This window comes from Strix aluco, chromosome 4, assembly GCF_031877795.1.
Source record: "Strix aluco isolate bStrAlu1 chromosome 4, bStrAlu1.hap1, whole genome shotgun sequence".
Lineage (NCBI taxonomy): Eukaryota > Metazoa > Chordata > Aves > Strigiformes > Strigidae > Strix > Strix aluco.
Window position 1 is genome coordinate 93,593,120 of NC_133934.1, and position 121,473 is coordinate 93,714,592.

The following is a 121,473-nucleotide window of genomic DNA, read 5'->3' on the forward strand; positions in this document are numbered from 1 at the left end:
CTCAGGAGAACTATAGGAGGGTGATTTGGAGGGCAAGGTACCTTACAAAGGAATAGTCACCTCCCTGGTGCTAATGCTAATCCCCTGTGTTATCAGTATCATCTTGAATGAGAAGAAACCACATTACACTGGCTTTATCATCAAGGTAAGAAGTATCCTGTGCTGGTTGCCTTTCAACCAAGGGCTTCAAGCAAGTTTCCAAAAATAGAGGCACAGAAATTCTAACTTCTTTAAGGCATGCCACAAATCAATGGAAGGGTTGAGGATAGAACTCAAGACATCCACTTCACCACTTTAATCATTACAATATTTGCCCAAAGAGAAGTCCTCCACCTTCTCCAGCAAACAACATTTTGTAGGCAATTTCCTACCTTGCTCTCCTTCGTTGGCTTCGGTTTTGTTTTCTTTTGCTACAAGCAGCACTAATGAACCTCAAAGGCAGTGCCCTGACTACTGCTGTAACCAAAGCAGACCCCAGATTTTTAAAAAACCAAAACTAAACCAAACAAACAAAAAACTCACCCACTGCTCTCAGAGGTCTAGCACAGGGCAAAAGTCACACCACAAAGTTGCTGCTTATGTCAGTGAGACATCTATCCAGCAGAAGCCACTAGATCACTAAGCATCCGCTTATGCCTGGAATCATCTCCCTGCCTCCTTTGTACATCAGACATTTAAAGAACAAAAGGGAAATCCAGCCAACCAGCTACATGCCATTGTCTAACTCAAGAGCTCCACTAGCAGTACCCAGAGAGCTGCTAACAACTTAGTAAACCTGTTTTTCATGGTTTCTTTCACTAAGGCTTCATCTCAGAGAAACCGGGACCAAACACATCAAGAAATGGGTGTCAAGACTCAGTAACAGACCCAGCAAAATGACAATAGGAATCACTAACCTCTAACAAGCATGGGAACCATGCTAGAGCAGACGCAGGAGGACCAGAGCTCTTCAGAGGTTCCTTTACCCAGCACAGGGCAGTGATGACCAGACTGTTTCAAAAGAAGCTTTAAAAGCCTACACTGGCCCAGCTGACCCTTGGGCCATATTTCTTTCTGCTAACACCACCTTTCCATTTATCCTCTCTACAAAAGAGGAAGGGGGCAGAAACTTGCTTTTAAAAAACATCTGGGGAACTTCATCCAAATTGACTCCAAAGGGGAGAGACAGGCAGGAGGCTGTATTCTTTCTCCCCAAATTCCCCAGCTCCTTCATCTGCCAAATCACCAGACACCAATGAGACCATCTGAAACAGCCACTAGCACCTACACCTGCTGTAGGTGTAGGCAGGCTCTACCTACAAGTAAAGTGGTTTCCTCCCTACCTGCTTTGGGTGGACTAGAGACACAAAGGGACCTGGACAGAGACATAGCAATGGCTGAGAAACAAGTGGCTGGTGGAGCAAGCACCAGAAAGGTACTTGGCTATTTAAGGTCCTTCTAGGTAATACCTCAGGATAGTCTCTTGTTGATTAATTGTAACATTTATGTCCACAAAAGGCACTTATGCACCCTCACTATATACTTACATATGTGATGGACAGGGAACTGGACACAGCTGCTCCCAACAGCTGAGGCAAATTTTGCTGGGGATTTCTCTCATGTCCATGTCTTGACTGCTTGTATTTTAGGCAGGAATGGTTGTGATTCTACTGTCATCTGCTGCAATAATTGTTCTGCCTGTGGCCAATGTGGGAAGTGGTATCATGGTCGTCTTCTCACCATCCCTCCTGGAATCTTTGCCTTAATGCCTTTTATTGGATTCCTGCTGGGCTACGTTCACTCTGCAGTCTTCCAGCTTGATGACCGGTATGTTCCTCCACTCCCCCCTCCCCTCACTCTCAATCACCAGAAGAATAGAGAGGTATGACAGCTCTGGTCTATAGAGCAATGGTAAAAACATGGGTTTCAACATGGATGTACTTCTGTAGAATAAACACTGATTGCCGTCTCCCAAAGCAGGCCCTAGGCGTATAAGCAGACACACTGCAAGCTGGTCCCACATCAATACTCCCACGCCTCAAGTCGGGAGAGAAATGAGTTCAACCTCTGCTCAGCAAAATCAAGAGGGGAGGAGCACCTGGAGCAGTTTTTGACACAGGTACCTGATCACCACAGAAGGGGTGAAAGTCCATTATGCAGGTTCACTGAACAAGCAGATGGATGGGTTTGGCTTGAGGTCACGAGTGACCTGGTAAGCACACATTACCAGCCTCTGCTCTCAGTAACAAAGTTGGGGAAAAAGAGAATGAATAGCACCAAAGAATTAGGGAATACCAACAGAGATCAAACCCCAAGAGACACAACTGCTCCTCAGCTGATAATTATCCTAAACCAGTCAGTGCATTCAGCTGAAACCCCAGGAATTTAGGATGGAAACCTTACATATATAACCCACTCCTTCCCTTCCTCATCCTATCTAATCCAGGTAGGATATCCACTATTCCTCACTATTTTTTTTACCTTCGCACCTTGGACTCCTCTTTTTACCTTGGAAGCAGATTCCTTCCCTGCAGGGAGCTGCAGCACCCAGAGCGGGGCACAAGGCCTCCAAACACCTTTAAGCACAAAGTCCACATTTATCATGTGATCTGTCTGCGCATTGCAAAGGGAGCACAAGGCAAAACGTAGGGATGCCAGTATTGCTCCCAATAACGCCGCTTTTAGTACAGGCAAATGCACAAAGCATTGCAACTGCAAGGTAGGCAGGCTTTTTTAAAAATTGCTTAAAAGTGGATTAAATCTGCAATCTGTTTAACTTTTCCTCCTTCAGATGCCGGCAGACAGTGTGCATGGAAACCAGCTGCCAGAACATACAGCTTTGCTCAATTATCCTCAAGGTCACCTTCGCCCCAGAAATCATACTTCTTCCCACTGCTCTACCTGCTGTTCCAGCTTGGAACTTCTGCTGATGCTGATCTTTAGGATCCATGCCAGAATAAAGAAACCAAATGGCAAGTACAGCTTTGCTCCTGTATTTCTTACACTTTCCAAGCCAAACCACATACGCTTACACGTAATTACCAATGAATTGCTGCTTTCTAAGGGCAGAATCAGGTTGTCCTTTAACTCAGTTACCATATTCAATGCATTAAATACAAATCACACTCAAAAATCCACAGGTAACTGAAGACATTAGAAATTATGATTTCTTGCATCAGCAGAATGTTTCTTATAGCTATATACTATCTGTACTGTCAGCGCTCAAGTGATTTTCAGAGTCCTATGCTTAAACTAGGACAGGCATCCTGCAAAAGCTATGATTGGCACTGAGCACACGCAAAGAACAGTCACACACCCCCCCCCTAAAACTACATGAGGACATCTGATATTCTTTAATGCAACAAATTCCATCTTTGTTGTAAACTGTTGATATTCACTGAAGGGTGTCACTTTTGGAGTGGGGGGAGGAGGAAAACAACAGAACTGTCAAGTACTGCAGCTGAAGGAAGGAAACGTAGATCTCTTGCTAGAAAAGTATGTAAGTAGATTCAAGCTTAATTAAAACATATATACAGTATTGGTATAGATGCAAGGTAGACTTCTCCAAGTTCAACAGGTCCATAATGCCAAAACCCAGCTAAGTGTCTGCGAAGATGGCTGGAGAATGCACTGCTGAATGGGATCCTCCACCAGCTATCCCACTGATGCTTCCAGACCAGCTTTCTCCAGTTCCTCGGGACAGAGAAGCTGCTGAGCAGCTGCCACAGGGCTGCTAGAAGAGCACTTTACCATATCTTACAGCTGAAGGATGACTTACTGGGGAAAAAAACTCACTCAGTTTGGATCCTCAAGTGTGCCTTCAGCACAAATCAGTTGACAGTGGAGAAGCCATACAGGTGCTTGTAAGACTGCTATAAAAAAGATGACTTTTCAGGCTGGTCTGTAAGTGACTGGAAACAAAAATGGCTTAAATATTTTGACAGGACTTCCACATTTCTTCCTTTTGCTTTACATCACCCAGCAACACCAATTGTAGCTGTGTCACAATCTTCCCTCAGCCTGGTTTCAGAGCTGCCTATTCTCACCACATTTTCCTTTTCCTTCAGATGCAGCAAAAATGATCTACGCAGGTGTGGACACAGTTAGTGCTCGAGAAATGAAACCAGTGTCAAGATCCTGCAGGAACAGTGGGAAACCAGGAAAATGATACAGGTTCTGCAGCAGCCACTATCGCAACCCCTCCGAGCTCCACCTCCTGCAGCCGGCTTACAGGTCTCCAGCAATTCTGTGTCAGACTTTTTATCTCCATGCTCATTTTACACCAGAGAAAGGGATGGCCACAGAGCTATCTGCACCCTCACCGTTATTTCCCGAAGACCTTGCTGCAGATGAAGCCTCCCCCTGCCCACCCACTGGGGACACTTCCAGTCACTTCCAAGTCACGGTGACAACCCTTTGGGACAGCTTAGGGCCATGCTCCCAAGTGACTGTCCCCAGTTTTGCCCATATGAAAATCACTGCCCACATCAGTTCCCTTTTTTTAAACATCACTTACCTGTAACTGTCCCACCGGCACATGCTGGAAGCAGCTCCCAAAGACACTGCTGAAGATTAATGTAATTTCTCTCCCAAAGTCCCAAAATGAGGTGTGAAAGTCTCTCAGCACAGGAGCCAGCAAGTCCCAGCGTGCAGCTGAGCAGCCCATGGACTTGCTGGTCACGGCCCTTTTCTAAAACCCAAGCCCTGCACAGGACACCACTGCTCTCTACACAGCAGAGGCCAGGAAAACCGACCACGGCTACACCAACTCCTCAGCTCATCAAGTGTGGGCCCAGCAAGCTGTGCCTCCCAACAGATGAGCCTTGAGCGTGCCCTGCTTTGCAGGAGTCACTGAGCTAAATACACCTCCTGCTCCGGCCACCATCTGGCTTACAAGTACAAGGGAAGATTGGCATTAACACCTCCAGTGTGTAAAGGACACGTTGTAACCTCAAGTAATTCATCTTAACTAAGAGGCTCATATCAAGAACCTACACTTCAGAAATGCAGAATCCTGGCCAGTCATTGTAACTCTCTGTAGTGCAAAGCCTAGGAGTTTGTTTTAACCTGAGCATTCATCCTCACAACAACCAGTTTGCCACCTTAAAATGCAGAAATTCACTTGTGCTGCTTGCAAGGCAAGCACTGTGGTTTAGAAACAGCATTGGGAACTGCTATTTACAGAGCAGGCAATGCTTCCTATTTAGCAGGAGGGAGGGAGGGAGGGAGTGTCCCAAATCCCCCTCCTTTCCAATCATCAGGTGCCTTCAGCCACCTGGGCTCCTGTTGGAGCCAAGTCCCACCTGAACACAGATGCCAGTAATCGTTCAAGCAAGCAGGAAGGATCACGACTTGAGGTAACCCAGCTAACCTTGCACCAGGGCGAGCAGCAGTGCTGCCTTCACCTAGAGGTTAAAGCCCTCTTCTTCCACGCCTCAAGGTGATCCAGCATCTGAACGACCCTCCGAGAAGGGAGCCTCCCCCTCCCCAGAGCTGTCTACTGATAACCCAGCTACCCGCGTACCAGCCTGACCACCCTCCCTGCCTGCTCCCAGGAGCGATGGGAGGATCACCACCTTAACAGATGTTCTCACATCCCTTGGCTTGGGACACATTTACAAGAAGGGCACAACAGTACAGCCTGCAGACACCAAGCGACCCACCTCACTCTGGACACAACCACCCTGCCTTTCCCAGGACCTCATCCAACGCCCAGCCTCTTGAAAGGGTTCAGTGGATTACTGGAGTAGCTTTGTAATGCACTGTATAAGAAAACGCATCTTATTTTTAAAACTAAATTCTAACGCTCTCTCTTGTGGCATGAGGGCTTGAGAAACACAGGGATTGCAGAGGGTTGCTGCCCCTGTAAGGCACAAGCACTAAACGCCAGCTGCAGTATGACCACCCACCAACATAAAAATCCCTCTTCCTCCGGAACGAGCACTAGTGCCTATGAAGTGCTCTGTCCACACCTCAATGTTCTCTCACACGCGTGTGCACAAGCACACTGATGAAGTATGCCGACTACACCCATCTTCTACATTCCATGCCTATCAGCCAAACAGTGATTAAAACCTGAACGTGTCCATTCCAACTTTTGCTATGAACTATGACAGCATGATTCTCCTTATTACCAAGGTTATTTCAGAACATCAAGATATCTAAGGACATAGTGTGATGTATTTAAAATGACACACCCGAAACACTCAACCATAGCCTTGTATAGACACATTTTAAGACTGTCCAACAACATGAGGCGCAGTCACACACACACTTTATTAACACTAAGAAGCAGAGACACGTTTCTTTGTACTTTATTTCAGCTATTTAATTCTTAAGTATCAAGAATTAGGGTGCTTTGTAGAATATTATTACCACAGGGTAGTGAAATGGGCATTTTCTTAAGTGTAGTGCAAGTCATATCAAATGAAAAGCTTTTAAAATAAAGTTTTATTACCAGTACTGACCAGCACTTAATCTGCTGACCTATAAGTGAAACAATGATCCAAAAGCACAAAAAAATACCCTCTGAAATAAAGCTTTATGTACAGCACATGTAGAGCTCTTAGATGCCTAAAGCTATTAGTTTGAGATATTAAACTAATGTTCTGAGTTGCTATTCACAGTTGCGTTTACTGGGAATTAAGTGTTCAGATGACTTTTTGGAGTACAAAAAAATTTGTCTGCTTTAGTTATAAAGAGCTCTGCCAATATACACAAACTATACACTTCAGACATTCACAAAAAAATGTGAGCAAGAAAAGGGTTATCAAAAAACATTTAATACAATTAGTCAATAACCCTTCCCACCATGGTCCACATCTACAAAGTTCCCCCCTCCCTCCCTCCTCCCCATCCAAACCCTTCCCCACAGAAAGTCACATACTTACCACAAGTTTTAGCAAGTATGGTTTAAAAAAGGGCCCCCAGGGCAAGTTACTTATAGTTCAGTTGCCACTGTCAACAGATCTGGACCTCGATCTAGACCTCTGCCGATCCACGGATGATGGGGATTTAGATCTACTGGAAGAACCACGTTTCTGGCTCTTCTCTGGCATTGGAGATCTACTAACTGATCGAGACTTGCTACGGCTCCTACTCCTTGACCTGCTGTAAGACTTGCGGCTGCGGGAACGGGAACGGCTACGAGACCTGGATGAGCTTCTGCTACGGGACCGTGACCTGCTTCTGGACCTACTGAGGAAACAAAGAGCAGCAGTGTCAGCAATGAAATGTCACGGACCATGGCAATAACCAGGCTGGTCTCCAGTTCGGTTGCCTGGTCACTGGCTTTAAAGTTTTCTTAGTGTGTATTTAAGCATTATTTAAGAGAACAGAAATCCATACCTGTGCCTTTTGCTGCCTTCAATTAGTTTTATTTTCCTTCCATTAATTTCTTTACCAGAAAGCTTTTCAATAGCATTCTTTAAATCACTGTAAGAGGCGAATTCAACCACCCTACAGAAAAAAATAGAACAAAAACCAGCACACGGAGCTCACTATTACAAGTTGTATTTTTGATGATAGAAAAAAAAACTCAAAAAACCTCACACTGCCCAGCATGGTCATCCCTTGTCACAACTCAAGCATGAATTGAAGAATTTCCCTCCACAAATACCAGAGAATGCACTTTCTAAGGGTAGCCAAATTAAAGCATGAACAGCTGCTGAGCATCCTCCCCAAGTATTATAGATACAAATACTACTCTACAGCTTTTAAGAGATTATTTCAGAAGCTTACCCTTCATTTAACTTAGGTCTGTGTGCATCTGCAAAGGTTACTTCCCCAGCTTGTCTCATGAAGTCTTTGAGATCCTAACACAAGACCAGTTATGTTATGCAAAGAAGTGAAATTAATACTTATCTATATAAAAATAGTTAAAAACAAACAAAAGAAACTTATGACTACTGAAAGAGAAGATGTTAGATAAATTACAAACATGGCAATTGCCATACTTGTATTCTATCAAAATTGAATTATCTCTATCAGGGCACGAAATAAATGAAAAAAAAGCATATTGCTTTAAGCAAAATGCTAATAAAGTGTCTTAACATTAAGGAAAATATTAGTCTACAAAGATCATACAGATTAAATAAGAAAGAGAAAGAGAGAGAGAGAGAGAGAGAGAAAGAAATAAAAAAGTACATTTGTATATATACTGGACTGAGTGTGAAATACTACCCATATATTTTTGTACTATTTCAGTCGCCATTTACATTACGAATCTTATATGCATACAGAATTACATTTACATAACACCAATTATTTTGTGCCCCATATGTCATTAAAAATATAGTTTACTTTACCTTTATTAACATTTCCCTAGGCTAGCCAAGCAGCAAACTGCATTAAGCGACCGGAGATACCGTCATGATATATGCCCGACTGGCTCTTCGCCACCCACTTGACGAACACTACCCAGTCGATGGAAGCCATTAATCGCACTGCCCTCCCTATTAGGAGACTATTGATGGATCCAGACATTCTCTATGCTTGATGTTACCAAGGACCACTTTACTGCGATCAGGATTCCAACGACCACCTAATTTCGTATCTTTCAACTCTTTTCGACCAGGACCTCTTTATTCGGAAGCGTTACAGGAAGAACAGCTCTCAACTTAGGAATCAGATCTCGTTAACGCTCTGGGATCGCTGCAATGTGGCACTTTAAGGAGTGCATCGATTACGTCTAGACCGGCAAACACAGATCTAGAGGTGGCCAAGTGACATTGTAGGAGCTGACTGGAAAGTCAACCAGGCCCAACCAAGAGTGACCAAGACAGAACGATTAGGATAACCCACAGGCACTCCTCGTCATAAGGCCAACGACACAGATAGGCTGGCAAATAAAGGGTTTAATATGTGGTTAAAATGGATTTAAAAAACAAGAAAAAAATAAATATATATCCTCAAATATATACATTTATTATTATTATAAATTAAAATTAACTAGTTTCATTCAAAATATTTAAATTACATTATTTAAAGTTACATTAATTACATAAACATTTTTAAGAAATTATATTTAAGTTTTAATTAATTATTTTACAAAATAATTACATTACATACCCATTAAATGAAGTCAAAATAGTTAATCGTGTTTCAACAAACCTGCCAGCTGACTCGGGAAGACAAATTTTCTACTATGAGGCGATTTTCTGTTCTTACAGGTGGAGCATTTCTGCTTGGAAATAAACAATTGAGACTTTCATTAGGAATTAAAATACAGCCACATATAAATATTAATAAAGGCTATACCAATAACCAGTATCAGCATACCACCATTACTACTACAACTTAACTATGGAATGCCCTGAGTAATCTAGGACAAGGATTAAGTACTTTAGGGGCAGGGGGAAGCATAAAGATGCATGCATATCTGAGGAGTTTTTTAATCCTCACTATCCTACTGCCACATCCGATGACTGACTAAAAATACCGTTTAACATCTCACTCTAGCTCAAGTTCTTGGATCAGATGAGCTCACAGTATTTCTTTTAAACTATGTCAGTTCAAAGCTATACATACCTCCTGTCACTACGTGGACGGCGGCTACTAAAACGGTCAGAGTACCTTCCTCTGCCTCTACCCCTAGAGCGTGCTCTTGCATGCTCAATTGTAACCCTGGGGGAAAAAAACAAATGGAAAACCATATGTTTTTACATTTTCCTTCTTACATATTCCCTCATAGCTACACGGAAAAAAACCCTAACCCACAAAACAGCTTAAAGAGTACTGATAACACAATGGAAGTTAAAACTTCTTATAAAATAAGACTCACTTCTTATTTTAGATATTCACATTTATACACACATGAAATAAGGTACCACACCTCTCACTGCAAAGCTCTTTTCCATCCAATTCATAGACAGCATCATCTGCATCCCTTGGATCCTCAAATTCCTGCAAAACCACCGCAGCAAAAACATAAAAGTAAAAAAAATATTACACCTCTAAAACATTAACAAATGCTTATTTGCCACGTAGGTTACTTAGCTGAGCACGTTAATGGCATTTTCTTTTAGAAGTAGCTTCGTGCACATCAAACGTGCACGAGATCCGAGTGCCCGCCGGGGACCGGCAGAACCCTGCGGAGGGGCGCACTCACCACAAACCCAAACCCCCTCTTCAGATCGATGTCCCGGATGCGGCCGTATCCCTTGAAGAACCTCTCCACATCCTTCTCCCTGGCGGCCGGGTTCAGCCTCCCGATGAAGACGCGACAGCCGCTCATGGCTGTGGGCGCGGAGCTGGCTGCGGGAGATACAGCGCCCAGCCCGTCAGTGCCCCCGGCCCGCCGGCCCTGTCCAGTGACTCAGCAGCCCCCGCCCCGCGCAGCCCCCAGCAGACCCGTCCTCGCCCCCGCTCCGGCCCAATAGGAAGGAGCCAGGTGGGGCCCGCCTTAGCCTGCACCAATAGGAAGCTGTCCTTCGGCCTGCAGCCCCGCCCACAACACGCCACTCCGGCGTGGTCCGCCCCTCCCCGCCAGCGCACGCGCGCCGCTGCCCTCGAGCAAGGGAAGAAAAGCTAACGCCACCGCTCCGCCACAAAATGGCGGCCGGGGCCGCACCCACCACCAACGGCGCCCGCCCCGCAGAGGGCACCGGAGTAGAACAGAGCGACAAGAGGACAGGCCGCCGGCCGGAGCTGACCGGCTGCGCAGCCAGGAGCTCCCTGCGCCAGCGACCCTGCTCCCCCGATGCCGCCCGCCCGCGGCGCTGCGCCCCGCAGGGAGGCCCCCCGCGCTCCGCCGCGCCGGGACCCCGGCCTGTCACGAACCTGGGCTGCGGATCTCGCTGCCGGGCGAGCGCGCGGGGCGGTCGGCGCTCGGCTGGCGGGCAGCTGCCTCCTCCCTCCGCGACGGCCGGCTCCAGACTGCGGCGCCTCTCCGCCGCTGCGCTGCAAAATGGAGGCGGCCCCGCGCGTCACCGCCGCCTCACGTGACGCGGGCGCCGCGCGGCGATTGGCGGAGACGGCGGCCCCACCCCTTCCCCAGAGAATCCAGGCCGGGGCGGGGTGGGGGGTGCCGCGGCCCGGCCCCGAGGCGCCGCGGCGGGACTGGCACCGCCGGCGGCTCTACCGTAGGGCCGGGGGCCCAGGCCTGCCTGCCGAGGAGTGGGGGCGGTCGCCCTTCGCTACCTGCCGCTCTGTAACGGGCTTTCCCGAGACCTTCTTGGGTGCGCGGAGGGAGGATGGCCGCTAGCATACTCACCTTCGCTTGTCAACCCATCCGGCCTGGGCTGGGTAGCTGGTGGCTGTACGCTAAATCTGCCTGTGTGGGGAAAAAACGGACAATGGCGTTAATGCTGGTCTGGAGTGTGGAAAGCACTGTGTGTTATCTCATCTGGAAGCCATTTTGAGAAGGCAATAAAAGCATAAACCTGGCTTTTCACAGTGTTGCATAGTATAGGGCTGTCACTAAAACTGAAGTGACGAACAGAACCATCAGGCTCTTTTATTCGTACAGTACATAACGGACTAAAAACTGCTGCGTTTGTGTGCCAGGCAGGCACGGGAGCGGGCAAGGTCTTGCAGGAGTAGGCATTTCTTGGCCACGATGAGCAAAGTGAGAGGAGAAAAATACGTAAGGCGCACCTGATCTATTTGCAGCCTCATTTCGAATCAAGTGTGCAACGACAAGGTAGATAGCTGAACTTCGTTTCTGTTTTACATAACTGCAGAATTTATCACAGCTTGGCTTCTAGATGATTAAAGGCAATGGACTATCCCAAGGGACATTCAAAATGCAGAAGACATCTGGAAGTTGAAGATACACCCACTAGTTTTCTAATACAGATGGAGGTTGCGGCTCTGTGACTGTCACTGCCAGATTTGTGCACTGCTGGATCAGCTGGCATTACACAAAGAGTTAGCCAGCAATTATAGCTACATCAGGTTGACCTGAGGACAGCATGACCCTTTTGATAGCATTTCCCTGACTCGTCACCTGGAGTCCCACGCTGCCTCCAGTCTTACCTCCTACCCACGCCCCTTGTGGACTGTGAAATGCCATCTTTGTTACACCCAGTGTCTGTTATTAATCAGCTCTATGGGGACGAGCTTCTCTTTTTCATGCTCGGTCACTGACATAAAGTTCCCTGGAACAATACCACGCATGATGCCACTGACATCATAGCTTTATATGACAGCCCCCACGCACATTCCTCAAACTGCAACAGTATGCAGAGTCCCCAAAGTGGGAAAGTTATTTCTGCTATGTGCAGACAATGATGAAAAAGGCTACAGTGTAGCTGAAGGTTTAGCAAGGGCAACTGGTAGCATCACCTGCTTTTCTCCTGGATTACAAAAATGCGTATTTCCATTCTGAGCAACGTCTGGGTCCGTGAGAAAAGCAAAATGATGCACACATGGGAGAATCTGCAGTAGAGGGACGACTTTGAGCAATAAAAGACAACACTTGTGATTATCCCTGTGGATAAAGGGAACCTTTACCTGCTGAGGAAGATAGTTCAGATGTGCCACCTAACATTTAACACTGCTAATTTCATAATGAGTTACAGTGCTCTAACAGGTGCCATGGGAACAGGCAGTCCTGTTCCTGTCAACACTGGGACTCTTCTGACTGCAGAGTGAGCTGGTTCACAAAGCTAAATCAGTAAAACCTAGCCCTGGAAAAGCAGCAAGCAGATTTCTGCTGGTTTAACTCCCTGAAAACCAGCTTGTAGTGGGATGAAAACAAGGGTTAGTGCTGAACAGAGAGGAGAGGAAGGAGCAGGAGCACTCCATTAAGGAAAAGTTGTTCATTTTAGCAGTGTGAAACTGCAGCCTAAAAAGTGTTGTCCTTGTTACTGCAAGGCAATAATCTCCTCTGTGCATCCCATTTTCAGACCACTGGGAGAAGAGAAACAAAAGACAGGAGGGGATCCAGGAAACAACAATCACTCTTTGAAAGGTTCCTGTGTTACCCAACTGTGTTACTGACGTAAAGGTCATATGCTTTTTTCCTCACATGGGCTTCTCACTTAGGGTCATGAGCCTGCACATCTGTTTCCTACCCAGTGTCTCTGAGTTATTTGTTAACAGGAAGGAGTACTTCTCCCTTTGGCTTGAAGTTGTTTGAAAACCACCTAGGACTTGTTAATATTCTTGCTGCTGGCTAGCCCAATAATATCCACACTTCTACCTTCCTTGCAACTCTGGGCTGCTGAAAGGCACACAAGCAGGCTGAAATCCCTCTAGTTAATTCATCAAGGTAACTAGGTAAATACAGCAACTACTTGGAAGTAGGAAGGGCATGAGGCAGCAGAAGACTAAATGAAAGCTGAAATAAAGTCCCAGCCAGCCACCATTACGATCTGGTACTGCTTGTGGAAAATAGTCGATAGGGATTAACTCTTCACTGTCTCTTCCAAACTGTCCCGATCCAATGTCGGGGGAGGTTTTGATATGATCCCAAGAGCGAGATTAAGACACAAACAAGGTCAAATGCCGTATACCCAAAACGGGTTTTTACTATTAAAAAAAAAAGAAGAGGGGTAGCGATAGGACAGAATGGAAGGAAAAGACAGAAATAAAGCAAGGATGCGGGATAGGGCTGCAAGAATAGTCACCACCATGGATCCAGTGGCATCCCATTGGTCCTCAGTCTTCAGTTCTTGGGTGCACAGGATCTAGCTTCGATGGTGGATGCACACAGAGCAAAGTTTCTGTTGCCTTTTTAAGTTCATGGTATCCGCTGATTAGCGTATCTGCTCACGTTTAACTTTTTTTTCTCTAGTCCCACAGGTTTTGTTGCATCTGGCTTCAGGGCAGGAACGTTTGCCTCTTACCAGTTCATTAGAAATGCATGCATGGTGTCTGGCCTACACAACAGAGCCACAAATGGCTACACGATGGGGACAGCTCAGTGCATGTGTGCCCCTTTGAGGCTTGTCTAAGGAGTCCGACAATGCAACCGCAAAGAAGTGGGGGGGTGCATCCTTCAGTACACTCCCGCTTCCCTGGGCGACAGTCCCCAGACCAATTCACAGGCCGCAGCAGCTTCTCCTGGAGGTTTGCACAGACACAAGCAAGCTTTGAGACAGTCATATGACATTTCAATCTCTCACACAAATACAAAAATTAAATGTCATCAAATGAAACTAATGAAGTCCAAGTTCAAAACATGCAAAAGGAGGTGATTCTTCACCAACTGGTAGAGGAGCTCTGGCATAACTTGCTGGAGTATGCTCTGCATACAGGAAGTTTATAGGACTTCACCCTACAGACAGCTTTAAACCACGGAGGAGGGAACGGGGAAAAAAACGGAGGAGCGAGGGAGAAGCAAAAAGACAGATTCCAAGTTAGAGACTCTACCTCCATTGCCAAAGACCCTCTGCAAAAACTACTGCCCCTCAGATCCACAGTGAGGCTGCTTGTATGAGCCATACAGCCAAAGACTCGGCACTTGCCCAGTTCTGCAACAGTTCTGTGAATGGAAGCAGAAATGTAGCTGGCTCCTGCTACTGGTGAATATATTTGTTATTAATTTCACTGTGGTTCTCCATGTTAATACACTCTACCTTTCTTTACTTTCTCCTTTTCTGTACACTTATTTACCTATGCATTCTCTGCCCTTTTTACCAAGGCTCTGTGAACTAACATATTTCTGTTACTGCTAGACTCAGTATAGCTCTCTTAAAGGTAGCAGCAATGAGGGCTCAAGAGCTGACTTGCAAAAGTCTCAAGGAGATGGCAAAAACTAAACAGAGAGTTTAATCTTTGAGCACCAGTTGGTTTTCTTCAAAATGTCTGGAGAAAGAAAATGGAAATTGACCTAGAAATAATGGAACAGCAGACATTCAGACATAACTGTCACTGTTTTTTTCTGGTTTTCCACTTCTCAGGAAAGCTAAACTTTTCAAATTGCTCAAATCCAAATATACAGATTTCTTATGTGTTACTGCCAGACTGAGATTCCCTGCCTGCCAACCAGAAATATATTTAGTTGTAGCACCTTTTCTGCACTAGACTATAATTCAGAGAGAAACATGCTGCTGCAGGGCTGTTACTAAGCAGTCAGTAGAGTTAGGGAGACTGACTAAGGGCTACTCTTCCACAGTCTGAACAGACCCTCACTGCCTAACCGACCTTGTTTCAGCTGGCTCTGGTAGAACCCTGGATACAGTTCCTCACACACATCTTTCCTAGCCAAACATAATAATTAACATCCTATTAATTATAGCTCAGCAGCAATATTCAACTAGTCCCAGAAGTACCTTACGGTAACAGGGGGTTCTGTAGCTCATCACTGAAGTTGCAGACCTCAGCTCTTAGTTCAGGTGAACGTTATTCAGGGCTGTGCTAATGGCTGTGGCCCAGGAAAAAGCAGCAGAGGCAGGAACCGACCACCTCCTCCTCTCTAGGATATGGAACAGGCACTGCCTATGTCTCTGCGGTTTGCCACTGTGTGAGGCAGTTAAGGCAGACTGACAGCAGAATAGTGCATCATCACATCAGATCGCATCCCAGTGGAGATTTAGTACCGATAAGGCATTACACACCATCACATTTTTTACATTACCTAGTACATGTGACAAAGTTTAGGTTCACTTAAGGTTTTTATGCTGAATTTATGCCAGCTGCAGAAGGACAGGTGGTACCTGGTCCAACATGAAGCATACAGGTACAAAGTGGAAAATATTTTTTTTCTCCTTAGGTTAATATTTGAATCATCAGAACAAGTTTACAGCAGCTCAGCGTGTTTAGTTGTAGATGCTGAATCTGAACTCATGAGGAAATCTCACAGCGCTGTGAGAGCAAGCCGTAGACTGCTACAGAAACAATTTATTGGGTCAAAGCTATTTATAAACCTTCAGAGGGTAACAGGAGAGCCTCTGCAGGATCATGTGTCCTTCCTCAGCTGGCCCTTTTAAACCTTTTCTGAAAGCCACCTGAGCCCCTTTGTGATTTAACTCAACGTTAGATGTACCCCCCAAATGCAACCACTGCACTCATGGTCATGGCCTGCCATTACATTTCCAAGCAGCTCAAATCATGCCATGTCTTTTTTTTGACAAACCATCTTCTTTGTTTACACAGACCCAGGGACTAACATTGGCAGCAGTTTTTGTTTTCAGCAGATAGCAGATTGCAAACACTGAGCATGTCATGTCATCTTCACCTTTGCTTAATTGAGACCCGATATTCATCTTAAAAAGGATGTGAAGAACATAGGTCATAAAAGGGGAAGAATAGGATGAAGAAAGTTCACATATTCTCAAGCAGACAGTGCTTTTAATCCTTAAGAAATTCCCTGAAGTAACTAATGAACCATCACTGAGAAATCTCTAGCACCATCCTGAATGCTTAGCTTCCTGGGACTGCAGTGATTTTTTGATTGGCAGGCTTAACTTCAAAGGTCAGAAAGTCAGTGAAACAAAAGATTAAATCATCAATTTAGAAGCACTTTCATTCAGTAAACTGGTAAGCTGCTCACGCCAACAAAGCAGGCAATCAAGAACAAGCTGTTTCAAATGAATCCAATACTCCTTATTGTAATAACTAAGCTATCCGGCAAGGGGAAAAATAGAGATGTGTTAAACCTGACTACAATAATGATTTTAGTCCTTCTTTCTTAAGAAACAGGAAAATACCAAGTTAAAATTCATTGTAAGCTGGAAGCACAACTTTTTCAGAGTTTGCATTCAAAATAGCTCCTTGACAAACTTGGGGACAATTCCTTTGGGGAATCAGGGATCTCTTCTTAGCACAGGACCATTTAATACCTGCATTAATAATTTGTTAAGCAGATTAGAGCATGCAGTGTTGAATCAGTCTGGGAAGAGTTTCAAACACTCTGAAGACAAGAACAGAAATTCAAAATTAGTCTCAGAAACCAAAGGAATGATTCAACAAGATGAAATTCTGCAAGAACAAGGGCAGACTGTGTTTAGGAAGTCTAATCCACTAGTACAAAATCAGAAACACCCATTTAGGAAGTAGCAACATCTATAAAGGCTTGAGCTAAAGTGGATTGTAATCTGAAAATAACAAACACACTGGCATTGCAGAAACAGGTAAAACCTATTCTGGAATGTGGCAACATAAGGCGTGATATTTAAGGGCCAAGTGATGATGTACTTAATGGCCTTAAGGTAAGTAAGATTTAACAATGACCTCGGTTTCCTTACGGCACAGTACTACTCCAACACGCATATGGCTGCCAGGCAGTTCCTGAAGAGCAGTATACATTGCTTTGTGGTATCTTCAAGAAGTAGAGGTCAGTAGAAGGCCAGAGTGTTATCAATGCTGTAAGTGTCTTGTCATGTTTATATCACCTACCTTTCACATGCTTTTCAAGTCTGGGGAGGATGGTACATGTCCCATCACTAGGCAACAGTTATATTAAGGAAAAACAACATTAAAACAATATACCACATGGTGGCACAATCCAGGAAAACTCTCATTAAGCTGTAATCACAAGAGGCTGTTTAAACTAGTTGTCATGTTACACAGGTAAAAATACAAATTAGAAAGGACACATCCATACGATATCCTGGTTCCTCCAAACTTCCGATAGATGTTCCTGGAAAACAAGCTGTAATTTCACTGACTGTTTAGCCATCCAGGAATTATGCCTAGCTTACATGGAATTTTCATGCCTCTGTAGTTACTTTGAAAATATATATTTAAGCATTATAACTCTTTGAAAGTACTCATACCAATACAGAAGTCTTTGTTTTCATATTGTCTAAAGATACAGGAATACATGGTCTTTCTATAGATATGATTTGATGCTACAGTCAATTCAGTGGCAGACTTGGTTCAGGAGGTTTCCGCTCCCAGATTCTCCCACTTGCTGTTCTCTCTCCTTCAGTTTTACTGACTCAACTTTCAGGGCTACTGTAATATCAACTATTTTGTTTTTTGAACCAGAATTATCATTCCTCCCCCTTGACGGGGTTGTGCTGTCAGAGAAGTAGTAACTAGACCTCACTGTACCCACACCAGAGAATTTACGTCTGAAGTGCTCTTTCTCTGCTGGGCACTGTGCCACCACTTGCCTGAGCTTTAAACCATCCTGTGATCTATGTGACAGGTATAACAGCACAGAACTAGAATAATTAGGGAGGACACTGGAATCCACCCTTCCCCTAGCCCGTAACGCTAGCCACCCGAGCCCTCAAGAAGACAACAAACCATTTTCTGAATATTCCCCTTGCAACCATAAATGCTGGAAAGATTGTTTAAATGAAAGATAAGACTCAGCAGATTTTGGCTCATATTATCCTCAGACATAGACTCTTTCTGCAAGAAGCACTCCATCAGCACAGGGGGTGTTTGGTGCTACAAAGCACTCTCATCTGCAGGCATTAAGAAGTGATTTATGCCAGCAAATACAGAGGTGGAGGTGGGACAGTTCCCAGGGTGCAACAGCTGGAAGGCTCCGGGGAACATTTCACATGCATCTCTTAATCGTTAGGCATACAGCTTTGACTGAATGGTGCTACTCTCTGTGTAAACCTTAAAGGCTGGTATTAGGGTATGAGGGTCAGCTCATGCCAAGTTTAACCTCAGAGGCCCGACATCAGTGCGCAGCGAGCTGCTGTGCATGCCAGGCTGCAAAGCAGCAGTAACCCAAGGTCACGGATGTCTCCAGCACTGCCTCCCCTTCTGTCACCTCAGTGGGGCTCTGAGGGCTGGCTGTCACCCACCTGGGGCCAGGGAAGCACAAGCAGCACATGGAGCTGGTCAGCGTTATCAAACCTTCACCTCCTCCAGCAGTTTACTAACATGGCTAGTTAGATTTGACAGTAAGTTTCTAGCCATGCACTAGGTTCACATTGAGCAGCTTGTTATCCCAGCCTGGTTCCCAGACCTACAGCTATCTGAATCCAGTGCTTTTGGTTAATCATCTGCCATCCTGTTAACCTGGTGCCAGAACTTAAACTTTCAGCCTCAGAGATGGGGGGGTTCCTCTGGCGCAGAGTGTGGGCACAAGGACCACGACCATCACAAGGCAGTGGCAGAGTTGCTGCCTGACTTACCCACTCCGGAGAAGGCAGCAGCTCGATTCCCAGACCTTTCGCCAGCAGCACCTGCACTGCCCTGGGCTTGCCAGTACCATGTGCTGGGCCTGCGCAGTGTGACTTCTCCTTGCAGAGCCAGAGAGGAGCAGAGCTTTCCTGCTCCAGCTCAGAAAACAAATGCGCAGTCAGGCACCCTGAGCTTGTTGGGACACTGCAGAGGACGAGGCCAAGGAGTGCTGGTGTCTGGTTCCTGCCAGTGAGTTATCTGTTTGCACTAGCTTTGCTCCTTCCACAGTTCTTGCTCCAAAACGCCTGCTTGCTTGGCACAGGAATTGGTGTCACCTCCCATAAGGAAATGTTGATGGTGCAGCTGCCTTCCCAAATTCTGCACTCAGATCAGCGACTTTGCTACTTTTTCGGCACTGAGCTGAGGATGTCCGTTTTGGTAAAAATAAATTCTTTGTTCAGATACTTTTTGAGCTTTGCTCACAAACACAATGGCCAGAATGCCTACTGTTTAAATCACACTTTACATTGTTTTAGTAAGATTAAACACTTTGGAGAATAGGCACATTTTCTCTTTGTTCTTCCCCCCAGACCATTCAGAACCACATATTGCACCTATCGCTCTAGAATTAAGTGTTTGGACACCACAATGTCCTGACCGTGTGTCTGCCAGCAACAAAAGACATGATTATGCAGATGTCTTCTACTTGGCACCATTTCTGCAGCTCTGAAATAGCCCAGGCATCTCTCATGCACCCCCCTGAGCTGCACAGTGCATTAAATAAAGCTGCATCAGATTTTCCAGGGGTCTGATTCTGCTACACAATCCTCTAACACCCCCAGTTGCTAATTCCCAGCACATACACCCGCAGAAGAGTTTTCTTTTGTTACTATTGTCAAATTCAAGCGTCAGATGGCATGTAGGATAAGCAACAGGACAGGCCATTATTTCTGGCAGGCAGAAAGCTGGAAGACAAAGAGCCTGGCAGGCCAGTCCATCACTCAGTACTTGCCCTGTCTCCTTGCCACCACCTCCTGCCTTTCTTAAAGCACACGAAAGGACATCCCCTCCCCAGCGTACAGACAAGTCGAGAACCTGGGCTTCCATTGCTCCCTGTGGGAAATCAGTTTAACAAACAACGTCACAAGGAGTGTTTTTTTTCTGTTTAACCCATATTTGCCTTTCAAAATTCCTCCTGTCACATTGAGTTACAAGCCCTTGAAGTAGGCCAAAGGCTCCCTTTTCCTCCCTGGGGACTGTTCACTCTGGATGGTAATATCAAGCTTCCTTAGCCATCCCTGCTCAGCTGAGATATGCATATTTATCCCTTTTCATCTTTTCTTGTAAGTCCTTACAGCCTCTGATCATTTCATTGCTCTTGTGTGACCTCTGATTTCCTGTGTCTTAGACTTAAGTGCAATACAGCTGATTAAAACGATAGATAGCACAATGCTTGAATAGGTGGCTGCTCCCCTGCATGCCTCCCACCCCTCCTTCCCATCTGTTGGTGAGAGTGAACCTCCTGGCAGCCCAGGGGGCTTTTTTTCAGGCAGGGCTGAATTTGTGTTACAAGGCTGGCCTGATCAACCTCTGCCGCTCAGGACTGCGCTGCTGGGAGAGGAAGGAAAATGGACTCCCTGTCCGGTGAAAAAAGCTCTCTGTGACCCTAGCTCAGCTGTCCAACTGGGATGGAAACGGGGACGTAAGGCACTGGCTCTGGCAGGCAGCTTCAAGGCAGAGAGGAATAGTGACCCAGGGAAAATACTGCTGGGCTCTGCTCTCAGCGTGTGACATGCTGTGACTAAACAGTGCGTGCAGGAAAACTTGGAGCATTCCTGACAACTGCACTGGGTCCTATCTTCGGTTTGGTTTTTTTTTCTAAAGCAAAAAGAAGGAAAAAAAAAAAGAAAATAAAAAAAGGACTTTGTTCATTTCACTCCCTATTTAAAGACATTTTTTAAGCTTTTGTGGTTTACCTAATTATTTATTCAAAAAAAAAAGGGTAGCTTTGTAGCTAAACCATCAGGCACGCCAAATGCAAAGGTAAAAGTAGCCATGGCTATGTAATATGCTCTAGTAGGTAGGTAGGTACACAGATGAAAATTCAGGCAAGATCTGTCTTGTGCGACCATGAAGCAGCCACCACATGACAACATCACGCAAGCTTCTGAAAGAATGAATAAAGACCCTCACCAAATGGTTACACTCCATTTTTGTTATACATTCTTTTAACTTCAACAGCTAAATGACATACTGGCTCACAGCTGCTTTATTTAAAGTTTCATTGATCTTTTACTCTGTTGGGAGCTTATAATGAATACCAGACCCCATATCCCTAATATTTTCTATGGAGACAGGCAGAAGGAAAACACTTGAAACAAGGCAAGCTTTCTTTGAGAACCAGGGGAGGGAGGGAATCCCCCTCAAGCATTAATATCCCCCTGCTCCCTCACCAGACTAAAAAGGAGACACATAAAATTTTTAAATAACCTTTTTTTTCGCTTATGGAACCAAATAAAATAAGAAAAATATTTTGGGCTTTGGACAATTAAAACAAAGAAATCATATTTTGTGTTTTTGAAAATTTCAGAGGAAACTGCAATAATTGCCCAGAAGGGCATCATGTCTGGAGAATTTGTTTCCTCTCATGTAAGAAAACGACTGCACGTTGCTCTGGCAAAGCAAGCAGCTAGCTCTGCTGACTGCAGGGTGGAGATGATCACCCTGCGCAGCCACAGATTTGTTTTCCCAATGGCCATTAGGTCCTACAAACAAATTCAACACCCTCGCATTGAAGAAATAAGCAGGGTTTTGCTTGACAAAACAAAAAAAAACCCCTCGCATTCCACCATCAGGTCTCTTGCCAAGGAGTTTCTGGCCCAGGCCAGGTGAGTATGTTTAGGATGGGCTTGTGACCCTCTGCAGATGGGCATGCCAGGCTAGAGCCTATGGAGAGGAGCGGCCTCCCAGCGCACCCCAAGATGCTCTCTCAGGGTGGGCCAGGGGCAGTGGCCCTGCTGCCATCCACAGCTGCAGCGGAGCACCCAAGCCACACTATTTCAAATTTTGTCATCTTGAGAGTCTGTTCTGGCTTAGGTGGCCTGGCAGTTGCGTTTACTTGCTCCTTTTCAACCTGGCCACTCTTGCTGGCACCACTGACGCCATCTGACAGTGCTAATGGAGGCTTGTTTTAATAAGAAGAAAGTCCAGTTTAGGAATAAGGTTTGCAAGGCCCCATTCTCGGGCAAGCATTTGACATTTCATAAAGCGATCACACTACATCTTAAAACCGGTCAGCTTCCCCCATGCCTGCCCCAAGGCTTCCCTAGTATCTAACTGATGGCGGTGATCCTAATTTCTGGCCTAATGTCCATCAGGGCTGGTTTAGACCCGTTTATCCCGGTACCAGCACTCTGGTTGCTAATGTGGATTTGTTGTGATTTTTTTTCCCCAAAAACATCCGTTATTTTGATCTTAAATACGAATAACCTTTTCTCTATTCCCTCCCAGAATAATTTTTCATTTCTGGCCGGGCGCTAGGTGGGGGTGTGGGACCGCCGGGGCCGGCACAGCCGCCGCTCCGCTGGGCAGCGCCGGGGGCCTCCCGGCCTCCCCGCCCGCGCTTTGGCCGGCACGGTGACCCCGAGAGGAGACCATCCCCGACAGGTTTTAAACCAGCGTTAGGAACTCAGGCGAAAGAGAGCCTCATGACGTTAGACTGAGGTCAACTGGGTGGGACAGCACTCCCCCCTCATCCCCCAGCGCCCCAAAAGGTCACGTTTGGGTCGCAGGGTGTCACCCCCGACACTGCTGGAGGGAGACTGGAAAGACTGCTTTCCCCTCAGCCCATTTACACCCCTTCCTCGCCACCTCGCCACTTCCTTGCCACCATGGATTGGGGGTTAGCGATAAGATAGAAGGTTTGTGCTCCTGTTGGGAAAGGTCAAGATTTGCGTCCTCAAAAAACGACAAAAAAATCCCTGGTATAAAATGATGAAGATGGCTTCGTACAAACACAGAACAGGACAAGAAACAAAGGAAGAAACATTTAATCTGCCTGGATCTCTCATAATTGTCTCTGCCAATTGCAGGGGCAAACTACAAGACATTAATCCTTTGTTCTCAATTCACAGGGATGGGGACCAGCCCAACAACTGATAAACCAACCAAAACAGCAACACACTTTGTTCCCTATTGCATTAGTAAGCCAGAAAACCTAATTCCAGCACTTCAGATGTATCCCAGCACCACGTGCTGTGCCCCTGCATCCAGACCCCTTCCATGCTCCATTCAGTTGCATTTTTAACCACCTTGTTCTGAAACGCCTATCTTTCTTGCCAAAATGCAGTAAGGAAGAAAGCTAACCTTCCTGCACCACCCTCCCAGAGTCCCACCGACTTGTCTTACACTGGGAAGAGCAGGGCCTCCATTTGATTCCCCAGGGCACAGCCCTGACTGGTTTATCTCAAACTCGTTAGCCACAAGGCAGAATAAGAGGGTGATTATGTAGCAGGTGTTGCCCTTGGCATTACGCTTCCACAATGAGGAGGATCAATATCTCTGAATTACCATTTCAGCTATTCCCTCTGGGCGCAGCCTGCACCAGAATAAAGGGGCCATCCCTGGTCCCTCGGGGTGACAACTGGATCACCACATGCAGAAGAAACAGGAGCTCGTGGTTAAAGCAAAGAGCTGGAAGAAGACATGCTCATTAAGAGCGTTTGTTTCCCTGCCTGCAGCACAGCCTCTGGTATGACCTGGAGAAGGTTACTTCAGTTTGCTGTGCTTTGTTTCCCCCCCTCCCATCAACAAGGGATGGCGTGGGCCTTCCCACCCACTGAGATGCCATGAAGATAAATCCCCAGTTATTTGTAAGGCTGTTGAAAAATCACCAGAGAAGAACAAGAGAAATACTGAACAGTTTCTGTAACAAATCAACTGTTTTAAAGCTTCCCGGAGGAAGCAATTATTTGGAGCCAGGTTATGTTTATGAAGGGAGACACAGACTGTGGGATGGTAACAACTTTGTCTGCACAGCTCAACCCAGGATCATGAATCTCTTGAAAACAGCTGTCACAGGGACATTTCTGCCATCCTGCACGGGCAGCTCATGGAGATGGAGGAAGGTCATTTGAGCAAGACTGCTGTCCCGTCCCACCCGCAGGGAGCCCCACACTGCCCTGCAGCACCCAGGGACAGGAGTGCGAGGTGGGCAACCAGGGTTAGGCTTCTTCTTCGTGCTCCCATCAGGCTTGTCCAAGAGGGCTTTACTGCCTGAGTTCTCCTCCCTAGGAAAACTCTGCTTCTCCCAAACCTGGTCCCTGATCTCCTCAACATGAGACTTTAAACTTGGGTTTAAAGATGAACATTATACACTTTCTAAATATGGGTAGCACGATAGCCCTTCCCAAGGGAGGGCCTGCCTGATGGGCACAGCCAGTGCAGAAGCAAATCCAGCTGTGTGCCAGCTGCAGTCAGCAGCTCTGCCCAGCCCAGCCCCAGCCTTGTGAACAGCTGCCATTGACCTGGAAGAAGGGACATACACCACCACTGCCAGCTCTCCAACCGGTCCTTCGTCCTTCTCCCATCCCCAGCTGCCACTGAGCCGTGGGGAGGTGGCAGGCCCAGGCATGGCTGGGGAGGGACACCACCTGCCACTGAGGCCTCCTCGGTGCTCACGGGTATCCAGAGCATGCTCCAGCCTACTGTGGCTCCCCCCTCCTTCCCTGAAAGCATCAGTCCTGCACCCAGCAGCGCCCGACAGCCCCAGGGCTGCTGGGCAGGGACAGGGACAGCGTGTCGGCCCCATGAGGCAGGTCCCCCGACCTCACTTGGGATCCACAGGCCTGGAGGACAAAGCCCGCTTGCCAGGCAGAGCTGCTAAACACAGCATGGTATCAAACACCACCCCGTAAGGTAGCTACAAGGACACCTGAGCAGCATGCCTGGAGAGGCAAATAAGGGTGTTTCTGCCCTCAGCGCTAGTGTGTTGGCACCAGTCTGTGCCCTCTTTGTCCCAAAATCTGGTTTGCTTTTTTTTCCCATGGATGTAACATGAAAAGCCTGAACTGTCCCCCACAGATCCACCATGAGCTCAGTGCAGGCCAGATGACAGAGAGATGCCAAAGGACAACCACCTAATGCCCAGGTACCCTCAGGGCTCCTTGGCTCTGCTGCGTCCCAGCCCAGCTCTCACTGAAGGTTAAGGTGAGGAGTTTGCTGGTAAACATCATCCTCCTGCAAAAGGGAAGAGAGAGAATCAGGAAGCCCATTATGTTTTTCCATTCCTTCCCCTGCACCCCCAGATGCCAGCTTGGTGCTGAGAGAGACCACTACAGTTTCGCCAAGTACCACAGTCGATGAGGGATGGGGGCTGGCAGCGTGTCCCAGCTCTCTTCTCCAGCGACAGCACTGGTAAGGGGCCCTCGGCACGGCCCTGGCAGGTGAGGAGCATGCAAGTCTTGCTTTGTGAAGCACGGGGCTTGTTGGCATGTAACCTGCTGGCATTCTTCTGCATTCAGGAGGGGGAATCTGCATTTTGTGACACCCTTAAAAATAGGTGAGAGGCTGTGGGAGCTGTTAACGCAGGGGATACTTCCAGAAGGGGTGAGGCTACAGTACATCAAGGGACGACTTGATAATGCAGTCCCACTCCACAGACCTTTCCAGCGGTGGCATGGCTGCATGCAGCAGCCAGAGGTGGCGAGGAAAGGCTCCAGATCCGCTCGGTCCTGTTAAAGAGTTAAAGCATGTGGTTGTAATGGGGCTGGTGGGTCCCTGGCTTTGTGTTCCTGGAAAACCCACATGTACAGAACATCCTGTCTGGGAGCCGGGCATATAATGCGCCAGCTGGCGGGACGCCTGGTGAGGGCAGGAGCCCATCTATCCCCTTTCCTGAGCAAGTTTCCCAAAGCAGCTTTGTGACGGGGCTGATGCCTTTGTGGCAAGGCTGCTTTTCTGGGAGCGGAGGTGTTCCTGCATACCCTGGCCTTTCTGCCCTTCAGCCAAAGAGCCAACAGTTAAGGAGGATTTCCCAGACCACCCACCTCAGGCTGGCTTCCCTCGGGCTTGGCTCCCACAGTCACTTCTCATTGCAGGCACAAACCAGAGGTGACAAATTACTCCCAATGTGTCTAATAGATAAGAGGTGCAGAACACACCACACAAGGCACGTTCCTGGCTGCCAGAATTGCTGTGGCAGGAGACCATAGCCCAGTGAAAAACAGTAATAATTTAAAAGCAAATCCTGGAGGCCACCGACTCCCACGTGCCAACTGTCTGCTACAGGAGGGCAGGCACAGGCCACAGAGCTCCAGTTTCACAGTGGCAAAACTACAGCAAGATCAGCTTACTGTGTGGGAATAATTTAAGGAATAAATGGAAATGGGCAGAATGTAGATGTCACCCCTTCCCTTCTCTTTAACCTGCCTGTTCCTCTGCAGAGGATAAAATCATCTATGTGAGCATACAAAAATCTCATAACTTCAAGGACTTTGAACAAGTTGACAAAAGGATCTCCTCTCTCCTTCCCGTTCCTATTACACTACCAATAGATTTCCTTAAAAGAAAGGAATGCTCATTAGTGCACTTGCCTCAAGGGCAATGTTACCTTAGGTCTTTGAAGCAAAGCAAACAATAATAATAAAGGAGGACTGTATGTAGCACTAACAGAACAACAGGTGTCCATTCCTCCACAGTTTCTGCTGCTGCCGCCATCCTCCCGGTGCAGCACAACTACCCAGAAGAGGGAAGAGCAGAGCCTGCACCCAGCCTCACCTCTGCACTCAGACTAATTAGCCATTTATTATATTCATCCCTTCCTCCTCTCTGAAGTCCTCTCATGCCAGACATCATCTCTTCCTCCCCTCCCCTCTCCCAGGGTTAACAACTTGGCCAATCTCCCCTGACTTACAGCTCCCAAGGGCCGATGGATGGAGACACTGCAGCAGCTGTCAGCTTTGGTGCCGTAGTCGCAGAAGAAAACCATGCAGATGGTGCTGCGAACGCTCCCCAAAATGCCTCGTCTTTCCTTACACCAAATCCAGATGCAACCTTGGTCCCTCTTTGAGGCCCCCCCATGGTTTTCACCCAGCCCACATCTCCGGACACATTCAGCCCCTCCTGCCTTATCGCTGTTGCCTTTCCTCAGGCCCAGGCCCAGTGGGCACACACTTGCTACCGCTGCTGTGGGAGAGCCAAGTAACTGCCGTGTCCTCCCAGCTCACACCCTTCCTCCGTCGCTGCCTGTTCCCAAGTAACTCAGACTGCACAGACTACATTTTATCTGGGGGAGCAGAAGGGTCAGAGCACCTGTGGGGGTCTTTCTGCACCACACCAGTAACTTGCTACACATGCACACACAGTGCTATAGAAAATAAAGGCAAACAAATCCCTTGCCCAGCCTCGTGCAGCAAGCCTGCGCATTAGACCAGGAGACTCCTCAGGCAGGCTGAGGAGCATCTGCTCAAAACAACTGCTGTGAGCATCAGCCAAGACAAGCCAAGCCAAGCGATCCTGGTGGCACTCGAGTGTTCACAAGCCCTCCCAGAACAGACTTGCACCAACCTGGCCCAACTTCTCACGCAGTTATATGCAGGCACACCGAGGGTGGCCTTTGCTTCGGAGAGTGGAGGGTATTTTTTGAAACAGATGATTCTTCAAAGGCTGCACCAACCCCATACCTCGCTCCCCAAGCCACTTGAACATCCCTAGCTTTAGCTTCATCCTGATCTTCACATGGAAGGCACTGCACTAATGATCTGCTCTATTTCCAGTCTGCAAGGCCCAAGCAGTTAAAAAAATACACAAGAGCTTATAGCTTCACTTCAAAAGAAATTTTTTTTTAATTTAGAAATGCAGTTATATACATAGAACAATTAAATTAAACTTTGTACAAATATTAAAATACTATCTTCACACCCACTGCAATGTACAGGATACCAGAAAATATATATAAAGCAAAATAAAACCAACTGAGTGACATCCTGCACAGCATCGATTATGGTTTTGTTTTTAAATCCCACATATATATGGAGTACCATTCTGCAAATAATTCCATAGTGGTGCAATTCAAATAAAAAGAAAACACAAAGGAAAGAAGGAAAGATTAATGCACAAAGGCAATCAAGCTCCCCTTGGATTTGCATCAACAACTACCAGCAGTCTACCCATCATATCACAGGACTTCTGCTTCACAGACAACTTCACCTTCTTTTCTTTTGGAAGGAAGAAAATTTGAGAATTGGAACTAAACCACTTTCCAGCACAACTCAGTTGCCTCTGTCCTTGCTCATTTGAGGACAGAAGCAAAAGCAGAGCTTACAGAAAGCATATGCAGAGCATCATTGGAACCATTCTGGTGGGTACACATATCCATAAATCATCTGCAGAAGGTCAAGTCTGGAAGCAGTGCTGAACACAGGGCCCTGAAGAGAACTGTGGGAAGTGGCATGCTCTGTCCTGGTGTGGAAGGGCAGGAGGCAGGATGAAGGATTGGAAAAAGACTTATTTCCTGTATAAAAATACACCTTAAAATGAAGCCTGCTCTAGGAAACCTCTCCGCACTTTCAAAGCGTATCATAGAGAATAAATGTATTCTAATACAGTTCTTCTGCAAACAAAGGTTTTCGGAAAGAGCAGGTTCAATCTGCAGTTCCCTGGTAAGGACTGAAGGGTGAGGATGGGGTGGGGCAGGATGTGCAAAATGGATGAGATTTATTGCATTTATATACAGAAACCAGAAAGTGAAATTGATTTAATTAGTTATCTGGATAGAGTAATAAGGCAAGTTTTTGTTTTTTTTAAGCAACTGCTATCAGAACAGTAAAACCAGGTTTTGCAAATACGTTCTAAAAAGGTCAGCATGGAAATCTCCAACCAGTTGTATGTTAATATTTTTTTACACAGCAAGCCTGCTGGTATCTGCTAAGTCATCTAAACAAAGCACAAGCTTCCTTACAACCCGGTCATGAACACATTAGCTCATTAGCCTGCAGCATACCCGTTTTCAGTCACAGCTCTTCCTTACCCCCTTTCCTTGTGTTCCCTTTTCTGTGCTGCAACTGACTTAACCATCCCAGATTATTTCCAACAGCTGAGCCTGCTGCTCTCTTAGCCCCACTCCTCAGTATTGACCCAAGACATCCACCTCTGGGAGCATCTTAGGATGCTTCCTCCCAACACACATGGAACAGGTTTCTTCCTCACACACCTGACCTCTCCATGTGCTGAAAGGCCAAATAAACCCTCCAGATGTGTTAACGATTCATCACAGCAGAGTTGAAGGAGAAATTCAAGGGGAGATGTCCAAGGGGTGAACAAGCAGCATGCTTGTCTGAGTAAGCATCCTTCTACACAGCAAGTTCCCTGGTGTTAAGAAAAAGGATAAAAATGCATTAAGCTCTTCTCCCTCCCGAACTCATGAAGTTTTAACTCAGCAACAACTCCACAGGCTCACATGCTGCAGCACGTCTTTCCTCCTGACTTATTTACATCTTCTGCAGCTCATGATGGGGACACGCAAGCTATTTATAACCAGAACACACAAAACCATCTCTCTTGCCAATGCTGCCAACCCCCTTCAAGGTGGCAGGAGGCTCTGACACAATCCAAGCTGGCTCATCGTTTGAGCTGAGCTTCACAGTGCAGATCCTGACAGGAGACTGCCCTGCTTCCCCATCGGTTACTGTCAGCTTCGCTTTCTGGATCTCTCAGGCTGGTCAAGTCCTGCAACACTTCGGCTGTAAACACTGCAGTAGGTTGCACTTTATTTTCTTAAAAAACTATGCAACTGAAGGGGAGCAAGGAGGCTTTTCTATTGCACATAATATTCTGAGTTACTGAAATGCCCTTTTTTTTAACCTATCAGACTCCAAAAATAACAGAAACCTTTAAGATAAGTGCTATTTTTATTTTTCCAATGTAATTAAATCATTTTAATGTTCTTGAATATCACAGGAGCCAACATGTATGACAGAGCATTAGATGATTATGTCAGGAGTGTTAAATAAGAAAAAAATGCTTCCCTTTGAATTCTTTTGCCTGACATAGGTGGGAACAAAGGTAAGGAGGCTGTGGCCCCATCAGGAAGAAAAAAAATAAAAAAAATTTACTGTGTTACATCTTGCAAGGCTGAGCTGCTGTGCTCCCCATCTACCACGCTGAGATCCAGGCTGCACCAACCTATGGCAACAGCCAAAGAGGACACACTCTTTGCTCAGAGGTAATGAACGGTCCCAAGACAGAGCAGAGCTCACAACTGAGGGATCTTTAAGCTTCAGCCCTTGCTCCCATAAGTAAAGACAGGACTGTGCAATTTAGTTTTTCCTAAATCCCTGCCCAAAATATTTCCCGATCCTTTAGCCTCTGTAGAATTAAAAAAAAAAAACCACAAATGATTAACAATCACCTGATATGATAGTCAGTAGAGTGAGGCCTTGCTCCCCCTCCCTCTTGAAAAAAATTGTCAAGCAGACCATCTCTCAGGTTCCTCCCCAGCCATTCTACCTCATTTTGTATGAAAATAAACTCTAGAGCTGAGGACATGGGCAAGAGGAATGTGATGCCCCCGAACAGTTTCCCATGTTCTGGCTTTCACAGGTCCTTGGGGCCCGTTCCCACAAGTGCTACTGCAGGGGACAGGCTCTTCTACAAGCGCTGGAAGCACCAGCTGGGGTTACCAGCCAGCACAGCAGAGACTGGCCTGGGAGCTGCTGGTTTACCCTCAGCAAGCCAACAGAAGCTGCCTGTTTATGCCTGATCACAAGATCTACGCTTGCATATTTCCCTCCACCTCCACATTTCCCCCCACTCCTCAGTAAAGCCATTTCCCACAATTTCTATAAATGAAACAAAATTAAAGCACTCCTTCTTCTGTGTAGCCTGCTTCCTTCTCTTCCCCACCCAAATTGAATTTTCTCTCCCAAACTGGCTTGCTTTACAATAAGCAGAGAGAGGAGGCAGGGCCACACAGTACGTGCTTTCTGCTGGCAGAGCAGGCGCTCATCCAGGGCAAGGTCAGGCCTTGGGATCAGCTTCCAGCTTTGTTAGGGGATTCTCCCATCAGCCTGGTGCTAACACTGAGTCAAAGGACTGTCCCTTGCAGGAAGGCAGCATGTACCTGACTGCTACACCGTGACTGCTGAGGGTCAGTTTGAGTAGACAGGACCTGAAATGCATAAAGAGCAACTCCTCCTGTTCAGAGCTGGTTAGGCAGCAGGAAGGAAGTCATGTATTCTTCCCTCCACACTCCCTCACCACTACACTCGCTTGATCCCTCTGTCTGCCCTGATAAACCAGTGAATGAGACAACTTGCTCAAGCTTAGACTATTTTCAAGGTAAGAGTTAAAAACTAAATACAAACGTTCCCACGCTTATGTTCTAAAATTCCAATAGCGGATGTGTAAACAACATTTGCCCTCTCCAGTGCTTGAAGCTGAGATGCCACAGCCCACTGTAAAACAACATGGGATTTTCACCATCCAAACTGAACAAAAAAATACCCAAACCAGCACAGGATTTATCAAATCCTGGTGTTAATGCAAGGTCACATGAGCAATAGGGAAGGAATTTTAAAATACTGTATTTTTAAATTAATAACATCCCTCTAAAACAAGGATAGGGAAAATAGGATTCCTCCATCCACAGGCACGCGCTGTCCCAGGTGTCCTGGGATTTAAGAGCTCATCAGGAACAGAAGCAGCAGGTACATGGCTGGATACTCTGGCCAAGCCCCATTTCCAGGAACCGGAGCTAAGCCACAGTGATGTTATATATAAAGGTGTTGTGTCACTTCTACCACGTGCTGTGAGAGTATGTTCCTGGAGCAACAAGGATAAGGACGGCAAGGATCATAAACCAAAAGCAAAGCAGCGAAGACAGCATCCCTATTTACCTGTACATTACCACACAATGTGTAAGGCCATGACATTTTGCTCCTTCAACTCAAACATTTAGCAGCTTCTCACAGGGCAAACACTTCCCTGGTTACTTCAAGACAGTTATGACAAGGTACATGCAATCTAAGCAGCCAACTCTTCTTGCTGAAACCAGTCCCACGGAACAGTGTCCAGACCTCCCTGGTGAAGAACCTTACAACCAGCACAACGCTTTTGTGATTGGATCACCCACCCCAGACGAATGTGGCTTCCTGCAAAAAGAGCAACCTGTTAACAGCAACCAGGATATTCTGACCTGCTGTAGATAACTGAGGGGTGGGGGCAGAGGTATGCATATTTTTGGATCTTCTTCTCCCTGCTACCAGAACTTGAAACAATCTTCAAAACATAGGTTCAGGAATAAGCCAGGGTATCCTCTGGCACTGCTGTCACTGTAGCCAACTTCCCTCGCAGCAACAGGCAACTGCATTGTATTTAGAGAGACTTTAGAAATGCTGCTGGCCCCCCACCCAAGGAAGCAGCCCTTCTCTGCAGGCCCACTGAAGCCCATGAGGATAAAACAGCACTCTTGCTGAATGAAGCTAGGAAGACACACTAGCCTCTAAGATGGCAGCTACCCAGGATTCAAGTACCAAGGTACCTAGTGTGGCTGGAGGGGTAATTCTGGATCGCACCAATGGCACTAGGCATTCACCACCTACGGGCATTTTTATTCTTGATATTTCCAAACACCTGGACCACTTCCAGATTGCATCTCAAAAGTGTTACCTCTGCCTGAAGATCTGACCAAAGGAACCCAAGCTTTAGTGCAGAAGCACCTCAACTGAAAAAGCTTTGAGACACACAGCTCCTTTAGAAGAACAGGGCCACAAATTTGGTTCCAGTCCTGATGCCTCAGTGAATGGGGCTAACTCATAGTTAACGCAGGGTTGGTTAACTGAAAATCACATCCTCCAAGCTTTCTGAACTCTGCTAACCACTGGCCATTCTCCAAGGATCTTCTACAACCTAACATCAGGAGCGGCTCTGGCGCCAAACCAAAGCTGAAAGGGTTGTTTCATTGGCAGTACAGTCCCAGCTTCTGGAAACACAGCATAATCAAGTGGGCTGCATGGGTAGAGAAGCCTGGAGGAGACAAAAGTGATTTTCAGGAATGGACTCCTGCAGAGATGGTTTTTGAGAAGGGGGCAGAGGGCATTCCCACACATCGGACTTAGCTTTCAGCGCTCTAGCAATTCTCAGTGAACTGTTACTGCACAGCTAAGCTGTCACACAGCCCATCTCATCGGAGGCGCTTCTAGACATCACAAGCTGTCCCTGAACTGGGAATCCCTCCCAAGCCCAGCTTCAGTCCCAGCGAGGCGTTTCGTCCTGCCCTATCACAAAGAGGATGCCGGAAGAAGAGCCTATATAACATATATATGTATATATAAACTGTCTGCACCCAGGGAGCAAGTGGTTTCAGCCCCTGCTCTCTGGGCAGCAGCAGGGCTAGAGAGGCTGATAAGCTGCAACAAGCCGGTGTGAGGAGGAGAAAGGCACAAGAAAAGAGCAGCTCTTCAGAGACTGCTGTCAAACATCTGGCTGGGGAAGAGGAGAAGAGAGCTCAAATCCACTCTGTTCCTTGAGCCCCTGATGCTGATGGAATGGGGAAGCCAGCGCTGCACCAACTCCACTGGTGCATCCAGGAGGCAACCTGGCAACATCCTTTGGATCTTCAGCTGAGGGCGTCTCTGCTTGGAGGTATCCAGGGCACAGCTTGCGAAGACGGGGAAGGCTGCACAGAGTGCTTCTGTCCCGAAGGCAGGGGGAGGGGAGAAGGAAGAAATCCATGAGGGAGAAGGCTAGACAAACACAGCAGGCCTCACGCTTCCTTCAGTAAGGGAATATCTGAATGGTGAGGAGAGGAAAAAAAAGAAAAAGTAGTGAAACTTCTGCAGTTCAACACACACCAGAAAAACTACTGTTGAAAGCAAGACAGGCTCCCGCTTCCATAACGTGATAATGCAGTGGTGTTCCTGTCATCACAACACAGCAGAAGAGACCTCTGGAGGACTCTGCTCCAACCTGCCCCTGCGAGTGGGACCACTGCCAACTCTAGCCTTGAAAATCTCCAAGGACAGAGACTCCACCAACCTCTCTGGCTGCTCATCTTGTCCTGCACTAATCTCCTAGCACAAAATATTGTCTTAATGCCCAATGTGAATCTGCCAAGTTGCAGCTCGTGGCCATTGCCCCATGTTATGTCACCTGGCTGAGAAGAATTTGGCTCCAAAGACTTTTCAACTCCCTGTAAAGTAATTGTAGTCAATTGTTGGCTTGGCCCTCAGCTGCTTCTTCACCAGATTAAAGCAGCCCCAGCTCCCTCAGTTGCTCCCCACAAGCCCCTGGCTATCCTGGCAGGCCTCCAACAGAGCCCATCCAGTTTCTCCACATCTCTCTTGAACTGGGGGGTCCCACAAGAAGATACAGCATTCCCAGTAAAGCCTCACCAATGTTGTTTAGGGGAAGGTAATAACTCCCCTTAAGAATGACAGTTTCCTCCTTTCCCATGACCTCACCAATCTTTTAGTTCCTCAAAATGTTGAAGACATGTTTCTTACTGTGACAGGGCTGGTTGCAAATACAAGGATCCCACTTGCCCTTATCTAACTTAAAGAAACGCAGCCTCCTCCCGTAGCTGCCGTTTCCTCACCTCTGAGCCATAAGCACAAGCTTTATGGTCTCCTCCTGTCAGGGGCAATGTGCTACTGTACAACAAGCCTTAGAGGCAATACATGTTTCCAGGCAGTGATAAAAATGACACAGTGCAGAGGCAACATCCTCAAATTTCTACACTGCAGACATCTTTTTAAGCTTCACTTTTGGATTTCTGCTGTTTACGCACTTGGGGTTTAATGCCCATCTCAGAACATGTTGCCATTTCCGCCCTTTAGCAGAAATGCCCCTTAACTGTTTTTACTGCAAGGGTTCTGGGTGGCATTACTACAGCTGTAGGGCTTGACACCATGGAAAGGAGAAGTTCTGCCCTGAGCTACCAACAAGCCAGCTATGCTTCTTGCCTAAGACAAAGCAGCCTCTGCAGAAGCAACCTTAAGCTGCAGCTTCACATCCACTCAGGCTTTGTAAAGCCACTCCTTCAGGGCAGAAGAGAAGTGAGGAACACAAGCTGCACTGACTGTTTAACAGACCTGCCCCTCTGCCCTGTACAGTAAGCTGAAGCACATCCCTTTTGGGTCTTCTCGCATGCCAAGGCTGCGGCACTGTAGGCACTGTGGCAGTAAGCTGCTTACCAAAACAGTCTAAAAAATGAAGAAGCCCAAACATCACAAAGGGTTTGCATTCCAAGCATATCCTCCCGCTCACACCAACTTGTTTTCCACAAACACAGCTACTTTAATGTATTTGCACTATGATGCTGGAGGCTGGCATTTCGCTGCAAATCCTTTGTTAAGACAACAACAGTGAGCAGCAGAACCCAACATCCTTTCCAGACTGCCCTAGACTCCCAGTCTGAGTGCGCTGCGTACTTCAGAAGAAGGTATTCAATTCTGCTTGCACATCTAAGTTGTGAAACATGCCATGCAGACTGGGACACCTCTTCTCAAAAGTCCCTCAGTGCCTGACATACACAGGGGCACTCCTTGCCATCCTCATCCTAGGCAGTTAACTGCAGAACCTACTGTTACAAGGGTCTTGTTCAGTGCTCCTTGCCCAAGTCACGTACCATCTGTGTATTCCTCAGAGGAAGTGAGTGATAAAAGGCTCTGTATGTCACTGCTTTCTGAATCTTGGACCTCTTTGTGTACAGGCCTACTGCTAGCCATGCCAGCTACCCAGGAAGAGGTAGCAGCCTGATGCACAAGAACAGTTTCAGAGCGCTGAGAGCCACTAGCTTCACACAGTCCAGAACGTCCGGGGGCTTCATCTTCTCTGTCAAAGCTATTGTGAGCCCCTTGGTCCTGCTGCTGCATCTCTCTGGCTCCGTTCTGCCCAGCTCCTTCCGAGAGCACGATCTGCACTCGGGAGTCCGAGGGTGGAATGTAGTTCCCTGTGCTGCCATACACCGCTTCTTCATAGGATGGCAAGGCCACTTGGACACCATCCACCATGATAGAGACCTGATCTCCAGACACACCTTGGTCTCGCCTCAAAAAAGGAAAGAAAGAGGGAGGAGAAAAAAAGAAAAAAATAAATCAAGTTGAGCATTTATATTTTCATATATATGTTACCAAGAACTCCAGTAACCTCCCAGAGCAGAACTCTAACGCTCACCATTGACTTATTTAGGGGAGAACAGACAGAAACATGAATGGTGGCTTAACAAGGTCAAGCAAGCACAGCCTTGCAGCCCTACTGTGAACTGCCATAAACATGAGCAGGGGCTGTAATTCACACTGCCCGATGGATTTAGCAGCAAGAGCTGAAAAGGTTACAATGCTTCCGACCTCACCTGCCTCCATAGCTAAATCTGACAAAGATCATGACTCAGAGCTCTCTGCTGTCACAGCTGGCAGATAAAAAAGAGCTCTGACCACCGCTGATTTCAGCTTGTTCCACTGCTATATTCTGCAACACCCAGCACTGCCTGTTCTGCCACCTTTGCTGCTGGCAAGATAACCTCTGTCGGGGTGGGGCAGACAGCTCTTAAATTGGCACAGTGTGATCTGAATCACCTAGGCTCATGAGTCACGAGTCCTGAGACTGAATTTTCCTTTTCCAGTGGTTTGGACTTCTTCTGAAAAGGGCAGACTCCAGGGCCCCACATCTCAACCTCCCCACTGCTGGACAGCCATGTCTCTGCTCTTATTTAAGGAGTACTAGTAGCTGGTGTGGAAGAAAGAGTCCACAGTGACTGTTGACCTCAGCTGGCAGCAGTGTTATGGCTGGGTCCCTCCTCTCACCCACAAACCCAGGACAGGGAGGTTCTTCTGCCACAGCAGGGAACAACAGCAGATTTGCATGTGTATCTGATCTGCTGCACTGCCTGAATTCATGTCCATAGCATCTCAGACCGGGGGAGATGCATATATATACACCTAGACACATACTTTGGCAGCTACCCAAGGCTAGAAGAGGCAGGAGACTGATCTGTAGCCAGGCTAGTAGGGAACATAACTTTTCACATTCAAAGCCAAGTCAAAAGAGCAAGGAAACCACTCATCAGGTGGCACGTTAGAATGGAGACTGCAGCTGGGTATGGCAGACCACCATTTCAGAGTCCTGCTGGGCCATGGGGCAGAGGTGCCACTGAGGTGGTTAAAACAGGAGCAGAGAAGAGAGGAGGTAAGTTACTCCAAAATGAAGGCCTAAACCAAGTACCACAAAGCAACTAAGATGCTCCTGAGCCCCTGAAAATCCCAGCTATACTTACCTGCTATGATGGAACGACTTCAGCTTTGGCTGCAGCAAAACAAACAGCACAACTAAGAGCAGAATCAGGGCGACAGAGCTTGCTGTGGAGGCTACTATGGACAGCGTGGGTACTCCAATTGTTGGAGGAGAGTCCTTTTCTACAAAATCAAGAAGAGCACAAGGTAAAGCGATCCACTCCCTTAAATCACTGTCGTAGGGAAGGAAAAACATCCACATTGCCTGCTCTCAGGAGTTATGCTTGGGTGCACATATGGGGAGCCCCAGTTTTCCCATACAGCCAAGGCACACCCACTATCTCTTATAGAGAAGAGTTCAGAGCTCAAGCTGACACCTCTCCACCAGCTGTAAAGGGAACCTAAAATAAAACATGCACATACAAGGGTCCTTTGGAAAACACAAGGCAAACAGAAAAGCAGCGCCAGCAAGCCACGGAAACTGATAGATGGTGGTAAGGGTTATGCTATATATAGATTTGGCTGAGCAAAAACTAAAAAATGTGCTGATGTCACTAGCAAGGACAATAATTGTCTAGCACAATAAGCAGGATATTTTAGGCCAAACAATAGGAGAAGTTCCACATAATGGGTTTTCTTGGCTAATGGAACAGCCTCCCAAAGGAAGGGGTGGAAGTCACCTGGCTGGGTGTATTTAAGACACAGCAAGTATTCAGTTTCTTTCTCACACAAACATCTGCCAGGGAACAGAGGGGTTGTTGCTTCAGGATGCTGAGTTTTCAGTGTTAGATACATGTGCCCTGTTCACATTACGCATTCCTCAGCTGTGCCATGTGACTGTACAGGAGTCATTGTGGCTTTTGAGGTCCCATACTTTTGATAAAGCCACTGATTCTTCAGGAAGCTAACGAAATCTGAGGGATTTCTGCTCATCACAACATGATCTCTTCAGTTCTGATGTAGGACAAGGGCCACCATGCCAGAATGCCACCCAGGGAGCACTATCTGCAATAGCACAGCTTTGTTCTCCAGCCTGGGTGCAGCAAGAAGAAGGGGGACCATTATGGAATGGAAGCTTATGCTGAATTTAAAAAGCCTCTTCTGGATCCAGTTGCTGGCAGGTAAACACCCAGATCCCTTCCTTATACATCACAGGAAAGGGCTGCTGGAGTGGCTGTGACAGACACTGAGAAGACAGTGTCTTTGGGACAGGACAGGATGTTCCAGAGATCACAGGTATGCGATGAGCTCCGTTAAGCATAACATTTTGCTTTATGGATTACGAGACTTAATTTCAGAGTGTACATCTTGCCGACTCAGGATGACTGAGCAGTAAGGCTCTATCAACAAGCCAAACTCAAATCGGGGAGGGACTTCTCCCTTTATTTAGTACACATGCTTTAAAACCAGAAGAGCTGTAGGCAAAGTAAGAGCTGTATGACAAACATTTTCCTGCAACTCTTTTTACTTTCCTGCTTTAATGGAGGAATTCCTGTTCAGCTGGGAGAGACCCACAAAACAAAAACTGTCCACTTCCATTTGGAGAATCAGAAATCATTTGTCAGCAATGTCCTTTCCTGCCAGTACAGTGAAAAGCAGCACCATCGAGCTCTTTGCCACAGGACGCCAACAGTTACTTAACCTGTTGGCAAGGAAGATGGGCTCTACGTACTGACACATACAGGTGCTCATGTGGACAGACGGGTACACCACTGAGGGACAGGTACTGTCAAACCCATCAGGAGCAAAACCAGACAGCATGGAAAATGCTTCAGTTAGGGCCTCCCCCACCTCTGGGATGGCAGCTGTCAAAATAAGAGGCTCCACATAAGTAACAAGTTGCCTCCTTTATACTCCTTTCCATGGGTTGTCTCCTTGCGTGAGAGACCCCGAGCCTGTATCTGATGGGCTGTTACAGAAGAGATGTTTTTAATAAAGAGCTGTGATTGTGAGCCGCATTTATGAAATTACTGGAGCAATGAGAGGCAGCTGTATGGACTTCCTCAGCATACACTGACTCAGTGTTTAAGGATAATCTGAAAAGCTAATGCAAGGGCAATTTTGACTGTCCCACTGTAGTCCAGGAGCACTCACCCGGGCTGAGCCTGCAGCTGACTTCCATGGCTGGGTTCCACTCTCCATTCTTGCAGGTCAAGTATTTATAATCTCCTTTCAGCATGTAGCCTTCGACACACAGATACTCTATGACACTACCTGAAGTCAGAGGGTTGTTGCAAGGGCTAGGGTGGCATTTATAGCCTCCATTCTCAGGCTGTGGTGGCTGGGGACAATCTGGAAAAGAGAGAAAACATCATGGAGAATGTGTCAGAGGAAGACATCTGTTGCACAATAGGTAAGGCACATAGGCAGACTTCCACCTACGAACACCCACTGAATTAAGAAACTACCAAAACCGAGAAGAAAGACTGTTACACAATGGCAGAGAACACTGCTCGGTTTCACCTCTGGTAAGTCTTCTGTGATTGCTAAATACCGCTTGTTATCCTAGTAGTACAATCTAGTTGGCAGATATCAAACTGGTGATATTTTTGAACAGTGACACAACAGAGATTCCCCAAGAGAGAGGCCCAGAAAATCCTTGGTGCTATTTTTTCCACACAGCTGTTTCACTAGAGATTGGGGTAACCTAACAACCAGACTATTCCATTAGCCTGACATGGAAAAAGCATGAAACCTCCTACAGAAACAAATGAAGAATGCAAACACCCCACTGTACTATAGGTACAATGTCAAGGTACAAAGCTGCCCCATAAGGCACCCTGGAAGCCTGTAAGAGCGCACTGATTTTAGCTGTTTTACATAGATATACCATCAACACTATGGGGAACAGAGCTTTCCTGCAGTAGGACCAAATATTCTAGCCTAGAATTAGTTATACCACAAAGGCATTTCTAAAAAACCCTGTTTACCTATGTGAAGCCTGGAGTGCTGAAGGCACTTTACATTTCCCCTTGCATCTCCCCTGTCCTGACGAATGGGTATAGACATAGCACATGTCAGAAATTTTCTTGTATAATTTTCAATAACCATTCAAATAAAAACAAACCATGAAGGAGGAAACTGCATTGACAACAGGACATTTATATTGCTTAGAGTTTCCTCTCCTCTAGCAGGTCACAGTGACCGGACAGAAGAGCCACAAAACCTGCTGCTGACACCATGTATCTGCCTGGCTGAAAGACGAAGAAATCCAGATTTTTCCCTTTTAATCCACATCAGCTTCCCAAACTTCACAAAAGAAAATACATCAAAGATCCCTCTTGAGACATTTTGGGGCATGGAAAACCAGCCAACCCATCCACCCTATTCCATCACAGCATGGTGACCGAGGCCTGCCCTTAAACCCTGCAGCACGCATTCCCATGTTCTGCCTACAAGTGTCCCACGTACTGTGGGACAAAGAGAGAGAAACAGCTGGGCAGAGTTCAAGTAACTGGACTTAGGGCAAGATTTAAGAAACAAAAGAGAACTTTATAGAGATTCATTCCACTGTGGAAAAATTTGCTACATTGCTGCAGTGCAAGTGACCCTTGAACCTAATCAGGTGTGTGAATGCATCATAGGTAGTGCCTTGGAAATGCCAGTAAACCCCGAGATGAAGTGCTGAGCAAAGCCAAAAGCCTTCAGTATGAGTTCTGCCAGCTTTATAACTGCAATTCAATTTACTTCTTGAGAGAAAAGGTTAACAGGGTCTAAGCAGCTGCTTTGCAAGAAGACTTTGTTCTTGAGATTTATTCCTAAATAAGCTCCAGAGAAGCCACTGTCCCATGCCTCATAAGTATTAACTGTTGCCTCTTCTATGTTTCTTTATTTTTCCTTTCCGCAATAATTTCCCATCTTGTAACCCATGTTTTAACCCTTTGCCTTATGAGGCTAAAACTTCCTTTCACTTTAAGCCTGTCCAACACTTAGGGTCAGCTGGGATCAGCTGAAGCAACAGATTCATGGCACATTTCACATTCAGGCACATAGACAAATGCCCTGCTTCATCTGCAGCCCAGGAGAGGGGTTTCTTGCTAAATTGTAAGGACCATTTGAGCGCCAGAAATATTCTCAGCAGTTTAACACGTACCTTTCTAGGCACTGGTACAGAGCTGTGGGGAAAAGCTACTGTTGCCACAGCAGCTGCCAAAACTTATGAGCAGGGATGACAACTTCCCTACGCCTTTTTATGCCACAGGAGGTACCTCGGGAGCCATGCACAGAATCTTTCTGCTAACTGATGGCAGCAAAACAAAGCTCATTCCCTGTGTTCTCCCTTATCCTGAGCTGTACCCTTGTGTGGCCATTGTGCCAGAAGCCTTTTTGGACCAGGCAGCAGCTCACTGTTCTATCGTAAAGTGTCACCTACCTGATGAGGTTTGAGTTACATACAAAAATCGGCCAGCCAAGAAGAAACAAGCACTCACTGACATTGCAGTAGTGCTCTCAAAGGCTTGGAAGTACCACTGCATCGGTCACCTACAGAACCCTGGCTTGGCCTCCTCTCACAAGGGCTTCAGGAGGAGATGTGCAGCTACCCAACTGCAGATTGCTTTCTTCTTCACCTCCACAGGCCAGCCAGCACACAAAAGGAGAGAAGCAGCTGATAAGTGTGTTTGGTCAGTTGTCCCTGACTTGTCCTCTTCACTCAGGGGAGAGATTGCAGAATTAGTCACCTTCCCCTTTTTTTTTTTCCCCACCTCCTTAGGTCATTTGTTATCACAGCATCCAAAAGTGTCACAAGTATTTTAAAATGTCACCTTCACTATGACAGAAGAACACTGTTTATGTGCTGGCAAAATAAATTAAAAAAGATCTGGATCAGGCAGCCAAAACATCAACACCCTGCGCCCTCAACCTGACTGAGCATCTCTGGGCAACTGCACCTCCCCTGGAAGACCACCTGAACTGTCCTTTGCAAGGCACCTCAGGGGAACAGAGCACCTCAGAGCCTGCAGCTTGAGAGGGCTACTAGACAGTGCTGATGGCTTTAGATTGCTGCAGGTGGCCCAGGCAAGGGTTGGGTGGGTAAGACAATGGACTGGTGGTGCCTGAAAAACTGAGGATGTCAACCACCTCTGCTCCCTGCTGGACCAGCTCCCTTCACCTGGTGTCTCTAACAGACCTCAGCACCCCTGCAAAACGGGGCCCAGCCCAGCATAACACAGGCACCCAGAAAGCTTGGGACAGACAATGCAGCTTTCCACTACAAGCCACCCGTTCCTAAGTTTCCAGCACCCTCAGCTTTCACACGCTCCATAATGGATTTCTTCAATTGCCTCCGTATGTGTGGCTCTAATCTGGGGCTAACAGAAGAAAAGGTAGAGTCTGATTCTGCACAACCCTTTATCTCACCGAACAGCGGCAAAGCTTACTACACCCCCAGTTTGCAGCACTGGTACACCCACGGCCATACAGAACCAAGGCAGAGGAGCCCATTTACCACTTTTGACAGAATAAACCACTAACACATGAAGGGTAAAGAGAGCTGGGTGCCAACTGCTGCCAGAATGCATGTCCAGAGCAGCCCGCTCCTGGCTAGGCTTTGTAGCCAGGAAGTGCAGACAGGCGAGACTGGAGTGCTAACAAACAGTTCACACAGGCAGCTAGAGAGTGGCTGTGTCCTGACGGTTCAGTACAGGGTTTGGGAGCAGGGAGCGGCCTGACCCAGCTCTCCTAACAGCTCATGCTTCCCCAGTGGGCTGCTCGCATTTAACCCTCAGCAGTGTCTGCATGCTGCTGTGGGGCCCAGCCCCAGGCTAGAGTGTTACTGTTTGGATATTACTTTGGCACACTGACACTTTTTGAGGCACGTGAACTGAACCACGGAGAAGGGTTTTTCAGTACTTCAGCACCAATTAAAGCTGGGCAGATTTCAAGGGACACAGCAAAACCATGACTCCCAGATTTACTCCTTCCAAGTTTCAAAGGTGTGTGGCACACAGTGGATACACTAAAGCTTCCCAAAAAGTTACAAAAATGCCTTTAAATTTGAGGGACACTAAGCACACATATTGTAACAATTGACCCCCTTCCCAACAGCATTAGCCTAGACTCACAATGGCTCTGGGTTATATTTGAAATACAAAGAAACATGCAGGAATTTTCATCAACTCCCTCCCTGAAACACATGTTCTTGGAAGTATCCCAGAGTTTGAGACATCTTAAAACAAATGTTAACGCCAGGCAGGGAAGAGAAAGAGAGCCAAGTTACAGAAGTTATCAACTTCCTAGGGGGTTACTGACATCCTTGGCTTGCAAAGCTATTCCCAGCATCTTGATTCATCGGGCTTTGAGGATGCACAGGAACAGTGGTTTTGAACACTGCAGCACCGTGTGCGAAGCAGCAGAGCTCTACTCCCAAAGGCCCCGTTTCGAAGAGGTACTGAAGTTTATGACATCTCCCGAGAGAGCTGGTTCTCTGCCAGCACACACTGCTGGAAAACAGGAAGCAGATAACTAACCAGAAATGCAAACATTTTGAACATCACTGAACTCTGTTCAGAGGTAAAGAAACTGTCATTTCCAGATTGACAGGCAGCAATAAAGTTACGCACTGGAGCTTCTGCAAATGCCATTCCAAAATACTAGGTATTTAATATATAGCAAATTTTTTATACACAAATTATGAAATACTAAGCCACTATGCACCCCCACCCAGTTTCCCTTCAAATCATCTGTAAGCACCGTATTTTTCTGTGTCTAGGTCACATGAGAAAATACTGTCCTCCTTCAAGAAGGGTTAACTGCTCTTACGTTCTTTGAATAGTTGTTACCAACTTGAGGACAAGCAGCACAACACTAAGGAACCTCTTTTTTGTTGCAACCAGAGTGTCATCACATTGTACCTGCTCCCTTTCCCATGGCCCCGCTAGTATTAGCGAGCTCCACTGGCTTTCTCTTCTACCAAATTCACAGCTGTGAGGGGTTGGAACATGGAACACCGGAACTGTGATCCTGAGTGCCGACCTGAGGCAGAGCTACAAAGCATTTCTAACATAATGTAAAAACTACACAAAACCAAGCCATGGTCACAGATAATACCACAGATAGAAGTATGCAGTATTTTGTGTGTTGACACAGAAGCGAAGGGTTTATGTACTCAGAACATAAACCACAGGAGCACAGTTGAGCCTTGATCTCTGAGTGAAATTCAAGGATAAGCAGAAGATTTCCAAAGCCCAAGCAGGATGCCCCTGTTGTGGCAATGACCAAGTCCAATACACTCCACTTACACATACAATGTATGATTAAAACATACTTCCGTCTGACTGGATAATTGCCACAGAATTATAAAAGCTCCCCAGTACTGACCTTCTTTGCACAGGCACACCTTACAAGAGGTGACCGAGAGGCACCTCTCTACAGTCTTGCTTGCTTGGCACTGCCTGTTTCTTTTTTCAACTAGTGAAGACTCCCAGATCCTAGCAGGGGTCTTACACTCCTTTTTTTCTGCACTAAGCACCTGAACTGTATTTCAGTCAGTCACCTCTTCTGCTGGGCAGTCGGACCACAGAGATGAAAACCAAATCCTCCTTAACTGAATGCATTTTTATAAGAAAGAAACTAAAACAGAACAAGACAACTACTAATCATCATCTGCTGGAGTGCGTAACTGTGGATTTGTAACTGACGGAGAACAAACCATTGCATCGTTCACCTTACGTGGGTGGACAGATGACACATTGCTTAACAAAGGGATGTTTTGCACTGAATATCCAGTAACATTTCTTCTGCTTGTCCACAGCAAGGCACAAAGGTCACTAAAGCTAGGACAAACACAGTTTTGACAAATTAAAGTTGCTGTTTATATGAGTCATGTCCAAATCCCAACAACTGCAAGAGGAAGCTGAACTGAGCCTCAGGTAAATTCCTCACTGACTACACAAGTGCTCTAGCACGTTTGACCATCCTCAGAGCAGTGTTAGGGGAATCTTACATGTCAGTGCTGAAGCATTTCGGAAGCAATTTGGGTAGACAATAACTGCTCCTCCGCTGGATCCCCTGAACACATGCTCTGTTCCGGTATGTTAACACCTGCTGGCCTTTCAGACATAGTGCAACTTTTGTGCCATGTGAAGACTGGAAATGGAAGATCCTAAGCTCAATACTTCTCTTCCCTCATCTGAGAGATTTACTCCATTTAACCGGTATTCTCAACACTCACAGAGGAAAAACATCCTACAAACAAAAACCACCCTCCTGATCTAACAAGATGAACATTCCCCTGGCTAGTCTGGTTAAACCTGTCATGATTGTCTCATGCCTGCATGTCCTGCTTGGTGAGCAAATACCTTTGTGAAGCAGAACAGAGAAGCACACAGTTAAATTGTCCCAGTACTAGAGACCATACTATATCCTTTCATGCTGTTCCCTCCGAAGCTTCATCCTAACTTTCCTGTGCTACCTTGGCTTCCCTATAGTAGGATTTTTGTGGAGCAGCTTAAAAAAAGGTTGTCTTGCCTTAAAACATATCTTCTTCCTCTCTTTTCTCATCTCCTGTCACACAGGAAGGTTCCCTCCTGGTCACAGACACTGCCTTTGCCTACCTACTCTCTTCCAAGTTGTGCTCCAGCACGTTTCATGGTGGGGCAAGGGGCACTTCTCTGTCCAAATCTCTGGTTCCCCAGAACACCGTCACCTTTATTCTCTCAGCCAGGACTTGTCACTAGCCATAGAAACAGCACACCTAGAAAAGCATCCAAAATAAACACACGATATCCCCATCTTCTAGTTACTTATCCCTGCTATGGAGACCTATGATTTTCAAGTTGGATAATTCATGTGTGTGCATCACTTCAGTAGAACAGAGGGAACTGCAAAAGCTATTACCAACTTCTGGCAAGGACCTTCAAAAAGCCCCAAACTCTCTAAGGCACTCTTGAGAGTAATCCTCCCTCTCTACTCCCCTCTTCAACCTGGGTCCTGCCACAGCTAAATGGGTGGTCTGAAACACCAGCTGCATCTGAAGCCTTCTGCAGAGACCATGCATTTTCAGCATCTCAGACCTGAGGTTCAGGTTTAATTAACACCGTGCTGAAAACAGAGCCAGGTTCACCACTTCTCTCCAATTAGTGCCCTGAACAGGCTTGAAGCAATAGGTTGTGGTTTTTTTTTTCCAGTTGCTATTTGTTTGTAAATTCATACACAGGGTTTCTTTTTTGTTTGTTTGTTTGTTTTGGGGGTTTTTTTTTGTTTGTTTGTTTTGGTGGGTTTTTTTTTTTTTTACACAGTGCTTTTTCACAAGAAAAATGTGACAGCCTGACACAGCCAGCCAGGCAAAGGGCTAGAAGTACAAGTCAGAGACCAGCAATAATGCTCACTTTGGCTTCTAGAGGGTCTAGCGATTCTAGCAGAGTGCTGCCCACCGATCCCACTCAAGGGTGACACTGAACTTTAGTTTCACTTAGGAAGCAACTGAATAAATTTGCCAGCAAGAGCTCTGGCCATATTTGCTAATAGGAGAAGAGACATTGTTTTCTCTCTTTGCAGAGTTTCAGTTCTTGCCAGCAGGGCACTACCCGACCTCTCCACTAATCTCCTGGTTGTTTAGTAAGCCAATAAGGAAACAATTTACACCTCCCTTAGCCCAGTTCTTGGATCTCTTCTATTTATTGGATATACTCCCAACCTCTGTCACCGGTACTCACGAGAAGCATGAATGTGACCCAACCAGATAATAATGTCACTATTGTCCTTAGCCACAGCAGCAGGGTAACCAGCTGAGTTGCCAAGCTCACTTAGCAGCTTCTTGAGCAACAGCAAAGACACCACATCAGCCTCCCAGTACTGCAGAGAGACTACAGTGCCTCAGCTTACATCTAAAGTCCAAGTCTGCATGCAAGTAAATTTTTTTTTGTTTTTTTTAAACTTAGCCTCCTCTTACAGAAGTGGTTGTCTCAAAACCTCCCACATTTGCTAGGGTAGGACAGACCCCCACCTAGCATATGATGAAGTAAAACTCCACTATATACCTACCAAGAAAAACAACTAGAAAAGAGGCACCAAAACTAAAGGCACACATAGAACTGAATACACACCACTTTCAACAGCAAGCACTTATTTTATAAACCCTTCCCAACTAGCAGACAGTAAATTCACTGTCCAAATTAGGTGCTTTTCTCACAAGAACTTCACCTCCTATGCCCTGAAGAGTCTGGGCTAAAGGTGGTTTGCTGCATTGAGGAGAAAAAAAAAAAAAAAAGAACAAATATATACACACACTCATTTGGTTCAGCCAGCATACAGCTACCTATCTGGCCCCTCTTAACCGCTGCATCACTCTCTGGGGGAGCAGGGGAAGACCAGCATGGCTGTAGTGACACCATGACTGCAGAACAAAAAAATTCCACACGCTCCTCTTTGGGTCAGGTTTTTTTCCTCTTAAATCAGGGCCTTCAGTCACACATAACATTTCCTTCTGCCTGAGGTAGGACTGGTGTTTGGCTCCGGGCATCTTCTGCAGAGGGGGGGGATGATGGGGGGGGGGGGGGGGAGACCAAAGCCAGCTTTGTTTTCAGTGTGAAATCCAGACAAGTAACATCCTTGTTTTTCCTCTCTTCCCTTGTGCACACAAACCAGCCTATAAACAGCAGAAGCCACTTTTGGAAGCCCCTCCCTCAGCAGCAGTTTGGGTTTAGTAAGAAGCAAGTCTGTTATCATTTATACCCTTTTTAGACTAACTACATCAACTAAACACCATCTTTTACCAAAGCAAAAACCACTTCCCAGGCAGCTGGTCTGCAGAGAAAAAGCACCTAGATAGGCTTTGATCAACTACTGCCTCTTCCCCACCCACACTTTCCTTCCTGTTGAGAAAGCAGTGGCAAGGGGATGCGCTTTAGTGGTAGATGCACAAGTGGCAGATAGAAAAGCAGTCACCTCCACCCACATGCTCCAGTTAGTCAGAGTGCCAGCTCCATTTCTGAGTGCTAAATACCTTCAGGTTTCCAACCAGTGATGTTTGCCTGCATGCACTCAAAAGCTTTCAGAGCACAGCAGCTTCCCACTATGCACCCTCTGCTCCTGCATTGTCCTCCCCAGTCCAAGCGTTTGGATTCATACCAATTCTAGGCTAGGAAATGGCTCAGCAAGTATTCCATGGATAAATGTCACTGCTGGTAACAGCAGGTTTGTGCTGAACATGAGGAGCCACATGCTTTAGACTGGGGTTTCTCTTGGCAGGCTGGCTCCAAGAAGCACAGCAACGACCTGCTCTGGGAATCATATTTGAGATTCTACCTTCTCCCAATATCCAGCATTTTGGGGACACTTGGAGGGACATTTTTTAGTTCACATAATTAAATTTCAACACAAATGTCTCCTGCAGTCATTAGAAAGCCTTCTCCCTAGAGGACAGGCAGGTGCTTCCCAGTGGAGCGGAAGCATGCTCTGCTGCCCTTCCAGGTAGATCAAGGTGTTAGTGGGGTTTTTTTGCATATTGCCCACAAGTGTGCTAACCTGCGTGGTTTAACTCTACGTATACAGTAGCTGCAGATACAACATCTGAAAAGGGTCTGGGTAGACTGAAGCTATCCTCTGCCAGCTGGAAACAGTTGCGAACTCAGTGTGTTTCTAGCCGGAGACAGCATTCACACCATAAAAGGCAGATTACCAGATGCCCAGGTTTTCCACTGCTCTGTAATTTCTGGGGTGGAGATGGGGACTGGAACCATGAGAACAGATTTTGAACCTTCTCCTTTTCAGCACTCTGGCTTTCTCTAGCATATGAGCAGATGGGTCATTTCCCAGAGGGACAAACCCGAGACAGCAGCTGCTGCTGGGGCCCAGTCACAACAGCTGAGGCTAAAGGACCTCTTTATATTTTACTTACAGGAGGCAGAAGTCAATAAAAGGCCTCCATTGTGAGCACACACACTTCTCGTCGACCCTGCCCCTAAAATATTTTAAGCCTTCCTAAAAACACACTGCAAAACATAACCCTCTTTTGGGCTCTGTGTATTAAGCAGAGGCCAAAGTCCACTGAAAAATAAGCTCTCTGTCTTTACTGGCTCCAGATGCTGCTTACTCTGAAGTCAATGGCAGAAGAGCAAACTGAGCAGGACTGAGGCCCTTAGCAGAAAATTACAGTTTCCCTAGCAAGGGCATACTCTGAAGAGGAGGCTTATTTTTCTTTTTGTCATAATGTGGGTAAATGAGCAGAAACTAAAGATATTTGTATATATAATCATATAGCTATGCATTTATATAATTAGACACAAGCACTTACACTGTGTACAGTAACAGGCACCCCTCACACAGCCATCCCATACACACCAAAGCTGTCTTTCTTTTTTCTTTTCTTTCTTCTTATTTTTTTTTCAGGGCAGGGGAAGAAAAAGCAAGAAAGAAAAGACTCTAATTGCAGCCTTCCACCAATGCAGTCGCCATCTGGTAACTCAAGAGACACATGGAGCCGAATTATCTTAATTAACATGTTACAACAGTATTTAAAAAAACTCTATGCTTATTAACACTCAGCTGTGATTAGCCAACCATGGAGGAAGCCTGCTAGTGCAACATTAATTATGGGTCTTGTCTGTCTTTCTATTAGAAATATGATTTTTTTTTCCAGTGGCTTATCTCTCTCCTAAAAAGAAAACCATTAGCATCAAAGCTTGCTCTAAAATGCAAATTCTATTTACATTCTACAAGAGCCAAAATGTTTAGGCTATCTGAAGCTGCCACTGGTGCTTCTAGAGTGCTACAGACTGTCTTGATATAAAATGTACTTCTCTGTTTGCCCCTTAGAAAGCTTTGTTTCAGTTAGACAACCCCCTCTCTCACTGAAATTTTAGCAGAAAAGTAAGTTTTATGTCTTTCAAGTTCCTTTCCCTCGCCAAAACAGGAGCACAGACTTTGCTATATGCTGGGCAGGGAAAACCAAGACACAAAATCCAGGGCTAACAAAAACCACATCTGTGAAAGGAAGACTTCTGTGACGGAAAGCAGCAACCAAACACAACTGCACTCCAGCAGCAGATTTGCCTCCTTAGAAGAGTGCTACTCACTATGACAACTGTATTATTTTCCCCGTAATAGGCCCACCTGTAACGCGCTCCCCTCAGATACATTCCCAAATGATTCAGCCTGACAGGCTCCGAGGCAAACACTGCCAAGTTTTTCAGACTTGGCTCCGTGTTATGTTTGCACAGGGCTGGCTGCAGCGAGGCTCTCATCCGCACCGGGCATTCTGGACATCAGGATAACACCAAATCGTAAGACAAAAGCCTGGTGCGTTTAAACAAAGCCAGGACTGATAAATTAATTCTGGAAACATTAACAAGGAGGGGGAAGCAAACCGGGAACAACTGCAGAAGTGCTTTTAAGATCTTCTGATAAAGCAATCTTATTGTTGCACACACACCCACACACAAGTAAATAAATACAAAAAAATTTGCTGTTGGTGGTGTATGTGGAAGCTCACGAGGCTTGCTTAGGTCCAGTATGAACAAAGACCAGCTGACCGGTACTTTAAAGCATTCCATACTGCCAGGGCAGTATAAACAATTTGCATCTGGGCTGCAGTTGGAGCCAGCGGTACAGTGGCTCCAGAACAGCGAGTTTAATACAGAAACCTGCTCTCCCCTGTGGGCACAGCACAGCTTTCCAAGTGGCACATGTTTCATTTGCTTTTGTTTTCCAAGGCTGCTTCCGGCATCCCCGTGCCTTCTTCCAACCACACCATAATGACTTCCACGTGTTCGGAGAAGGAAATTAAGCAAGTGCTGTAACAACACTTTCTGTAATCGGCAGGGTCCCAAACCCGCTGTCATAAGTAGCACCCGGCTAGTTTTGTGGGTTTCCCCCCATTCCAAAGTTTGATTAAGAGGGTCCCCCCCAAGAAAGTTGCATATGGGTTTTAGTTTGGAATTCTGATTATTAAGAAATGTAAAAAGTCCAAAAGTTGTTTGCTGCACTGGGCAGAGGTAGCTAACACTCATCAGGGGCCTCTCTTCCTCTCACTTGCAGTTCATCCAATTCTAAATCTTACTTTACACTGCAACAAGGAGGAGATTATTTTAAAAGATAACAAACAATTGTCAAAACAATTTTATATTCTTACAAAAAAGAAACAGGCAGCTGCACAGGAATTTAGAGCCCCTACTGTGTAGAGGCAGATTAGTACAAATTATATTAGCATGGCATTTGAACTCAAGTAACATTCACTGTCCTCGATTACTGGTGCTAATTTTAAACTTTAACTTCACTCTCACACATCTTTGATTTCTCATCTTGTCCCTGCTCGCCTCTTTCCAGAAACCTACAAAACTAAATTTGGTCTCAATTCAGAGGTAACCTGCACATTTACCCTGATGTTTTCCTTGGCTGTTCCTAGGTGGGTTTTCAATTTCAACACAGTAATACCCTAAGGCTGACTTTTTAGGATAGAAGCCTGACACATACTATGGGCTCTGGTCTTAGGAAAACCATCTGGCTCTTCAGCAAAAACAATGAGACATGACAGGAAAAAGCATAACTATCAGAAGTTCATGCTGATTTTGGACACCAGGTTTTGATAGGACAGAGATGACTGACTTGTGCTGACTGGTCTGTAAGTCCTGACTGAAATAAATACAGTCCTATTGATGCTAGGTGAGGACACAGGGGAAACATACCTTCAGGATACAGCAGAGGAAAACTCATCAGAAAGGGACTAGAGGCCTGCACTTCAGCAGTGTTTCAGGAGGCTTAACTTGCTTGTGGATTTCCATATGACTACAGCTCCCTAAACTTCAGCCTAGTAATCAGGTTTCTTTTTCCAATAAGGCCTTAAGAGTTCTTGCTATGGCAGTTTCCCAAAATATGTCCCTGTTGTGGGCTCCAGCATGGCCACTCAAGCTCTGGATGACACATCTCCTGGCTGGTAACACTAGCAGCAGGGCTCCATTGCTCTCCTTCCACTGTGAGGTGGAACTCAGGCAGACACCACCAACATACATAACCACCAGCTCCCCCTTACCCAAGAGGCCAGCTCGTGCCTACCTTCTAACCCCAGTTCTGCTATGGTTTATTGAGACTTGACACAGACAATTGCACAGTTGTTAACCTGCTCAAGAGGCAGTCCTAAACTCTGAGGGGACACAGGAATCTCTGGAGTAAGAATTCTAGCATTTAGAATGGAGCCCTGTCTTCTTACGTGTGCATGGAAAGATCCCTACACTAGCCAAGTCCCTTTAAAGCTCTGCCCTGGTAGGCCTCCTTCATTCACTAATGAGCCTTTTGCAGCTGATTCATTTTTCATCCTTTCAGCAGCAGCAGCTGTTCCCTCTGACTCAGCCTATCCAAAAAGTACTAATTTGGAAGTTTGGCCAAAGCTGATCTAGTAATGGCATGCACACAGGAGATCTCCTTATGTTAAACATTGTTCCACTTGCATCTATGTGGAAACCGAACTGGGGAGCTCAAAGGTTACTGAAGTTTCCCTCGGCAATATGCCTACAGACAGCTTTGCTAGGGAAAGGTAGGTAAGGACAGTGATCCTGAAACTTCAACCTGATACATCAACACACACTGGACAATACTTTTTCATCCTGCCATGCCATTTCTCTTCTGACCTTTGGTTCTGTTGAGGACCATTGAACATATCAGAATCTAATATCTGGGCAGATTTGTTTGTCCTTTAAGAATGACTCATCTCTGTCATGGGACTTGTCAGAACAAGCACTCCAATCATTTACCACTGGCTGGGCAGAATGGCAAAGAGTTATTAGTCCTGTCTCGCTGGAAAAACCTCTCTTAAGCACAATTCATATTTTTATTCTAGATGTGGTTAGGTTAGCTGTAAATATTAAGTCATCTTTTTTAGCAGCTTTACAGGAGCCCAGCATCACAAGCAACTTCTCTGCAGAGTCTGTCAGGAAAACAAGAATAGCCCCACTTGAACACTCAAGTCATCCCATTTGAAGTGCGAGGCGCCTCAGACTACGGAGTGACAGAAGTACTCCACATGGCAAACCTACCTTTCCCAGAGACCACAAAGTCTGAGAGACTCTCAGTTATGCTGCAAGTTCAACCATTCTCAGCTACGTCTTCTTGAACTGATTAGCTGATAGACTCAATTCAGACTAATAGTTCAGAAGCTTTAACAGACACAGAGTATGAAGTTGAAGAACTAAGCTTCGAAGCAAAGAAGTTTCTTCTACTGAGAAGAACTAGCTAGGATACATCTTTCTGAATTGCCTAACACTTTAACAGTGTTGGGCAATTTAAGAACTAGCAAGGTGACAGTAGGAAAGGTGGTGTCAGACCCTGTATAACCTGCACTGAAACTTAACAGCTACTCAGTATGTGGTCTTCTCTATTTACTGGTGATGCAAGTAACTGGAGTGTGTGTTTTGGAAAGGAGGGAGGCAACCCAGTGAAGCTATCAGTAAGCTTGCTTTGTGGCTGGAGTGTGACTAGCAAGAGGCATCAAGATCTGGCGGGATGCTGCTGATACTTTGATTTACCAGTCACAGAAGACACCATCAGTTTTGGCAGAACAGGCAGAATCCCACACATTACACCCACTCAGATTCTGCTGGGGATCAAATGGCGCATAGAAAGTAAATGGCAACTTCGTATAATCCTTACAAATGCAGCGCATAAAAGAATTCAGATTTGCAGCCACCTCCTTTGAGAAGACTGTCTCATTATACAGATGTAACAGCTTCAAAGTGTTTGTTTTTATACCTCCATTATCCCAGTACCTACCAACAGCAACTCAATAGATATGAATTAGCAAATTGCCTAACAAGATGTATTAGCAAATTGTCAAAAGCATACCTAGCAGCAAACATGAAATCTTCCTTTCTGTCTTTCTAGCTCCTCATCCTAAACACCCACAGGGTAAACAAAGCCAAATTGAAACAAGCCAGGATTGGCAAACTGCTCAAAAACCAAGCTCCTTCCACAGCTGGCAAGAAGAGTGTTCAGAAAAGATGTGTAGAAGGAGTTCTCACCCTTTGAAATAATACTTGCCCTTTGACACTTTCATTATAGCCACTGGAGTCAAAGCACAGGCAAGTCAAAATATCCAGCTGAAGAAGCACATAATAAAAAAAGGTTGGAGGCAGCAACTGCTGAGACAGGACCCATTTGTAGCCCTAGAGGCCTGACAAAAACATAGAAAGGTATGAAATACCATTCCTTCCATTTGACATAAAAAGAGATTATAAAACATACAACCCAAAACCCCACAAAAGAGACCAGATCTCCTCAAAGACTGCTAAACTTCAAGTCCTGCTTCTCTGCACTTCACTGCTTTCAAGCAACAAGAAATACAAGACCGTACATATTCTTGCTTCTTATTTATATTCCCTGGTAACTAGACAGGTTCTTTGTTCTGTAACAATTAAAATACCAAGTTAAAACTTAAAAAAAACCTCAAACAGTCTCATAATGCTTTATTATGGGGTTGCTTTAGCTCTTTTTCACATGTTTTTGGAGCACAGCTGGCCTAACAGATGCTCAAGAGCCTTAGAGACACACAACTCCAGCTCCTACCTAGTGCCACAGAGCCAGCCAAAACACATCCCCCATCACTGACTTAAAGGTTATGGATCCTTACACCAGAGGCTGAAATTTTGAAGCTGAAGACACTGCAGCTTAGTGGCTGGAACTAAGGCCAAGGCACAAGGGACCTAGGCCTAGAGACATGTTCCACTGAGAGCTAACCTGAGGTTTTGCCTCCCTGCCTCAGCTTCCCTCTTCAGTGAGCTTTCCTGTGTGTCTTTGAATATAGGGCTGCAGGTAGTCTGGAGAGCCCAATGTGATGATTTGAGGGTTCTTGTCACCATGGTAATTAATTTCAATGGCAAAGATTTACAGATTAATTTGACTGCTTTAATATTTGTGTCTTCTTTTTCTATACGAAGAAAGCCAACCCAGATGCCGGACTTCACAGTTCAGTAGTTCTTCCACACAGGTGTGTCTGACCAGGAATTTACTTCAACCTTTATTGCCATAAACAGGACTAACACAGAGCTAGGGACACAAGTGCTGCAACTACCATCTCGCAGCGTTACAGTCTGGTTTTAACTCAACAAGGCTTCTTTTGTGCCAGCTGGTTTTTTACATTATTTGTGACATTTCATTAAGTTTCATTTATTGTTTTGGAGGCACTTATTTGCTCAGCTCTCTCAAGTGGCTTCCTTCAGCTACCTCTTATCTATACAGCATCATCAGTCATGTCTGAGCAGTTCTTGCTAAACAAGCAAGAGTATTTCTCAGGGCAACATACATTTAACAGGAAAACAACAGCGTGAAAATGTTTGATTGAGTTTTGGCTGCATAAAGTACCCAGAATCACACCTTGATGACTATTCTACCTGGATCACTCTTTACTTTGACAGGCCAAGCCTGAATGATACTATTATCATTTCCTGCCAGCCAGACCTTGGGGTCTAGGACACTGCCTTACTGAAGACTGTCACAGGCCAGGTTCTCCCAGACAACTCAGTTGATTTGCAGATGCTGTTACAAACCCCTGTTTCCTTGATTACCACATGAATCAAAATAACACGAAACCATTTTCATTGCTTGTTGTCCTATGCACTTTCCAGTCAGCATTTACTGGAGTTGGAGAAATTTCAAGTCCCTCTTCAGCTTCTTACAGTTTTGCCTCCTACTGTCTAAAGTCCTACTGCTCCTTCCTCACAGCCACCTTTCATCAAACATGCATGAGAAAATTCCTGCTCAGCTTCAGCATTGCCTCACATCAGACAATAATTTCAACTCCTGTTTCAATTATCTGGCTCCATAAAAGAGATGGTGTGGTTAGCTGGAGTTCGGGGTGTGTGTGTTGTTTTGTTGTTTGGTTTTGTCATTTGGTGTTTTGGGTTTGCTTTTATTTTTAAGCACTTACCTGCAAGGCCAGTTTTTGTACATTTCAGTGATATTTAAGTAAAAATGTTAGTGGATAACAACAGCATCCACTACATTAGTACTTGCTCCTTTTTGTCTAAATTGTGAATCCAGCAGGACATCATTTCAAATTTGGTCAAGAGCTGCAGAACCATTTTATCTTCACCAGGAAAGACAGAAGACTTATCAGAATGAAATACTAACTTTACATTATAAAATGTCATTATAATAGCTCAATTCTATGATATTCTGAGAAACAGGATGAGGATTTAAAAAAGATTAAAAAACAGATTATTCCAAAAGACAAACAATTGTTTAAAGTAAAGATTTATTTATTTTTAGGTTCACAATTCCCTAGAAGATAAAAATCCCTTCCACTACTCTGGTCAACACAGAATACATATGTACAGACACTGATTTAGAAGACAGATTTCACAATCACCTTCTAATGACTCAGGCTTTGGAAGGGAAACATTAAGCAAGAGCAACCAAGACAGTAGGAGAAGTTATAGCCCGTCAGCTAAAAACAACAACATAATCTTTCCCAAACCATGCAAGAACAAAGCAGTTTCAAGAAGTTTCTTACACAGAAAAAGAGCATTTCAGATGCTCCCCAGGGAAGAATGCAGTGGAGGAAGCTGTTGCAGCATGCCTGAATGCCACAGGAAGTGCTCTGCTGAGCGCAGATGGGGGAAAATCCATGAGTGTTCCCAGCTTCTGCAGAGCTGGGGCCGGAGCTGGGAGGAATGCTGAGAACACCCTGGGGAGCCCTCACACTCACACAGCTGGACCCAAATCTGCCTCCCACCTCATCACATGTGGTAGGAAGCAAGTATCCAAACCCCAGCTCTTCCCCAGTCTCAGCACTCCCATCTAATACCACCCTCAACCTCACAAAAAAACAACCCAAACAAAAACCACATCTGTTTTTTTCCAGTACGAGTGCTTATACTATCAAAAGCTTAAACCAAGGGAGGGCAGAGGTTATGCTATTCTTTTTCTCTGTGTTCTCTCACCAGAGGCCTCAGTGTTACTACCACTGCCAGGGTAAATTTTCTGCAGCTAGATTTCCCTCCCTCTACAGATCCAACGGCTGAACCTGCCTTACACAGCTTCCCAGGCCTCACTAGGCTTCTGCCTATCAGGCCTGGCTCCAGCCAGACATCTACGGGCCCTGGGCACTGACTCAGCAAGCCCCCTTTCTGTGAAGAGGCAGCTCACAAGCAGACCACCTGACACTTTCAAGAAAAACTCAAGATCTACAAAATCCCTCAACACATAAGGCTCCCCATATCCTAAAAGCTGACCCCATGCATGTTCTCAAGTCACTTTTTCATGGAGCTGAAGAAAACACCTTTTGCACAGGGCTTCCCAAACAGAGGGTTCAATTCAGGATCAGTTCTGATGCACCAGACATCCACACAGGGCTGGCAGATATAGCACCGGGCCTTCAGGAGCCCTGTGCCCTTCCAGAAAGGCAGCTGAAAGGCAGGCTAGATATGCAGGCCACTGACTCCAGCCCACTCTGTCACCCTGTCTACGTCTGAACACTTCCCATGCTAACTAATTCACATCCCTACTGCCATTTCTAGACCATCACCCAGCCTTACATCCATGTCCGCTATAGAATTCAGGGCCTCTCTATGCTCCATGAATACCCTGAACCGCAAAGTCTCTCCTCCTCATTTAAATAGATGAGTCACAAGTTAATGCTTTTTTTTTTTTTCCTTTCTCCCTGCAGCAGATGTTCAAATTTCTCCCATCACACCCTCTGGATTGTAGTTCAGTAGAGAGGCAATAAACCACCAAGCATTATGGCCAGATGGAGTTTACCAGTTGACACAAATGAAGACCCCAGACACAGCAAAAATAAACAGTACACAGATAGTGCCCCTACACCATTTCCAAGATGTAGCAATTCTATGTCAGGCTACACCATGATGTCTCCTCAGCTGCTCAGGGGGCCTCAGTCTACCAGAGGGTTTGGTGAAAATGCCCAGACAGTGCTTATAGGTTTCTTGGTACTGGAGTAAAAGCCTCCCATGTAACCTTGATATTCATTTACTGTATGGTTCAACCTCTTGCCAGTTGTTAAGTTTCTCACACAAAGGAAATGGAAGACCCAAAGAAATCATGCTAAAAATAGCAGAAATGCTGCCCCCCAGAGAGACACACTTGGAAACTCTCCCAACTGTGTATGCAGACTCCTTGAGAACACTTAAACAACAAATACGGATGTCTTATGCCTGAGAACTAGTGGGAAAAACCAGCAAGGAGGGAGGCTATTTTGATGCTGATAAATTAGCGTCCAGACCGTAAAACAGAGTTCCAGAGATAAAACCAGGAGTTCATTTACTAAACCTATCAGTACTGTTCTGTAACTGATCTCTTTTTCACACCAACACAGAGAATTTCAGAGAACAGCACATGCATTTAATCAGGAAGAATAAGCATTACAGGGGTAACAATGTAAACAGAAACTGGAGAGCTCCAAACCCAAAACTTGGGTCAAGTTTGCTAGGAACTCATGGTGTCTTGAACATACACCATCGAGGAAGCCTACAGATCAAACGGCAAATATTGCAAAGTCATTTTGATACTAAAGAAAGAAACAGCATCTCCTTTACCCAGAACTTTCCTGGTCTTGTTCATTTGTTTCCCCATCTCCTCCATGTGATTGGGGAAAATGGGATTTGAAGTCTTTTAGGGGAAGGAAATATCAGAAAACCCACTGTCTCAGTAGTAAGGCAACAGGCACTGCAGAGAACGTTTAGCAGGCAGCATAATGATCCCAGAGATTCCACAGCCCCTTCTTTCAAACTTTCTGGTATTTCTCCTTTCTTCCAATCTCCTCCACCCCCATACAATTTGATCAGCACACAGGAGTTACTCCCTCTCACAAATACATCCCATCAAGCACTGACACTGTCAGAACTTTCTTCCTGTTGCCAACATAATTACAGTCAAAGACTGTCCAAAGGCTGTTGCATTCAATTTCACAGTGCTGATTATGTTAGACAGCCTGCAGTGCCATCCTTTATTCTGCCCCTTGTCCACCCCTGCCTTTTCTATTCACTTTTTAGAAAAGGCTACTTTAGGATCTAGGATGCCACTCATAAAAACAGCTATATTCTGGCAGCTGACATGGAGAGTAGAGGACAGTACTCCTAGGGGACAGCTCAGCCTCAGTGGAAAGTAGTTCAAGTTTGGGAAAGAAGGGAGAAGCATTGAAAGTATTTACTTCCCAACTGGACTTCTTCATAATAATTTGTATCTTTCATCAGTATATTAATGAAATACTGAACAGCCCAATCTAAACTGAGAGTTCCTCTGTGTCCCCTCCTCCCAAATCACTGCTCACTGGTCACAGCACTCAACTGGAGTTTGACCACATCCTCCAGCTAACACCACATTCCCTCTGTGCATGCATGCAAGAGCCTTCTAAAACCTCACAAGAGGATGTTATGTTAGGATCACAAGTACAAAAAGCCCTTTTCCCAAACCTCTGGATTAAATCTTTTTACCAAGTACCCAGGGATTTCAAAGTTACTAAGACACATGTTTGAGACCTAGCACTGCCAAGAAACAGATTTTAATTCTCCCAAAGTGTTACCCAGTGACAAACCTTAAAATGGGTTCTCAGTTCTTAAACTGATGCTACAATTGTGCAAAAGGCTAAACAGCGTCATACTGTGTCAATTCCCACCAGAAATAAAGGTGACTTCCCAATAAGTAGAAACAGAATTTAATGTCTGGAAAACTAGGGTGTTCCTCAAAAAACAGACCCACTGCTCTTCTCCATTCTCTTTTTCTTGGTATCTTGCCTGAGGGCAAGGACAGCAAAGGCCTCCCAAGCACTGGGAAAAGTCACCTGGATTATGACACTGGACATTTTCTCCCCATTTTTCTTCCCAGTCAGCATGGCTTCATTAATAAGGTGGGTGGAGGTGTCTGTCTTAAACGCCATGATCTACTTTCATAGCCCTGCCCCCACAAGCATCAGAACTTAAAGCCATGAACGCAAATCACAGCAACCTAGTTATTGCACATCAAAGCTGTCACTGTCACTCTTATTCTCAGGGTGGAAGAGACAGACACTTGACATTTACTCTTTAGCTCACAGCGTAAACAGAAACCAAGTCACAACATCTCTTCCACTGCTCTGGAAGAACACTAATCCCACGCTACTCTGCAACAGCCACACTGCCAGGCCTTAGCATCCCTTCTGCAGTAACATCACAGAGAAGAGTGAGCTACCCAACTGTACCTGTGTTTTTCTCCGTGCTTTCTGAAGCACTGTACTTTTGTCCCCTGTTGTGCTTTTTGAAGTTATCCTTTCCTGCTCCTCTTAAACTCCTCATCAGCAATGCAAATCACCCCAGTGTGTAGAACACACTCCAACAAGAGCATTCCTCCACAACAGAGGTGGTTTGTGATCATATACTTTCTTATTCAGGGGCACATACCTCTGCCAATTACAGAAAGTGCTCACACTGGAAAGCAAAAACACATTTAAAGCTCCATTTTAACACAATTATAGCAGTTTGAAAGTAAGAAGCTGTCATCACGTGGCAGGCAGAACTACACGGACTATTATTATGTGTTCTGAAGACCACTGCGTAGAAAATCCTAATCCCAGTCTAGCACATTTACTGGCAACAGATTTCCAGTCTAGACTCTGCAAAAAACTCCCAGAAAAGTCATTTTTCTGTAATGCTCCATTCTGACAGGTCATGCGACTGCAGATACAAAACTAGAACTTGGTACTCCTCAGTAAAAGTGGTTAAAAACATTCAAAAACGAGGTTCACAGCAATGGGAATGCAACGTGGAAATCCTCTTGAGCAACCACAGACTACTAGACTGAATTGAGTTCTTGGCTAAAGTGCAAAATACCTGCACAGACAGAACTATGTTGTAGTCAAGGAGATCTCCAGGGCTGCAGTAGCCCACAGGAACAGAAAGGATGGTTTAGCAAGAGATGCTCCTAGAACAAGAATGAACAGCTAGTTTTGTCCTACAGCATCTGTATTGGCTCCAGTCAGGGGACATGCTTGTTCCATGGTTGAACACCTGATGAGACTGACTAAAACATGGCATGTTGCTTTCAAATGCTCCTCTTGACAACTTGACAAAAAGGATCACTAAGAAAACCACAAGAAACTGCTTCACCATTGCTGCATAAAACTGCTTTATTAGAAAATAGTATGCTGAATAAGTCATGCCCTGGGGTAGCCCTCACACTGGGGCTCATGCTAATGCTGAAGATAATAGAAGAGCCTGTTGCTACTAGGCAAACAGAAGCATCTTTCCAGGTAGAATTGCAGCTAGAGAATTAAGCTTCCCTCCAACAGTATTCAGGGCCCAGTCAGCTCTGGCAATGTGTCTGTTCTCACCACAGAATTGGATAACCTGGAAATATGAAGCTCTCTTGTACTGCTGGTAGAATTTTAGTACAGATAATTAGTATTGCCTGGGGGTACATACCCACACCAAGAGGAAATGAACAGGCATATGGCTCTACCCTGCCTTCCTGAAACAACTCAGAATGGGCTGCCACCACTGCAAAGTGTTTAAGGCAATGGGTTCATGCCTTCTTCCAAATACTGCCTCAATCTCCTTACTAGTCAAGTACCCTTTGGAGAAAGCTAGCTTCAGCCTCTCTTCATGGATTTCCCAACATTACTAAATTGCTCTGTTACTAAGAGTAATCTCATGTTACTCCATCATGATGGGAATTTTGCAGCTCTCCTTCAGTACTGTATTGCCTGCAAATTTAAGCAGCAGGATACTAAATTTCTCTTTCAGATTGTTAAACACACTGGGCAAAATGTTCAGCAGTGCTTGCATGACTTGAGACATCCTCTCCCAACTGATTACCAGTGGGACACAAGCACTTCGGAAAATTTCATTTGATGGTAAATGCATCTGACAGCAGAGCCATCCCACCAGATACCTTCCCTAATTTAAAGAAGATGCAATGCTATTTTTCTTTGCTATTTAGTTGCTTAGCTGTCAAATCACTTTATAAGGACCAGTTTAAGAAGACAAAAGAGCAAACAACTTAGTGGAAACTAAACTATAACATCAAGAAGGGAGAAATTTCTGACACAAGCTTTATTATACAAAGATCCTTTTCTGGCATTCTGCCCCATCTCCCTTCTCCCACCTCATGCACTCTTGCTGCTTGTTACACAAAATCCCATTATTCTGTTCAGCCATTTCCTTTCCATATTTGGCTCTATTTTATGCTGACAGGAACAAAAGAAAGAACAACTTTATTATAAGGATCTACTTGAAAGCCAGTATCTCACTTGCTTCCCTGCACTTAGAATTGTGTCTTCTTGCCCTGGTTTCTCCTCTCCCAGTACATCAGAGCCATATTAATTCAGTTCTCTTAACATCTACAGACACAAAGATCTTGCAACGGGGAATATGGCAGTTAAATTCTTATTCACATCTTCAATTATTTTTACTGAATTGCCTCCTCCTTCTTTAACATTTGCAGTCTTGTTAAAAGTACATTTGAAAAAACCCACAAGTTTGCTACTAGCTATTTCTAAGTAATTAAATTCATTAATCCAAACAGGGAACAAGGGAAATACTTTCTTCTTCATGCTTTTTCCCCTCCTCTTACTCTATAATAATTATAAATGCTCTTAGCCCACTAAATATTATGACCAGCACTTACACATTTTATTTTTACTGTCCTTATCTTTCTCTTGCAAGCCTTAAAACAGTAATTGCCCTGAAATTGTAAAGAATGACAGAGCTCCACCGTGTAAACCCCAAATTTGACCAGCCCCTCAGAAACCAGGCTGTTGTTGTTTCCTGCATTCTTTAAGTTCCTAGGTTTTTAGTTCACAGCATTCATATTTACAGTTTTACTTTTTCTCCAGCCTGCTTCCACCATAATATTGAATATTTCATTTCTACCATCACTACCAAAAAAGGTGTTTCGAGAAGAGGATGCAGAAACTCAAATACCCCAAACTCAGCCACGCAAAGATACACAGTAGCTAAGTTTAACTGCAAATTCAAAAGCCTGTGCAACTAGAGGTGGTTGCACAGTGACTCAGTGACTAACTTCCCAAGGAGACAGCTGGCAGATTTGCATAGCTGTGTCTGCTGGTGCTTTTGCAGAAACAGAAAAAAGATGACAAGACAGAGCAACCATAGCGACTTGTGGCTCTGCCACCCTGTTTTTCCAGCTCATCTGAAGCACAGGGTACCCAAAAGCTCCCTCTTCACTCAGTGCAGGTTCATTTGAGCATCTTATGTTCGAGACACTCACTCCATCCTTGTTGAAGTTTATAGACAGATGTGTGCTCTATAGAGATAAGGAGATTAAACAGGCCTGGAGATTGGTAGAGTTAGGAATATGCTGAATAAGTGCACACACCTTGTCAGAAGCCACCAGGTTCTTGGAAGGCCTTCCACAGTTCCTGTTTTCACACAGAGAAGTTAAATGCCTCCCTTCCTCAGCACACCAAGTACCCTGCACGGTGTTTACAGAGGAAACTACTCTGGTCCTCCCTGATGCGGTGCGGGACAGCTTATCTACGGCCCAGGCCTGCCATCTCTCCCAGGAAGAGCTACACAGTTCTTCCGGCCAGCCTCCATCTGTTTGTCCCCGTGCAGGAGACATGACTCACCGCAGGCAGCCCGGCTCGTGGTGGCTCCTAGCAGCGCCCACGGCGAGGGACAGCTGTGACTCCAGCCAGCACTGCTTTGCAAAACCACTTGGTGAACTATGCCCTACATGAACACGCAAGAGAAGTCCTTATGGACACATGCCTGTGAACACTTCAACCTACACATATAAATAACATCTCTTCAAAACACACCTTTCCCTTCTTATTCAACAGTTCAATACACACAGCACTAGCAAAACTGCTCTGGACAAGGCTCCAGGCAACCACCAGCTTTTTCTGATACATGCCTTCCAATCATGCTCACACAGGGGCTCCTATTTTGGACAATAGGGGCTCCTATTTTGGACACTGAGGATCAGCTATGAATTTTAGGGCCCATACATGGTTGAAGAGATTGCACAAAGTACTCTTACCTCTCTCTGGTAGGCAAAAAAGACAATTCCCATCTTGCCCCAGGGGCCAGATGACCAACCTGCCTGGCCTGACCCATCATTTCTAACAGCTAATGGAACTGGAGAGGAGATAGCAACCACAGGGATTTTCCACTAGAGCCCAGCACAGGTAGGGTCTTAACCCAAGTTCCCAGAGCAAGCAACACTAGAAAGGGAAAGCAAACTTAGTGAAAAATGAAGATCAATTCAATATTGATCCAAGGTGAAGTAGCACAACAAAGTTGCAAGAGTCAGGAGTTAAGTGTCACTAGAGGAATTCTTGTTTTTAAGCAAGACCTTATAAAAATACAATAATTTTCCCAAGGAACCGCCCTGAAATCCTGTTCCTGGGCACAGGAAGTGTTTTCTGGTACCACAAGAGGTGTGGAAGGCAGACAATGAATAGGATTTGTGTGCTGCCCATTTCCTTTGGTTGAAATACACAAGACAAACTAACATAATTACCTTAACTTCTTCCTGTAAGCATGACTTCAAGCATACAGCTGTGATTCTAACACAGACCCTTTAACTTAAATTTTCTATGAAATTCTCAGTCACTCCAAATCAGCAAGAATGAATGCTATCAGTGACAACTTCACATCTATCAGCCCACATTTAGGCCAATAAACAACCAGCTTCCTCACAACAGCAACAACTCGCTTTTAACATAACGTGGCCACCTTCACCAACTCTTCAGGATCCACACGCAGGGAAAAAAAAACAGAGATAGCCAGAAAGCAGCTTTCCAAGTAACAGCCAAAATACCCTCCGCTCAGAACTTGGGGGCTGTGGTAATCCTCTTTTTGAAATGCTAATGTCATTACAACCATAGCACCAGAAGACAAGCGGTGGGGCCTGGGTGACAGAGCCTCTGCTGTGCCCTTACACAGATGATTTAATCTGGGCCTTTTGTAACTCTCCTCCCCAAAGCTCCCTGCCCGGCATCATGCTTGACAGGAGCTGCAGCTGCCATCCGACCCTCCCGAGGAGCAGGGGTGGAAAGATCAAGCTGATGAATTCATGCGTGCGGGGCGGGGGCCCGGGGCGCAGCAGCCGTACGCCGTGGCCTTGTGTCCTCCAAACACACGTGAGGACAAAGATGGGCTCAGGGAAGACTTGAAAAAAGGCAAAGCAAAAGGTCTCCAACTGTTCTCTTGCTTCAGCTAAACAATTGCATGACAGCAAAAATCATTACAGCTGGTCATTAAGCTGGGCACAACAGATACTGGTATAGGAGAGCGCAGCTCAAAGAAACTAATCAACATAAATACATCTATCCTCACAACCCTAGGAACCAGTTCAGCCTCCGGGAGGAATCCCTCCCATGGAGAAAGCTACTCCAAAGGGACAGAGAGCAGTCAACTTCCTTGCAAAAGCAACTGGAACTAGTTGCTGTGGGGAGATAGGAGACCAGACCGGGCACTACAAGTTTCATCCTGCCACCATGTGATATGTAACAACTGACAGATGGTTACCAGAGGGCTTCCTAGTCTTATTTTTAATTTAGTATTCAGTTTTCATTGTCTCTGATACCAGTCAGGAAATCACCAGGGACAACCAACTTCAAGTAATGATTGTGTTTTAAATACTACAGGATTTGCCACCAAAAAAAGGGTTTCCTACAACCTACCATTTCCTACCATCTCCCAGAGAGCCTCCCACTACAGGGAAAAAGGGAGACCACCACCACAGTGGCTGAGAAGTAAATCGAGCTAAGTTTTACACCAGGTGAAATACAGGTTAACTGGAAAAGCAAGCTACAGACTGAAACTACATTTGCCATTCACAAACACTGCTGCATTTACAGTGATTCCCGCTTCACTGTGATAGTGGGTGAAGCTACTCTAACACCACAGAAATAACATGAGAGCCCCAAATCCTTCTACTGGAAAAGAAACAAGAACTATTTCACCTTGAAAGTTCACTCATCTCACTGCTGCTTAGGCGTTTGGCCTCCTACCTACAGAGAAGTCTGCATTTAATGAGGTTGTCAGACTCTATGGCCACAGAAAGAAGAAAGGTGACAGACCACTCTGGAAAGGGAGACGTTTGGTTTCGTTTGTCCAGGGTGCGCAGTGGCAAGCAGCTTTGAAATGCTGCCACCAAACCCAAATCATTTTTAAGTGAAAAAACACAAAAGCTTCGGTTCTGCAGGCATCCTCCTTTAGTGCTACTAACCAACCAATGTGAGGACAAAAATTTCCTCCATTTAAAGCAACTAATTAAGAGTTCAGCGGATGGAAACAGACTTAGTGATAGATAATTCCCTGATGGCAGAGGATGCAGAACAGACATTCATTTTCAACCTCTCAAATCTCTCCACGGCACCCGATGCAGCCAAGTGTGAAATACTCCTGACCTGCCTTAGACAAGTGGCAGGTGGCCAGAGGTATGCAGTAAAATAGTTAAGTCTTTGCTCACCCTGTAGTCAGAATTAATCTCCTCACAACACCCCTAATTAGCAGCTTCCACAAGTCTCTCAGTTTTACTGACAGCAAGAATCAAGGATGCCAAAATCAGCCCTACCTGTGTACCGGATGACAGGCTGCAATGTCCCCTTTCCCCCACGCAGTCATACCACTGCCCATCTAAGGACTCTGCTCTAACATGGGATCAGCTCGTGACTGGAAAGCGCTGGTTAAAGTGGGACCAAACATGACCAGGGCAACACTGACTGGAAAAATAAAAGGGGAAAAAACCCAAAACAACACCCCAAACAAAAAAGTGCTCTGAAAAGTGGGCTAACGTGCCTCACTGCCACTCTGTGATCTGCCTCAGATTAAACTTGCAGACTATTTCACTACTGCTTCAGTGACACAAAATTGAACAAGGATCCTGCATCAGTGGAGAGAGCTCAGCTCTCCCAGCACTGTACATCTCCCTCAACTATTCCAGAAGTGGAGTCCAGCTTACTAAATGCCATGGAGGAAACAGCCACCAAAGCACGAACTGTGAACTTAAAAATAAGATTTAAGTATTTGAGAAGTAAATGCAAATAAAAGATTCAAAATGGGAAGGCCTGAAGGTTAAAATTATGGTAGCTCAAGGATGTCACATTTCTATGTCATGGCAAGACTAATTTCTGCTTTGTGCTTCTGACGCTAACATTTGCAACAAGACTAGCTTGTTAGGAAAGACAAAGAAGTGGAGGACTGAAAGAATACAACTGGAAAAACAAGCTTGCCATTTTCACAGATTTTACTAAGACTTGCACTCTAAGGAAAACTCATCACAGCTTGTGACTATGTTCAGATTTTTCAGTTTACATATCAAAAATGAGTCATTTCCTCAGTTGAGAAAAAAGTGACAGTTGAACCTAAACACTGAAATGATAAAGCCTTTATCTTTTCCTAGTATCTTATAATTTAAGTCAATTACACCCAAGTAAGTGTTTACAATGAAACCTGAATGTTGTTCTCCATGAGCATTCAAAGGTTACTTTTGCTAGGGAAAGCAAAAACAGTGACAGAATGGAAGAACTACTAGCTTTAGGATAATACAGAGCATTACAGTTATGGTCCTTTGCCTGTGCTACAGAGAAGTAAAGATGTGCTGAAGCATAATGCTGTCAGTAGTCAGAGCACAACTCTGACAGTACCGGTCCTTTTCAAGAAGCACATCGGCAGGCCTAAAACTTGAACACCTGGAGACTGGTTACATGGCAGCCGCACCCCCAGGACTCTGAGTTTCAAAAGTTAGCTGTAAAAAAACCCACACTTCTCCCTCCCAGCCAGGGATAAATCAACAGCTGTGGGTTTTGTATGGTACACCAGAGGCACATTCCTAAAGGCCTCTGTAGCATCAGGTAAGTCTCCTGGAGATAACTCTCCAGGATGCTGGTGGTCCAGAACAGAGGCAGCACCAGAAGTCACTAGCCCACTCTGATATAGCTTCATTTCACACATACGGTGACACACAGATCCCACAGGGAAAGCATCACCAACAGCAGTGATACCTTGGTGTTGACAAGGATCCAGGGTCTAGCAGCTTTAACAGGTTTATCTTGCTGACAGGAAGGGTTCCTCTACAGTGGGTGTAGCGGCCACACAAACGCAGGATGGGGGAGAAAAGCAAAGCAGCTTTTAACTATAAAACTGAACAAAAACTAAGAAAAGCAGAACTTTCTGAGAAAGTCACAGATATTTATCTAAACACGGCAGCAACTTCCACTTGAAATTCCTCCCTATGTCTTGTTTTACACACCACTGCTATACAGTCTTTCGCAGGTTCTCTTCCCCACCGGATCCCCAGCCATGATGTTAGAGCACTTGTAGGCAGGCACACCCAGCGCTCCAGTAACTGGCATCTTCACCCTGCTCTGCTCCTGCCTTGAGGCTTCAGTCCCCCGAGGGCACACACACTTTGTAACCCTCAAGTTATTAAACTCTGTCAGTGTCTCAAAAGCCTGATGTTGTAAAGGTATATCCTGCATCCTCCTGCATTACGACACTCTTACCTAACCATTAAAAAATAAACACACGTATACATATATATTTGTACTAGAGTCCTCCCTCCCGATGCCATACTATTCTCAACCATTCTAATCTGCTTGCATAACTAAAACACTACCTTCTTTCAGGATTTACACTACCTAACCACCAAGCCACTAATTGGCTTTTTAAACCACCAGGATATTTTTCACAACTCCACCTGTGGAAACCTTCACCTTCCTGTTTTGCTGCACTCCTCTGTCCCACTCCTCTCCTTCCTTGAATCTTACCTCTCCCCTGATCCTTGTTCACCTTCAATCTATTCTACCACCTTTCTACAGATCTCCATTTGCTTCTCATCCTTCTCTATACGCCTGAAGGGTCTCCAGATAGCTCTGTTTCCTTCAAAATATTCTAGTTTTACCTAAATCAGAAAAATTTCATCTGTTGTCTCTCTCAGCAGCCGACATCTCTGCTGAAAAAGAAGCAGAAGAACATGCAAAGTTGCCTCAACAACAAGATTGGTAAGATCACAAAACAGTTTTATTCTCTTTCTGATGGAGAGTTTTATGGGTGCCTAGGGGTATGACTGACACAAAACTTGTTATACACCACGTTGGTCTTTTTCTCAGGACACAGAAAGTGCTCCTTCAAGACAGAAAAGCAGCAGCCTCTGGCTTTCTAGTTATGACTGCATGTGTCAGGCCTACCATGTTTCTTCCCTGTCTGTGGGTTGAAAACTCAAAGATAACATCCACCAGAGGTGCTTATCTCACTCTACAGCAAGGCAACATTTTCCAAACCAGACACGCTTCTCCCTTTACTGACAAAGTAAAAGATGTATCTCAAAAGCAGCAGCAATGTTTCTTTCTGCTCTTGAACAAGTGAGATTTTACTCACTGAATTAAGGCAACTGGTTAGACATAAAATGCTGAAACCGCAGGATTTAAAGATGCTCTTCTGTTACCTTACTGTTCAATTCTTTGGCTTCTACTTCACCTGAAATGCTTTTTATCACACCAAGCAGATAAATGCACTTATCCTCGCATTCATGGCATTGGCTCTATAGAGAGGGAACACAGGAGGCATCTCTGTCCAGCACCATCCAGGCCAGGGTACACAAGCAGTGAGACAGCATCCCCACAACCTTTCGCAATTAGACAGTCTTCTCAGCACAGGAACTCCAAAAGTTCCGCTCCCCCTTTCATAATAAAAGGCTCACTGTACTAGGCTGGGCCAAAAAGCTTATTTTATTCTTCAACAGTTTAGCAACAAGCCCCCTCTAGTCCAATCCACCTAGCACATCCTACAACTCATCTAAGCAGCCCCATACCTAAGGGGTTACTTCAAATCCCTTCAACATCTGGAAGCAAGCAATTCGCCAGTCCTCCAACTCCAGTACAACATTGCAGCAGCAGAGCCTCCGGGGAATTCCTGCTGGCAGAGGAAGATGAACACTCCCCAGAGGTTTCAGTTCATTAAAAGAAAAATGTTTTTTAGATGCAGATCAGTGCACACAGATAAGCAGGTACAACCTTTTGAGACAATGCCATAATCCTGTCACTGGGTTCCAATTATTCTCAGGAAGGTACAAGCATTTTTGAGCTTGCTGTTCAAGTGCCTTCAGCACCCTAACTTCACTCTTCGACTATCAGCAGCTTGTTACCAGCAGTGTTTTAGCAATCCTCATCTAGACAGATTGCTGGATTTAACACAGGACCTTGACAAATTCAGCCACAAAAGCTGACAGTCTACAGCTACTCAAGGGCCCTACCACTTGTTTCCCCCTTATCACCCATGTAAGCACACTGAGGACATATCTACTGCACAGCTTTACATACCACACACCAGCTATTTCAGCAGTATTTGCAGTAACAGCCCAGGCTGAAGTTTGCCACAGTTCCAGATCAGATTTACTTCTTGTTCTGCCATCCCCACTGCAGTCAGTAATAGCTGGCAGTATAAACAGGAGGTGATAACTGCTTGTGCTGCTACAGTTAAACATAGGGCTGGAGAAGCAGTGGCAGACGTGGGTTGCACAGATGAAAAATGTTCAACATATCCTAAAAAACATAATGCCTCAACTGTAGCAGTAACCAAAAGGGACAGAAGCAGCAAAGCAACTGTCAAGTGACACAAGGTGACAGCAAGCAAGCTTGCTTCTGTCCCACTGTCAGGACTTTTCCCATGAGAGTAGGAACAAACCCAAACTCTGCCCAAATGATTGGCTCAAGTAGATTAAGAGGAAAGACTCAGTGATAGAAGGAAGCTGAGTAAAATGACAGACAAGTCTGTATCTTCAAACTAGCAGGCAGCAATCATCAAGGGACACCAGGATGGTGATGAGTCAGAACCTGGACTGAGGTTCGCAAATACTTTCTCCTGAAGAACAAACCATGCCATTCAGCACTCCTCCTGCTCCCCTCTACAATGAAGCTCCTACCAGTTTCCAATCTCATTCTAGCCCAAGAAGCTGAGCTGGACCAAACAATTCGAGTTATTTCCGAAAGCAGCTTATTTTCCTGCTAGCAACCACTGCTAAGAATTGAAAGAAAAGAATACTGGGTGTGTGAGATACCAGTCTTGCGAGGATTCCATCAGCTCTTCTCCCACCTCCCACTCTCTGAAGACCAAAATTTGGTAGGTGGTAAAATTCCCCTCCCACACCTTTAAATACTTCATTATGAATCCATTCCCCTCAGACTCTGTTCCTGTATTTCTCTTTTTTTTGTTTTTTGAGAAGAGGGGAAAGTTCAGACTAAACAGATTAAATTTCAGGTTTCAACAAATATTTGCACAAAATTTCATATATTTAGAACAGATACAGAAGACAAATATGCTTCCCAGTTCCTCCCAAAGTTATATACATCCATAACATGCACACAAGAAAGATTTTAAGACTTTTTCTGAGCACAGGAAATGAAAAGCAGGAGTATTCAATGGAATATATTCAGAGTCATGCTCTGTGATGAGATGTTCACCTTTCTCGATTAAAAGAAACAAAAAGTTTTTTGCCCTCCCTGTTTTCTGAATCGTCTCTGGCAGCCTCTCGACATTCTCACAAGCAGCATCTTTCTCTGTGTTTTAATGAATTATTTACTCTATTTGTTTTTCTTGAGCCATTTGAAGTTAAATGCTCTAGAAGGCATAGGGATCCCTTCAAACATAGTGAAACATAAGAAATGGATCTCCCTCTCTCAAACTGAGAGCAGTCATCTTTCCGAAATACAAGGGACAAAAATGGAAATGGGGCATAGAGATGGATCTCAGCCTATCCAACACAACAAAAGTATAACGGGAATCCTAGCTCATAGCCACTTACATTAACCAGTAAAACATCACACTCATTTCTCATAGTATAGAATTGAAGTCTACTCACATGCTGGTCCTTTGGATTTGCTGAGCCAACCTAGGACAAACAAAAGGAAAATTCAGGATTACTATTACACTTGCTTTAATTCATTCTTCAATCATTAGAAATGGTTAAAATTAAACAAGTTGTGTGGCTTCTTGAGACCCTATTACTCCCTTTAAGACAGTTGCTTAAATAGCACTGTCTGGATCAGCGTAGTAACAGCGTGAATACTATTATCTGAATAGCCTTAAGTCTGGGCCCATCTATATCTGCTTCCTAGCCAGTTTTGCGGCTTAGTCATTATTCTGCAGCTCCTCACCATGCTCTTTCATACCACTCTGCTCTTACTAAGCTCTCCAAAGGGATTGGAAAGACGAATTGCACCTGAAACTGCTCCCCCTTCTTTCCATGGAGAACTACGAACTTCTTTCGGCTGACCCTGCAATTTCTCCAAACCCACAGTGACACGAAACATGCAGGTTAGAATCAAGATCCTCTGTTCATGGAGGACATCTTCCCACACTTCTGTCTGGCCATCAATGTTACAGTGTCCTTGTTTTCGTGACCATTGAATTCATCCCTAGCTGTATAAACTCCCTCCTTTCAGCTGCATAATCAGAGACAAAGGAAACCTCTGCTTTGCACAGATTTCCAAAGAATAGGAACAAGTCTGAATCTGCTCAGTGACTGGAGTGCGCTCTAACAAGCTGTTCTATGCAATGCAAACAAATACCAGTGGTATCCAAGAGCTTCTGTGCAGAATAACCTTGGCACTGAAAAGACCTTAGACCAGCAAGCAGCAGATTGGCTGCATTTGCGTCAGAGACAACACACAGGAATGAAGTCGTTTCAGTTTATTCAAGCTCAATTTATCACTTTAATGGCAATCCTAAAAATTAAAGAGCTAGCTTTGTAGCATTTCACACGTTATCAGTCAACAAAAATTAGGCTGCATCTAAATCTAAATGGACTTAGATTCACCAAGCCTGCATTATTACTAATTTTTAAAGGTTAATATTTAAACTCTGTCCTTTATGGGTATTGATATTTACTTAATTCAGGATGTTTAATACTTTTACCAACACCTTTGCTTGCATTTCCCAGGACCAGGTGATGGTATTATCAATAATGAAATGCCTAACCTGTTTTGATAGGTCTCTGACAGAGCTGATTATGAATCCAAGAGAGGTTACACCATTTAGAACACAAACAATAGGAAGCTTTCACAGTATTTTAGAGACTACATGTTAAAATTTAATGAACAACTCATTCTGATCCACTGTCATCCTTCCAAAAATAACCTGGCCAGACAGGAGGACCATTGTGAGTGAGATATAAACACAAGGCCACAAATCACATCAAAAAGAAAGAATGGAGAAGCATTAAGTGTAGAAAAGCAGACAAAATGGTTGTTATTGCTCCTCTCCAACACTTCAAAAGTTCCCCATCTCTATCTACTAAGCACCCCGGCTCTTAGCTACATTCTAGATGAACCCTAAAAGAAAACTGAAGTGACAAAGAACTAAGTCTCAGCATTTCAGGTCCTTGCTTTCCAAGTCTCCTCACCCGCTCATTCCTTCATTATTTCCCCCGACTAATCTTGGAGAACTTGCCAGAGAAAAAAAAAGGCACAACAGTGATAAAACTCAAAAAATATTTCTGAACAGCACTGAGGTTTCCATAAGTCCTCCTCTTCTGACATAGCTCCATTGCTTGCCCATCACCAAATGCTGCATTTGTTTTGTGTTAAAATATGCGCAGTGGTTATTTTTATATTCATGGACATTTTCCGGTGAAAAGAGAGCAGTTTTCCCCGAATTCTGCAGTGTGCTTAGTGACTAAGCAACTTAACATACTCGTCTCATGGCACTCCAGGATATTTGGATAGATTGCTTGAGACAAAGCGCTAAAGATTTTTCTTAAAAATCCATGCATAAATAAAATCAATTTGTTACGAGAGGAGAGACCAGATGCTTGCTGACTGGAAATGAGTCTGCATTCTGCATTAACCACGTGGCAAAAAGAACACATTCCTGCCCAGAACATGAATGTATCTCAGCCTCCTGGAATTCAAGCAACAGAATTTCTAAACAGCAAAATTATTGCAATACAATATACATCATATGGTTTTAAACATACGAATCGCAAGCTCTGCTTTCTCACTCAGAGCTGAGCCAGCCATTGTCTCCATGCTTGTCTGTCTTTTTATGAGAACATTCTTCAGCTTTTGTAACAATTGTGAGCATGTCACATTGGCCCTACATTCAAGATAAGCATTACCACCAAGAGATTTAATACAATCTCTTGCTTCATGTTAACATCGCTTTGCTCCACCTGCTCTGAATGATTTTGCTATGTAAAGTAATAAAGTGAGGATGGTGGGGTGGTTGGGGGAAAAGATGCGGGAAAGATGATTCTCCAAGCGCCTCGCCAGTATTCTTTGTTTCTCCATCTGGCTCTCTGCTCCTCGGCTGACTTGCTCATTAATGTTGCTCATGGCTGGTGTGCTGCTGCAGGTGCAGCTCTCCGGGCCCATGACACATCACAGAGCACCCCCATCCCTCCCAGCAACTGGGAGTTGGGTTGCTACCTCCCAGCCACAGAAAACCTGTACGTGGAAGTGCTCCTCAGCGAGCCCTTCCCCTATCTGCAGACTTTTTCCCCTGCATGTCTTGCCCTCTGCTATGATCTTGGGCTTCCCCCCACATGCACTCACTTTCTCACTTCCCCCTGCAGGAAATGGTTCATGCCTAGCCACTATAATCCTATTTAGCTGATGATTTGCCTTGATCAGTTTACCACAGCTGGTTTCAGGTCCTGAAGCAAAAGGAACACAGAAAGAAAAACAGTGCAGAACCACTCTCAGGTCTTCTGACATGCTTAACTAGTGCTTTTGTTAATATGACTGGATGCCTCAAAAATGATACTAAAAGGTTTGCCAGCATTGCGGCTGCCTTTGCCCATCCAGCAGCCCCGTGCAGCACAAGGCATTTGCATACTGATTATAGACTCAATTGAAGGTGCTGCAGTGTGTAATGGGAGTTTCAGATGGGGATGGTGTGCTCCAGCCCCAGGCTGGGAGGCTTATCTGACAAGCTTACATCTGAAATGAGGCAGTGACATCACCAGTAACAGCAAGACTGGAAAAAACCAAGGATAGACCAGATCCAAGATGACCTTGTCCCTTTCCCACTCCCACTATCTGTTCTTGCCAGTTTGTCAGTCTCTCACTTGTGTCCCCCTACCTAGCCTCACTACCTACAGAGCCAAAATCAGGCCAGGAAGACAAACAAGTCTGGGATATCTGATTTCAGCAGCCTCTCCCTTCCAACACGAAGAGCCAGAAATACTAAAAGGAGATCAGGTCCTCCTATAGCAGTTTCCAGCACCAGCAGACTTTTCCATACAGGATCACATCAGCTTTGAGTGCATCTGGCAACTAACATTTATTCTGCTCTATCACATAGAGCAGCTTCGAGCTTCACTGATGCTGAGGAGTGTTGGCCATGGGACATTTTCAGGGGCCATGATATGTCAAATAAACAGGACTTTTTAGAGTTATGTCAAGAACCGAGGTTTTGTTTTCAAAGACAAGTCATTGCTGTACATTGCAACAGCTGCTGAAATCAAATCTACATGCCTTTTTGGGACTAACCTCCTTCAAAGTTTTGTTCAAGAGCACACTAAGTTCCATTCCATGCCACTTATGATCAGGCATCTCCTCTACAGTCAAAAACTACATCATGGCTGGTCTGAGAGAAAAAATATATTTCAGGGTATACTGGGTAAACAAGTATACTTCACACCATGTACTGCCTTGTGAGTATCTGGTATATTTTCTTCTTTTACTCATTTCTAAAAGGCAGATCCCCTCATCTCTTCTGACATTTTACATATCATCCCACTGCACTGCTATTTACATTATTCACAACACTTGTCCATCAGATAAACATCAAGACATTAGAAAGGGGAGTGGGAAAAACTCAAGCTGCAAAGAGGATCTAATAGAGGAGTGCTGTTAGCAGGTGCTGAGCTGTCAGAAGATAGCACAGAAGGATACACTGACAGATTCATCAGCTGTGCAAGAGCTGAAGACAGTCTGTGCTTCCAAAACTACTTCACATGAGCAGTTGCTACAGGGCATACAGATAAGAGTGTCTACATGAGAATCTCACTGAACTAAGACTGTGGTCCATGCTCTTGAGACAGTCCAGGTACCCCTAGCTGCAGTGAAGGGATGAGAATGGAGGGGAAAAAAGCTGGGGGAATCAAAATTGACAGGGTAAAGGACAAGAATTTGTTTACTAATGTGCAAGATTAATTCAATTCAGACACTGCCCGCTGCTTAACAAGTAATTATAGAATTTTTCCTGTGAGTACTGAAAGATGTGTGCAAATACATCAACCATCACCAGCTTTCCCATAAAAATATAAGACCACCTCCACACTTATACATGTCCCCCTCCCGGCAGTGTATGCAAAGGTTTCACTTACCTGTGGCCTGTGCTTCCAAGATAAAGGTACCAAAGATAACTAGCAGAAGAAATAACCCATGGCTAGACAAGGCAAGAGACGATCCTGTGTTGCTCTTTGGTGCTACCATTCCATGGCACATCTTTTACCCACCAAAGTTTCTTTTTAAAGAATTCCTGAAAGATCTGGTTGATCAGGAGCACCTCAGTCTACAAAAACAAAGACAATGAAAGAAACAGTTAAGTGTTGAGCCAAACACCTACAACAACATCTGGGGAGAGGAAGAAAAGGAGAAATTCAGAAACAAACAAGAGCAACTTTTTTGCATGTTCTAGCATTTAGGAATCTTACCAAGTATTCACAGTTCAAAAAGTAACAGGAGCAGAAAAGGCAATCTTCCACATAGGAAATACTAAAAGGAGCTGCATTATAGAGAGATCAGAACTTTTCACTAACCCTCTAGTATTTCAGGTGTGAAGACTACTTAGCTTACAATTAATTTTAGCTCTTCCTTTCAAGACAGCCCCAGAGGATATAGCATCTGGAGAATTTGTTTCAAAATAACTTCAGGAGAGCCAGCCTTCCTACACCCTCACCACCTTTCAGAAGGTCTCCAAGACACAACAGACTGTACTAGACAGCTAGGGTAAATAAATCAAATGCTTCTTCAGTCACCCAGAGAGGAAAAGCAAACCTGACAATCAGCCGGCAGGCAGGCAAACACACGCTTATGAGGAGGAATGTAAAACAGCTTGCAAACCTCAGGTATAATGTTCTGACAGTACCGAGCATAGCAATTAAAATTGCAGGATGTGACACTGCTCATAGCTGAGGACTGAGGGATTCAGCCATAGCCTATCAGGCACTGTCACAGCAAAACCAGACTTGTACACAAACACACGAAATGCAGCAGGGAAACCAAGAAAGCACAAAGTTGAACCCTTATTTTTAATGAAGGAAAAAGACCCAGCAGAATACATATCCCACCAACCTAGTATGGTTTTAGCCTGTAAGACCTCCAATGGTAACTCTGGACCTGGATGAGTAACATTGTCATGCGTAACTCCAGTGCTCATGAAAGAATGCTAGGACTAAAAATCTGTTTGTACTGGATTTACAAAGGAGGAAGGAGAGAACTGGGATAAAGACAACTGGGTGAGTGAGAGAGTAAAAAAAAACCCCAAACAAACCCCCACACCCCCTCCTAAAAAACAAAACAAAAAACCACACCAAGACACATTTCAACACTTCTGTCATGCTATTCCTTACACAAACATCTAAAGCTCTCAGGGAAAAACATTTTTTCAGGAATTAATGTTTCTTTACACTTGATCACAGGAATATTTTTCATTTTGAGGGAAACCTCATTCAGCCACAGCTTCTTTGGTTAAATGGATGTTCATACTGAAGGGGGATTTTTTTTTTTTTGGACAAGTTTCCCATACAAATTCAAAACTGCTGGATAACTCCCAAGAAATCTGAGAGGTGCATAGGCAGGTATCATACTCTTCTGTACCCTGTGAGAACAGATGGGAGACCTCAGTTAGTGTTCCTTCTGCTAGGGAAGGCAGTATGACTTTCAGATCCTTAAGTACTTCTGAGATGAAGTCAACACGCCAGCACTGACCGGAGAAACACATGACCCAAACAGCCACAACTCACATTTCCAATTACTCGGGCAAAAAAGAAGCTGCATTATGGGAGGGAATACATAGATTTGTCATTAATCCTGGAAGTCATCCTAGCAAAAAGAGGGTTTCCTTAGTTCCATGTCACTACTTTGCTCATATTTATTTCACAAAAGGGCTATCTTTAAAATTGGGATCTTTCAAGTCAATTAGTCTCTACCAAAGAAGAATTCTTTGTCTGCGTACACCCCCGCCTTGAAATGTCATTTCAAGATGACATTTAAACTGCCATGTGGCAAGTCTGGAGCTGATGCTACAATAAACTCTGTGTCTGCCCCTTTTGTTTCCTGCTTCATTTGAAGGGGGAGGGAGAAAAGTGAAGCTATACTATTCTATGCCTGTAGCACACCCTATAGATTTCTCATGTCTTCCACAGATGAGAGCCAATGCTTTGTTCACCAAATTCCAAGCATACAAAAAGGAGTAAGGATGCTGTCACTCACCTGCTAGAAATCCTTCAGCAACAATTAAGACCATGGAACAAAAAAATACTCCTCTGTGGAGAAAGCCAAGCCAGCTAGTCTGTACATCTGCCCCCTCCTCTCAAGTCAGATCTCCCACATGGATTTTAAGTTGATATTCAAGTGGAAGAGGCCAGCATCTGGCCTATACTCCACGCCAACAGCTGGCTGCTTTCTTCTAAGTCACTGCTCCACACTGAATTACAGCTCTGACAAAGCAATGCACCACCTTCAGCAAATGGCCCTTCTGATTAGATCAAGACAGGTCTGTCCTCCCCATTCCAATTTAATGAAGCCTCATTACTATAACAAACTCTGCAAGTCTTGCCAAAGTATCTTTTAAAGGTGGCCTCCCCGCCCTTGGAACAGTGCTTGCCAGGTGACATAGCAGCAGCCAGGAGAGGTAGGGAAGAGGGCATGCATTTATCACAGAATCTGCTGAGCCGCCTTGCCCCAGAGGTGTCTTCCTTTCCCAAAGATTGCAGATGGAAGCCAGCAGTCCAATTCTGGTCTCTCAACAACAATTAAGTTAGAGATATCTAAACCAAGAACATCTTCTGGGAGAATCAATTATTGCTTATTCTTGATCCACTAATAGATTGCTCCAAAGCACAGCACTGTTTCTCGCCTTTATTCTAAAGTCAGGCACAGTTTCCCCGTGTCTTTTCAGCTACCAAACCACTTGAGTTCCAGGTTATCAGGGATCCTGGCTGTCAAAGGCACAGGGCTGCCCCACAAGGATGCTGTAAATTGCTGCTGCTATGCCTACAGTAACATCCCACTAAGATGATTTAGTTCAGTGTGGGATTTGAAGGAGACACAAAGGCAGCAAAACCACTTAGTGAAAGATAGCATCGATAAACCCCTCGGAATTGTAAGGAGACAATGGGCACAGGTACCGCCTGCTATGATCCCGCCTCAGGCTTCAACCAAGTTACAAAACTTGTTCCCAGCCTTGACTTTTCCTTGGCAAAATTAGAAGATGAAAGAGATTCTGGCTAGATAAGAAGGTATCTTTTCTTCCCAGAGGGGAGCTGGTGGTTCGGAAGCTATTCAGACAGACATTCAATTCTCTCAAAGTTGACTGTTGTTTTAGCACATTCCTTATACCTACAGCTCAGGGGGAAGCAGCTTTCATAACAACTCTTCAGGCCTCCACCTCCAGAAGTTAACTGGAGTGCATTGTAGAGCATACACATTTGTCAGACATACTCTCAGGGAGATAGCTTAACAATTCATGGGTTCACATGAATCAAAGTGATTCCCTATTTACACACAGCATTAAGGAATAGGCCGGTTTCTTTAATGGATCCCAGAAACAATGAGGCAGAAGCCAACAGTAGCAGCAGTATAGGGAACGAGGACACTTCAGACCCATTTCATATGCTACAGCCTAGGTTGAATGGTTATGGGAGGATTAAGTTTAAACAGATGTTTTCAAAGATAATATTTTGTGTAGCCAGCAGTTCCCATAAATACAGTAAGGAGGGGAGAGGAGATTCTTCTGTTAACTACAGTATGTCAGTCAGTAGAGGGGTTTTCTTGCTTTCTTTTTAATGTGTACTTTGAAAAACACCTACTAAATACAGGTAAGAAAACAAACTGTCCTTTATGGCCACAAAGTCAATAGCATTCCCTGGGAGGGTGTGTGGCTACAAACAAGGGAAAAAGTACTCATTGCTCCCAGGTTACAGCCATCCTTGGCTCTTTCTTTTCTTGAAGCCTTGTTGACAAGCAAACTTCCCAGTGATGCTTCAGCATTAGTCCCCCTCTGCTGCATGGCCAGCCCTGCTCACACAACCAGCAGTAGTTCGCTTCCACATGAACTCCCTGAAGCAGGCACCCGCTGCCACTGAAACCACACAGGCCAGAATTCCTGCTTGCTCTTAAACCACAATCAGCTGTTTCCAAAGATGACGCACTCACATATGGCAGGAGCTTTTTCTAAGCTAAGCTGTTTGGGGACCTCTGCCATTTATCTACAAGACCTTCAGAAGCCGCCAACTCATATCCCTTGATCCAAGATCCCCTCATAAGCATGCGTGTATTTTCCCAGGATTATGACTAATTTTCTCATTTTTCCCCATTTTGTCACAGCAGGATTCCTAGGTCCCCATGGAAAAGTATTCTTTGGAATATCATATGCTCAGGACATGAAAGAGAACCAGATTTGGGTAGTTGTGGTACACCAAGGACACAGTATGTCAGGGGGATGAACGGGACAGTCTGAGGCTCTCCAGCTGCTCAAGATGCCTGGCACAGCTATGTCTTGTGCCACTGTTACTGGAAAACAGGTCTTCAATCTGGATTCTTCTGTTTGTTTATGGAAGTGTTCAGTATGTTTGGAATGCTACTGGCTTGCTTTTAAATACCATATATGAAACTTGCCAAAAGAAAATTAGTTATCCTCATGCACATCAGAAATCTCTATTTTATCCACATAGTTTCCCCCTCACAGAATAATACTCAGAAATTGTTTGCTATTGCTTGAATGCACACAGCCAAAGTCTTGGCAGCAGGATGAGTGACCAGTAGTGCACACAGCACACCTTTTGAAAGGTTAGGCATAAGGATTGCTCTTGCCCCACGGCTCGGCTGCAGGTGGAAACAAATGTGAGCAGTGTGGTTCAGAGGATTTAACCTTCACCGCTAGTTGCCGGTTTTGTTGTATCCTTATTTTGTGTGCTTTCAATGAGCAGTCAAGCTTTGAAACAAAAGTCATCCTCTTGGCTGCTTAGTAAGAAAAATTACAGAAAAAATCAAGTCCAAGTGCCAGCAGAGGAAAGAAATCCCTACTTCTACTGACTTTCTGTAGCTAAAGCAGTTTAATTGAAAGCTTTTAGAAACAGAATTGTATTTTTAACATTTTGGGATAACTTCACAGTTCAATTAAACTCTTCAGTTAAACTAGACACAAAGAAAAAAAAGCATTCAAATTTACCTGCAGGCAGTTTAGAAAAAGCTTAATCATCTGACTTTTCAGCACAGCCAACTCTCAATTATCCACGATAATTGGAAAAGGTGGAAGAGTAAGCGAGGAAATAAGAAAAAATAAACAACCCATGTAACACTCCACCCTGCCAGGCACACAGTGTAACCAGATTATTTCAAACATGTGTGTTTGGTAGCTTCATTTTACACCTTCATCTTTGAATTACAAAAAGACAGATTTCTGCATAGCACAGGTACAGCATAAAGCAGAGGCCTGAACTGCACATATCCCCTGCTGGTGCAGAGAGCAATCACTAGGGCAGACTGAGCTGCTTATTCTGGACACTGGAATCAGCGCACATCCTCCTGCAAACCAAGACCTGATTGCAACCTGTAGCGGAACCTGAACTGTTGGGTTTCCTTCCTCATTCCACAACTGTGCCACAGGGTTTGGCCTAAGACCTGCAAAGTCAGCCAAGTGAGGGGTTCCTGGATCCTTCAAGGAATACCGGATCAAGCATATTTACACTGCACACTTTAAGAGTCCATTGCTACGTCATCACCAGTCACAGTTCATGGATTTGCATCTCCTACAGTCTAAACTGTCATCCTGTTGCATGGTATATTAAATATTTCAGAACCAACCAACCAGCCACACTAGTCTTCTAAGCAAATCTGTGCACTGCAGCAGTAAATTTCATCTTCCCAAGACAACATCAGAGTAGGCCTCCAAAAAATGTGCTCCACTTCAGGCCCAATTGCATCAGACACCCAACTGCAGAGGACAAACTGTTAGCAAGGTACTCTGATACATCAACATGTAGTAAAGTTGGTTCACATCACAGCCTTTAGGCCATGTTTCCTGCTCAATTGACTTGCTTTCCCATCCTGCGACACAGTAAAGAGGACACCACAGCAGAGCTTGCTCTAGGACCCTGTTTTCATTCTTGCAAATATCACTCTCATACTTTTAGAAACAGAGTCAGAGACAAAGTGTTAGAAACAGTTTCAGTCTTGTGAAGATCCTTCCCCATTTCCAAGTACTGTGGTTGCCACGCCAGGTCTAACAGTCACAGAAGATTTGAAATTTATGACTAAAAATAACCCCAAGACCGTCCAATTTTCCTTGCCTTGGTAAGTCTGAGAGAAAGCCCTAGATATTATTAGCTCCCCAAATTCTAAGAAGTTTCCTTGAAAGTCACAGAATTTCACTGAAAACTTTATGGTTTACTTGGGAAAAGGAAGATAAGAGATCAAAAGCCAATTGTCCTTCTAAATAAGTAAGGAGAAACTAGTTACAGGCAGGCTGTGAACTTCCAGGCACCATCAGGAAGGAAAAGCAGAGCCGTGGAGGGGCAGGGGGGAGAGTTAGGTTACTGTACCCAACTCCAATGCACGGCAGATTTCTGTGCTATTACAAAAATGCTTATAGCAATGGGGTCACATCACCAGTGAAGGAAAAGAAACCAGTTACTAAAAAAAGAAGTGCTAGATCTGCTTTAAGGTTTGGTTTATTGTTTTGTTTGGTTTTTTTTTTTTTAAGCATACTGGCATCTATGCAATCTATGGGAAAAGCAGAGACTAGGGGGATAGTGGAGAATACATCTCACACAGTTTTTCCCATTTATTTTTTTTTAAATATGCCTTTATTTGGAAAAGTATTCCCTTTGGAAACTATTGTTTCAGCATTTTTCCCCTGCCGCACTGCATCAGAAAGGCTAGGTTTCATACTTTCAGCTTTAATCAGTACAACAGCACATTTACGGAGGACCATATGCACAAAATGTTCCAGAACGCTTTCCAAAAATAATAAGTCCTAAAAAAGAAAACTCACAGTAAACTGAAATGGCTTCAGGGAAGGAGAATAAAGAAAAGCCGTGCAAAAGCAAAACCTCTTGAAACCACATACAAGCTTAAAATGTTACTTTCAGTAAGAACAGGGTTCTCAAAGCAGCACTGGATTGGTAAGATCACTTGTATATCCAGGATGCTTTTCTCATTTATGCAGCTGGGTTAACGTGTTTCAGGGAACGCACCACAAGGCCCATGTATAATAAAGGCTTATTTTATAATCCTTCACTACTAGAACATGCTTCTCCCCATCCTTACTACTTGTTGTGCTTTCATTTCAACTGATGTGGCTAGAAGCATCAGTCTGCTATACAAGCAGCTGCAATATCACCAGGCAGCACAGCCATTTGAAGAGGACATCCATTTGGGAAATCTTTTTCCTGTCAAAGTCCTCTACACATAAACTTCAGTGAACCAGTCTGACATTTAAATAAGGAACTATACTAGAAGATGGAGGCACTCTTACATTTATTCCTAAAAGTACAGCTGTGAGACACAACTCAAGTTTAGAATGATCAAGTTTCCCAGATATGAAAACATCCACTCACCCACTTCCAAGGGATGATGACAACTGCTGTGCAGTGCTTATTATTTGTATGACAGTTTATATAGAAAGTTCTCCACAATAGACATGTTGTAATATCAGAACCTTCCAGGCTAACAAATCCTTGATGTTTGGATGTCTGTCAGCACAAAGGTCTTTTAAAAGATAAACACACATATACAAAAAAAGCCTCTGAGAAATAAGACTGCCCCTTAAGTCCTCTGAAAACTTCACCTTCCAACAACCTAGTATCATCAGCCAAATGGAGAAAGTTAAAAAGCACAGTTTCAAATTCTGGTTCTGACTTTAAGACTGCATTTGGGATTCTAACACAACAGAGAACAGCTTCAATAGATCTGAGTAAGGGAGGGGAAAAAACCCCAGGCCTTCAAAAGGTCTCAGCACTATGCCTCAGTTTTGTATCTATTAGCTCACTATTTCCCTTTTCTTTCTTAGTAGCAGCAAAGTTGGTAGAAGTTTCCTATTGCTTTTCCTATTTAGGATGCACTGTGCTAACATCACAGGTGCACATGTATTGCCACAAACCCTCACTGTGGCAGAGACTGATCACAGTGGCATTGGGCACATTTCACTCTACAGAACCCAGCCACATCACTCTGGCCAGCACACAGTTGAAAAAGGAAAATTCCAATTTTGCATCACCATTCAAACTCCTTGTAACTTAAACTGTAGGACAACTATCACACCACCTGCACACACACCCACTCCCGTGAGGCTGCAGTCAAGGGTGGCTGCAGGAGGTGGCCCAGGCAGGCTCTCCAGCTGGGCAGCATCACCAGCAGCAGGCGCACCAGTGTTCACCCCAGTACTCACCCAGGGGCTTTCAGACTCTAGGCAAGGTGCCATAGATTAATCTCAAAAGTCAATACTCAAGGGCTGAGAGAAGAGGGGGTGGGAAATAAGAGTCCTAACAGCTTCCTTTCTTTTAAATTACTCTCACAATTACCAGCTCACAGAGAGCACACCACTATGCAGAAGACCCCCACAGCCTTTTCTCTCTAACTGGCTTCCCTCAACAGGCTATGCTTAATTTTATTTTCTAACAAGGGATCAGTTGTAATTATATTCTGGTTTGAGCAGCACAAGCTAGAAGCATCAAGCCAGAGAGGCACTCCAAGAAGGATCACTGCTAATTATGTGTCATGAAGGGACAGACACATGCACCATGAGCAGGCCAAATGCTCCAAGCAGAATCCCCAGGACAGGTTGCTTTCTAGTAGGGTGGCAAACTGACTTCCTGAGACCCAAAACCACCATTCAAAGGTTGCACACCAAAGATTTCCACCATTAAACAGGGGTAGGAGAGAAGCATGTTAGAAAGTAGTAAGATCCACAGAATAAAACCCATCATAAAACCTGTACAGTGTATCTCAACAGAAGGTCGATTTGAAGCTTAAACTTCTCCCTCACTTGACTCAGTGACATTTAACTTTACAAAGCATGGCTATTAGTGAAAAAAATATTTAAAAAAATCCATATGGACACTGTTTACTGGAACTAGGACAGCCCAGAGGTGGAACCTGAGACGCTCTGACCTGCAGCAGGAGGAGGAGGACAACCACAGCCTTCTGCACCCATCCCACAGCACCCACCCTGCAAGTGTCACAGGGATCACCATTTCTCAGCTCCAAGAAGAGGCCTCTGCCTAGCTGCTACCAGAGAGAAGCTCAAAGAAAATGTTAAGCAAACAGTCTTGAGGTAGCTGAAGAGAGCTGCCTGGTAGTAACTGTTCATTCAGCAGCTCTCAGCACCTTATTTATATAGCAGCAATGGTTCCTCAGCCTTTTCATCTGCCACTTGTACATCAGCACTGTCCCTCTGCAGAGCCGGCTGGGGTTGAGGTCTGGTCCTCCACCGTCCAAGCACTTACAGGCTTGTGCTCCACCTTGGCTGAAGGATGACTCCTTGCTCCTGATGACTAAACAGCCCCATGCTGCTGCTCCCACACCCACTTTGCAGCTAACCATCCCTTCCACAATGCTAATGCAACTTTCAGGAGCTGGTTGGGGAAATGGGGTCCCTGCTCAGCTCTGGGGGCCAGTGGAAGCAGCAGTTGAGGAGAGGTAAGAAACTCCCACCGAAGTGCCGAAGCCTGTCGTGTGTGGAACCACTCAAAGCAAGCAGCCTGTGCAACACGCTGGGCCAAGTAATTACACAAGCTTCTTTCTCCTTAAACCATCTCCATTTTCAACCCACATTAAAGTGTGGCAGAAATAATTTACTATGCATAAAGATGATATAGATTTTAACCCTCCCCCTAAATCAGGGCTTCGAGCATCCTGGTTTCCATGCAGATTAAAAGCCAGAGAGCTGGGTGAGAGTGCTCTATGATAGCCAAAGGCAACACAGGCTTGCCTAGTTAAAGTCAAATGAAATCGAAGCTGAAAGAGGGGAAAAAGTTGTATAAAGCAGGAGAGCAAGAGTCAGCAATTTGCTCTGGCAGTAAATCTTAGTTTCGTGCAACAGTGAGAAAGGCTACAAAGTGCTGCTGCACACAGGCAAGAATCACACACGTGCCAATGCTAGGTCTGAAGGAGGTAACACCCAAAAGTTACAGCATACAAGGTGGTTATTTAACCTTCTGCCTCGCACCTTGTTTTTTTCACTAGACCACCCAGGACCGCAAAAGCACAGCTAGGCTTTGTCCAGTCTGCCTCAAAACTCAAAAACCCTCTTAAAAAGATCAGATTCCCTCCTGATACTCACATGGGCAAAGACAAATGCCAGATAAAGCCACAGGCAACGCTTCTTTACCTCTGGGAGCAGAAGCTAGAGGTGAAGCATCCTGCCAGTGACCTGGGCAGCTGCCTCCCTGAAAGCAATACATACTGTCTGCTGTGCCTCTCCCAGGTGCTGCCTCCCTCACGGCTCTAGTCATAGTCCTCCACCCTCTGAATGGACCAGCTACCACACAAGCATCCATGAAACAAGCAAGAAGAGGATGAGTATAGAGTCTTCATTGGATTTCTGAGTTTTGTTACTTCAACATCCTTATATTCAAACATCAACAGTCTGGGCACATGAGCATAAAGGATACCACACGCTGCCCCACACACCTCTTCCTCACATTCCTCTTGCACACACAGAGCTGACAAGTGGAAGATCCTTCCCCATTCCCCCTAAAAAGGCACTTTAGAACAGGCACATTTAGCTCTTCAATATCTGGACAGTAGGAAACAACTCTGGCATCTGTTCATCCACTTGGAAAACAGGCCACTCTGCTTTGCTTGGGGTTTTGATGCATCTCCAAGCATCCTGCACAAGTACACTCAAGCCATCAAACTACCTGTCAAGAAAAAACATTCTAGCACAGAATTCCCAGTGACCTCTACTCAGCCTTTCAGGAAAAGCACAGAACCTCCAGCTTCAACTGCCTTTAAAGGAAGACTGATTTTTATTTTTTTTCAGACATTTTGCAAATAAATATGAAGGCCCTGCCACAGCCAGTAATCCTCAAACAATTTCCTGTCTCTGGAGACAAGGTTCCCTCAGAGTGAATTGATTAAATAAAGGTTATTAGAATTAGGATAAAGCAAGCGAGTTTAAAAGTCATCCTTTTCATGTTTTTACCTGTAACATAGTGCTCCAAGCAGCAGCATAAAGAGATCAACTACAAGAGCTTACAGGATAGCAAAATTAATATGCAAAACCCACCAAACTGCGAGATGAAGATTAAAATGACTTTCAACAGCAGAGGATTTTCATGTTCATTTAATCTATTTTCAAGTGAGTTTCTCAAAGGGAATTCACCCAATCCCTTTATTACTATACTCTTAAGACTAAATTTGTTTTCCCCATTTTGTCAATCTGACATGCAATTTAGTCTTTTAAGAGTCAGCAGTCATCCTACCAAAGCTGTTCTCCTTTTGCCTTTGCAGGCTAAGACTTTGTTGCAAAACAAGAGGCTAAATTAATTTGCTCCCTCTTTCAGCGTTAACAATTTCCTCTTCCTCTAAGGTCAAACATTTTAAATAAAAATGATACAGAGAGAGGTTAAGTGTTAGTTCCTACAAATGTTACATGTGTGTAGAGGGAAGCAAATAGCCTGACATCAGTATCAGAAACTTGCTCAACAATTTTCTGGCATCTCTTGAATAGAATAGGAAGTGAGAGTAAAGTAACAGCACTGGAGCAACAGTTTAAAAGAAACGGAGCAACCACTTAAATTAAGGCATGTTTTACAAGTGAGAAAACCTGTATCTTGCAGAAAGGTCTATACATCAACAGATTGGCAACTGTCTCATATGCACAGGATAACTGAGTTTCTCATTCTTATCCACAAGAAAAAAAATATGCAGAGTTTCCACAAAGGGTCCCTGCATAGGAACTCACAAAGACTTTTTTTAAGCTAACCTCAATTCTCTTCACTCAATGCACAGAGAAACAACTGCTGAAAAAGAACAGATGTCATCTGTAGCTCCACTTAAGAAGTTCAGAGAAATGTGAATGCCATGTACAGCAGCAGTATCTAGAGGAGTTGGTGGTCTCTGTCATTTGCAACTGTCTGGGCTTCCATAAGCATCTTCTAAAAGACCACTTACAAGCTTCATTTTGTGAAAGGCTACCCTCCACCTCCTTTTATACACATTCTAGCTCACCTAAAACTGCTGTTCTGGGTGAGCTTGAACATGACATTTAACAGATGTAAGCAGTTTGTTCTCCAGAGCCAACCGTTACCTTCTTTGTCTCCCTTTGCACTTCAGGACCCACTCTCCTCATGAAGCAAAGTCACTGTTTGACATGCAGAGGGAAGTGGGGGGAAGACAAAGAGAAGGCCTCATTGTGGAAAATAAATAGCTCCATTATGGCTCCACAGGATGCTATAAGGCACATTTTGAGGAAACCACCCTCCTTACAGTATACTACAGAGCACAATAGCTATCAGAAGCCCTTCTCCAACAGCCACATCCCCTTCCCTCGCCTCTAGCAACAGTCCCACAGCCTCAACCTCCCTCTCTAGCCTCCCCACCACCTCCAAATCACACTCCCCAGAAGCGCTCGAGTATAGCTGCTGGGAATCACTGCAAAGGCTGCTTCACGCCACCCCTGCAAATGGAAAGAAATCCCAGTGAGACATTACTACCCGCCCTTCTGAAAGGTAGGACCACCTGCTGGCAAGGACAGAGCCCAACAACTTACTTCTGAGAGACCAAGGTTATGTTTCATCTTCTCTGCCAAATACAGCCATGCTTTATTTACATCAAAGGCATGGATAGTCTTCAAAAGTTCCTTGCTAACAGACCATATGTGAATAAGCTAATTATATTTAGGCTATGTTTGCTATGAAACAGGTGTAACAGGGCAGGAGTTTCAGTTCTTCGAAGCATTCCCATTCAGAAATCTTTATTTCTGACCAAAAAAAGCTGTTGGGTTTTGTCACTAGACCAACAGCAAGTTTTAATCTCAGAACTCTGCATCACATGACATAAAAAGTTACTCTTCAAGAGGTAAAGGCTCTCAGGAGGGAGGCCTCTGGAGAATTCGCAGGTACAACTCAACACCAGCATCAAAGAAGCACTAAACTATTCCTTGCAAACACTGCAGGTATTTCCACTGCACAGAGAAAAGCAGAGCAGGTGATGCTCTGCAATCTCAGCAGTTGCAAGATGCCCAACCCAAAATTTTTGCTTGCCTGCTTGCTTTTTGGGGAAAATAAGCTTGACCATCAGACTTCCTAACTGCAGGAAGGACTCCTGATCTGATGAGAGTGAAGAAATGCAGAAAGGAAAGAACCAGCTTTGTGAGGACCATGTCACTTCAGAGCACAGTAATACCCACTGCACATTGCTGAGAGCAGGCTACAGAGCTCACCTACAAACCAATCATCAACACATGATGATATGCAGAGCGATCCCAGTTCACTTCTACAAGTGTTCACTCACGCCCACACACAAAATGCAAAAAGGTTTGAGACCGACCGGTGAATTAAGACCTATGCTATTAATATGAAAGACACTGCAACAAAAGAAAGATGCACAATGTACAATGAGACTCTCAGACTTTGCAGAAGCCTAAAGAAAAGCTGAGGGGAAGACTGGAACAGGGGACATGCATGTTACTGCCTTAATATCATCAATATTGGGAGTGTCTGGTTTATGGAATTAGCCAATGTCAAGGGTTGGAATTATTTTTTAGATATTAAGAAGATTAAGCCAAGGCCTACAAACACCTTCAGTTCAAGAGGCAGTTGCTTCTTTACACAAGAAATGCTTAAATCCCCATTTCCTAGACAGAAATTTTTTTCCTCCACTATTATATGCCATGAAAAAAGTATGAGCAGAAAGAGGGTATCAGGGGAACAAACCAGTCTTGGAGAACTTCAGAGAAGTGTTTAACATAATCAACACTTCTTTTTAAAGCCACACCTGAACTTCAGGCTGCTTTGTATAGGTGACTTGCATAATAAATCATTTACCAACAGTCAAACCAGAGCTCTAGAAGTCTTCTGGAAGGATTTCAGTTTACCATCAGCTGGGTAATACAATTATGTTGACTTGAGAAATGTCAGGTCTATCCCTAGCAATACTAGGCTTATTCTTCTCACCTACAAGTAGCCAGCAGACTTTAGGTAAGCCTGTTATTTCACTAGAATCAAGTTGGAGAAGACTAATCTTTAAATAACAAACATGGGCAATAAAGGCTGCGGATACCACAGGTCTATCTGGTCTGTTTTCTTATGTTGGAATGCTGAGACACATTTTCCAAAATAAATGACAGCCACATGCTTCCTTACAGCAGGCTCTCCTGTGCCCATACATGGAAAACATTTCTTGTAAGACACACAGGGCGAAAAGGTTAGATCAGATTTTAGTTGTGGGATTTTTTCATGCTGTGCAATAAAAGCCCACTGATCTCATGCTGCTTCTTCCTCCGCTGCATGCACCTCCCTCATCCCCTCACCCAATGAAAACCTCTTGGCTGAAACATCTTCTTACCCCCTTCTCACTAGCACATGCTTTTTAACATACTTTTTCATACATAAGAGCTAGTTGTTGTGATTCACTACAGAAGCCACTGCAAGGGAAGAGATGCAGACAAAGCCTGGGATACATGCCAAAGGATAAATTTTTGCTTCAGACAGGTATGTGACTAGGCAAAAAAAAGCCCTTCACAAGCACTTCTTGCCTCATTAGCATTTGCAGGGCAAAATGAGGCAGAAATTGGAGCCTAGGAATCAGACCACACTGTGCTAGGTGCTGTATAAACACAGAACAAAAAAGACCACTGCTACAAAGATATCATGAGCCACCATCACACGGGGAGAAACCACCTCTTTACTCTGAGCCACGACTGGTTCCCTGTGATCTTATTCTCACAGCAGGTTCTTGCTATATAACACCCAGAGAAATCCAGAGCTATTTGGTCTACTGCAAACATGCAATAAAATCTGCACCACGCCTGTTCTTAATGTTTTCTTTGTTTATTACAGTGGATTTAGAAGATTGAAAAGGAAATTAAAAGGTCACTCAGATGCACGAGCTATTTCTGTCCCAGAACATGCCAATAATTTGGCTCAGAAGCAAGAATCAAAGAGCAAGACTGCTTGGAAACAGGCTTCCCTCAAATTCTTATCGGTAAGTATTTAACTCCCTTTTTATTTTTGTAGCTACAGTCACTGACATGAACTTGATACTTATTAATTTATAAAACCAGATTTATGAAAGGAGTAAAGACTAAGACTTTCCTTGCCAATAGCTCTCCCTCTCCAGTTTCCAGATCTTTTCCCTTGTCTTCAAGTCTTAACACACCCTCACCTCTACTTTCATTTCTCTTTCATTCCTTCTTAAGATTACTACCACCCCTCCTTACCCTCTCTGCACACACTCCAGTTCATGCTTCGCACGCAACTGTGAGCCTTCCCTCTCCCACAGTTCCTTGTGCTATTTCCTCAGCTGAACTCATTAACAATGTCTCCAGGACTTCCCATGACTGAAAAAATCGCCCCTGGGCATATAGGAATGAGTTTGCAAGGTTTTGAGGGCAGTTACTTTGTGCATTTTGCAAAGGTCCTGTGTGGCTGCAGCATTAGCAATCCAGTGAGACTTGAGTGGGCACACCACCCTCCCAACAAGCGCCGAGCTGTACTCTTGCTCTTCGGAGCTCAGTGCAGAGATGAGCTGCATACTGGTAATGGAGGCTACGTTCCTTCGTGCAAGGGGTTATCACCCACCCTACAGATACCTGCATCAGGCTTCCCTAAACAACCACAACTGGGAACACAGGAATCTCCTGCTCCAGGGAAAAAGGAGCAAACTGGCTCCTCTCCCATGCCAGATGTACTTTCAGAAAGCATGTGTGTTTTCTAGAAGGGATTTTGGTTGAGAGGTGGGGGGGGGAGTAGGGGTGGTTTGGTTTTTTTTGTTTGGTTGGATTTTTTTGTTTGGTTGGGGGTTTTTTGCCCTTTTTTTTTTTAAACTGTTTCCCAGTTTAGTCATGCCCCCTTAAGACGCAGAACCTATGCACAGGAGTACACCCCCCTCCTTGGCTGAGATCAAGAGCTGTTGCTGAACATACCTTTCAAAGCTTGATACTAACCCAAAGCACACCTGCAGCACAGACAAGGGGGTGCTGCAATGGCAGTGAGGAGTAAGCCACTGAGAGCAGTGGGACAGACAACACAGGTTCACCACATAGCATCTGCAGTCATCTTGAACACTGATCTTGTCCATCAGAGTTTAAGTTGGGTTTTTTTTTTTGTTTCTTCTTAATGTTCTTGATGTCTTAGCATTTATCTGGCCTTTCCTTGCATTTTACCACCCCCACTGCAGCTGTTTGTCTTCTGATTAAGGACAAAGATGAAATCGCTGCCTCCTTGCATCCTTGTAACTGGCCCCAGTGGGATTCTCAGGGAACCTGAGCCTGCTCCCAAACACAGCTATCGGTGGGTTTCACTTCTGTGGTTTTGTATTCTACTAAGAGCAGCATTAAAATTTTAGAGCAATCTACCATAACTGAATAACTCCACCATTAATCCCAACATCCTCAAAGGCACTCTTCCTCCCTCACACAAACAGTCCTCTAGGTTTTAGGCTTCTACACAGGATCAGATGCTTAAAACAGCGTGCCCCACTGACTTGCTCTGCCAAGGGACCACACTAAGCTTGGACCCACCTACAAGTTACAGTATTTTGAAGTTAAAGCTGCTTGCAAGACCACCTTGTCTCACTGGCTGTATCAACTACAAGCCCTGATGTGCTAAGCAGAACTGTGCAAGCACACCGTCACAGATGACTTACAGCCCAAACAGAAAACAGCCAGCCCAAGAGCCCGAGACACAAGTTTTCCAGAAAGGACTAGGGGTTTCTGGGCACAGCTGTACCACAGCTTTCTTTAGTGCATGGTCTAAGGACATCAGGCCCTGAGATAAACACCTCCACCTCTGCTTTCTTCACCAGAAGGACACAATCCCTCCTCTCAAGACTCATGCCTTCCCCAAAGGGAAATCGACCCATGCCACTGCCATAAGCCTTCCAGTAGAGTAAGAGACTACACATCAACAGACTGGTCACAAGACCTGTGCTAGTGCCTCTTCCCAGTATCGCATTAACCAGCGACCACAAACACCCACACACACACTTTGAACTGCTCCACGGTCATTTATACATGCAGAAAATTGGTAACTGCATTCTCTCAAAAAGTAAAGACAAAACTAATATTTGTTTCACCTTAATCAACCCCATCACCGTATACCTCACTGAACTATGGAAAGTTTTTCTTGTTAAACCATGGCAACTTCCTTGATATTAACAGCAAATCCTCCTTCCCATTCCAGAAGTCTTAAAAAAAAAAAATCTACCACCACATTCTTCTTTGCTTGTCACCCTTCTTAGTAAATAAGTCAATACAGACACATGCTTATCTTTACACAAAAGACTAGCAGGCAGGGTCCCTGGACCGTGGAAAGAAAGCCATTTTGACACACCTAGATTTACAGGGAAAGGGGAAGGAACTGTCTTTATCTATGCCCAGACAAGAAGCCCACAGAAGGGCTCAGTTCATAACCCGGCCTGCTCCAGCTGCATGTGCGATAGAGTACACACAGGTCAGCGTGGCAGCACAGGCTCAGCCAGCCCCTGACACAGCCTTAGGGTGGCAGATCTCCAGTGGCAAAGCAATGTGCCCTCTTCCACATGAGGATTCCCAAGAATACATGAAATGAGATTTATGAAGAGCTGAGTCTCACCAGCAAGGACCCAAGTTTCTCTTAAGGCTGTGTCAAGTGCTTCATACCCCACGCAAACAAAGACACAACAACTGTTTGTGGGTGCAATCCTCCAATTCCCGCACCCAGACTGTGGGATGGCATGGTCTTTTTGGCACTCATAGACACTTGTCTGCTACAGTCCACACCACATGCCTACTCTCCCTTACTAAACTGGAACAGCAGCTCATGAGTACACAAGATGACAACTACACTGGCAGGGAGAATATAGAAAACAACCACTTAAGTGCAAACACGTCCCCATTCTCTCACTAAACCAATGCTGCTCTGGGGTGCAAAGTGATGCAGATTTGCAGAAATTGCATTCACTAGCAAAACCAAGCCAAAGTACCACAAAGAAGGTGGGGTGGAACATTCTGGTTTATGTTGAAGAACAAAGTGCGGAGGCCACAAGTAACAGCAAAACAGAAGGAGAAACTATTCAGCTGAGCATACTGACCTAGAATGCAGGGTTCAGTTACCACCTATGTACACACACGCATCAGATTCACAACCCAAGCAACATTTCATGCAGCTCCAGCCTTCTTTGTAAATGCACATTTAGAAATTCAGGGCAATAACCAGATACACTGGAGCTGAACACTACTACAGCCCATTGCAGACAGGATAGAAAGAAAACAAAGAGAATTTGCGTAACAAAGCAAGACACAGCAAGAGAGGAACATCTGTTACTTTTACCAGGAATACCATATGGTCAGTATCTGAGGTACGGAGAATGAGTTCATTCATATTTAAAAGCAAAAGTAATAGGTGACTCCTTCCAAGATAAGAGGGAAAATGCCTGTTCCCTTTCCCCTGTTCCAGCCCCATCATCCTCAGTCCAGATTTGGCTTTCTGAAGAACCGGTGCTGCCAGTATTCTGACCCAGGCAGTCAAGCTCTCAGCACTTTTCATGACAGGATGCCAGGATGATGAGGAATGGAACACTCCTGTAGGAGTTTTGCTTAGCCCTAACACAAGCCTGGTTTATCCACAGCCCAGCCAGAGCTGCAACACTGGAAGACCAGTTTTGTCACTAGCAGATTACAGTAACACTCCGGACCTGCGAGACATTTGGCAGCAGTAAGCATGGTTAGCACACTACACCTCAGCCACTATTGTGAAGCCATCTTCAATTCCTGAAAGTACTGCCCAGAATTGCAACCAACACAGTTGATTCAGATTAGAGAACCCATGAACACATCTTTTTTCAACAAATGTGAGGCCAGAGACATGGCAGCAATGCTTTCTAATATCCTGCAGAACACGGGCACACTAGCTGAGAATGCTTCTACTTCAGCAGCGCTACCCCACGTATCGGGTCTGCCACACAGCAAAGTTCTAAGGCAATGGGGACAATCTTAATGCATGCTCATTATCTCTTAAAAAACAGATCAGTAAGGTCTTTTTCTATTTGAGCGCCTGCTGGTGGGTATCATTTAGTTGTGGAAGTCTTGTGCAGGGAGATAAGACCCCTGGTACTAGCAAAAACCCTCAACGGCTGTGAAGATACAGCACACAAGTTAATTTACCTATTGTAAGAGTCCCTTAGTCCCAACAAGGTCTTGCCATATTTGATAGCTGTTCATTCTTCCCAAACCCGAATCCACACTTGCTCTCTGAAATTCAAGTGTTCATTTCGTCAATTGAGTTTTCGTTGCAAGAGGCAGATAGCAAAAAGGATTAGAGGGATTTTGCAGCAGTGCTGAGCAGCCTAAGCCACAAAGAGAATGCAGTATAGAAGCCTACTCTGACAATTAAGTGCCATGAGTAAATAAAATAGAAAAAATGACATGCCAGATTAACTAGTGCCAGCATTACTTCCTAGATCCATCCAGGTCACAACATGTCTCGGTCTCCCCCCTCCATTTCTTTAAAAAGCGCCAACCTGAGTCCAGGTATGCTATTGCCCTGACCCACACATCTCACTTCGTATTCACACGCCAGACTCCTCACAAGCAGTAAGGGAACACCAATGCAGCACAGAAGAGACACAGACAGCAACTGTCTGGTTAACAGCCTCACAGCCAGAAAGTGCCGGAGGGAAAAAGAGATGTAATATCTGAATTCTAGCTATTGCCAGGATAAGTATTTACTGAGAGAGGTGGCTAGAAGTCTCATCTTAGGACCATGAACTTCATCCTTGTGCTTACAAAAGCCAGCTTTTGATAATAACTTTGCAGAACAAAGTCTCATCTTCCATGTTTTGCCCTCCTTACATATTTCATTTACTGATAATCCTGCTATAAAAGGATACATTTCACACCAGAGAGCAGCAGAAACAGTGCACTCGTGTGGAGTAGCAACCTCCTATGGAAGCTGAAAGCTGGATGCAGGCTTCTGACTAAAGCCTTCTGTAACTCAGGCTTCTGCACACAGCTTATGTTATTCTTATTTAAGATTTTCCATGCCCCCAGAAGTTACTCCCAATCAATTTCTAGCAAGATCTATAGTCTACATTTCTTCCATGCAAGAATGAAACCTATTGCCAGTGAAAGCATCACAGAATTAAATGCATTTTCAGACACAGGGGGCAATCAATAGTCTTAGAAATCAGAAAGGTTGTAGCACAGCTTTAAGCAAGCCAAAGGCCACTGGGAGAGATTAAATATGGACTTCCATAACAAACATTTCTAGACTCTTTTTTTGTCTAGTATCATTAACTCTGCTTGTGGCTAATAATGACAAAACCAAAGCAACCTTGTTACTGTTTTCAGAAAAGGCAGATTTTGTGGAGACAAACAAATTCCATTTTTTTCCTGTGTGGAACTTGGAACAGCCTATCCATTTTAGGATCACCTGAATCCAGAGCTGGACATGCTGTCCCCTTTGCACTCTGGGGCACAAAGCAGTGGAAGCCTGAGAAGAAAAGGTCAGAGCAGACCAGCCAGCAGTTGTGTGGGTGACCCCAACACAAGCACACAGAACTGCAGGAAGTGGCAGTGGCCAAAATGACTCTGCACATGGCACATGTCCTCTGCCAAGGGTAAGGAGGCCAAGGGGGAAAGGCTGATATTTCACGGGGCAGACAAAGAAAATAAGTCTTTTGCACTGTATTTTCCCAAGTCTGCCTTCTCAGCTCTGTAGTTCCAACACTAAACTTCATTAGCGAAGAGACCCATGATTACTTCTGGCTTATAAGCAGTTAAGCTTTGCCTCAGAAGTCTCACTTTGATCCTCATATTTGTCATCTATCCAGCAATTAAAGGATTTTTTTTTTCTCCATAAATTAAAAGGAGCTTCAGGTATTAGAAATGCCCCCAAGCTGCTCTGCCGCCGTCTGAACTTTAGACTCATGATAGTTCTGTTGCTCATTACCTCATGCAGCAGAGAAGAAGTATAACCAAGCCTTCAAACCTGGAAGGGCCAGATTTATTCTGTGGGAGATCAAAATGACCATACCTATGTCACAGAATTGTCTAGGTTGAAAAAGACCTTGAAGATCATCCAGTCCAAACATCAACCCAACATTAACAGTTCCCAACTACACCATATCCCTCAGCGCTATGTCGACCCTACTCTTAAACACCTCCAGGATGGGGACTCCACCACCTCCCTGGGCAGCCCATTCCAACGCCCAAAAACCCGTTCTGTGAAGAAATGCTTCTTAATATCTAGTCTAAACCTTCCCTGGCACAACTTGAGGCCATTACCTCTTGTCCTATCGCTTGTTACTTGGTTAAAGAGACTCATCCCCAGTTCTCTGCAACCTCCTTTCAGGTAGTTGTAGAGGGCGATGAGGTCTCCCCTCAGCCTCCTCTTCTTCAGACTAAACACCCCCAGTTCCCTCAGCCACTCCTTGTATGACATGTGCTCCAGACCCTTCACCAGCTTCGTTGCCCTTCTTTGGACATGCAATGTTGATGAGCATACTATGATCTGAAAGGAGAAAGTTACATTTCACCCTCCAAACTTTTCCATAATCTTACATGAACAGATGTAGAGAAATTTTTCAAAGGTAGGATTTCCCAGTTGACCAAGTCTCTTTAAATAGTCACTACTCCTTAGGCATTCAGAAACCCCAGAGCAACAGGATTTATTTTTTTTTCTGAACACCAAGTATTTCAGCTCTCTTGCCCAATGAAGCCTGGAGAGGAAGTGCTTCCATTTGATGCAAAAGTAAATAAGGTCTAGCTCAGTGCTACTGCAGGAAGAGATCCCCAAATTCACCTACCCCCAGAACAAAGACAAGTACACCCTCAAGCTTAGGCATTTGGTATCTCAAGCCAAAAAACACAGGACAAAGTATCTTGGGTTTTTGTTCAACAGAGATTCATACAGATCTTCCTCTGTGGTATAGCTATCACTGTTATGTTCACAGCCTAGATAAATTGAGTGGTTTAATGCCCACTACAGCAAAATGTTCACCTCCACAGCCTGCAATGCCACCAGGAGCAAGGCACTCCAGAGGCCATCCCTGGCTCAGCAATGGCAGCAGAGACCCCTCTCCGCTTCTTTCTACCTTAAGATTTTCCACCAGAGAACAACATTTCCGCATTAGAACTTTGTTTTTCTTTCCAGGCCAGGTAGCAGCCCCGTATTCCTAAGTTTGGCACCTACTTGAGACCAAATGACTGAATGAATAAAGACTCCTGTGTCCTGATAGAATTATGCCAATGTCTGCCACCCCACCCCATGCAGTACATAAACTCTTGTCCTCCTCGCAGCCGCCCATGTCCCACACACATACAAGGTCACCACATGCCCATGTGTCAGGCGTGGCTGGCACAACCCTACACCAGCAGCTGAAAGCGTGACAACCTTACAGCCACACGTTGGGAAAACCACAACATAATGAAGTCGCACACCACAGTACAAAGCATGCGGCAGCCATGCATTATGCCCTATTACACAGGAAACTATCAATTGTGGAAATAAATCCACATATCATTTTTACTCGATGAGTTTTTGCTTCTGTACTTTAGCTATTTTAGCTCTTCTTGTTCCAGAACACACCAGAGAAGCTCATCCTGTATTACAGAGGGTAACCTATAAAACACAGGGCACGTTATCCAAGTGCAAGTCTCACCCCAGCAATGTCTTCTCCACAAAAATACCAAGGAAAAAGAATGGAGTTTAAGCTTTTAATACCAAAGTAAACTGGCTTGAATTTACTTAAAACTTTTGCCAAACACAGCCTAACGGCAAAAACCTATGGTCAATAACACCCATACCCCCAGGGTGTACCACTGACAGCATGAGAGACTGCAGCAGTGTTTGAAATGCTTTATCTATTCTAAGACATGTATGTCTTGGAATACATGCTGTCATTGGAGGGTGAAGGAGGATAGGAAGGGAGGGAAAGAGGTTGTCACATCTGGGCCAGCAAAGATGTTTCTACTTTATACAAGAACAGAACTCAAGGCAAGAAATCTTCCTTCTCTCCCTGTGTTAAACAACAATTTTTCTTGAGAGGACACCTACTGACTCTTACCACTTCTTTCTGAATCTAGATTCTCCAAAGACAAAGATAATAATAAAGGGCCTCAAAGCCCAGACGCCAGCAGCCAGCCGAATATCACCTAAACATGTGGATTTGAACAGAGAAGCCTTTCCAATCCTCTTCTGAGCCTCCCATTGTTCTCTAGCTAGTAGCAGTGATTTCACTAGTGGGGAACCAAGCTCAGCATTTCTCTTGGGGGACACTCACCTACTACATATAGCCCAAACCGTTATGTAAGACATCCAGACCCACATAACCTGAGTGCCTGCTCCAAGAAGGTTAGGTCTATATTAACTCCAGAGGTCTGACCTTTATTACTGTGACTTTTCACAACCAAAATTATTCTTTCCCACCAGGAAGCTAAGTGACATCATCTCTTCTAAGAACTAGTTCCTGGACACCAGGAGACTGGTAGATTGTTGCAAGGTTTGTCTTCCCAAATGTACTCAGATCATCACCTTCCTAAGAGCAGCTTCACATAAAAGAAACAGGCTAGTTCAGTTTTGATGAGTTACATTTTTATGTGTCCTTTTTTTTTCCCCCCTACCTTCCTCTATCACATGTTACTGGCCTTTAACTGTGATTTGTGGCTTCATCTGAGAGCACCACCTAGCACACTGTAGATTACAACTTGATTACAGACAGATACATAGTAAAGAAACTGATTTACCCTCAAAAACTGCACACATACTGGTGCATAAAAATTCACATGTGATCAAAACAAGCTCATGTAAGCTTACTGCTCCGTTTCCTGCAGATGCTAGAGGCTTTGATAGGCAGGAAGCACATAGAGAAACTCAGGCAACAATTACACAACATTCATGACACTATATACAAAGCTTGTGTTAACACTTCCTACACTAATCACCTTTCTTACACCCTGAAAAACACCCTGTTGTTTTTTTTTCTGAGAGGCTAATAGAGCTTCAGGCTCCAGAGCTGTCAGTCTCTGTTCTCACAGGCAGTGTAGGTCCAATACCTTTCTCAGCATCCAATTCTGGGTAGCAGGCAGTGTTACACTTGCCAAGGGATTCCACATGCTCTGTTTGTAATATTCTTATTTTCCTTTCCTTCCCCAAAAAGGGGAGAGGATCTCTGCAGTAGTCTTTCAAACATCAGGTACAGAGGATGTAGCAGCAATCACCCCCACAGTGCAAGTCTCAAATAACTCTACTGAATTTATGTGCTCATTCCAGTACAACTATTGAGTTAAGCCAGTTTCAAAAAGCCTGCTTGAAATACCTTATAGGTTTCTCCTTAACCTCACCTACCTCCAAAAATTTTCTTCAAGTTGAAAAACAGGCTACCTTCTACACTTACAGCAAATTCTACCATCATCACATGCACCACCTTTGGCTCCATAGCCAAAAAAGAGACAGAGGAGAACTCAAAGACAAGGAAGGCTAAGATAATCGTGAGTCCTATACAAAAAAAAAAAAATTCTATATAGAATTTACTGATTTTACATTTAGTATTGATCTTCATGGCTTGGAAGACAAAAAGCCCCCTCTGCACTCTTTACTGTATCCATCCTATAAAATTCACCACTTGTGGGCAAATTGAGCACCCAGTATGAGGTGCGGAAAGGGAAGAAAGCGTTGCCTTGAACTTCTCTGAGCAGCTAGACAGTGCCCAGCTATACCTTCACAGAAATTAGGATATGCATATGCCCTTGTTAAGACACAGTACTGTATTGTCTAAGCTGAATAATATCTCTCAACAGCTCCAAGTACTACTTTAAGTAGAAAGACAGTGCAAAATTCCCATATGTACTGGGAGCCTGTTAAACAGTTGGCATAAAAAAAGAAAAATCAATGTACGCTTGAGAGAGCAGGAATCAGTTATGCAGCAATTAAATGCACAGTGCACGAGGACTATAAAACACCAGCTTGCTTTAGCAAATATGGTTGCTTGCCTCCAAGTACCTCAGAAAAAAAGAAATAAAAATCTTATCACATATCTCAAACTCAGCAAGGCTTGTCTGGAACAATGCTTGGAGGGGCTGCAGCACATGTATCATTCCGTAAAAAGCAGTATTTCTGACTCAAGTCCTCCTCTCTAGTCAGCACCAACCAACGCACTAGTACACCGCTGGAGACGGTGGAAGAGACTGGGCACAGGTACACAGATCAACCAAGGCAACAGAGATAGACTTACAAGGGGCAACCAGGACTATTTTCTCAGCCATGTTGCCAGAGGTCAGAAGCATATTAGTGCCAACTGTTAACATTTGGTGGCCCAAACACTTCAGTTCCTTCCAACTTCAGTGTTCAGGCCCCTTCAGAAGCCTCAAGTACAATACACATCTCCTTTCCCAACTCCCTGTGCTGTCCTGCACTTTATGCGGGGCAGCCTAGTTTTAGTTAAAAAAACCCCAACACCCAAGTTGTTCTGAAGAATCTAGGTGTTTCCTGTGAATCATTTAAAACAAAAAACAGAGGAGCTGACAGATTTCAACCTATCCTGCAACAGGTCTATCTTCAGGTGACACACCTCTCAAACAGAAGATTTCCTGTAGCAGGTTTTTCAGATGAGTATTTCATATTGACATGTTCATCCCAGGCTCTCGCTGCCACTCTACCACCAGAGGCAAGCCCCTGGCCAAAAAGTGAGTTTCAATAGGTCTGATGCCCACTACAAATAGCTGTCTTTTCTTGGGACTCTTACAACAGATTTGCTGCACTAGAGATGACTGTGTTCTGTCATGAACTGCAGAGCCCTTCCTGGTGGAAAGGCAAAGCGAAGAGAGGATTTCAGCAAGCGAGATGGTAGACCAGCTGTACTGCCAATTTCTTTGAACAGCCACAGTAAGGACATTGGCAACACCCATTCCCCCAGGCATGCCTTCCATTTTCACCTGAAGGACACATCCTTATAAAAGAGAAGTACCTCAATCTATACATCTGTGGTGGTTTGACCTTGGCTAAATGCCAGGTACCCACCAAGTCGCTCTATCACTTCCCCCCCTTTCCCCTTTTTTTCTCAATAGGGCAAAGAAGGGAAAGAAAATAAGATAGGAAAACAAAACAACCCTTGTGGGTAAAACAACAGCAGTTTTAATATAAGCAAAGCGAAGCAAAGGTCCACACGTGGAAGCAAAAAAAAGAAAACAGATTTATTCTCTACTTCCCATTAACAGGTGATGTTGGGCCTTCTCAGGAAGCAGGGCTCCAATACGCGTAGTGGTTGCCTCGGAGGACCAAGGGTGACCTCCCCCCCCCTTCCTCCTTTCTCCCAGCTTTATACTGAGCAGACGTCATATGGTATGGAATATCCCTTTGGTCAGTTTGGGTCAGCTGTCCTGGTTGTGTCCCCTCCCAAGATCTTGTCCACCCCGTCCCACTGTGGGGGGGGGGGAAATGTCAGAAAGAGCCTTGGTGCTGTGTAAGCACTACTCAGCAGTAGCCACAACACCAGGGTGCTATCCACACCCTGCCAGCTCCCAACATAAAACACAGCACCATGAGGGCTGCTACAGGGGAAAACCAATTCTGGCTCAGCCAGACCCGGTACAACATCCCACATGAACCCAGCTTGCTTCACTGCAACTCCTGTTTAAGGAATATACGGTCAGAGCCTGGTTCTCTGCTACAGACGGGAAATAGCACCTACAGCTAGTGCTGCATTCCAACCTGCCACTCCAAGGTTAGGCGAGATACCTGATCACCAGTTAGTTTGACCGAAGCACTAGCTGAGATGCTAAGCTCTACCCATAAACACAACTGGCTGTTAAGGTAGCAGAGCAGGAGTGGAATTGGCCAGGGAACACAAGCCTATGGGGGGGAATCTTCTTCCCAGTCTCAGACACAGCAAGTTGTTTGTCACATCAAAAGTCAAAGAGCCTTCTTGTGATGCGTTTGTTGATGACTAGGCTATGTTAATTAAAAACTAGCTTCACAATAAGGGATAAATACAGATGAAAAATTAAACTTAAGAAATGTCTGTTTCACAAAATCTTGGGGGGAAGTGGAGAGGTGGGAAGATGTGATCATCACAGCTTAAATAAAACAATATAATGTCTCCAGGATACAGTGGCTGCTGGAAAACCCATCTTTCTTCCTCTCTACCAGAGATTAAACCAGAGAGTCACAAGGGTTAAGCTAGTCTTCAAGTTACCTTAAAATAAACACCAAAAAACCCCACTAAAAACCCAACTCGCTCTCATCTAGAATCCAAACCTTCAGTTCATACATAAAGAAACAGGCAGAGGAAGTTCCCTCTGGCCTCCTATCAGTGGAGCAGAAAGAAAATATCTGGGGAGACAAACAGATCAATTTTGAATATTCTGTACTGTTTCCTTAATTTTTAATACCAACAATGTTGTATGCCCCTGGAGTTTCATGCTACAGAACACCACTTGAAAAGGAAATACTAACCTGGACCAAAAAAAGTGCAAGTCAAAATCTACACAAAGGAGAAACCCCAATATGTGTGAAGGGATGCAGATGAATGCTGGCTGACTCCAGAGCAGACACCACTGTTAGAAGCACTTGGGTTTGAGGCTTTCCAGGTCACAAATGGTTCAAGCAGGCAAGGGGGAAACAGACAAGAAAGCACAGGTTAGAGAGCATTCAAGGCCAACAGCTTTGCACAGGAGCTGTTTGGGAATGCTTCTGCCATCCTCCTTCTGTTCTCACTTCACAGGATAAAAATAATGCAGGAGTGGAATCCTGTGTTATGTACTGCAACTTGTCTGCAGTCTCTCTGACACACACCCCCCATTTCAGAATAATTGTTTCAAATCACAAAAGATGAGCAGGATGTTGAAGAGTGGTAGAATATTAATAACTAAGTACAGGGCACTCATTCACAGGAAATGCCCTGCATATGCCAATTGAGAGTAAAGAAAAGATAAAACTAACAACGCATACACCTTCCAGTTTTTATTTTCAGGTCATAAAAGCAATCACCACCCTGAAAATGAGCATTTCCTGGGATTTAACAACTGTTGGGTTAATAGTGCTAGGCAAAGGCAGTTATGCCTAGCCCATAATTTTACCCACATAAAATGTGTCACACTGCATCTGTTAGTGATGTCTCTTTGAATATTGTCAAGGAAAAAAAAAACCCAAAACTACTACTGTTTGGAAGTGCTGATAAACCCCTTCTAATGCTTCCGCACAGGTTTGCACTGGGGAGCCACGCTGGATGACCTCTGTAATGCACACTCCCCACCTGTGCACAGTCACTAGCAAAAAACACTTTAAATCAGTCTCCTCAGATAGGCACCTTCTGATGAAGCCTTTCTCTTTCCACCCCAATACCTTTTTGCACTTTTTTTGTGCTCAGCTTATCTAGATATTATGTCCACATAGCCAAAAATTGTGTAGCTTGCAAAGAGATCAGATTTTTATATTATCACTGTAGGCCTTTTCCAATTCTACATTAGGAAAACACACTCTCCATCAAAACGAAACTCTATGAGAGCATTGTGCTGATATGCAGATGCTAGTTGTGCAGACGCACCCAGTCAATCTCTGTCTTCCAGGCAAGATCTTTAACTTGTCTAAATCCCTCCTATCCCTCTATTCTACACCCATACTAAAGAGGGTCTCAAACCACCTGCAGAGAGAACAGTTCCTAGTGAAAGACAGCAAACTCCCTTACAAGTTCACCAGAAGGCCAGCTCAGCCAGACTCAGGACAGATTACCCATGTAGGATTGCCACCATATACCCTCAGAGAACCTGCTATCACAAACCAAACGGCTATACTAGGGAGACCTGCTTTTAGAAGCAAAGGATGAGCTTCTCAGCTTCATACTGCCAAGGGAAGGCGTAAGAAGCTGAGTACACTTCTCCCATTCCCTTTTTGATCTGCAAGGCATTTTTTTGACAGCTTTGTGTCTGATGCAATCATTTCACATCAGACCTAACCAGCATCTTCACCACCACCCCCTGCCCCTTCCCCACAGTCACAAATAAGATCTAGTGAAGAGACACAGTTTTAACAGACTATTTTTGTGTTATATTACAAGCAAAGTCATATTTCACTATATACCTAGGCTTCAAGTTCCTCTCTCTACTGCTGTGCAGTTGGTCTTTAGACTGGAAACAGACCATTGGCATAAACCAGAACAATATATAGGCTGCATACACATTCATCCTAGAAAACTTAGAGCTCTTTGAACTAGTGATTAGAAATTAGACTCTTTAAGAGTACTTAAAAGCATTTGAGAAACAATACTTGTTTGCCCTGGCCAAGGAGGAAGAAAAGAAGAGACAGAAAAATACCTTCTAAGTTTCAGCTACATGCTGACTTGCATTCTTTCAGTTACATGTCCCAACATGTAATGGAAGATGCCACTATATTCAAGTCTAATATGTCTTGCATCAACAAAAAGGTTTTTTTTTATTTAACGATACAAAAAATGAACACACATCCACACATCCACCAAGATATATATTTAACTGAAGTGTACCAGTACCACTCAGGAGCACCCAAAAAAAAAATCTCAAAAGATTTAAAGGAGCACTCCTAATGAGACCCCCTCAGAACTCAAGCCTTTGCACTAGCAGTTGCAGGAAACAAGGACAACAGACCAGCACAGCAAGAAGAATGGTAGCAAAGGAGCTTAATGCCTTATCGCTGCTAGAGGGATCTGAAGGGAAGAGGGCGTAGTCAAAGGAATTATCCCTATTCTGATTAGCATCAGACCAAAGGCTCACATTAGTTTGTCAGCACTAGGACTCCCCTAGAGCACTGGATAATAACCTTGTCGAAAGCATTAGAGGGATTTCCTCTTTCCCTCCGCCCAATCTACATCCCCTCTCTGAAGGGGGATAAAAGGGTGAGGTCCAAAAAACAGCTTTACGTTTAGTTCTCTGGAAGACATATCCAGGTAGTTTCTTACTACTAAAAGATAAAATACACAAGTGAGATCATTCTGTGATAGGTTTTCAAAGGTGATATTTGGGACCAGGTATGGGGGGAGGGGGGGGGGGGGGGGGGGCGGAAATCAAAGCAAAACTAATTTTCTGCTCAAGAGAAAAGGTCGGATAGTATAGGTGGCTTATAATGCATGCGTAACTCTGGAAGGCAGGAGTTCAACAGCTTCTACAGCAAAACCACGGAGTGGTAAGGAAGTGAGAAGAATACAAGGAAAAAAACAGCTTGTGGTATCTGAACACCACAAAAAACAGGTTAACAGAGGTGTCAGGAAAAAGGCTAAGGCATGGCTACAAAGGAGTCAGACCCAAGAACATTTTAGAATGCTAGCTTTCGAAACAGGAAGTAATGCCAACAGTAAGTGGCTGTCTCACTGCAGGAAGAGAACATGGAAGGCAGCACATTTTGACTTTAGTCTACAGAAGAGTCATGGCATGTGGGCAAACTGCAGGTTTAAAAAGCGAAGAGTCAGAAAAAATAAAGTAATGGCATTAGCTTTCATCTTACCTGGTGTTGACACAAGCTGGCATACAATGGTTGTCAAGTTAGTACGATTAAAGTGATGATGCAGTGACGATAGGTTGATTCACACACCTAGGAATGCACAAAAAAATAAGTATTAGCTGTGAGTACATGGGGAATAAGAATGGCACTCTGTCACATAAAAGAGCCAGAAGGCTGAGGGGTAGAAGCAGCTCTATTATGTTTTTAGAATGCAGGCACACAGTTACGCTTCAGGTACGGACATTACCTGCAGAATTCAGATCCGGGTTTGAGATATACTGCATAAGTCACTCAAAAACAAATAATATTCAAAACTACCCTCACACATTCCAAGTACAAGAAAAGAACAGATCACAGTTTCAAGCATAGCAGAGTGTTACTGAAAACTTTTTTCAGCAGCACTCAAGCTTTGTTATTTTTTTTTTTTCCAATGGGACAGAAACTTCTGAGAAGTTACCTGAAATACACAGATTATAACTGCAAGTCCAGCCATCAGAAACACACACGCTTTTCTACAAATAAAAATCCAGCGATCACAAATATTGCAAACTTCCCAAACAAGCACAGGAAAAAGGATATTTATTTCTACGGTGCCAAAAAACCACAGGTATGTTTTATTGTCTCTTATCCCCCCACACACGCTTTTTATTCAGCATTAGTACTAAAAATTCCAAGACTTAAAAAGAAAAGATTCTATTAATAAGGTAACCTTCTCCTCTTCAAAAAGCACAGCAACCAACTGACAACTGGGCAAACTGGTCATCCAAAAGTGAAAGTAAAAGCTGTGCAGCTGAAAGGAATTTTTGTCTAGTCTGCTTAAAGATCTCTTTTGTTGTTAAACATTTCATTGTCATATTTAAGTGTCAGCTTTTTGAGTCTCAGAAGCGTGCAAGCCCTGCAAGACAGCAAACCAGAAACAGACTTGAGATGGCAGTTCTCACAGCTAATGAAATTAAAAGTAAACGCAGCAAACTCCTCTTCATTTCTGTCATTCAACTTAAATAATCATGCGCTTACCAAAAGTCACAACCCCGATCATACAACCAACCCTGTTCCCTATACCCACATGAAGTGGTTTTTAATGGATCTGTTAGTAGGCTTGTATGGTTTTATAGTCTCTGCTCACAAAGCCAGGGCAAAGCCTGCAATGAGTCTCCAGCACATTTTTGCTGCACATCACAGAACTAGTTTGCAGCATTTCAATATCACACAGCTCTGCAATAATGCTTTAGTTTTATAAAGATGTACTACTAGATTTTCCTAAGGGGAAACCAGGAGCCCGCCTCCTGAAGCAAGCAGCATACCCTTTCTGGACTTTCAAAAGGTGTGAGGGGCCCTGGGAGAGGAGCTGGGGTCAAAGCTTTCAGAATGATCCCACACATGGCCGCTAGGTCGCCAGTGGCATATGTGGCAGCAGATGGAAAAGTGAAGCTTTCATACCCTCTGAGCAATGCTCTGCAATTCTGACACTTCTCTTGAAAAGCAGAGATGTCAATCACCCTTCCAGGTCGGTGTTTTGGCACAGAAGGATTCTCCTCAGGCCGTGTACCAACACCAAAGGATATATATACAACTATACAGGCTATTTTGGGGGCAGCTTGTGTCTTAGCTTTCTAGTGTCATGAATCCCCACACAGCAGAGAATGATAAATTACTGTTAAGTCTTCTTCACAGCACATCAGCTTTCTTTAGCCTTTTGGCTCATTAGAGAGCAACACATACTCAGTATGTGTCTTTACCCCCCACCCTGGCCCTCATTTAAAGGGGTTTTAATTAACATTAGAGCACCTTACTAGGTCTAACAAATAAAATGCCTTATGAGAGCAATTGACACAAATGGGCACCAATACCCAAAGGAGATTCTGGCACATCCCACAATATAATTGCATTACTGTGAGCTGCTTCAATATCTACTCCTTGAAGACTTTCCAGAAGTTATTTACCAAGAAAAAAATAGCCAAACATCTTAAACAGGTCAGAGACATTCAAGCATTTCACTAAACTACATATTTAAAACTACACATACCAACTATAGCTCCTTTCAAAGCGAGCTGCTGTTGAAAATCAAGTTGCAAATTTAGTTGTTGAAAGATCTGTATTTTTATATAGCACAAGAACATCACTCTCAAGCTTACTTACAGAAATTGGGGATTTGGGAGGGTGTTGTTGGATTTGAGGGTTTTTTTGTTTGGGTTTTGTGTTTTGGTTTAACAATACTGATGTAGCAACAGGATTTCCTTCCTAAAACTTATGCTCCTTTAAGAGTCCTGCAGAAAGAGATCCAGTACTCCAAACACAGCTGATCTATCTTCATTCCCAAACAAGATGCAAACTTGGTTTTGATCAGATATTCTTTCAATTCCCACTCATTTTACTACAAAACTCCATTAAACCAACACAGGGAAAAACCAGGAACAGCAGCAGACCACAGCAACATTTAATTACAAACCAGGAGGAAAATGAGTTGAGGGAAAATGCAAAGAGCTTTAAAGTTTTCAAAATGCTTCAGGAGCTTTTAAAGTGTAAGCTAAGGGACAGAGACACAAGAGCATTGAAACCGGTCCACTTCTGAGGCATGACGTTAAAATGGTGCACGTTTCGGCCTAGCAAAGTTCAAGCATCTACAAGGAAGTCATTCCTATGGCAAGTGAGTTTACACTGCTGGACTGAAAGCCATTCTACTCTACCGCATAAATATGATGCAGTGTTTCATTCTCCACTTTATAAAAGTACTTCCAGAAGCCCATTTCCCTTTACCCTCCTCTAACTGCTCCAAAAGCTGTACTTTACCTTGCCTGCAATGTTACTGCTGCAGAGGTGATGACTAACCCATTCCACTTAACACTCACTAATACCAGGAAGCAAATTTACTGCTGGGTGGGCTGGTTGCCAGGATAGCAGTTCCCCTCGGGGAATCACCAGATCGACATGAGACACATCAATCCTTTGTGCTGTGGAGAAGTTTCTCAGTTCACAAGCCGCTTTAGGAGCCTGCCGGTCGTTCAACACACAGGCAGAGAAAGCCAGGAGCTGGGGAAAGGGGACAACTGAAGCAGTGGGAAAGAGGTAGGGTGTTTATAACCTCTAACTTCTGGTCCTGCAGCTCTGTGACAGTGTGAGCTTCCTCAAACTGTCCTGAATTATCACACACAAATATCACCAGTTTAAAATGAATGAATATGCAGGTAAACAACAGTCCAGGCTTCCACTGGTCTCTTATTAGTATCACTAGGCTCAGTCTGAAAATACCCTGTTTGCAGACTGCATCACAAAGTAAGCCGTGCCAGAACACTAAGCTTCCTGTGAGAGCACACTAGCTGCCACTACTCAGTAACAAAACGAACAGCATACGTGTGGCAGCTGAAAATATTTCTTGTTACACACAAAAGCTTGCTTCCTGAAATTTATAGGAAGCATTTCCACTGGTTAAACTTAAAATCAATTTTTGCAGCTGCTCAAAGGAGCCTGCTAGCAGAGTCAAGGAAAATACTGTCTGCATAACTACAGAACAGCAAAGTCAGAAGGACTTGCAAAGACAGAGGGCTTCATAGAAGTCATCTATTTGTCCCTAACTACTACTCTGTATGCTGGGGGTTAAATTGTTACATCTAAAGTAATTCTATTTGCACCCAGAATAGCTTCATAACAGAGATGAAATGTATATAATGGCATTTCTAAAGACATGACACTTGTCATGACAACTAGATAAACATAATTAGACTACTGTATTTCTGGCAAAAGAAATCTACTATAACCAATACCACATTACGAGCAAGAATCTTTGCTACATATGGGTTAAGTTTTCCCTTTTCCTGTTCTAGGAAACGCCTTAATGTTTCTATTTACATACTCCTAAGGCAGAATTCAATCCCTGCTGTCTCTCACCCCTCCCTGCACCCCCCCCAGTCTTTCAGGCAAGCAGGCCCAGCCTTGCCAGTGAAAGATTGCCTCTCTCCCAGCTAAGCCTGATCAGCTGGGATCAGCCGCTTATAGCGGCCGACAAGTGGCTCAGAGGGCAGGGGAGCTACGAGAAGCCCTGGTACCAGGCAGAGTGCACAACAGGACCAGACCGGGAAACGCTACCGACCTTTCACGCAGGTACCAGCAAGCAACGGGCTGCTCCGGGAGGATCTCAGGTTAGCAAGAAGAGATGCAACTTTCAAAAAGGCAAAAAAAAAAAAAAAGACAGCAGTGGCCTGACACAGATGCTGAGTGCAGCGTCAAACCTTCCTGCACTGACACAAGCCAGCAGCACACATCTGTTTTCTCATGAAAGCAGAAAGAGCAAGACACGTATTTGGGCGGTATAGCAGTAGATGCCTGTGGTGAGAGCAAGTAAACTGATAAAAAGCAGAAGTGATGCAACAGGAACAGCCGCAGACACAGAAACCTAGCTCTGCAGCTAAGACGTTACACAGCTGAGGAGCTGAGGTTAAGACCACTGCAGGCTGCTCTCACCGAGAGCTGAAACAATTCTCCAGGCAGGAATAAAATATCTGAAAACAACCATGATCACAGGACAGAACTAATCCCATCAAAATCATTGCGGTACAGGCAGGACACACATTTAGTGACTTCAGTAACCATTGCTCACTGACTCCCCAGGCAGCTTGTGAGCTCAAGCAGCCATTTCAGTCCACCTTCACGTGCTGCACTAAATATAAACTCTGTTGATAACTATCTGGGAACTGTTTCAGCAGAGACATGGTGCACCAAACAACTCAAGGTCCTCCTCAAAGACCACAGATGGTCAACTGCATGACAAGCCAAGAGAAGGTGACAGAACCAAAGTGTCTGCTACAGAAATGCTGTGGTGGGGAAATTTCAGCCTCAGGTCAGTACTTTCCCAGACCCAGACTTCACTGAAGCATCTGCATATGCAAAAAAAACCCCTTTAAAGTAGGAACATGAGGGCACCTGGGTTTTGACAACCACTTCTCCAAGAGGAGGTTATGGCTCCCTTGTCATGTGTTACTCCGCTCTACAATGAGCTGCAACACCACAAAGTGGAAACAATCATCTTCGATTCTAAAAGCTAGTTAGATTAGGTTGCAGGTCTTCCAGGCACATTTCCTTCATCCCAGTGGCCCCCTTAAGGAAACATACCTTCCTACTTTCAGACAGTACTCTCTTCTCCAGTGGTCCATAAAACTCATTTATGTAACAGGACAAGCCAGTTTAAGAGGACAGATAAAACTCTACACAAGACAAAAAGACTTCTCCAAGTTTTGCTTACAGAATCACTACCAGAAACAACATGCAATTTATAAAAAAGATAGAACTGGCCAGCAGATTACAATACCGGAAAGAATTATTCTCTCTACACAGAAATATAATCCAAAAAAACAGTGTGGCACAAAAAGAAGAAAAGGAGGCAGACTTGCAAAATTTATGACAGACACCTGAAGAGGAGGCGGTGGATGAAATCCACGATAAACTGCAGACACAAAAGCACTGATCCTTAGAGCACTGGCATTCAATATGCAAATTCTCTCTCTGCTTAGGCGTTTTGCCTCCCTTTGATGTATACAGACAAGTTCTAACTAGACATGCAGACTGGGGAGAGTCCCCTTTCCCCATTATCTCAAGTATTTTTTTTTCTAAGCAACAGTTAAGTTCTCTGAAAATAACTACATTGCTTCAGAGGGGAAAGATAAAAAATACAAAAAAAGAAATATAAAAATTATTATTATTAAAGGAGAGAGGCAGCATCTTCCCAGCTCTGACACAGGATGCAAGCAGCAAGCTGGTGCCTGATATCTGTACTGCAGCCTAGGAGAAGAGAAAGACAAGCTGAACCACAAACAGAGGACAGTAAAAATATTCTGGAAGAGATCCAGATGTCTTGAGCTTAGTCCTACTGCATGAAAAATTAAAGAGGTTAAAACCTCCTCTTAAGAACTTTTCTTCCCATTGTTCTGTCTTCGACTCTCCTGAACAAGCTGCATTGCTCCAGAAACCTCAGGAATTACGGTGACAATAGACTCCTGCCAAGAGAAGCACCATTACATAATAGCGTTTATGGGCACACACACAAAAAGCCACTAGGAAGCGCAACCAGGCAAGTGCAAAACCCTCTCTGCCCATCAGCTCAGTTTAGCTCTCAACCGTTCCAAAAACGACTTCAGGATATTTTTAATTTATACGTTTGCTTCCTCTCACCTCCTTCCACCCAACAAAATCTGTGTTACTGGAACTACACTGAGAGCAAATCCATTCCCAACAATAACGTAACCCCCTTGGGAATAAGCCCACTTGAAACCACTGTATTTGCATTAATCTGGTTAAAAGAACACTACAAAGATGAAAAAAAGTATCACTGTTTGCATTAACGTATTAGAAAGAAGAACTATTTATGATGGTATTTTTTTTAATCTTTTACTCCATTTTAGAGATACTTACACCAGCTACTGCTTTTCAGTGCTCAAGAGCCCAGCGTGGCTATTTGAGCTCCAGGTGCTGCGGGGATTTACGATCGGTTTGTTAAGCACACGTACAGGCTCAGCCTCAGCACTGCACACGCGGAAGGGCAGCTGCTCGGGAAGCCCTGACCTCTAGGTACTGTTAAGGCACCAGAAATAAGAAAGCAAAGATGAAGCCCTGACGAACACAAAGTTTCTCCCATTAAATCACCTGCAGCAGCGCCTTCACCAACACCTTCAGCTCGGACACCCCCGTGTCTTTCCCCACGCCCACCAGCTCTACTAGAGGGAAACCGGGGGAGAGCAACGAACACTTCTCGGCTGTTACTCTCGGGGTTTTTAAATCCCAGAGGCTCATCGCACACCAAGAAGGATCCACAAGCCTGAACACGCACTTCGCAGACCTCGGAGAAAACCGAACTCCGCTGTGACACCGCCCGCCCGCTGCCGTGACGCGAGGGACACGCAGGTACCACAGGTGACGTTACGTAACGGGCTCCGCCGGGAAGCCCCGCGCCGACCCCCCCCGCCCCGCCGAGGAAGGGGCTCCCGCCGCAGCCCCCCGGCCAGGCGTGCGGGGCCGGCAGCCAGGCGGGTCTCTCTCCCTCCCCGCGGGGCCCGCTCCGCCCCGCGCCCGGGGAAGAGCCGCCGAGACCTTCCGCCGCCGTCTGCCCCCGCCGACACCCGTGCTCCGGCGCAGGTAGGCGGCACGCTCCTCCGCCCGCCGGCAGCGGCAGGCCCGGCTCCCGGCCCCGCACCCCGCCGGAGCCAAGCCGCTGCCCCCGGGCGGGCCCGGGCGGCCCCCTCCGCGGCGCGGCCCCCTCAGCGGCGCAGCCCCCGGAGCGGGCTGCACTCCCTCCCTCCTTCCCTCCCTCCCCCGGGCGGCGGCTCACCGGGCGGGCTCGGCGGCGGGTGGCTGGGCGAGGCCGGCGCCTGGCCGGGCGGCGCGGTGCGGTGCGGAGGTGCGGAGGGGCGGCGGGGCGGCGGTGCCGCAGCGCTGGGGCTGAAGGTCGGCGGCCGCACGCCCCGGCCGCCCCGGCGTCTCGCCCGCCCAACGCCCCGGCCGCCGCCGCCCGCCAGGCCCCGCCCCGCCCCGCCGGCCGGGGCACGCGGGGCGGGGCGGGGCGAGCCTTAAAGGGGCCGCGCGGCCCCCGCTGGCGGGGTGGCACGACGCGGCGCGGCCGGGGGGGGGCGCCGCGGGGCGCCGCGGCGGGCGTGGGGGGGGCCGAGCTCCTGGGCCGGTTCACCGGCCGCTGCCGCCTCTTGATTTACGAGCCGTAGCGAAACCAGGGGGGCCCCAGGGCAAGCGGGAACTGCCGGGAACGGCGCAACCCCCCGCCGCACGGACACGTGGCGCTCGCTGCAAAATCCAAGTCGTTTCCTTGCGCTTTCAACCCCCTCTCCGCAGGCCGAGGGTTCACGGCGCGGCGAGGGGCCCGCTGCCTCGGCTGGGGATCGGGAGGGAGGCAGAGGCCCGGCCACCGGCACGTCGCGGTGAGTCCAGCAGAGCGGCCGTGCCGAGCCCCCCTCAGCAGCTGCTATTCCAGCAGAGGCCCGTCTGCCAGCCCGTCCCTCGCCCCGTCGCCCCGGCTTGCCTGCTGCCGCCCCTGGGCGCTGCTGCCGCCCCTGGGCGCTCTCCCGCCGGCTCTGCCTGGGGCAGCACAAGCCGCCCTGGCTGCGCCCGCTGCCCCGCACCAGCAGAGACGGGCCTTCGGCTGGAAGGTCCAAGGCTGAGCCGCTGCTGGAGGAGGAGAGCGCGCTCACCGGGCTCTGGGGCACGCAGGTGGAGGGGAAGTTCTACACCTCTTGCCGCTTTCTCTCCCTTCATCTGCAATTTACCGCCTCTCCCAAGACAACGCTTCAGTATCCAACAGTGCATGCAAGGAATCAAGAAGGATCTCTTTGCATTCCTTTCTCTTCCTCGAATTAACACTTACCTTCTATAGGTCTGCTACATTATTCACACTTCACTATGGAGAGTGAGCTGTTCTCCCTCTTATATATGAGGGGAAGAATACATAGTTCTACAGGAAAGGTGGAGGGAAGTTTACTTTTCCTATTTTTCTGCAACAGCACAGTGATCATTCATAATAAAAGCCCATAATAGGCTATCAAAATGGCTTACCATCACTTGATCAGATGTGGGAGATGAATACGGTACATGACAAAACATTCCCTGTAAATACTCCCCTTGTAAGCACTTCAAAAAGCAGGAAAAAACTACATGGTCATCCAGAAAACATGCCTGAAGTCAGGAAGGAAGAGAGTGGGAGCTAGAGCTGCACACAAACCTGCCGATTCACACAGCTGCTCTTTTTGTGAAATCTTGGACACGGGCCAATATTTTCACTCTGTCCCTTCCACCTTTGTATTTTGCCTGGGTTTGACCCGTTGGTGCAGCTCTCCCGGACCTGGACGAAAAGCTCAGAAACACACCTCTGAAAGCAAAGAGCTGTGAGGAGGCTGCCACGCTGCTCCTGCTCATGGCATTAATGCGCACAGAAAGGTGCAACTCCTGGCAAACCCTCGCTAAAATGGCCTCTCACCGGGGGCTGCTTCACATTCTTGGGTTCAACCAGTTAAAGTTTTCAAATATTCAGAGGTACTTTTTAATTTCTATGCTGTACTTTGTTTCCTTAATTCTCATTCATAGATATTTCTCTTTATAACTGCATCAAGCCATAATAAAAAACACTATGCTGTTCCTTTGGGGCCTCAGATACACTAATGTGACTGTACTTGGTTTTTTGTTTATCATGGAATCACAGAAATCAGCATTTACATACTATCTTATATGTCCAAAGTATTGCACATAATTAACTAATATCTTTTACGCTGGATTTGCCGTACTGCATCAGACCACTGGTCTAATCCAATACCCTGTTTCCACATTAGCCAACAGCCTCCTTCAGAGGAAGTAAATGCCACCAACTGCCCCCGAAACAGGTACTTCCCTCTTCACAGTCCAGTGCCTGTGACCTGCTGGTTCCATTCTTTTTGGGCTCCAGCTTATGAACAGGGAGGTGAAATATTTTCCCTTTATTACTTGTGTCAGTAAAGGAAGATCAGTAGGTGCGACCACCAGAGTGCCTCCTCCCCCAGGCGAAAAGCTTATGGTCTCAACCCAGGTATTTTGGCACAATTTTCCTGATGTTTAGAGGATTTCAGGTTGCTTTAATAGAAATGAAAAGAAATAATTCATTGAAACATTTCATTTTGGGTAGCAGAAATTTTAAAGTATGAAAGCTGCCAAACTTCACCGAAAGGTCAAAGCACGCTTATTTTGTGCAGCCCCATCTGATTAAACAATTTCTCATCCAGTCGTCATGGATGTTGCTTTTATTCCACAGAAGGAGTATTGCTATCACATGAGCCTTATGCTCCTAACTGGGAGAGACGCCGACGGACATTTGGTCAGGCTGCGACTCTCTGGCAGGGGGCCGGGGGAAGAGGGCAGCCCACACGTGGGGGCAGTGGGGCACCCCACACTGCATTTCACCCCCGTCCCTTTGGCAAACCCATGGCAGTGGGGTGGTGGGGGAGGCCAGGCTGGAGAAGCCCCGCTTTACTGCAATACAAAGCACCTCTCCTAGTGCAGCAAATGCATGCTGTTCTGCACACCTCGACAGACCCTGACAGGGACAGCTGCTGCCCTCCAGATCCAGACTTACCACTGGATTATTCAGATAAAAGAAACATCTTTTGATCACGGCCATGAAGTTCTTATCCTCTCCTTCAAACTGCTGAAAGCCCTTCACATCGTCATGAAAACAAATGGTACCTTTCACTCACACACACACCTGCCCATGCCTTCCACGTCATGATGGACTTCACAGGTTACCAATGTCTGTCTGCGTACCACATACCTAACATGACCCCAATTTCAAGTTAATTTCACTTCTGAGAGAGAAACCACAGATAAAATATGATTCCTGATGGTTAGTGCTCAGCTGCGAAAGGTCTCATAACAGTCTAAGCCCTATCAGAGGAGAAAAAATAGCCTAAGAGATAGCGTTACCTCAGGCTGTGACACAACCCATCGTTGCCCACGGGTCCTGGTAACGTTCCCATCCTGTGTGACGACCTCCTCCCCAGCGCTATGTGCTCCTGCAGACAAGGAGGGAGTGCTGTACCTGCTCTGTGCCATTTGCTCCCTCCACCGCAGAGCTGCCCAGCCAGCAAGCCGAGAGACTCAGACAGCTTCATTCCAACAACAAGCTGCTACAGACACCCTTCAGCACCCAGCTCAGTCACCAAAGACGTTTTGGCTTCAGCAGGCTCCCTCCCTTTTCCCCTTAGTGAGCCAGCTCTGAAACTCTTACTATTAAGATGCAGGAGAGCTACTCACCTTTGGCTGCTTCCATCAACCCCCCCATGTTCAGATTCCAGTGGGAAAGCAGGTAGCTGGCATCACACCAGAGGTGCCTTTTGTTCGGCGGAGACGGCAGCATGCCAGGCATGATTCTAGCAAATGGCATCTCTCACTTGGGCGTACACGACAGCCACACACACTCTTGCTCCTTTGCCTTCTTGTTGATAACACCTACGTGACCTATTCATTGGCAACTTCTTTGAAGTGGGATTTGTGCAGCAGTAAATCAGTGTGTAAGTGCTCCTGAAATCCCCACAGCCCACTAGCCTCCTGTACAGTTTAACTCTCCTGTTTTGCTTTGTTTTCTGCCAACTCCTTCTGCACACATCTCCTGTTCTGCCAGCCCTCGGTTATACTTCCAGGATCATACGCTGGAACCCACGCACATTTTTCATGTTTAGCAGGGCATTACTCATCTATTAATATTCAGAGTAGATGTAAATAGAGAAGCTCATCTCCAAAAGACTACTGAAGCAACATGGGGAAAACAACAGTAAAACAGAAATCTTGGCACACCAGCCACCCTCTTACCTTCCTGGGGCACTCCAGAGGCAGAGGGGATGATGCTGAGCCCCTCGTCAGTAAATCTCTTTAGCCCTCTCTCTGTGGAGTTCATAGGCTGCTGATGAAGGATAGGTGAGGCTAAACAAGGCTACAAGCATCATCCCTGACATGACATTTCCCTTCTTGGAGTACCGCCAATATTCACTGCGCTGAGATGATTTTTCTTTCTGTGACTTGAAATGCAGCGTGCAGTTGTGGAGCAGGCACTGGGGCTGTCACGCCGTGATGGGAGCCAGAAGACCCAGCTCACAGCCTAGAGCTTATACGGATTTGGGGCTTGAAGCTGTACAACATTTGTTCTGTACATATAGGCCCATACCAAAGAAGCTCCGAAAAAAAAAAAATCATCTCCTGGAAACTACCCAGAGCTTTTCTCTCTGAGGGAAACAAACGAGGCCTTAATTAATTTTCTTTCAAATACAGCAAATTGACTTCTGCTCCAATTGTGCTAGATTCAAGCCACACAGCACAATGGTATTAATTCCACTTCACTTAAGGGCTAAACGTTCAGAGCAAGGAAAAGGGAGTTTCCTGTAGGTCTTGCTCATGTTGAAGTCAACAACCAAACCACCCTGGTTTTCAGAGGAGTGGTTTCTTCTAAACCTGCTTTTCTGAGGTTGACTGTGACATGCCCCTGGGTTAGTACAGCAAAATGCAGGATATATGAAAGGCACTGACTGAGCAAGTTGTCTGGTCCCTTACGTATTTTTAAAGGTCTCCCACATCCTGCCTCAAACTTCATTTTACAGGCTCAACAATCGAAGCGCTTTTAGTGTCCTGTCCTAAGGGTAACTTACTGGTTTGCTGATCATCCTAACTAGCCCTGCTGTCTCAAACTTCATTTGATCTTGATGATCTTCAAGGTCTTTTCCAACCTAGACGATTCTGTGATTTCCTAACACTGTAATAACACGCAGCGTTCTGGACAGGGTCTCCTCGGTACCTCACAGACCGGTGGTGTACTCCCTCATCTGTACCAGAGACGCTTTGCCCAATAAACCAGAAGATCACATTGGCCTTCTTAGCATTTGCTTCATGTGGGTAGCTCAGAGCCGCCCTGCAACCAGCACCTACCCCACGTCCAAGGGAACTGCACCCAAATCCCAGCAGAACACTTCACCTGGACACAGTGCCGCTGTACAGCAGCCATCCTGCACCGGTATCTCACCGTGGTGCTCTGCAGTGCCATGGACCTGGACCAGCTTGTTCAGCACCACCTCATGAATCTCATCCCTACGCTGTGCTAAAGAGCATGAGAGTTGGAGGAAAAAAAAGTACAACAAAACCCAAATGACTGAGTCCAGTGAGACTGTTAGCATAAGCAGAGAAACTGCAGAATCTGACCTATATACACACACATATGAAACACCAATTCTACAAAACTGTTATGTGGAAATATGCATCCTTCCCCCTTTAGTATCTGTTCAGTGATACAATAGCTTATCATTGCCTGTCTGCTACAATAAAGAGGTACAGGGGACCCGCTCTTGCTTGTCTGAGGGATTGTGTTTCAAAGAGGCTGAAGGACAAGATCTACTTCACTGTAAAATCCTGTGATTAATTTAAGCTACCTTCCAACCATCTTGAGATCCTCCCACTGCCAAATTTATCTAATATATTTAATATACAGCTTCATTATCACATTGGCTACACAGCGCTTAGGGAAGGTGCTATTATTCCTCTTTACAGATGGAAGAGAGAGGCCCAGATCCCAAAGATACCCACTCATAGCATTTATTTAGGTAAAAAAGTGACAAAGGAAAGAACTGAACCTGTTCCTCTAACACCTATTGTCCTAAACCCTCCTCCTTTCCAGTGAGAACTTCATGTTCCAGGATCTCCTGTGAAAAGCAGCCCAATTTACTTTCAGCTTCTCCCTTTATTGTCAATTTTGAAAATTAAGAAAGTCAGGCATCTCTTGACTTATTCTTCAAAATGAAGGGTAGCTATAAAAGTCTTTCTATTACACAGTAGTTTTTTGTTAGAGGACATTTGTTAACTTCTTGCATTCCCGTCTGCTCTTTCCACACAATTTTGCATTGTTTGGCCACATACAGTGAGTGACTCTGTACACCTCAAGGAAACAGTAAATCTTCATTTTCTTTGACAGAATCACAGAATCATCAAGGTTGGAAAAGACCGTGAAGATCACCTAGTCCAACCATTAACCTAACACTTGACAGTTCCCAACTACACTGTATCCCTAAGCACTATGTCAGCTCGACTCTTAAACACCTCCAGGGATGGAGACTCCACCACCTCCCTGGGCAGCCCATTCCAACGCCCAACAACCCGTTCTGTAAAGAAATGCTTCCTAATATCTAGTCTAAACCTTCCCTGGCACAACTTGAGGCCATTACCTCTTGTCCTATCGCTTGTTACTTGGTTAAAGAGACTCATCCCCAGTTCTCTGCAACCTCCTTTCAGGTAGTTGTAGAGGGCGATGAGGTCTCCCCTCAGCCTCCTCTTCTCCAGACTAAACACCCCCAGTTCCCTCAGCCGCTCCTCGTACGACATGTGCTCCAGACCCTTCACCAGCTTCGTTGCCCTTCTTTGGACACACTCGAGTAATTCAATGTCCTTTTTGTAGTGAGGGGCCCAAAACTGAACACAGTAATCGAGGTGCGGCCTCACCAGTGCCAAGTACAGGGGTAAGATCCCTTCCCTGTCCCTGCTGGCCACGCTATTGCTGATACAAGCCAGGATGACATTGGCCTTCTTGGCCACCTGGGCACACTGCTGGCTCATGTTCAGCTGGCTGTCAATCAACACCCCCAGGTCCCTCTCTGACTGGCAGCTCTCCAGCCACTCCTCCCCAAGCCTGTAGTGCTGCTGGGGGTTGTTGTGACCCAAGTGCAGCACCCGGCATTTGGCCTTATTGAAGCTCCTACAGTTGGCCTTAGCCCATCGCTCCAGCCTGTCCAGATCTCACTGCAGAGCCACCCTACCCTCGAGCAGATCAACACTCCCACCCAACTTGGTGTCATCTGCAAATTTACTGAGGGTGCATCGATCCCCTCATCCAGATCATCAATAAAGATGTTAAACAGGAGTGGCCCCAAAACCGAGCCCTGGGGGACACCACTTGTGACCAGCTGCCAACTGGATTTAACTCCATTCACCACAACTCTTTCCTTTCTATAAAAACTTGGCCCTTTTCAAGTTGCAAAGCTGCATATTAAAACTACTGTCTGCTGACTTTCATATC

General features: G+C 45.1%; 3 protein-coding genes and 1 long non-coding RNA gene across 11 annotated transcripts in view; 1 reads left to right on the plus strand and 3 right to left on the minus strand.

Moving 5' to 3' along the window:
- The window catches only part of SLC10A1 (solute carrier family 10 member 1), a 4,173-nt gene extending 1,035 nt beyond the window's left edge, over positions 1–3,138 (plus strand). The window contains 6 exon segments of the mRNA XM_074824337.1: positions 1–145; positions 1,629–1,725; positions 1,728–1,806; positions 2,771–2,857; positions 2,859–2,897; positions 2,899–3,138. The exon segment at positions 1–145 is cut by the window's left edge and continues 30 nt beyond it. Coding sequence (XP_074680438.1) covers positions 1–145; positions 1,629–1,725; positions 1,728–1,806; positions 2,771–2,857; positions 2,859–2,897; positions 2,899–3,127 — 676 coding nt within the window. The 3' untranslated portion in view covers positions 3,128–3,138.
- Positions 3,139–6,277: 3,139 nt separating this feature from the next.
- SRSF5 (serine and arginine rich splicing factor 5) lies at positions 6,278–10,892 on the minus strand. Of its 5 annotated transcripts, none has more exons than XM_074824342.1 (8): positions 10,759–10,892; positions 10,088–10,233; positions 9,812–9,882; positions 9,508–9,603; positions 9,091–9,160; positions 7,720–7,793; positions 7,327–7,437; positions 6,278–7,173 (listed from the first exon to the last, which is right to left on the minus strand). In XM_074824342.1, the coding sequence occupies exons 2-8, from the start codon at positions 10,211–10,213 to the stop codon at positions 6,927–6,929; spliced, it is 795 nt and encodes a 264-aa protein (XP_074680443.1). In that variant the 5' UTR covers positions 10,214–10,233; positions 10,759–10,892; the 3' UTR covers positions 6,278–6,926. The 5 variants fall into 5 exon arrangements, with proteins under 5 accessions (XP_074680443.1, XP_074680441.1, XP_074680442.1 ...); XM_074824340.1 differs by having other exon boundaries at positions 6,278–7,176; XM_074824341.1 differs by having other exon boundaries at positions 9,091–9,163.
- A 2,534-nt stretch (positions 10,893–13,426) lies between these two features.
- Positions 13,427–19,523, minus strand: LOC141923350 (uncharacterized). Its single transcript, XR_012623269.1, has 2 exons — positions 18,969–19,523; positions 13,427–14,013 (listed from the first exon to the last, which is right to left on the minus strand). It is a non-coding gene; the product is annotated as an uncharacterized LOC141923350 (long non-coding RNA).
- An 8,253-nt stretch (positions 19,524–27,776) lies between these two features.
- On the minus strand, positions 27,777–114,375 carry SUSD6 (sushi domain containing 6). Of its 4 annotated transcripts, none has more exons than XM_074824346.1 (9): positions 114,223–114,375; positions 106,911–106,997; positions 95,606–95,692; positions 76,398–76,585; positions 71,928–71,957; positions 39,279–39,476; positions 37,229–37,367; positions 35,582–36,003; positions 27,777–33,744 (listed from the first exon to the last, which is right to left on the minus strand). In XM_074824346.1, exons 4-9 carry the CDS (start codon positions 76,516–76,518, stop codon positions 33,719–33,721), a joined length of 936 nt encoding a protein of 311 aa, XP_074680447.1. In that variant the 5' UTR covers positions 76,519–76,585; positions 95,606–95,692; positions 106,911–106,997; positions 114,223–114,375; the 3' UTR covers positions 27,777–33,718. The 4 variants fall into 4 exon arrangements, with proteins under 4 accessions (XP_074680447.1, XP_074680448.1, XP_074680445.1 ...); XM_074824347.1 differs by lacking the exon at positions 114,223–114,375 and adding an exon at positions 113,310–113,798; XM_074824344.1 differs by lacking the exon at positions 95,606–95,692.
- Positions 114,376–121,473: the final 7,098 nt, after the last annotated feature.

Bases quoted from the DNA above. Each gene is read 5' to 3' on its own strand.
- SRSF5 (XM_074824339.1), bottom strand. From the start codon at position 10,213: ATGAGCGGCTGTCGCGTCTTCATCGGGAGGCTGAACCCGGCCGCCAGG. The intron at 9,604-9,811 runs GTGTGGTACCTT...TTTTTCCCCCAG, and splicing joins AAAGAGCTTTGCAGTGAGAG to GGTTACAATTGAGCATGCAA. The intron at 7,794-9,090 runs GTTTGTTGAAAC...GTCTTGTGTTAG, and splicing joins CTTCCCGAGTCAGCTGGCAG to GATCTCAAAGACTTCATGAG.
- SUSD6 (XM_074824344.1), bottom strand. From the start codon at position 76,518: ATGTGCCATGGAATGGTAGCACCAAAGAGCAACACAGGATCGTCTCTT. The intron at 39,477-71,927 runs GTGAGTAGACTT...TCTCTTTTCCAG, and splicing joins CAAATCCAAAGGACCAGCAT to ATTGTCCCCAGCCACCACAG. The intron at 37,368-39,278 runs GTGAGTGCTCCT...TTGATTTTGTAG, and splicing joins CAGCTGCAGGCTCAGCCCGG to AAAAGGACTCTCCTCCAACA.